Source organism: Chenopodium quinoa, unplaced genomic scaffold (assembly GCF_001683475.1).
Source record: "Chenopodium quinoa cultivar QQ74 unplaced genomic scaffold, ASM168347v1, whole genome shotgun sequence".
NCBI lineage: Eukaryota > Viridiplantae > Streptophyta > Magnoliopsida > Caryophyllales > Amaranthaceae > Chenopodium > Chenopodium quinoa.
In genome coordinates this window covers 2628271-2750358 of record NW_018742244.1, presented here as the reverse complement: position 1 = coordinate 2750358, position 122088 = coordinate 2628271, and the positions used below count along the sequence as shown (strand labels likewise).

Below are 122088 nucleotides of genomic sequence, written 5' to 3'. Positions count from 1 at the left end.
GAACTATGTTAATTTGATAGTAGGATTAGGTACGCAATATAACTAAACGACTTTGAATTACTACGAGTAGTTTTACAAGATAATGTCATGAGATGTTACAAGTTACAACTTTTACAAGATACTGCAAAATTGAATGCTCACTCTTCCACCAATTCACAATAAGATGCACCAACAGTTAAATTCAAATTTAGAACAGGAAATAAGAAGAGAGAAATCAAATCAATAAACAATAACCATTGAACCTAACATACGGAGTACAAACATTTCCACATCATCCTAATAAATTAATCAAATCAAATGATGCACCAATTGGAGCAGAGGTGTATGATGAAAGTGTGGAGTTGCAGAACAGAGGATTAATGATTCCAAACCCTTATCTACACTATTTTACTGACACTCTCAGAAAAATGGGGCCCACTAGAGTCATAGTTTGCGTAAGTAGGTGTTAGGCTATTATTAAGTGCTACGTAGACTACTGAACCTGATTCAGTCCTTCTTATGATTGGCTTAGCCCAAAAATATGGGCCCAATTAACTTTTAATTAAGCTTTTAATCAAATTAGTTTCTGATTAAGTTTAACAACCAAGTGGGCTTAGGCGCCGTTATCAATGATATTATGATGATTTTTGTACTCCTATTTTAGTATTGAGAGATTATTCTTCAATCTTGCTTTAGATTTTGTGTTTTTATTCAAATGGAGTTAGGTGATTGCCAAAAGTAACATCCAAAATTAAATTAAACTTTGATTCTAAAGTTAGCTAGCAATTTAGTGAATGCTTAGTTTTCATTGTTTCATGGGAGGGGTGGGGTGGGAGAATATGTAGGTTTAATGATTGATAATGTCGAGCTAAACAAGTTTTAAGTTGTGCTCCTTTCACTTAACAAAATAAAGGTTTATGAAAATTAAATTACACTAAGACAAATTAAAATGAGGCATGCTAAGATCAACTCATAACTAAATGATATAAGATTAATCGTGTTTATTGATTTGTGGAGTGATACAACAAAGTTGCAATTAATATTTTAACCTCATCAATTTATGATATTATTAAATTGTGCTAGAAAGACTCATAAGTCAACTTATATTTTCTCAATCATGGAATTCTTTGCCATGGAAACCCACCCATCAACAATGAAATCATATATATAGTTGAATAGATAGAAAATAATATCAATTGGGAGCCACTAGGTCACAACAAGAAGTAACGATTGCAAGAACGTTAACACAAATACAAACTCATTTGTTAATGTGTACACGCTCTACATACCCGTACGTGATTTTAATGACCTTGTATTTTAAAAAATCTCTTTTATGCATGATTGAATCACCCATTAATTAGGCACCATCAATGACTTGAGAAGTTAAAGTTGAAAGCAAAGTAAGACTATTTCAAAGTTTGGAACCTATACCAAACATGAAAGTTGACACCCATTGATAATAATTTATAACAAAGATCATGAAAACCATATCTAGCTAAACCCCATGCACAAACAATTTGATACCTCAACTCAATAATAGTAATATGCTTTTCTTGTCAAAATGGATATAAAATTCATTGATGACAAAGACTCACAAAACAACTAAAAATCAAAGAACCTAGACACAAATTAGATTCTCATCTTGTGAAGTAAAACTAAAGACAGTACACCACAATTAAGTTTAAGTACTTAACTAACATGTCACTAATTTGGTGTGTAGTTTAATAGACTAATAATCATAATCATGTTTAAAGGCTAGCTAATAAAACAATTAATTAAGATAATAGTGTCATGATTCGTGGAATATAAGGTAAAGTTTTGGCATATAATGATGGATGCATGAAAACAAAACATAAGGAGGAGGTGGTGGTACGGTTAGCAAAAAAAAAATGTGGTGTTACTTTTAATTTTTTTATCATAGAGAATTACAAGTATAAATTTATGATATGAAAAATATCACATATTATAAAGTTGTATGTTTTTAGTGGTTCTCGTTTTTCACGAGTATGGGAGACACGAAAAAGTTGGCCGGCGAACAGAACTTTGGCTTGGGGGTTGACGATTTCCCATACAATGCAATACATAGTGGCCTAGTGGAAAATGGTGGCTACCGACCTTGGTTTTTAATTAGTTTATGATTATAAGACTATTTATATGGATAAACCTTAATTAAATATATTTATCTTCTATTTAATGTTTATAATTGGTAATAAGTTGAAGTATTTTGTTCTTTTCGAAGGGATATGTGGTTACTATATTTGTTTGTAAAGAGACACACTAGTTGACGACGGCAAGTGTTTGAAACCTCTCATTTTTGAGTAGTTTAATTTATTTATTAAACTTGCCATTACTCATAATAATTAGGAAAAAGTACCTATATTAAACAGGCCGTTTACTCATAATAAATAGGCAAAAATACCTATATCTTCAAAATGGAATTTGCAAGGCACATGGGCGAAACTATGGTAAAATGAGTAAAATAATTCTATTAATCCGTTGAATTCTACAAATGGTTATTTAGGGCCGGTTCATATTTACTTAATTTCAGTTCAGTTCAGCTCCAATCAGTTCAGTTCAGTTAAGTTCAGTTCAGCTCTTAATTTCCTTCTCTCATAAAATATTCAGTTCAGTTCAGTTCCAATCAATTTAGTTCAGTTCAGTTCAGCTCCAGTCAGTTTAGTTTAGTTCAGTTCAGTTCAGCTTAGTTCAGTAGCAATGATACTCATCAAATACATATTAATTATATCTCATATCTTTACAAACTTTAACTTATTTATTTAATTGATTTATATAGCCTTAATAAACATTGTGAAAATTCAAATAAAAGAACGCGGCTAGTAAAATATTATTCTGACTAGATGATATTGCAACTGGTTTTATATGATCAATATTCAATAATTGAGTACATCCACCTCTGTTACTATAAACTCTAGTCACTCAAATTACGTGATTAATTGGTTGAATTGAATGCAAAATTTACTCTATACATATTTTTTAATATTTGATGAAGTTTACTTGAAGCAAAACTGCGTGAAGTTAGAAAATAACAAGTAAAGATCTCTTCACTTCACACAACATTTATTCTAAGTCGTTGAAAATAAGCACTTGTACTTCCTCCGTTTTTTTTATACTTGCAACAGTTTGACTTTTACACTATTAGTACATAGTTAAACACAATGAAAATAAGCACTTAGTAGATAGTTAGACACAATGAATTAAGATAAGTATTCAGAGGTTGCATGCAAATTAAACCACTAAATCTATATTGCGCTAGTGCTAGTTCTAGGAGCTAAAACAGTTAGGTTGGTGTAGACAGGCAATCAGAGACATTCATTGCAAAGAAACCAAAAACATCTAATCAACTTACGTGGAACATTTATGGCCCTATTACCAATCACAACATGTTTTATTTAGCTAAGCTAAGCTAGTATCTACCTCAGATCATCTGTTTACAATTACTGCCAGGATATTTATACGAGTATTAAATATAAGCTTCAATTGTATACTGTATGTTCATGATGTTTTTATTAAATTGTTATTCTTTGTGTTATATAATTGTACTACAGAGTAATGCACTAATGCTCGCATATATATACGTAGTATAAGATATAAGATGTGCAATGTAACTAATGTTAAATGGTGAGCCCGAGTGTATGACATACAAACATGTATATATTAATATATACAAGTTACATGTTAGTGTGTGGGCGTGTGGTACAAACGTCATTATTGTGCATACAACATACTTCGTACTATATGAGATATACTTCATGCTTTAGACGACTAAAAATCATGTACGTAGGACCTGTTCTGTTTAACTTAATTTTAGTTCATCAGTTCAGTTTAGCTTCAATCAGTTTAGTTCAGTTCAGTTCGTAGTTTCCTCCTCTCATAATCAATTCATTTCATTTCTATTCAGTTCAGACTCAATCAGTTTAATTCAGTTCAGTTGTTTTCAGTAAATTAAAACAGGTCTATAGTACTTTTAATTTTGTAAGTGCATGTTATTACTCAATTTATTTATTGGGTACTTATATATATGAGTATTTGATTAAATGTTATTCTAATTAAACTAAAGACACACTTGGATTAAATACGTATTTCATATTCCTCATTCCAATCCTAATAGTAGTACTATTATGAATCTATCAATGCATCATTGTACTATAACCAACCCAGCACCAAGGTCGCCGATCTCATCTGCAACCACGAAACCCACCACAACAACGCCGCACCCAGAAACCCACGAACCTAGCACCACAAACCCAGCAAACCCATGAAACTCGTAACCCGCCGATCTGAAACCCACGAAACCCGACCCACGAATCAAACCCACGAAACCATACCCAAAATTTCACTATCTCCTCAAATTTTTTCAGATTTATAAAACCTCAAATCAGAAATATGGCACTAGTAGAATAAATGTGATGGGAAGCTATTATTGGGAAGCGGTTTTAATAATCTGCTTCCCATTACTAATAAAAAAATAATAATAAAACCAATGAAATGGCAAGTGGTTTTGGCGCGAACCGCTTGCAATTTAACTAATGGCAAGCGGTTTAGGGTTGAACCGCTTACCATTAGTTAAATTGGCAATCGGTTCAACCCCAAACCGCTTGCCATTTTAAAAAAAAAAACCCTAAAACTGTGCCCACCCCTCCCTTTATTTCTCTCTCTCCTCTTTCTTTACTCAGCTCTCTCTCTCTCTCCTCTTTCATTTTCGGTGCTCTATCTCTCTCCTCTTTCTTTTTCCCGTTTTCCCCCTCTCTCCTCTTCTCTTTCCTTCAATCCTTTCTTCTTTCACTTTCTTTTTTTCTTTGTTCTTTCTCATGTCCAAAAAATCGAACCAAAACCAAAAAAATTCGAGCAAATTCAACCAAAACACCAAGTTTTCGAGCAGATTGAGGACAATTTCGAGCAAATTTCGAGTGCAATTTCAAGCAAATTCGTGCATGCGTTTGGGTGTTCAAGTTTTTTAGGTCAAATTCGACCATGAAAACTCTAGATCTAGAGTTTTTATGGTCGAATTTGACCTTTAAAACCTTAATTTCAAGCTTTTCATGGGGGTGGGTGGAGGTCGTGGTGGGCTAGATGATTTTTTTTTTTTAAGGTGGGTCGATTTTTTTTTTTTTTTAAATTTCGATTTTAGATTTATTTTTGGTGTGGGTACAGTCGTGGTGGGTGGTGGGTCGTGGTTTGGGTGGGGTCTGGTCGTGGTTTGGTTGGGGGTCTGGTTGTGTGGGTGAGGGTTGTGGTTTGGGTTAGGGTTTTGGTGGGTTTCGGTGAGGATTTTGGTGGGTGGGGGTTAGTTGGTGGTTCTGGTGGGTGAGGGGTGGTGGGGGGTCGTGGTGGGTTTTGGTGGGTTTCGGTGAAGGTTTGGTGGGTGGGGGTCATCAGTTGGGGTTCTGATGGTGGTGGCTGCTCGTGGGGGTCGTGGTGCTGAACAGTGGTGTTGGTGGTCGTGGCTGGAAGTTTGATCTATAACATGAGTTTTTTTTTTTTTTTTTTTTTTATTATTTGTATTAATTTTATTTATTAATTTTTTTTAATATAAATGTAATATTACGACAAATAATTAATAAAAATATTAATGTTTTTACATATGTTTGGTTTATATATCAATTTTTGTGGAAAAAAACCCAATTTTTTTTTTTTTTATTTTTTATACCCATAATGGGCAGCGGTTTAGCGCCAAAACCGTTGCCCTTTCTCTAGTTATGGCAAGCGGATATGAACCGCTTGCCATTTAAATGGCTAATGGCAAGCCACCTAATCCCATGCGGTTCAAAATCGCTTCCCATTAGGGAGTTTGAACCGCTTGCCATTACGTTTATTCTACTAGTGTGGGTGAATTATAATTGATAAAATTTAAAAATAAAACAAATTGAGTCCACACGATTCAATTTTCTAGAAGGCGAAAGGCAAACCCTTAAAATCAAATGAGAAAGTGCCCACAAACTAAGTTCATTCAAGAAATTCATTACACCTTAAGAGCGCATATATACAAGAAAAATAAAATAATACGGAGTATCGCATTGAATTAGATTCGATTGAACTGACCACCAACCCCTGTAATTTTCCGCCATGTGCAGCTAGAAATAGAATAGTAAACACACTAGGGTCGAACTTCTCTCAGGTCCAAACTTCTCTTTCTCTCTCTTCCTTCCTCTTGATATTCTTCAATTTATGCCCCAGAAAATTCAACAAAATCTATAAAATTAAATCCCAAAAAATTTTCAGCTCAATTATCAAAATTTCAAACAAAAACCCAATAATGATCATTACAACCAAAGCTTCAAAATTCCTCAACCTCCCCAGTCCAATATTTTAATTTTCTGAAAATTTAACAACAATAATCGCAAATACATTTATAATAATCAACAAACAATGCAACAACATTAAAATAAAATTAAAAATAATCAAATAAAACAGGACAATATGAAGGTGAGCAGTAGTAGACTGGCGACCAAAGGAGTATTGTATAAGATGTCAGAGAGAGACACAGAGTAGAAAAAGATAGTCGTGCATGCTGATTGCTGATGGTGTTTTAAAGCACGATGTGATCCAATTGTATACCTTACAACTATTAATTGAACAAAATATTTACATTTTTAAAGAGGAAATATACCAATTGCACAGATGAGTAATTATCAGGAGAATATTCAATTTCAATTGATCAAATAGTAACCAAACCTGAAAATCTACGAAATAAATCATTTCTACTTACTAGTTGTGCCATCGCGCGCGATGCGCGCGATAGCCCAATAAACTAATATTAAGCATCGGTAATATAGTATCATAAGTGAATGTGTAATAATACTTATTGTTGTATTTATTGTTAAGAAGTAGAAACGATTATTATTGTTTTGTTAAATAATTATACTTTGATGTTTGTCAAAAATGTAAGAATAATTAAGCATTTTGTAATTAAGTATAGAAATATTATTCATATTGTATACAAGTATATTAATATTGTATAAAATTACCTCACCTTTTTAAAAATTACTCACCCCTAAAGTATTTACTTATCCTTATAGAATTTATTAAACCCTAGAAATCATACCAAATTTCCCACCTTTAAGTAGTTTTCTCACCCCCTAAATGTCATAATAGTTTGCCTACCTCTAAAAATCAAATACAAATTACCCTTAAATAATTTGTTCACACCCAAAGAATTTTCTCACTCCTAAAAATCATATTCAAATTACATTACCCTAAAATAGTTTGCTCACCTCCGTATAGTTTGCTCATGCCTAAATAATTTGCTTGCCCTTTAAAAATTGTATACATCATCGAAGGCTGCATCTTGTACAACATATTCTTGTGCAAATAAAAGCTGCCTTTGATTAATTATAAAAAGCACTATCCTCTGTTACACACATCACAACTCATCTAGCTTAATTGGTTCTGATTTCACATCTAAGATCGAGCAACATTCGTATGGTCGGTATCCTTCACTGGCTTCAAATCCTCGACTAACATGATTATCAACCTGCAGCGGGCATCAAATAAAATAAGCAAATAAACACCACCGCTTTCCTGCCAAACATATTTGAATTCAATGAAAATAAACACATTACCATGTATGTATAAGTTAATAAGAAAAGCATAATACAAGAAAACTTCAATGCAATACTTACCTGCAAATCCCAGACAATCCAAACTCAAACAGGATAACAAGAAATAGATACGCAAAATACAACAACATATCATTCACAAGCAAATCCTACGTACAAAGCACATGTGATATATACAATACCCACAATTGATTTTACAACAGAATCCCATCATACATACTAATCACTCCATAATGTGTGAAAACATTCAACAATAATACGATTAATAAACAAGCAATTCAACAAAAACATAAAGGGGGAAAACATTCAACAATGTAGAAGTAATCTAAAAAAAAGGAAAATTAATTAAATTGTCTTAGATAATAATTATATCAAATTTTAGGGTATGGTATTGACTGTATTGAGTAGCAAAAAGAGCTATAGAGCTCAAGTAAACGAATAGTGTACTAATTAAAATAAACGAATAGTGTACTAATTAGAGTAAAAATTACACTAAACAGTTTTTCATCCTTGTTCCTTCCTTCAAATCCATTGCAATCTTATCTTCTTTATTTCATATACCATTTTTTTTCTCTCTATTTCCTTCCTCCATAGCATCTAAGTCTCTTCAACAATTAAACGCTTAGAATGATCTCTTAAATTGTTTCTCACCTCTCTCTCTATCTCTCTCTCCCACTTTTTTTAATGCCTTTGAAAATTATAGGTCAAACTTGTTCCCATATCATTCATTCCTTTAAAAGCCCATGGCCCATACTCTTTCTCTTAGTCTTTTTCTTTCTTTCTAATCCATTTTGTCCCTATTCTATCCTATAAAAGACATTGAAAATTATAGGTTACACTTGCTTCCTTTTCCCCCAAGCCCTTCCCCCCCCCCCCCCCCCCTTTTTCCCTAACCCCCTTTATTTTACTCAACTTCTCTAGCTTCTCTTCTCTCTATCTACCTCTTTATTTCGGCCTCTCTATCCCTTTCTCTCTTCCCCAACCTATCTCTCTCTCTCCTAGCCCCACTTTCCCTTATTGTTCTATTTCTATCTCTTTTGACCCTTATTGCTCTCTTGTGGCCTTGTTTCTCATTTTCCCTTTATTTCACTCGCTCTTTCTCCAACTCCTCTTTCTTGCTATCTCTCTCTCTTCTTCCGTCTTCTGACCCCTTTTTCTCACCCTCTATCTCTCTCCCTACCCCTTTTTCTTTCTCTCTCTCTCCCTCTTCTGACCCCTCTCTTCTCACGGTGTGCCCCTCCTCTTCTATCCTAGCCTGCCCTATATTCCCTTTTTTTCCTCCCTCTCTCTACTTTTTTCCACCTATCCCTCTCCACACTTGCTTCCTTTTCCCCCAAGCCCTCTTCCCCCCCCCCTTTTCTCCCTAACCCCCATTATTTTTCTCAACTTCTCTAACTTCTCTCTATTTGCCTCTTTATTCCGACCTCTCTATCCTTTTCTCTCCCGGGCCTTTCCTCTCTCTTCCCCAACCTATCTTTCTCTCCTAGCCCCACATTTCCTTATTGTTCTATTTGTATCTCTTTTGACCCATATTGCTCTCTCGTGGCCTTGTTTCTCATTCCCCCTTTATTTCACTCGCTCTTTCACCCAACTCCCCTTTCTTGCTATCTCTCTCTCACTCTCTTCTTTCGGCTCCTCTGACCCCTTTTTCTCACCCTCTAATCTCTCTCCCTACCCCTTTTTCTTTCTCTCTCTCCAGACCCCTCTCTTCTCATGGTGTGCCCCCACATAGTAGAGAAATTGCTCACCTTAAAACACACAATCAACCTCTTACTCCTCAATTCAGTCAATAGATTAGCTTATAAACTTCCAAAACTTTTTAAAGCATGAAAAATTATCAACAAATCATCACAACCGGATCCAAAATTCTCAAACCCAAAAAAATCTGATCAACTTTAATCTAAAATTAAACCCAAATGGGTACCTCAAACATCAAACAAACCCCACTTAATAAATCAACTTAAATAAACCAAATCGGATAAGATCAAGCAATTGGGTCATCAAATTAATGAGGCATTGAAGATACACCCAAATAACAAAATCTAAGGAAAATCAAAGGGTTTTTTTCCCCATAAATTAACTTGGTAGAAAGGTATATAACTCAGCGTCCTTAAATACTGTTTTTTAGTCCAATATTTGTTCAATTTAACTATGGTGTATGGTTCTATCTCAATCATTGTCGATGGTGTATGGTTTCAATATGCATATTTAGGCATGTCTAATTTGAGTTATATTATGTCAATTTTCTGATCAGTACCAATAAAAGTGAGCTTCACTAACATCGATTAATGTCTTAATGATAAAAAAAAATTACAAACATAAATCAATAAAAAATTGTCAATTAAATTTTTAAACTGGCAAAATGCAAAGGCCTAAGGCTCACTTCTGATCTAATACCGAGAGCCGAAGATGCCACGGCAGCTACCATCAATATAATTAAAGTCAAAACTTGGCAAGCCTCCCAAAGGAACCGCTAAACCAAGTAAGAAAAATAAAAGGACAGGTTAAGGTTTCTATGACATTAGCTCTAATTGGGTTAGATATGCATAGAATAAAGAGCACCATAGGAACCGCCAGTTTTATGTTCTGATTTCCATTTTTTTCAAAAAACTCATTAAGTAGTCAATTGGTGTGGCAAGACCCTTTTCATTGGCCATAGCTATCATGGCAATGCCTAGAGCATATACTAATGCATATTACATCAGCTAATCAACTAAGTCCATAACCCCCTTCTTGATTCCGACAGCTTATGCACAACCATTAACCATTAAGCTAAACCCAACAAGATGTCAATTAATAAAGCTTACTTTAATTGGGACAAATTAAACTAAGATAATTAATAATACTTTTTCAGCTAGAGACTAAGGGGGTAATGTTCATATAGAGCTGAAATGATGAAAAATGATTGATTAAATATGTGCAGTCCTGTCACTATATAGTAGTGCCATAAATTACGAATGGAGTAAGTTCACGTTAATGAATACCGTATTATCATAAACTTTCGGTATAGAAAGAAAGCAAGAGAGAGGTGGGGCAGAAATTCATACTCGTCAACAAATTGAATAAGATTTAGTAGCTCCTCTTTACAGCTACCAACATAAAAGAAGTCATCAACCACAATATCATAACCTTTTTTATGCCCATTATTACGTCTCTAAGAAAAACACGATCACCAAGGCTATGCTTCCAAGCAAAGTTGCTTTGTTAGACATTTAAGATGCAATGCAACATGCCATTAGTAAATACAAATGAGACTCCTTTAATCTATCTATTTTTTTTATACCAGTAATTAAATCTGCATCCATAGGCCTTTTACGAACTTAATCTACTATGGCACTTCCAAGTCTTCCATAGTCATGCCACTTCATTTGTCTTAAATAATTTATGAACACTATTTAATTTTGTCAATACTTAATAATACAAGATATAAAATATACTCCATTACTCCCTCTCATCAAATAGTTCTCGGACCTATTTGATCTGCTACATTATCAATAAAACATGAAAATTTTACAATAATAAAAAACAATGTCTTGCAATAAATTTATGAAATCATCAATTTGCAACAAACACAGTTTCTATTACTCCCCTTAATCACATTAAATCATGATATATACCCTTTCACAAGTCACACCATGAAAATCACTCATTTATTTTGTAAAATTGCAGGGGGAAAAAAAATCATCTGATGCGCACATTCAATAATACATCAACATAGCCAAATTAATAATCAATCAAGAAAATCAATCAAAAGCGAGATATTAGTGACAAAAATTACAGTAATTTAAAAGTAGAGGAGAGAGAGAAAACAGACAAAGTGGTAAGAGTATTGACCCATCCTACTCAAAGAGACGGTGTCGCCGGCAGAAAGAGTAACCATTGATAGCAATATTACTGAGATTGCAGCACAGAAAAAATCAAAATAATTGCATAATACCTCTTGAGGAGGAGCATATTTAGTCTGATATTCGACTTTAGTGCGAGGTGTACGAATTTGTGTCGGAGAATACAGGAAGTGTCGAATTGGTTGGAGAAGAGGTAACTGTAGACGGTTGCAACATTCAATAATTCATCCATAAAAAAATTGATCAATACTACGCTTATTTTTCTGGGTTTCGGGTCCTACAAATTTGAATCCTTGCCGTAAATGGCTTATCTTAGCTTCGAGATGAAACCCAACTCTGCAAAATTAAACCATTACACTAATTGTCACCTCGTGTAGGTGCGAAATTGAAGTAATTCTATCCCCTATTCTACACTGTCAATTAAATAGTTGTGAAATTAAACCAAACCCTAGATTGTCAAATTGATATTCCATAATTATATAATAAATAAAAAGGAATTAAAAAAAGCTAAAGAACATACCTCAGCTTCAATGAAAAACTTGTAATACGCTTCAATGGAGAAGAAACTACCCTAATATTCTGAAAGTTTGTGTTTTTGGGTTTAGGGGAAAAATGGATTAAGGAGAGATGCGTGCAGAGTGGAGAGTGAAGAGAGAGAAAATGAAGTGAGAAAGGAAAGATAGAGTGATAGTGAGAAAGACTGGTTTTAACAAAGACTGGTTCAAAGGAGAGAGAAAGCAAATGGAAGGTTTGAATGGTGGAGCATGAAAAGGGGAAAAGGCAGGACTGAGAGAAGACCAAGAAGACAAAGTGCTGAAATTAAGCCTGAAGGGCAATTTCGAAAATAAAAAATAGCTCGAGGGTATAAACGGAAGCACACTATGCATTGGGAGATAAAAGTATTTTAACAAAGACACAAGGGTAAAGGCGTTATTACACTATTAATTTCGAATAGTAACACATGTTGTGGCTTTTGAAGGGTTGTAGAAGATTTGGGATAATCTAAAAACAACATTCAATGGTAGAAGTTGCAGGAATCTGCAGTATCACACTATCACATGCTCATATTCTTAAGTCTTAATAGTCACTTAGATGAGAACTCTATAATATCTAGGCTTGTTCACGGATCGGATATCCTCTAGAAATCTAAAAACAACATTCAATGGTTGATGATAATATTTAAAGGGAGTACCTCTAGAAAACGGGGTATTTTTATGAGCAAAAAACTTTGAGATTGTTTATAACAGTTAAGGCATATGATTAAGAAAGACAAACCATCTAGTTATCACAACTTCAGGAAATAAATATGAGAGAAAAATATTATTTGAGCAATTTTCAATTCAAGCACAACAAAGTAAGTTACATTAGCAAGAAGCAAGTCTATGTACCAAAATATCGGGGCCTTTGGGGCTATATAGGTTCGGTATGTCCTGCATTCCATTAAAGTGCTGATCAATAACACTGGTGGCATTGAAGATCATAGGTGAGCAAATATTTGCATAAGCACCACTTAGCTTGATAAACTCCCAGTAGCAAAGCAACATGACATGGTTGTTTTTATCAGTACCTTGTATAAGTTTTACACCGTTATGTGCATCAGACATTTGAAACAAAAGACAATTTAGAAAAGCAATAGCATTGCAAAAGACGTACTTCCTCCGTTTTTTTTTTTTTTTTTATTGCACCATAGGAGGTTGACACAAGATTTTTGGTAGTGGAAAAAAGGATAAGAGAAAGGTAAAAGTACAAGATTGCCTTTGTGATTGTATACATAAAAAAAATTAAGTGTTGAAAAGTAAGGGTATATTTGGTATTTGTAATGTGAATACAAGTATTTCTTTTCCTAAAATAGAAATGGTGCAATATTTGTGATACTTCCTTAAAAGGCAAGTGGTGCAATATTTAAAAAACGGATCGGAGGAAGTATATATAAAACGATACCTTTTTTTAAAATAAAAAAAAAATAAACAAAAGCAATACTCTTATTATTTCAACTAATCATTAATCATTATCCCTCTATCAGAACAAGAGTTGTTCTATGTTATTGAACATACATTAAGTGAATCAATGAAATCTAAACAAAGCTGCAAAAAAGACTGAATGATAAATAATGAAAAGTAGATCAGAATGGGCGGATAGTAGGAAGAGGCGTAGGACAGTGTTGGAGCTCAAGTAGTGTGTGGTTGTAAGACTTGTATTCCTCAAATTGTGTAAACTCGGTAGACTGTAAATGATCCTGATCTAGAACTCGACCCAAGGTGTTCAAGGTAGATGACCTTATATCACACAAAAGCACTTCATTTGCAGCAGTTACGATATAAAGCAAACATTTGTTGGTGGGGTGTACATTGATGGCACGAATTCCAGATAATACTGAACGCGATCTTCCAGTCTTGTCAATGCATAAAATGAAACCAGACCTCGTCCACCAAACTTTAACCTCATTATTATTGTCAATAACTTGATTGATATCGAGCTCTTGGTAACCGATTTCTACACTAATGCCCGCCTTATAATCCACGGCTGTCATCGGAGTAACATCGAATGGATTGAACATCCCGAAGTAGACGTCATAGCAAAGACAGACCATACCCTTACAAACCACACCCTTTTTTACAAATTGTGATTTACGCGGATGATGAAAGAAACACAATTTACCAAGCGTATGCAGTGGAAACCTAACATCAATATCTATCCACTGAGAATTTTCAGAGCAAAAAACAATCACCTTCAAAGTGATAAAAGGATACTTATCACCATATAATCTTTGTTTGTAATCAGTTGGGAATGAAACCACCACAATCCTAAACTTGTAATCATCGATATTATAATTATTATTGTTATTAGTGAAGGGATCTTGGCAAATTAGACAAGACCAACGATAGCGCAGGGATGGATATGGAGACAGAGTAGGGGCACCACAAGCAAGTGGTACCCCCTACTTGACAACTTTCACTTTAATTTTTTTAGTGTAATTCATAATGAATTTATAAAATATATATAAATTGTCAATTTTTTTTTTTTTTAGTGTCATGCTCCATCTAATTATAAAGCTTGTGTAAAAAAAAAAATGGTCTCCCACCTACAGGCTACAACCAAGTGGTCATATCCGACATGCGCTTCACCAAGACATTCCAGCTGGACTTGAACTCCATCTTTCACCTTCTTGGAGAACTTACATTTAAACTAACATTACATAGTCATAAAATACGCTCCGACTCTAATATCTTCGTAGTGGCTCAATAAGCTCAAAATTATTATAAATCTGCAAATTCCTACAAAATAATACCAACTCTGCAAAAATACTAGAAAACATATACTACCTCCGTTAACCATTATCTGCAACTTTTACTAAAAATGGACGCTAAAAATTATGTGCAACATTTCCAAACCTTTCCATATTTAGTAAAAAAAAAATTAACAAAATTACAAAAATACCCTTACTTAAAACTTTATAAGATCAATTACATTCTTAAAAACATAATTAATCAATTACTAATCTAACCTAATTAATCTAACTACTCCTATCAAATTTAATTCATCTCCCCCAATAACTCATTAAAATCAACCAAACTAGTTCAAAATCATCCAATTTCTCCACATTCATACCCTAATTTTTCACCCAATTCATCTTTCCCATTACCTTTCTCCCTCCTCCTTCAAACTCAATCAGATCTGGTATCACCAAGAAGAAGGTGACGAAGAAGAAGACGACGAAGAAGATCTGGTAATCAGATCTGGTATCACCAAGAAGAAGGTGACGAAGAAGAAGACGACGAAGAAGATCTGGTATTCGGTGGGTGTGGCGGTTTCTTTGGTGGTTTTGGGTTCGAATTGGGGTGGGTCGTAATTCTGGGTTCGAATTGTGGGTTTCGTTTCTGGTGGGTTGGTCGTTTTTGGTGGGTGGTCGTTCTCGGTGGGTGGTTTTCGTAGGTGGGTGGTTTTCGCAGGTGGTTTTCGTAGGTGGGGTTTCGCAGGTCGTTCTCGGTGGGTGGTTTTCGTGGGTGGGTTTTCGTAGGTGGGTTTTGGTGGTTCCGTCAGTGGGTTTGGAGGGTGGTCGTCCATCTGGGAAAAGGTGTGTGTTCGTGGAGGTGGTGGTTCTGTCGGTGGGTTTCGGTGGCTGGGGTGCTAGATTGTTCTTTCGATTTTTTTTTTTTTATTATTAACTATTAATGACATACCCTTACTTTGTGTTAAACGCCATTAAGAAGTTTTGCATTGGAGTCCGTTCCTCACCCCAAAGTTGCAGATAATGGTTAACGGAGGAAGTATTATTAATAAAATAGCTCCGCATAGCTCAAACAAGCACAAATATGACCATGGGACGGGGAATTAATATATTTATAAAATAGACTCATCACCTGTTCTCTTCAACTTATTTTCAGTTCAGTTCAGCTCAGTTCAACTCCAATAAGTTTAGTTCTTATCTTAATTTCCTTCTTTCATAAAATATTCAGTTCAGTTCAATTTAGTTCAGCTCCAATAAGTTCATTTCATTTCAGTTCATTCTAAACCTATACCTTAATTATGTGAGCCAAACACCCCCTATAAGATTTGGAATATTATTATTATTATTATACTTGTATTATACAAATATATTTAGATAAAAAAATTATCTAAAAAGAAAGGGGGAGTTTTAAAAAGAAAAAACAACACCAAAATTTGACATGTGTCACTTCTGGTGTCTGTTTTAGTATTAAGCTAGCTTAGGCCCCGTGCCAAGCACGATAAGTCTAAACTTTTTTTTTTGTAAAAAATAATTATATCTAACAAATAAAAGTGATGTTTTAAAGTAACTCTTTAATATCAATAATATGAATCAATTTTATTATTACAACTTTTTCTCGCAAACTCTAATATTACTCTGTTTATTATATAAATAAAAAAGAGTTGAAATAATATTTTAGGTAAATGTATATGGAAGAATTGTGAACACCAAATAAAAACGAATATATTTGTCATAAATATTATATAATAAAATATTTGGTATAATTTATTATACTATATCAAGTATTAATTACTTATTTTTTTTCTCTTTTTTCATACCAAATACACATATACCAAAAAAATCATTACTTACTTTTTAACTTATGCATACAATATTCTCTACTTTTTATTATCCTCATACAACATTCTTCACTTTTTATCTTTTTTTATACAATATTCCTCTACCTTTTCCATCCTCCTTAAAAACCGTACTTTTTAAAGTTATTTGCCTGTAATTATGGGACGAAGGGAGTAGAAAATAATATATTTTCCTATATTTCTAATAGGATTAGGGATAAGTGTCAATATCAAAATTTAGTTTTATGTCAAAACAAAGAAGTGCGTGTAACATTTATTAAAACACGATCACATTTGATAAATGTAACACTTATTAAGGGAGTAACAACGTTTTTATAAAAAACCTTAATAATTTTTTTGGCAAGCTAATTAAAACCATATTGTAAAAAAATAAAAAAATAAAATAAAAAATAAAATAAAAATAGCAAGAATTTTTAGTAACGACAAAGAAAATAGATTTAACAAAATCAAACAATAATTAACTTGGGAATGATTAAGAATCCAAATACATAGCCTAGCTAATTAAGAAGTTAAAATATATATAAAGTGTCGATATTTAAGTCCCTCGAGTAGGGTTTTTTCTCTGTTTCCTCTGTTAGGGTTTCGTGTGTGTTTTTTTTTACAATTTTCGTGTGCAATCCCCCTATTCTGACCCAAAGTTTAATAATTTCGTTCCCAAATCTCTGTCTGGTGCATTATGGATGATAAGTTATTGGAAGCGTGGGATAGTTTGAAGCTGACGGATGAAGAAAATGCAGTTCTGGGGGTATCAAGTTCGCTGGATGTCGAGGTGGACAATGATCAAAGAATTGCCCTGTCTTTGGTTGGCAAACTGCTTACCAAGAAGTCGTTCAATGTCGAAGCCATGAAACGAGTTCTAAAAAATCTATGGCGCATTGATGATAACGTAGCAATTCGGGCAGTTGACACAAATCTGTTTGTGTTTCAATTCTTCAGTGCGGAGGATAGAAACAAGGTACTAGATGAGAGGCCATGGGCTTTCGATAATCAAACTCTGCTGCTTAAGGAAATTTGCGCCGATGAACAACCATCTGATGTTTCCTTTGATTGTTGCCCCTTCTGGATAAGACTTCTCGATGTCCCCTATGGTAAGCGTACTTCTCGATTTGCTAGGGATGTGGGTAATTGTATTGGTGAATGTATTGAGGTTGATGAGTCGGATCCTCTAGGCTGGGAGGAATATGTTAGGGTGAAGGTTATGGTGAACATCAGCAAACCCCTCAGACGTGGTATGAAGATAGCTGTTGATTCGGGACACACCAAATGGATTGGGTTCAAGTATGAACGTCTTAGTGATTTTTGCTATTATTGTGGTCGTATTGGCCATAATGATAAAGATTGTGAAGAGAAAGACAATTGTGATGGTGAATCGACTATTGTGTTCCAGTATGGGCCGTTTCTGTCGGCCTCCCCTCACCGTCCTAAATGGTCTGCTGTTGAACGGGAGAAGGAGAAGAGGTGGGTGGACAGTTTGGCAAAAAGAGGAAGGGTACAGAAGTCGAACTACAATGATCCTTCAGAAATCCGTCTTGGTCCTCCTGGGGCAGCGAGGAAGCTTCTGTTTTCTTCTCCGATGACTGATATGGCTACTACACCAAAACCCCGCGCTATTTCTTTGAAGGCCGTGGCTGATGAGAGTGGTGGGAAGTTGGTTTTGAGACCTGTCGTAGCTTTGGATAGTGCCAATGTATCAGGGGCGCAATCTTTGAATGCTGAGAACAATTTGGACTTGAGTGGGAGTGATGTTCCTAAGGTAATGTCAGTGGATGGGCCCATGACGCAGAAGGTGGGGTTGACTAATGCTCCATTAGTTACCAAGAATTCTCGAAGGAAAAATAATTAAGGAGGGTGCTGCTGCTATGGACATTACCGAAAATTCTGGTGGGTCAAGGAAAAGAAATGCTGACGCTGTGCTTGAAGAGAATAACAATCTTGCTAGTCAGTCCGAGAAAAAGATGAAGACAGGTTCGAATTGTGAGTCCTATTTTGTTAATGTACAAAAAGTAGAGGGACTTGGGGATGCCCAAGCCCTCGAAAAGCCATGAAAATATTAAGCTGGAACTGCCACGGGATTGGCAACCCGTGGACAGATAGGGCCCTCCAAGATCGTTGTTGGAGGGATAGGCCAAATGTTGTGTTTGTTATGGAGTCAATGATTGACGAAAAACGTTTAAATAAAATTAAGAATAAATGTGGTTATATTGATGGTGTTTGCCTTAGTAGTGTTGGTAAATCGGGTGGTTTGGGGATGTGGTGGAAGGATGTGAAAGCTAATGTGGTTTCTTATTCTGTTCATCACTTTGCTATTGATGTGCTTGATAATAATAATTGTGCAATGTGGAGAACTATTGGCATTTATGGGTGGCCGGAGCAAAATAATAAGCACTTGACGTGGTCCCTTAGGTATTCTCTTAAAGCGAGTTGTAATTTGCCTTGCATTATGTTTGGTGACTTCAATGAAATTATGAGTATGTCTGAGAAAGAAGGGGGCGTCCCGAGAGGGGATAGACTCATGGATGACTTTAGGGAGGCTATGGATAATTGTGCTCTAAGGGACCTGGGGTTCAAAGGCAGTGTGTTTACTTGGGAAAGGGGAAATTCTATGGAGACTTTTGTTAGAGAAAGACTTGATAGATTTGCCGCTGATGATGATTGGTGTAACTTGTTCCCGGACTTCGAGGTTCGAAACATGCCTATTTTCAAATCGCACTCTGATCATGCTCAAATTCTGCTTTCTACTGAGAAAAAGAGGGAAAGACACAATGTTTGTTCGGCTTTCAAGTTTGAAGCTTTATGGCTCTCCCAGGAAGAATGTGGCTCGGTGGTGGCTCAAGGGTGGTCTGATAGTGCTGGGCTTACTATGGCGCGGAGGGTGGCTGTTTGTGGTGTGAAGTTGGCGTCGTGGGCGGCTCTTACCTTCGGCTCTGTGAAAAAGCGAATTAAAGAGGGGGAGGAGAAATTGAAGGAGCTGAAAACTGGTGTGATGGATGGTGCAAAATTAGAGGAATGTAATTCTATTGCCATTGATCTTGAAGCATTGTATAAATTAGAGGAATCATACTGGTATGCAAGGGCAAGGCTAAATGAGCTTCGGGATGGCGACAAAAACACTAAATACTTCCACCACAAGGCAAGTCAGAGGAAAGTGCAGAATAGAATTAAGGGTCTTTTTGATGAGAACGGGGAGTGGTTTGAGGAACGGGCGGACTTGGAGAGGCTGATTTCTGCTTACTTCTCAAATCTTTTTGCTACTAGTTCCCCGACGGGGTTTTAGGATGCTATGGAAGGAATAGAAAGGGTTGTTTCTGATGATATGAATATGATGCTGGATTGTGAGCCCACCGCGGAAGAAATTAGAGCAGCTCTTTTCCAGATGCACCCAAACAAAGCCCCCGACCCCGATGGTATGCATGCTCTCTTTTTTCAAAAATTCTGGCATGTGGTTGGTCCTGATATTATTGCTTTTGTGAAGGGGTGGTGGAGGGGTGATGTGAATTTATCGGATACTTGTATTGTGCTTATTCCGAAATGTGAGGACCCTACTCTTTTGTCGGAGTTCAGACCTATTAGTTGCTGCAATGTGATTTATAAAATTGTGTCGAAAACAGTGGCTAATAAATTGAAGGGTATTTTGGATAAGGTGATTTCCCTTAATTAGAGTGCTTTCATTCCGGGTCGTTTGATATCTGACAATGCTCTTGTGGCTTTTGAAATATTTCATGCTATGAAGAAGGGGGGGGAAGGGAAGGATGGTAGCATTGCTTTGAAGCTAGATATGAGAAAAGCTTATGATCGGGTGGAATGGGTCTTTCTGGAGAAGGTTATGTGCAAGATGGGTTTTTCTATGGCATGGATTGGTAGGATTATGAGTTGCTTACAAAGCGTCCAGTTTGCTTTCAAGATTAATGGGGTGGTGTCGGGTTCGGTTACTCCTTCAAGAGGTCTTCGACAAGGTGATCCGATTTCCCCATATTTATTCTTATTATGTGCTGACGCTTTTTCGTGCTTGATTAATAAGGCGGCTGGTGATGGCCTTATCCATGGTGCCAAGATTTGTAGAGGCGCCCCCCGAGTGTCACATTTATTCTTTGCAGATGACAGTATTCTTTTTGCTAGAGCTAATACTCAAGAGTGCTCTGTGATAGCTAATATTATTAGCAAATATGAGAGAGCGTCGGGCCAGAAAATTAATCTAAACAAAACTGAAGTTGCGTTTAGCAAAAAAGTGTGCATCAATCGTTGGCAGGAAATTGTGGATACACTGGGTGTTAGGGAGGTGGAGAAGCATGAGAAATATCTAGGCTTACCAACGATAATTGGGAAGTCTAAGAGAGTCATATTTGCGGGTCTTAAGGAGCGGTTATGGAATAAATTGCAGGGGTGGAAAGAAGAGTTGTTATCTATGCCCGGGAAAGAAGTCTTGATAAAGGTCGTTGCCCAAGCGATTCCGACATATATGATGAGCATTTTGAAGATCCCCGATAGAATTATTGATGAGTTCCATGCGATGTTTGCATTTTTTTGGTGGGGGTCGTCGGCTTCAAGGAAAAAATTGCATTGGCAAAAATGGGAGGACTTGTGTAAACCGAAAAGCCTTGGTGGAATGGGGTTTCGTGACCTTCGGGTTTTCAACCAAGCTCTTTTGGCGAAACAATGTTGGCGTCTCCACCATAATCCAGGTACTCTCCTACATTCTATATTGAAAGCACGTTATTTCAAGAATTGTGATGTTTTGGAGTCTAATAGGGGTTTTGACCCGAGTTATACTTGGAGAAGCATTTGGGGAGCGAAATCATTGTTACTCGAGGGTGTGAAATGGAGGGTTGGGAATGGTTGTAGTATCTCTGTGTGGGACTCGGCATGGCTTCCTGGTAACTCGTCGGTGTGTGTGCCGACTCCTCTAAGTCATAGCAACATGGAGCTGCGAGTTTGTGATTTGATTAATCATGATTCAATGGAGTGGCGTGTGGATGTGATTAGTGATAACTTTAGCGCCGTTGATAAAGCGTTAATTTTATCGATTCCCCTATCTTTTTGTCCAAAGAAAGATGTGATGTTTTGGTGGCCATCAAAGGAAGGTGAATACTCAGTGCGCTCGGGGTATTGGCTGGGCAAGGAGGGCGGTACAAGGATACATACACAACCCCCTGATGATGTTTGGAAGCTTATTTGGGGTTTAAAGACTCCTCCCAAGTTGAATCATTTCTTGTGGAAGGCGTGCAAAGGCTTCTTGGCTGTGAGGGATAGGCTACATTACCGTCATTTAGTTGATAATAAGTTGTGCTCAATATGTGGGAACGGGGATGAAACTATTATACATGCCACATTTGATTGTACTGCAGCTAGGAATATTTGGAATGCAAGTGCCTTCTCATCTCTAATTGATCAAGCCCCATCTACGTGCTTTAGTTCGAGGCTGCTATGGCTAGCTTCGAAGGTTAGTAGTGCTGAGTTGCGTGAGGTGGTTACTTTAGCCTGGGCAGTGTGGTGGTGTCGCAATCAGATTATCTTTGAAAATGCAAATTTTTGTGCAGTAAGTATTGCTTCTAATCTGATGAAATCGGTGCTCGACTATGGTGAGTATGCAAAGAGGGTATTTATGGCGCAAGGTGTCTCATGCCTGCCATCAGTCTCTGCTTGGGTAAGGCCGCACTTGGGTGTGGTTAAAATCAATTGTGATGCCCATTGTGGAAGTCAGACAGGGCTGGGAGTCGTGCTCAGGGACGATGCTGGGAGTTTGCTGGCTGCGGCTGTGCGAAAGGAGAGTGCTGGGTGGGAGTCCTCCGTGGCTGAAGCTGCAGCATGTCGGTTTGGGCTTCAAGTGGCTGCTAGATTGGGCTATGGGGCTGTCATTTTAGAGACGGATGCTCTAAGAGTCGTGAAGGGAGTCTTGAAGATGGATGGCAATTATACTCCTTTTTCTCTCTTGATTGATGATATTAATGTACTTTCTCAAGGTTTTAATGTGTTCTCGATTTCTCATGTAAAACGTGCGGGTAATACCTTAGCACACAATGTGGCTAGGTGGGACTCTAGAGGTTGTAATGAGTTTGTTTGCTTAGGTCCGTTTCCTCAAAGCTTATTAACTTTGGCGGAAATTGACCTCTATTAATTTTTATCCGCAGGTGGTTTCAAAAAAAAAAAAGAATCCAAATACATAGACATTGTGAGTTTTGTGACAAATTGGGATGATAATAGGGCGATGCGAGTCCCCCTCCCCTACCCGCACCCGCAAAATTTCCTCGCTACTCATGCATTGCCCGCGGTGGGTAAAAATTCAACACCCATACCATCTAAGCGGGTAGAAAACTAGATCTACACCCGATCTAGCTCCCACGAGAATATCCACTATCCCTTTTATCTTGAAATACTATTCATATGTATAACCATAACATTTTAATTTGACATAGTAATAGATTATTACATTTTTCACTCACTTATATATTAATATTGTCCAGCATTAACCTTTTTTTTATTAAGTTTGATTAAACTTATAAATTTACGATGTATTGAGGCATCGCCGAGCTAATGACTAGTTTGTTTGTTTGTTTTTTTATTTTTTTAGACCAACTCAAAATAGTAGTTAATTTGTGATAAAACAATAAAAGTAGTAATAAGTTGGCGGGTGGGTAATTGGATGGGTAGGCGAGTAACTAGGTGGGTTTGACATTAAATCCACCGCCTACCCGCTACCAACGGTGGGTATGACTTTTGTACCAACACCCACCTACTTGCTCGCCAAAGTTAAACTCATACCCGTTTTAATTGAGGCAGGCCTGCACCTTTATACCCTTTTAGTAGAGTTGATCAAAGATGGCCCAGCCTGACCTAAATTTGGGCATTTTTTTGGGCCCAAAATTGGATCTAGTCTATCCTTGCATAATTTTTTTTGGACGGGTTAAGCATGCATTTATACACTACTTTTCATTTTTTTTTGCTTGACTTGAAATATGAAAAGCCTGCACAGCCCAGCCTTTTTTGGACGGGTTTGGACATGAAATTATTGGCCCAAGTTAGGCCCAAACTGAGGAATTCTTATAATTTTCTTTCTAGCGTTGCCCCTGCTTTTAAAGTGCAAATTCTCGAAAATACAATTTTTATCGGGGAGATAAAATTTGATTTCTCTCTTCTCATTCCCAAAATAAATTTTCATTTCTATCATCAAAACTTTCTCAAAAAAATAATTCCAAATCACATACATCAAACAGTTCATGTTTTTGTATCAATATAATATTCACATCATATAGTAAAAACAAAATATAAAAAAAAATAAAAAAAACGTAAAATTGAAAGCTCGTGAGCTTTGTGCTGCGAATCCAACAACAGAAGCTTCCCCTCCAATATTCAACCACTCTCTCCTTTCCAAAATAAAATTTCATTTCTATCATCAAAACTTTCTCAACATATAACTCAGGCATCAACTTCAACCATTACAATACAACCAACAGCATTGACAGTCTTTCAAAGGTATACGGAGCCACATCAAAACCTTCACCTCGCTCCTCCTCGGTCAAACGAAACTGGTATGAAATTGTAAAAATATTCGGGTTGAATCCAAACTCGATCAAAAGAGGGTTGATAACAGCCACAGTACAAGCATTGAAATCCACAAATTCTAAGAGGAATTCGCGGTCAACATGTGTTAATTTTATGTAATTTGTTAATTTTAGAATAATTTCTATATAATTTGTATATATTATATATTTATACCTACTTATAATATATACAAATTTCAAGGAGAATTTAGGAGAGCTATAAAATACCTTATTATTGGTGTCGATAAATGATTGATTTGTTCTGTTATCATCATCATTGATTAATTTCACCTGCCTCAACGATAAAAAGGTCCATGGAAGGAAATTCTGCCTCACTTCCTCTTGTGGTTGACGAATTCGATCACGAATTTAGGGTTTGACAGTAGAGATAACCAACGTTTCGATACAAATTTGCATCTGATTACAGATTCATAACACGGAAGTCGGACAAATATTTCACTCAATTGCTTGTCTGGTAGATCTGCAATGCTTCTTGTTGATAATCCATCATCATTGGCCTTTGGGTTAGGGTTTTTCATATCAGATGGATGTGAATTGGGATGAAGCTCTCCTTCTAGAATAACAATCTTTGGCTTTTTTTTCTTTTTAATATAAACTAAACCTCTCAACCAATATTTAATTATTTATAGTCTACAAAATATACTCTCAACCAATATTTTTTTTCCAATTCCTTTTGGTTTTTGGATATGATTATATTTTTCTTTTATTTTATAGAATTTTTACAAGTAATGAGTTTTTAGTCTTTACCTTAATTTCGATAAAATGAATTTGTTGCATTTGATTGTGGGTGGTTTACGTTTTCAATCATTCTATAATATGGGGTATGCTTAATTATTAAGTAGTTTTTATTCTTTTTTTGACTGGAAGTAGTGTTTTATTCTTAATTTGATTATGAGTGCATAATTTTAATAATACATTGTATACTTTGTTGCTTTTCAAAAAATAAAAAAAAATAAATTATTTTGTCCAACATTACAATTATTTAATTTTAATCATTTTTTTTTCTATATATCTCTATTTTTTTTAAAGAATCTATATATCTCTATTATTAATGCAATACTTGTATGTAGGGGTGTACAAAAACTGGACCGGACCTGAAACCGGACCTGAACCGACCTGAACCGGACCGGACCTGACCCGGACCCGTTGATTCAGGTCCGGTCCCGGTCCTTGAAAATCCAGGTTTCCGGTCCCGGTCCGGACCCGGTCTAAACCCGGGGTTTTCAGGTCCGGACCTGAAACCCGGGAAAATTGTATTTTTTTTTAAAAAAAAAAAATAAAATTCAAAAATCAACGCTGACTCTTCACTTTTCTCTTTCATTTCTAAGTTCTAACCCTAAGTGCTAACTCCCTGTCTCCCACTCTCCCTCACTCTCAACTTCTCAGAATCTCAAGTCTCACTGAGTCACTGTCTCTCCGCCCACCGCCCAAAATCGATCAATCCAAAAACCCAAAAAATAAAAATAAAATTCAGTAGTACTAGAAGTAGTAATTGTACCAATAATGAGGCTGTGATGATAATTAATCGTTTAATAGCAATCAATTTTCAATTTGGTTTTTGTGGGCATTTCTTGTTTTGGTTAATTTGCCATTTGGCTTGGCAGCAATTTGATGGGTGTTTGCATGTTGTTGGGTTGAGATTTTCTCTCTCTTCAAATGCGCATCTTTTCAGGTTTGGTTTGCCGCCATTGTTGATTTTTCCCTTGCTAGATTTGCCACACCAAATTGTTTGTTTGATGCTATGCCGATCTGAGCCTCCTGTCAAAATAATTTCTTTTTTTGGTCTGTATTTAATATTAATCATGATAAAAATTGTTTAGATGAATTGAAGATGGACAAATTTGAGGTTAAGGTTGTTGGGTTTTTTAGTCGTTGAAAGTTAGATATTAAAGTTTGGTTCTTTATGCTTAAATTTGATGAAACAGAACTAGAGTGGACATCCAGAGATAAATTGGCAATCTTATGAGGTTAGAATCATCTTAAAGTTATAGTAATTCTGGATCACAGCCTTTGAAACAGGTTATTTATTAAAAAAAAAAAAAAAAAAACGAAAAAATCACAAAACAGGTCCATTCAGGTCTAAACCCGGACCGGACCTGATTTTTCAGGTCTGGCCCGGAACCGGACCTGTTAAATCAGGTCCGGTCCCCGGTCCTCAAAATTACCTAATTCAGGTCCCCGGTCCAAACAGGTCCGGTCCAGGTCCGGTCCGGTTTTGGACCGGTGTACACCCCTACTTGTATGTATTATCTCTTGATTTATGAGATGCATGTTAATTAAAATTATATGACCATTAATGGCATGAATTCACCCATTGATATTTATTGAAGGAATTAGTATTTCGGTATTATGCAGTGATTTTTTTTTTTTTTTTTTTTTTTTTTTTAAGTGACGACTTATATGTTTTATACTCCGTATTAAACAACTACTGTACTTTTTAAAAAAAAAACATAATTCAACTACTATTTACAAAGAATTTTTGCTTTAAAAAAAAAATCTACTATACTTACAAAGAATAAACGATTATATTCTGATTTCTGACAATGGAGTATATCCTCCATAAAAAAAATAAAAATAAAAAATAAAAAAGCAAGGAGTGTATATCTGCCTGATCAAACCTTTACATTAATTGATAAGATTAAATTATTAGATTTGTTTTATACTGTAATTTTTTATTAAATAAAAAATAAATTGTACTGTGATTAAACTTTTGTAGATAAAATTATTAGTCAAAATGGTGTTATATTAAGCTCAATATTATACTTTAACCTTTTTTAAGGACTAATTATACTTTTTACCGTTAATGACAACATTTCTATTTTTTTTTTTTTTAAATGAACATATCTATAATTTTAATACTGTGTCTAAGTATTAATCCCTAATATTTTAATAACTTATTGAGTATTTTATACAGTACTATGCTATTTCAACTTTCCTCAAACAAAATTACATGGCCTCTATTGAATGTTTTATAAACTTTTCTCTATGCTGTGTATTATACTTTACGCTTTTGTTTTATTTTATTTTGTCCTTATGCTCATTCATTTACTGTATTAAAACTCTATCTTCGATTGCTTTATTGTTAGTATGTGTGCAAATAGTAACAATAACAAAGAAATTTTTGTGTAGAAAGTTACATAAATATTACAAGTATTAATTTCATATTGAGAAAAGCAATACTTTTATTCATTACATCAATTTTCTAAGTATCAATTTTCTAACCTAGGTCCTTCACAATATTGTACAGAGTAATTTAATACATTATTATTCTAAATTAAACTTTTAGTTTCGAGCCAAAGTGACCAGGGGTTTTGGCTTAATTTCAACAATTCTACTTTTTAACGGATAATATAACTGGTATGTTGAAATTATTGAATTAAACTCCAACACAATGGAATTTACCATCTTAAAAATCATGCACGCAATGCGTGCGCTTCCAAACTTGTTAGAATAATGGTCTCTGTTTATTTATATTCCTTTTTTTCTTTTATTTTGAAAAATGATATACTCAAGTTATAAAGGAAACTAATAACCCCGTGACCCGTGTGACCCGTGAGTCCGTGACCCGCGTGTTTGATACGTATTAAAAAATAAAAACAAATATTCACTCTCTAATTTTTTTGGTTAAAGATAAATGAACGATTTCCGTAGAAATTGCTTATTTATAAATTAATTCCCTAATTATGTCGGTTTATAAACTTATTCCCATGGTATTGTCCACGTAGGATTGATACTAGGTTAAAAAAATTCTGGTTCAGCTTATAATGGTGTTTGCTACTTTGGGTTTTGGGTGATCATCAATTGCATTTTTTTTTTGTTTTTTGTTTTTCGGGTAGAAGTAAGTCAGAAGGACTTTTCGTAGTACTATTTGCTGCCCTTTCCTTCCTTATAATATAAGTAAGTGTGAGTGAGTGGCATTATTTATTTATAAAATGAAAACCGCTAATGACGTCTATGGTTCTTGTCTAAGAACCGCTAATGGCTTTAGCGGTTTTATTGTATAGAACCGCTTTTGCTGAGCCATAATTTTTTCCTATATTTATAAATTAATTCCCTAACATCATTAGCCATAATTGCATCGGTTTAGAAACTTCTTTGCGTTAGCGGTTTTTTTTAATGCATCACTTCTATATTTGATAACTTTGTACTATATTTTATCATTTCTCTCTATTACATAAACCCCATTCAACTTATTTTATTATTCCTCTCTCTTACATGGTCCCCACTAAAATAATAAAAATATCTATCTCTCTCACATACTTTATCTTACATGGTCCCCACCCCCCCTTCGACGACCCCTACCTCTCTTCCGGCGACACCACCGAAAGTTTCCATAGTTTCGGTGGCTAGGTGATAGTTGCAGTGGTTGGACAGTGGTGTCGGTGGTTGGCTGGTGTTTTCAAGGGTGGTCAAGGTAGTTAGAAAGTTAGTCAAGGTAGTACTTGTGTTTCAAAAGTAGGTACCTAATAAATTACTTAAAAAAAAATGGAGGGAGTAATTGTGTTTCAAAAGTAGGTACCTAATAATAAATTACTAAAAAAAACTTCGTAACAAATAGGAAACAATGGAAAAGTCTGAGCTTTGCGCCCGCCATCTGCAATCAAATGCAATTTACAAAATGGTTTTCTCTTTCCTTTGCTTACGTCCTCGCTTACACACGCATCCAATTTTTGAATTTTTTGAGTCCCACCATTTTTGTAGTGATAAAGAGGAAAACTTTCTCAGAAGAAATAGGTAAAAACAAATGGGGTGGAATGGAATTCTGGGTTTTGACTATGGAATTGTGCAGGCCCCACTTGGTCCCGACATTTCTGGTCCAGAACTTGTTGCTGCGGTTGCTAATGCTGGTGCAATTGGCCTTCTTCGAGCCCCTGATTGGGTTTGATTTCTTCCCACTTTTTTCCAGTCAATTATTTAATTTATGGCAGATTATTTGTTTCTGGGTTTTTAGGGTATTAATCATAATCAGTGATTTGATGATCATATGTAGTTCTTAATTTAACCATAAAAAAACCCCAAAAGGAGGCAATTTCTGGAGTATTTGTTGTAGATAGTGATCGTAATCAAGTGTAATTTAATTTTTACTTGATTTGACTGTTTATTTTTATTCTGGTGTTGAGAAAAATCAGAAATTTGCTTTTGGGTATTTGTAGTTGATGTTGATTTATTAACTGTAAATCTCATGATTGATAGATAGATGGATGAGTTTGTTTTATTTAACTGTTTTTTGCAGATAGATAGATAAATAGGAATCATAGGATGGATGCTTTGTTTGAAGTTTGATTTATGTAAGTTATGTTTTTGATTGATTTAATTAAGATTGATGGGTTGAATGGATACTTAGTTTGAAGTTGATCACTTTGCTCACCGTTTGCTTATTGGTGGTCATGTTAATTATTGCATTATGATGTTGATGTTGATGATGATGATGTCTGTATGACTTGTTTAGAGCTTTAACAATGCAAGTGTGTTGGGGAGTTTGAACATAAGATCCAAGAATATGTATTACTATTTACTAAGGCTCATTTGAACAACTAAAATTGAATTATTCAATACAACCCATTTCCAAACTCATGACTGCATGATAAATTTGTATGGATTCGACTCTTTGAGTATCCCGAAGTGAGTTTGAGCCTTTAGGTGTAAAATTGTAAGTGGTTTTCAATAATATAGGACTAACCCTGAAGGTGAGAAGTTGATATGAATTATGAATTGATACCCTTAAAAAAAAAAAAAAACCAAAAATAGAAAGTAATCATCAGAATATAAGAATTTGTGTGACTATTATATGTGCTTCCCAGTTCCCAGTTGTAAACTACAACCATATTCCTTACCTTTGTACTCTTGTAGGATGATTAGTCAGAGTGAAGCAAGAAAGCTGCGATCCTCATGTAGGGTATTTATTTGGGCTGGTGTGCAGAGGAGAGTAGTGCTTGGATTATAGAAATATCTATGATAGGTTGTAAGCTAGGACAAGACAAAAATTTTTGCTCGCCTTCATAGAGTTTTCAACTAGCGTTATTTTAAAATTTGTTCAAGCTGGAATCTTGAGTTTTTAGCAACTACAATCTGGTTAGAGCAAGTCTATGTTTCATTTTCATATTTGCGCGTAGCTTTACCTCTATCATGTTGTATTTAAGTTGAGAAAAATAAATATGAGATTAGTCTGGCCCTTCCCTGATTAGTTTAGGCCATGATAAATTTTCTTGTTGACATCACCATGATGGATTTTCTCTATCAGTTTCAGTATATGACTGATGATACGTTAATCTAGTTGGATGGAGTTGAGTTCTGACTGTTGTGTTTCCCAGAGATATTATAACCACTGATGTGTTTCCCAGAGATATTATAACCACTGACCACCCATTTATATATAATTTTTTTTTGGTGTAGAGTTGGTGTAGAGAGAAAGAGGATGATCAGTGGAATTTAATAAGCAATGTGAAGATTGTGAACTTGTGTATCCCTTTTTTTTCCCCTGATGTTAACTATAATGTTACATAGATATAATAGTCAATACTCCATGCAGACTTAGTTAACACTCTTGACAGTCTATTATGATCATTTTGGGCAGGAATGCCCAGAATATGTGAGGGGGATGATAAGGAAGACCCGGACCTTAACTGACAAACCCTTTGGCATTGGTGTTGTTTTGGCATTTCCTCATGAAGAAAATGTGAAAGCTATACTTGAGGAGAAAGTGGCTGTACTGCAATTATATTGGGGTGAAGTTTCTGAAGAGCTTGTTCATAGAGCTCATGATGCTGGTGTCAAAGTTGTTCCTCAAGTAAGTTTAGATGTTTTTTTTTTTTTTTTTTTTTTTTTTTTTTTTTTGCATATTTTTGTAATTTGTATGCAGAGTTGTTGGGGAAAAGGTGTGTATTCAACGTTTCGTGTCATTGTGCTGATCCTCAAAAGCTATTGAAGCACACTCATATTAAAATTTATTGGATCAAGTAGTCAGTGAGAATGGAGGCAAGTATTTTTCCCTTGGAGACCTATTGGTAGTCAATTTAGTATGACATGTTAATATACCTAATAAACAATGTATAGTAGGCTTAGCTGCAGTGTATTTATACCTAATAAACATTGACTGTCTGAATTGCAATACCACCCCATACTGTTATCAGTGATAGGAACCTGCCATGTCTGATTTGCACCAGTAGATCTTGGCTTTGCCTTAGGAAGTTACTCACAGGTCACAACCCAAAATGGGGAGGCTCCCAAATCTTGGAGGGTCTTTGGGAGGTTTCATGCGGTTTGCTTCTAGTTTGCTCTCAGTATAAGGTTATTCTAATGCATAGCCAGCCATTGGCAAGAGGAATTAATCAGGTTTATTATTTATTTAGACAGCCCCCAGACATATACACACATGAAGTCAAGGGTAGCCAACTCAGGTCGCCTGACTCTTTTCATCACCTGGTCCCCATTGCATGCTAGGACTCTTGGAGGCCTTAATTAACTCTTTTGAGAGCTTAGTATATACTGTTCAACCTCCTGCATTGGTTGCATCCAATATTCTAAAATCTGTATGCTATGGTATATTGCTAGAAGGTCCTCGAAACACATAAACTGGTGATTCTTGTCCTGCCCAATTCTGGAGCTCTCAGAAGAAACACATGGGCGACTCATAGATTCCTTAGAGTATGCTTTTGTGGTATGCAGTCAATGTTGCTATCTATTTATTCACTACAGAATTCTCCAATTTCATCTCTATATCGTTCCTTTTTGTTTTTCTCTAATAAGAATCCCTTTGTCATTCTATTTCTTTTGCTTTGTTTTCGAAATGTTATTTTTTTCTTGTTATTGTGAAAATTAATCCTTGTGGACCTTTGCTGTGTTTAGAAACATGGCTTCATCCATAGGGATTTGCTACATATGCGTTGTTTGAATATATTTATGTGGAACTTGCTGAGCTATGATCATGTGGTAGTGCAGTGATTTGATGAGTTCAGTTGTCATACTCTGATTTTAGACTTTGGAGGTTCATGTTATGAACTTCTGGTCTATAAATTTTGCCACTTCCAAAGCTCCGCAACTATGAGATTTAACCTGTGTAGTCCAAGTCCTGTAGCTTTAGATTCCAAGCGTCTTGTCTTGTAAATTATTTTCATGACAAAGATCACTGGGTATGTTTTGCTCCCATTATTATGTCTTGGGTTTAACTTGCCATCTGAACTCACTTTCGTGCATATTACATGATTCCCCATCCTCCTTTGCTTGGATGTAGACAGCCGGATTGTTAAATCCAGAGGATTTCTCTGATGATTGACTGTCGAGCTGCTTGTGTGAACAAGGTTGGGAGTATTGAAGCAGCAAAAAAGGCCATTGATGTTGGAGTAGATGCAATCATTGTACAAGGACGTGAAGCAGGTGGGCATGTGATAGATCAGGTAACTACTCGTGCTTTGAATTTTAGTTGCTTGTTGGATTAAAGGTCAATTAAAATAGTGCCTCTGTCATTATAGATGAGATTATGTTTCACTTCCCAGTTCCCATATCTTGTTCAAGGTGAGGATTTTTAGAGGCATTGGTGAAACATTGATTTCCAATTGTCACTGTGTTTTTTGGCCCTTGTATTGTAGAAAATTATTTGTGTGACCATATTTTTGAGTTCTGACCAATGTTTTTGCTCATGGTAGAAAAGGAAGCAACATAGCATGTCTAATTATTTGCTTTCCTTTAGCATTTCTATTACCGTCTTGTCTTACAGATGATGTTAGAAGTGGAAATAATTACAGTTTGTGAACATTTATAATGGTTTAATGATATACAAGTTGTTGACTCCTTCATACGTTACTTTCATGTTGACGCTGTTGTACTCTCCCATAGTCCCATGCGTCTCATATTAATAATCTGATTCTTTCTACATCTAGTTTTCAGCAAAATCTTCTTTTCCAATTATATTGTCAGGAAGGGTTAATTGCTTTGGTGCCTAGAGTAGTTGACCTGATCGGGGAACGAGATATTTCGGTAATTGCTGCAGGTGGCATTGTGGATGCGCGTGGTTATGTTGCTGCTTTGGCCCTTGGGGCACGAGGTGTTGCCCTTGGCACTAGGTATGAAATAATTAGTATTTTTAGTGAAGCAGAAAGATTTTAGAAGTACTAAGACTTCAAACTTAATCAGTGAATATTAATGGAATTTTTTCAGATTGCAACTATGGACTATCATTGAACACTATATGTGAACTGGTTGATTAAATAAACAATGTTATCACCTCCTGAAAGCTTATGTTCTTTATCATGTCTGATGAAGCTAATATCATCTGCATGGTATAGGTTTCTCGCAACTGAAGAAAGTTATGCTCATCCTGTGTACAAGAGGAAGTTAATTGAATGTTCCAAAACTGAGTATACTAATGTATTTGGTCGTGCAAGATGGCCTGGAGCACCACAACGCGTCTTATTAACTCCATTCTTCAGTAACTGGAGATCTCTTCCTGAGAATGAAGATGAGACAAACCAGCCTGTCATTGGGCGCTCAACAATACATGGAGTGGTAAGAATATTTCCCACCTCGCTCACTAGTCACTCCTACAATTGCTATTAGGAAGTGTGAAAAGGAAAGAAGGAATTTAGATTAATACAAAGGGATTTAACTTCAGCTGACATGTAACAATCTGAGCTACTATCTAGTTCTTCTAAGTTGACAGGTTCCCTTGCCATTTGCAGGAAAAGGAGGTAAGGCGTTTTGCAGGAACTGTGCCTAACAAAACAACAACTGGTGATATCGAGAGTATGGGGATGTATGCAGGGCAAGGAGTCGGCCTCATCAAGGAAATATTACCTGCTGGGGAAGTTGTGAAGAAGATTGTTGAAGAAGCTCGGTTGTTGATACAACAGAAGTTTAAGGATGTTTAAGTTTCAAGTGGGAGAAAGAAAAGGTGAGGGGTTAAGCAGATCATTGTCTGACTGATGAGGTTAGAAATCTAAAATTTCAGGCTGTATTAAGAATTGAATAAACTTGTTTTTAATGCCTCATCAAGTATTATTCTTTGTTTACTCTCTAGTTCTCTGTCAATCTTTACTCCCCACTTTTAATATTTCTAAATTAGAAAACTTTATTTTGAGGTGTTATTGTAAAAAATACTAGACAATGTTGTACTATATATTTGCATATTGATAACACTGCTTAAAACCTCAAATCTCGTTAAATCTACTCCAAACCAGAACGGATTGAAGTGTAATTAGATTTTAGAAAAAAAAAAAAATAGGTTTTAAAGAATTTCCCTTAACTCCAATAATTGAAAGCTCAACATGATGTTTGGCTCCTTTTGTTTATAACGTGACTTGTTATATTGTTAATGCCATTTATAGGTTACGGAGTAATTATAATTTTATTGAATGGTGACCTTCATATACAAGATATATATTACAATAAATTCTTATTTTCCTTCTTATTTATTACTTGGTAGCTATATTTGTTGAATTGTTTATGATTGACTTGCGATCACATTCATAAAATTTGTGAGTGGTTACACCTAGATAGATCTACAATTTATGTATTTATAATTACCACCAATATGAAATGCATATAATTTGTACTTCTAATATTTGGCCTAACTAGTGGCAAAATGCACGTTTTTATTAATACTATTATTCCGTATATATATTTAGAGTATACAATAATATATAGGTCCTTACAATAACCCTATACAAACGTTGCAACTTGCAAGTCGCTATAAAATCCAAAGCCAAAAGCCAAGCATTAACAAAAGCTACCCTGATAAAAAATGAGTAAAAGAGGGCATGCAATATGTGTTCCTTACCCAGCACAAGGCCACATTACTCCTATGCTTCAATTTGCCATGCTACTCCACTCCAATGGCTTTCATATCACCTTTGTTAATACCATCTACAACCACAATCGCTTCCTCCACTCTCGCGGCCCTCATTCCCTAGATGGCCTTCCTAGCTTCCGTTTTGAGTCCATCCCGGATGGCCTCCCTCTGCCTTCTGAAGGCAGCGTGGAGGCCACCCAGGATATCCCCGAGCTATGTAGGTCCACTAGTAAGACTTGCCTCGGCCCATTCCGGGACCTTATTACAAAACTCAACAAGGAAGGCGGTCCACGTGTGACTTGCATCGTGGCTGATGGTTGTATGTCCTTCACAATGAAGGCTGCTGAGGAGTTTGGGATACCAGAAGTGGCGTTTTGGACAATGAGCGGTTGTGGGTACTTGGCTTACGTCCACTATCGGACATTAGCTGATAGAGGATTGACTCCTTTGAAAGGTACATTACACACTTGCATATATTATTGTTGCTACTCAATGTTTTACTACCATATGAAGTACGGAGTTCATTATACGGAGTATGAGTACTAATTATTGGTAGGCCTACTTGCCTCAAAATATTAGATCACATAATCTTAAATCGAGATTTAGAGATGAAAGATCTCCATTAATTACAAGGTAGATAGGAATGATTATTATTATTATTACATTTAAGGCATTAACCAATTCTATAGTTAGGTTTTGGCATATTTGTGATTAAATTTAAATCAAATTATTCAATTTAAAATATTTGTAATTAAATACTAGTAAAATTTAAATCGAAAATTTCTATAGTTAGGTTTTGGCATATTGTTTTATGAAGTAATTTAAACTATAGCTCAATAATCTACAAGTAAATTGTTGAAAAATACCTTTTTACAAAACTAATACTTAACTGATTACTAGCTACTTGACTAGTTGACTTCATGTCAAATTACTATTAAAATATCTTTCAAGAGAAAATTACAACCTTATATTTATTTATTTTTGTTTGTTTAAAGAAAATTTATACGGAGTATAAATAAGTTGACCTCCATGACCCAAGTCATCCAACCGATCAAATTATTTACTGTTCTTCACAAATATTTAGTACTCAGTACTAACAATTGTATGCCAAATTTAAGTTAGTAATGAAAAATTTGTAAAGGAAACACAGGTTGAAGTTGGAATTGAATCGAATATTTTGATATATACTTGTACATAGTTTTCGTGTTATTTAGTTTATGTTACAATTTTTGAAGTTCAAATTGAATCACATATAAATAGTTTAGTGTTATTTAGGTTATCTTACAAATTTACAACATACTAATTATTGTCGTTATCAATTTATCATCATTTACACTGTATCTTGGACACTGCCTATTAATTGAACTTTAAATGTAAAGATTGACTTGATAGTAAAGTAAGTATGTACATAGAAGTTTTTCTTTGTGGTAGTTGAATTTCTTTACTGTATTATTAAAAAGCTACAACGTATTTATCATGGAGTACTCCATATTCATTAATAATAAAATTGTACTCTTCCTAATTCTCTTTGAAAAGTCTTGTGAAAAAAAAAAAAAAAACTATAATTATGAAAGCCGCCAAAATTGAAATAATTATGGATTCTTACAAGTAATTACAATAAATTGATATTACTAATTGTTTGGTTTGTATTTCAATTTTTTTGAGTTGTGTAGTCCTGTACATATTAATTATCTTGACCTAGCTCCATAAATTGTTATACTGTCTCAAAAAATTAAAGTTAATTGGCAACGTATGTGATATGATCATAATTTAAAAAGCAAAGTAAAAAATAATTACTCCTATATATATATATAGTAATGAAATTATTGTTTCATCATGACAGTTTTTCTATAACTAATAATATTCAAATGTTATATTTAACCTCCTAATGAATTTTATATGGTTTCGCCACTGATTAGATGAACGTTGCATAACGAATGGGTACTTGGACACTAAAGTAAAGATACCAGGAATGAAGAACATTCGATTAAAAGACTTACCTAGCTTCATTAGAACAACCGATCCAGATGATATCATGTTCAATTTCTTGGTTAATTCCGTGGAAGAATCTTCTAAGGCTTCGGCTATAATCATAAACACATTCGAGTCCTTAGAACAAGAAGTTTTGGATTCTCTACGTTCAATTCAACACTTACCACCTATTTATTCAATTGGCTCTCTTGAACTCCTCATTGATCAAATGATTCCCAAACACGACGCAATAAGATCCATCAATTCAAGCCTATGGAAAGAAGAACTCGGGTGCATTGAATGGTTGAACAAGAAAGAGCCTAATTCTGTTGTGTATGTTAACTTTGGAAGCATTGCTAAAATAACACAAAACCAACTTATAGAATTTGCATGGGGGTTAGCAAATAGCAAGAAGCAATTTCTTTGGATTATAAGGCCAGATATTGTTGTAGATGAGAATAGCCCTACATTACTTCATGATTTTGTGGTTGAAACTAAGGAAAGAGGTATGTTGGCTAGTTGGTGCTCTCAAAAGGATGTTCTTAAGCACAAGGCGGTTGGAGGGTTTTTGACTCATAGTGGGTGGAACTCGACTCTTGAGACTATAAACGGAGGTGTGCCAGTGATAAGTTGGCCTTTTTTCGCTGAGCAACAGACAAATTGTCGATATAGTTGTGTCGAGTGGAAGATAGGGATGGAGATAGGGAGTGAAGCAAAGAGAGACGAGATTGAGAAGTTGGTGACGGAATTGATGGAGGGAAAGAAGGGTAAGGAGATGAAAAAGAGGGCAATGGAGTGGAAGATAAAGGCTGAAGAGGCTGCTAAAAAGCCTAGTGGCTCCTCATACAAGAACTTGGGCAGGTTAATAGAGGATGTGCTTTTGCCACAAAATTAGACTGTTAAAGCTATAAACTTTCATGTATGTGTTGCAAACTTGTGATAGAATTTGGTGCGTTCTTTACCCAATAAAAGTTGGTTGTTTTTCCAATAAGGTAATATTGGAGGCTTATTCTTTGAACTTGGAACTTGGAACTTGGAAGCTTCTATATTCTGGTATAATTCAATCATGCCCCTATTACTCAATTGAAATTGTTTGTATGAATCAAAATCGATTATTATTGAACTATCTAAAAAGCATTGCATAATATAGACGGAATTCAACTTTTCACTTGAACAAACTTTGTACTACCTCCGTTACAGGTTATGTGCAACGATTTAACATAAAGTAGAGAGGGAAAATGTCTAATCGTTGCACATAACCTGTAACGGAGGTAGTATATAGTCTTAGCTCCTAGCTGATTAATACGAACATGTAAACTCTTTTCGTTTTTTTTTTAAAGTGACACTATTTTTTTTTTTGGCAAATAAACTAAATTTTAATACTCCGTATTATATCTCTCTCCCTTCTTGATTATTACCCGAAGCTAATACTTCCTCCGTTCTTTTTTTATCGCATCACTTGCTAGTTTAGGAAGTTTACTTTTTATTACATCATTTCCTTATTTAGCAAATTTTTACCTACAAAATTACTTTTTTACCCCTCTTACAATAACATCATAACCCCACCTACTATTCTTCCTCTTACCAAATTAAACCCCTTTATACACCACCCAATTTTTTTTCCTGATAAATTACCTTAAATACATACTTCATTAATCAGTCCACTTTTCGTTTTTTTTGCACAAATCTAAGTCTGAAACCCTAGTTCTAGTGTGTTCTTGAGCTTTCTCACTTTCCTCATTCTCTCTCCTCCCTCATTCTCTCTCCTCCCTTCCTGCTTGAACAGCCATTGTTTCCTCCTTCATCCAACTCTATTCCTCTTTCTCTCTCCTCTTGAAAGGGTGTGTGTCCTGCTCCTCTCTGCCTCGTTTTGTTTCCTCTCTTCCTCCTCGTATAATGGATCTATCTCCCCTGTACGAAGCCCTCTTTGCGAGTGATGATGAAATTGAGCAGGGTTTCATTGTTGCTCTTGTTGAAGCTTTTGAAGAATGGGCTTCCTGGCCTAAATCGTTCTACATGTCAGGCAAAGGTGGCGACATTTTCAGCCAACGAACCTTTGCTGCGATTGGTAAAGTTCTTAGATCTGTTGAAGAAGAGGAAGGGTTGGTCAAATCCAACCCTGTTGTGGTTGCCGGAAAAAGTGGGTCTGGTTGTTCTTCGCAAGAACTGACTAATTATGAGGGTTTGGTGACTGATGTGAGTTCAGATCCTACGAAAGAAGTCGGACCTATTTGTGATATGGGTGGAAGATCTGGGTTGAGTCGTGCTAACAAACCCAAATCACAGTCCCAAACCCGACCCAGAAATTGAGTTTGTGAGTGGAAATAAGTCAGAAATTGAGTCCCCTTTTTGGGTAATACACGGAAACACTTCACCTAAGCTGACAGCAATTGTATAAGGTGGTGAGTCTTTTTTTTTTTATAATACAAGGACACTTTTGTAATTTTACCACTCTCAAATTTTGCCGTCAAACCTCCTATGATGCGATAAATAAAAAACAGAGGAAGTACTATGGATTGGAGTAGGTTAATTGTGACACCGGTCACTAGTCTCACTACTAAAATTGATCTTTCACTCACACAATCAAAACTCAAGAAGAGAGAATTAAACAATGGCACTACGATCGATCTTCACCGCCGTCACCCGCAAATCCTCCACCGTATTCACCGCCTCTAACTCTCTCTCCGCCGCCGCGCGCAACCTTACCTCAGCCGCCGAATCACTTCCTCAACACCAAATAATCTACCCACATCTGAAATGCGGTAGCGATTCCTTCTTCGGAATCGGCTACGGAGAAGCTAAAGAGGACTATTACGAGCTGATAATGCGGGTCGATTTCCCGGGTATTTCAGAAAACGGGTACAAGGTTTGGGCCGAGAACAACGAAGTGGTTGGATTCTATGGAAAACAAAGCTCAAAGCATAAATTCGAGAGTCGGTTGACCCCTAATCGGGTGTACAAGGGCTGGTTTGGTGTTAACCCGGAGACGCACGACACAGGCCGTGTGAAAGCTGAGGTTGTGCACGGGGTGCTCGTGATGAGGGTTCCTCGCCGTGTGCCGGGGCCGTTTAGTCGGGGTGACTGGTTTGTTTTAAAATTTGGTAAGTATAAGATGAAACATGTATTAGGAGATTGGGATGATATTAACCCAGGGGAGAAGTATAGCTCAGTTGAGAGTGCAGAGGTTGAGACTGACGAAGATTATTCGGATTGAAAGGGTTTCGGGGTTTAATTATATTTTGGGTGTTGTTTATAGTGTTTAGATGTTTGTAATAGTTATGAAAATGGACGTGTTTTGGGGTATAATCTTGTTTACGGGTAATGAAATTGACATAATTTAGATGTCTGAATGTGTAATGAAATTATAAAGTTTAATGAAATGAACAATGAGTGGAAGTTTCGTTCAAAAAAAAAATGAAAATTGACATGTTTTGGGGTAGAATTTCGTTTATGGGTAGTGAAATTGACATAATTTAGATGTTTGAATGTGTAATGAAATTAGAAAGTTTAATGAAATGAAAGTTTTGTTCAAAAAACAATTTATTTGAATTACTGCACTTTTAGTTCCAAAAAACCAAAGCATAAACTAGCCTAGTTGTATAAATTGCAAATACAAGTATTTAACTTTGTATCAGAAGTTCAATCAATTCATCCATATGACCATATCTGATATCTTGGCGTTTTATCTGGCCAAAACGTTCATCAACAATCATCAGTATCGACATCAAATCACTACTGCCTATCAGCTACATAAATGATTGACCTTCCTTGACTGTTGAAATCTTTGCAAGGTGATACAGATGAGTAATAAAACATGGAATTATAACCCATTTCTGTCAAAGTTTTAGGGATTTCTTATGGACCAAAACAGAGTAATACAACTCCCTCACAACCGTCGCTCTTCTTGTTTTTGTAATGAAAGTTGGGTGCTTCCTATAGTGGTTGAATTTTAGAGCAAACCACCACCTTATTAGTGGAAAAGACGAAGCAGCAGGCCAACATAAGATTGATCATTTCATAGAGAATGCAAACTGGGAAGACCATATACGATGCAGCAACAAACAAAACAAGAGATTCAATTTGCAACAATACTTATCAAGATCAGTAGGCTACAGCTTCAGGTTCATCAAGTAGCCAAGGCATAATGAAAGGAACTAAATACCATTGTATAATCAACCACACATTCATATAGAATAGCTACAATGTACATAAAAGGGACTAAACAATTGATCACTAAATCCTCTAGCTCAAATTCGATAAATTAGTCACAACCTACAAATAAGTCAGCTTATCGCCATAAATTACCTATTCTAACATAAAAATTTGCTTAGTATGAGAGCAATTGATTTATTTCCTCATCATCCTAGAAACACTAATGTACAACATTGGACTTCTATGTCAGTTGCTCATAACTTACAGTTCTTCCCTTCTGAGCTGGGAGTAAGGTGTACATTCAAGATCATGCTCCTTCTTTAGAGCATATATTTGCTTTGACAGCTGCAATAAGTGATTCTGCAGCAGAACATAATCCTTTTTTGCCCACTAACCGCAAATCAAATTTCCCATTCAATAAATTTAACCTATCCAAATCAGTTTCCACCTTGTTCAGCTCAAGTGCTTGACACCTTGAAAGCAGACCATACAAATACAGAGCACTAGTTTCTATTTTCTCGCCCCGAAACTCTACCCTCAAAAGCGATTGAGATTCAGGATCATCTGATCTTGGATCAAACAAAACAGAGAAGCTTCCAAATTGCATGTCTGGTTTCAAAAATATTTTACTCAGATCCTCAATATTCTCTGAACTACTATTTTCTGCCTTGTCAGCTGGAATCAATGACCTTCTTTTGGCAGCCTTCAGTATATTGGCAGCCTCCCTCATCCCACTAAGGAAAGCACCATGCATAGTAGCGGGATACTGCCTATTGGTCGCCTCTCCAGCAAAGAAAACCCTCCCATTCCCTATACTTTCTGCAAGAATATCATAATCATCACCAGATGCCCCAATAGCAACATAAGAATAAGAACCATAAGTGAACCTGTCTTGACCCCATCGGGTGCAAACTGCCTGAACTGGGTCTGGAACATCCACTCCTTTTGGGTAAAATATCCCCCTCAATATATCCATAACCCTCCCCACTGATTCCATAGGAGATACCTTCTCAAATTCAATGGCTGCCTCCCCTGCAACAAGGGCCACCAGAAGAGGCCCACCTGAAACTGAAGAATAGCTATAGAACAAGAAGAACTCACCCCTCCTAGATGGGTCCTCCGACAAATGTCCAAAAGTATCGATTTCAGCACCCCAAAAATTATACGGGAACAACATTGCAACTTTATTCAACAGCCCAAATCCTAACCTATCAATAGCATCCCTCTTCTTTTGAGGTAGGGGAGGCACAAACTCAATATCCCCCCTCTTCAAAACTCCTAATGGCATAGTACACAGAACCATATCCGCCCGAAACTCCTGCCCACCTGCATAAACCAACACCCCATCATCCCCATACCTAATGCTCTCCACCGTGCGATTGTAAAAAATTGGTAAATCCTCCGCCAAGGCTCGAATAAACCTCTCATTCCCACCCGGAATAAAACAATGATCCCCACCCATCTCATAAGGGTCATCTTGATCCCAAAACGCCATTGACAAATTCGACATTAATGAAGCATTGGCATACTCTAAATTAGCCAAATGCCAATTCAACAACATTTTCTCCTGAGGATCATCAGCAACATTAACAACCTTCCTAAAAGCCTCTAATGCAGTTCCAAGCGAAACATCTACACTTCTCATTTCTTCCATCATAACCTGCCTAAGCTTACAAACCCTATCTAACAATTTATTAAATGCAGCTTCTACTCTAGAATCAACATCTGAATCAACAGCTTTTCCATTAGGCAAATAAAGAGGACAAATATCTCTCACCTTATGAAGCGGAAAACCCAATTGCCTCGCCAAAACTCCAAGCGGATTCCCATTGATTCCGGTCAGCACGCTCCCACCTAAATCAGCAGCACCCACAACACTCCCTTCCTCTCCACACATCTTCCTCGTGCGTACTCTTCCCCCGGGCCGTGCCCGCCCTTCTAAAACCACAACCTTAAACCCCATATCCCGGAGCTGGCGGGCCGCACAAAGTCCCGCCAGCCCCGCGCCGACGACAACAATGTTGGCCTCCCCTACAACACCATCACCATTGTTGTCGCACGGCTTCTTCTCCTTAATCTCAGGAGCAAGCCCAAAATTAACATACCCACGATTAACCAAAAACCCAAGTGCAGCATCAACAAGATGACGATGCTCCGGCTTCGCAGACTCCATCACATGATCACGCGTGATGAGAGAGGAAACATTCGACCTCCACTTAGACAGTATAAGATTTCTCACACTAATATACTGAGATTGATCGGCACTTCCAAGAGTAGGAATCACAGCATCATCGATTTCTTCTTCAGTGAGAGAATCAACCGGAAACCCAACTGAGATTGCGATGAGAGCATCAACATCGAGGGGTGGCGGGTCCTTGGAGAGGTCGGCGATGCGGCGGCGACGGCGAGGAAGAGAGAGGGAGAGTGAGTCAAGGAGAGAAGAGGAAGAGCGAGAAGAAGAGTGAGGACGAAGGACCATGGAAATTGTGCCTTGGTAGTGTTTGCGTTTACGGCGGCGTTTTGGGATGATGGGTACTTCGGAGGTGGTGGTGGTGGTGTCATCGTCGGGTGGTGGCGGTGAGAGGGGGTTTGATGGGGTGGAAACGTCGTCGGAGGTTGCATTGTTGTTGTCGTCATTGTTGATGTTGTTGGTGTTGTTGTTGTTGTTGTTGGTGTTGTTGTCGTCGTTGTTGGTTGTGGTAGTGGTGTTTGCGGCGGGGTTGATTTCTTCAGCGGTGGTGTTTGCGGCGGGGGTGGGGTTGGTTTCTTCGGTGGCGGTGTTTGCGGCGGGGGTGGTTTCTGCGGCGGTGGGAGGTGGCGGAGAAGGGGGATTGGTGGTGGTGGTGGTGGTGGTGGAGGTGTTCATTGTATGTACGAGTAGAATAATTTGAGTTTCAGAGTGAGAAAGTTATTTCATTTGAGCTCGGGTTCTCCTGTTCAATGTAGTTGAAAATTGAAATTAGGGTTCTTGATTGTTTTTATCTTCCAATCCTTTTCCCTTTTTCTTTCAATACTTTTCCCTTTTTCATATTGATTAGGTGACTATAGAGACTTAGAAAATGCCGGTATAAAAAGTACTCCGTAAGACTATTTATAAATATTAAATTTACATTTGAAAATCTTATAAAGCTAAAAAATCATATACTATAAATATTAATTACACTTATTTAAGCGTGTTTTTGTCATAAATTTTTAATTTTATACAATTTTCAAGAGTATATTTAATGCTTATATATAGCCTTTAGGGCTGCATGACGAAGAAACATCAGTAACAATGGCAGTTGAAGACTTAGGAGTCACTAACCCATTTCCCCCCAAATCCGCATTTGAAGGTCGTTGCCCAGATCCACTTTTAGCATCCTGACCTACGAGTCGTTGATTAGCAGCATTCTGTTGTCGACTAGTAGGTTGAGGAGTTGAAATCTTCTTTCGCTTAGCGATGGTGAAGTCGAGAGTTGGAGAAAACTGCAGCTACCAAGAAATCGCCATTACAGGAGATGGCACGGCCAAAAAAAGAGTTTCGCTCGGTAGCATTGCCCTTAAAAAATAAGTAAATTTTGATTAGGAAAAAGTAAATTTTGATTCAATGATAATCAAACAGAAACCAAATAAAAAAAAAATTGTAACAAGTGTAAATCATGATTTTAAAGCTACAAGCCTACAATAAAGACCACATTAGTTGTGTTAGATAATGATAACTTTATATTTACATCTGATTAGACCTGATTAATCTTAAAATGCGATTTTTTAATAAGTAAAAGAATTATTATATACTAAGTGCTGACCAATTCTAAAATATCATACAGCTTGTTCATCAATCATCAGGCACATTAGTGTAACTAAAAGTTTTGAACCCCATTCAAACCAATTGACCACAAAAGAAAATTTGAGCTAAGTAAACAAACATATCTATAATCTATTGTTTTCTTTTGATAAATTGATTTTTACAATGACGAGTTAATGCGTGACATAAAAGTCAAATCCATGGCCAACTAATGGGGGAATGAGGAAGTTAATACTGAAGGCCTATTTACATTCACAGAAATAATCTAATCTGAAATGAATAAGTTATGAGAGAAGGAAATTAGAAGCTGAACTGAATTGAAAACAAGCTGAAGTGAACAAGTTCGGAGAATGTTTTTTTTCCTATAACAATTTTTCCGCTTCTAATATCAAAGTTTTTATTTTCTTTTTCCTATAGTATAACAATAGAAATTAACTCATAAGGTTTGATCATTAGACTTAGGATACGAGGTAAAAGACTAAAAACGATGCCACTAGTCCATTACTTCAAGTCTTCAACCACTTCTATAAAATGAACAATCCAAACATTATCCGAAGTTCCGAACCAAGTTAGTACTCTGTAATCCGTATTTTATACTCGGTACTTCGTATTTCAGGCCAAGATTAGTTTCTATTTCTAATGTTCAACCTTCCAATCTAAAATATGAAACGCACAGCAAAGGTCCATATTTCTTACCAAGATAGTTTGCCACAAAAAAAGTGACCTTTTCTCAAATATCTCGACCTAAATTGGCGCAGGTAGTTCTGCAAAGTTGAGACTTGAGAAGTTGAGAGTGCAATTCTGCAAAATTGTTCAATAATTCTATTTCTCTCAAGTCTCAACTGGTACAAGATTAACATAGATATTCAATCTCATAGCTGTCTTTGGTGGAATTTCGCAACCAGTGAGTTCATCTTCCTCTACTTAATTTTTCCCATTTCTTTTATTTTTCTTCAGCTTAATTTTAACCTTTAAATGTATAATTGTTTTGGCTTTGAATTCACTAATTATTTAGAATATGCATAAATTATGGGTTTTGATTTCATTTGGGACATTTATGTGATGTGGGTACTTGCTACTTTTAATGGAAATGGTTCATGTTTCAATTGAAACTGAAAATATAAGGAATTAGGGTGAATATTTCTGATAATCTTGAGAAATTTGCGGCTTATGAAACAAAGTGTTTGGTTTTTGAGGCATATTTTGTGAGTAATGAGCTTGGGATCGAACTGCCAAGTAAAGTTTTGACTTTTTTGGTGAAATGGGCAAGAAACAAAACTACAGTAACATATTTGAAGAATGTTTATTTTTGAGGATTTTAGTTAAGGTAATTATACTAGTTGAGATTGTTGAGGTGGACTAGAATGTGTATACGGCCGCGAGGAGAAAGGTATTTTAACAAACTTAGAAGGTTCCATGGTTGTGATAAAAGCACAAAGTGCTGAGAATGATGGAAATTGACTTATGTTTTAATGATATCATATATTTATGCACCTTTATGAGTATGCAACAATGGAAGATGTTCAAATGGTGAAGAGTAGAGTTTAAAAGTCATAAGTCGGTTGTGGTATAGAATGGGTTAAGAGGCTAGTAGCATTATGCTATAATAAATCATTCCAAAATCTCCTTGATGCTGATTTTTTCCCACATTCAGATTTTCTGAAATCAACGCTGATCAATTTACTGTACTTTCAGTAATGGTTTTTGCTAGTTTAAGATTTATCCTCATATTCCTCAACTTCAGTGAAAATTATTTTCTGCAGTGAAAGACTTATATGTTTGTACTTTGTACTCCATATAGTTTAGTGATGTTTATGAGGGTCATCAGGGGATAAATTAAATCTTTCATGCATGAGGAAACTGCATTCTCTATAGAACTTATGTAAATATTCTCATTATGATTGAGCATTTCAATTTTGTTTTTGACGATATTTGTGTGTTTGTGCTTCAAAATGGTGTCTTATATTTGTACAATATGTTTGAACAAACTTATTCTAACTCTGATAGTTATTACAAATAAAAAACTTTCTAATATAGGTGTTTGTACATGGCGGCCATGCCATGTGGAGTGTTTGTGCCTCATTGTGGCTTGCAGAGTCAAACACCTGGAATGTATAGTACTACAAGCTTTAATTTGTTTTCCTCACATTGGTAAGCACCAGCTTGTGTTCTAGAAGGTTTTGTCTGTTGGTATCTTCTGTTCTCTAGTTCATCTTTGTGCATAATTTTGATTTTTCCTTGTACCATATTGACTATAAAAATCATATCTTTAATCCTACCTAAGTTAAAACTAGAGCTCTCAGTTCGGGTAAACAGGTGTTAAGTACTAAATTTGAGTAATGTAATTCGAAACAGGAAACGTAGTTAAAGGTTGAATGCTTGAGTACTTGATTGATTGAAGATTGAAATACAAAGGATAAACATAACTTGAGGCTATGAGTCTCTTAGTAGCTTTAGGCCACAACTCTCTCTAGTGTTTACTCTCAAATTTCTGAATGAATTTTGCTCCTCACCCTAACATACATATACTCAAGCCTAGATAATACATGTGACAATAATTAACTAAAATAGAAACCCATAGAGAACATGATTAAAGAAGTCCTGCTTCCCTTCCTAAACTTCTCTTTAATTAGCTTTGTCATGTTGCTCCTTGTTCCTGGCTTCACTTGACCCTTGCTGCCCCTTCTTTGCCCGCCTCGTGTACACCAAAAGTGGTGGTTGACTTGCGGTGTTGACTCCATTGACCCAATCCATAACATCACTCCCCCCTTTGAGTTTCACCTTGTCCTCAAGGTGGAAGTCAGGGAAGCGTAAATTGACTGCTTCAAAATCCTCCCACGTGGCTTCAAAGTGTTGCAGTCCCTTCCACGTAAGTAGTACTTCGAGCATGAACATCGACTCCTTCCGTACCCTGCGCACATCAAGGAGTTCCTCTGGTTCCACAAGTAACTCCAAGTCGGGAGACAGTTGCTTGGGAAGGGTGGGCTGACTTGGAGTGCTGCCAAGGGCTCTCTTAAGTTGCGATATGTGGAAAACCGGGTGTATCTTACAATCCGGTAGTAGCTTCAACTTATAAGCAACTCTGCCAATTTGCTCAATAACTTCAAAGGGGCCATATAATCTAGCAGCCAATTTCTCGAAGGGCCTCCTTGCAAGCAACTTTTGCCAATAGGGCTGTAGCTTGAGAAAAACCTTCTCCCCAACCTTGAACTTATCTTCTCTCCTCTGTTTATCAGCATTCAGCTTCATCACTTGTTGGGCACGGTTCAAATTCATTCGCAAATCCTCTAAAATCCCATCTCTTTCCTGCAAACTTTCCTCAAGGCTGCGAACCATTGTCTGCTCCCAATCGCCATAGCTTCGGCGGGTCTCGACCATAAACGACCTTGAATGGGGTCATCTTGGTCGAATTGTGGGGCGAAGTGTTGTAGGAATATTCAGCCCACGGTAACCAGCGAGCCCAGGTGCGAGGCTTCAGCGATGAAGCATCTCAAGTAAGTTTCGAGGCTTTTGTTCACAATCTCTGTTTGCCTGTCGATTTGAGGGTGGTAGGCCGTGCTTCGGCGGAGATGTGTCCCTTGCAAACGAAAAAGCTCCCTCCAAAAGATACTCATGAAAACCCGATCACGATCAGAAATAATTGATGCCGGAAAACCATGAAGACGGACTATTTCCTTAACAAAGGCGTCTGCCACTTTTAGAGCGTTGAAGGGGTGTTTTATCCCAATAAAATGGGCATATTTTGAGAGGCGATCCACCACCACGAGCACGGAGTCTATTCCCTTAGATAGAGGAAATCCCTCCACGAAATCCATGGAGATGTCCTCCCACACGGCTTCGGGAATTGGAATCGGTTGGAGCAAACTGAGAGGACTCTTGGTGATGGTTTTGTTTCTTTGACACACATCACATTCTCGCACAAATTTCCCGACATCCTTTCGCATTCCGGACCAAAACCAGTCGGCGGCCAATCGGAGATAGGACTTAATTTCGTCGTCGTGGCCTCCCGTGGCAGTGCTGTGATACTCCTTCAAGAGTAAAGGAATGAACTTTGAAGACTTAGGCAAGACAATTCGATTTTTGTAACATAATCTGGACCCCTCAACATGAAACCCCTTTGGACCTTCTTTTCCCTCCTTAAGACCCAAAACAATCTGGCCCAAATCTTTATCCCCCTCCAATTCCTTCTCAAGTTCGGCCCAATCCACATAACATGAGTGGATCAAGGCCCCAAGCTCTATCTTCTCTTCTTTTTTCTTTCCTTCGATCAGTTTCTCTGATCGCACTAGCAGAGCTCCGTCCTTACGAGAAAGTGCATCCGCCACCCTGTTCGCTGCGCCTGGCTTATAATGGATGGTAAAATCAAACCCCACCAATTTCCTCAGCCAACGTTGATATTCACCTCCGACCTCCCTTTGCTCCGTGAGATATTTCAAACTCTGTTGATCAGTATGAATTTCAAATTGGCGTCCCATTAAATAATGACGCCATTTGGTCACAGCCAAGGCGATTGCCATTAATTCTTTCTCGTAAATCGACCTCCCTCGTGCTCGAACTCCCAACATTTTGCTGTAGAAGGAGGCGTCGGTCTCAACAACAAAAGCTTCTCTGAAATTAGGAACGGCCAAAACCGGAGCGGTGGTCATAGCCGACTTTAACCTCTAGAACGCTACCGTAGCCTCTTCCGACCACCCGAAACAGTCCTTCTTCAATTGTGAGGTAAGAGGGTTGGGAATGTGAGCGTAGTGGGATATGAATTTCCGGTAATACCCCGTCAACCCCAAAAAACCTCAGAGCTCTTTAAGGTTCTTCGGTATTTCCCACTCAAGTATGGCTCGAATTTTTTCAACATCCATGGCGACCCCTTGCTCGGAAATTACGTGGCCCAAATAAGCATTCTCTCTCCTCCCAAACTCACACTTTTTAAAATTGGCATATAATTGATTTTCCACCAATTTTTGCTAACACCAATTTCAAGTGACACTTATGCTCCTCCACGGCCTTACTATAGATCAAGATATCGTCAAAGAAAACGAGCACAAATTTTCTCAAGTAAGGCCGAAAAAACCTCGTTCATGAGAGATTGGAAGGTAGCCGGGGCATTTGTGAGCCCAAACGGCATCACTAAAAATTCATAGTGACCCTCATGAGTGCGGAAGGCCGTTTTATGAGTGTCTTCCGGTTTGACCCGAATTTGATGATAGCCCGATTTTAAATCGAGCTTGGAAAAAATTGTTGCCTCATGCAATTCATCAAGTAGCTCATCAATAATCGGAATCGGATATTTATCCGGAACGGTTTCTTTGTTGAGAGCTCGATAATCTACACAAAATCGCCAAGACCCGTCCTTTTTAACGAGCAAAACCGGGCTTGAGAAAGGGCTTGGTGACGGTTTGATGATGCCGACCTCGAGCATTTCCCGTATTAGCCTCTCAATCTCATCCTTCTGAATTTGGGGATATCTATAAGGCCTAACACTAATTGGGTTGGCCCCATCTCTTAACACAATAGAGTGCTCATGGCCTCTATTTGGGAGTAGCCCACTTGGCATTTGGAAAACCCCTTGAAATTGGCCCAGAATCTCAACCAAGAATGAAGATGGGCTGGTTGGATTTGGGCCCGATTTCTCATCCTCGAATCTGTTGCACTCAACCCAAAAGCCCTTTTTTTCCTTTTTCAACACTCTCACCATAGCCTTGAGTGAAATCTGTGACTTTTCGAGGGTCGGGTCTCCGGTGAGGGTGACCGGAACTCCACCCACGGTGAACCTCATGACATGGGTTTGCCAATTAGTAACCACGACCCCCAACTTCTCAAGCCATTGCACCCCTAATATCACTTCGGCACTACCTAGGGTGAGTGGAAAGAAATCTTCGGTTATAGTAAGTCCACCTTGAAGCTCCACCTTGACTCCCTTACACATTCCGCTACCCCGAATGGTGTCCCAATTCCCTAAGGAAACGCCAAATTCCCCACCTTGAGTAATGGGAATATCCGTTTGCTCCACCACCGAAATTGCTAAGAAATTATGAGTGGCCCTCGGGTCGATCATTACTACTACCTCTTGCCCCTTGACTACCCCTCTCAACTTCATTGTCTTTGGATTGTGTATCCCGATCACCGAACATAATGACATCGACCCGTTTTCCTCCGAGGGGGTGTCACTCTCCAACTCCGGTCCTTCATCCTCCAACTCTACTTCCCCTTCCGCCACTAGTAATACACTAAGCTCCTTCCTTTTGCAACGATGACCCACACCCCACCTCTCATCACACCTAAAGCACAACCCCTTCGCCCTCCTTTCCGCCAATTCGAACTCGGTTAACCGCCTCGTGCTTCCGGTGGAATTCTGACTTGGGCCACGGTTGGACCGACCCATGTTCACGGAGCTTTGGGATTCTGGTGCCTTGGGCCATGATTTGGGAGGCCCACTACTACTGGTTGCCCATAAGAAGCTATTAAGCCACCCTTACTCACAATTGGGCTGCTGTGACTTGGGTTAGAATTGGATGGCCCAACCACAAGGCCCCCTTTCCAATTACTAACGGGTTTCTTGCCCTGCTGCACACGGTTCTTTTCTTCAATCCTGCCAGCCATTTCCATGGCTTTTTCAAGGTTGAGAGGATTAAGGAGTCTCAACTCTGTTTTAATTTCTTTGTTTAACCCATTTATGAACTGCCCGAGCATAAGACTTTCCGGCACGTCCTCTAGTGGCGCCGCCATCTCTATGAATTTCCGGCGATACTACGCCACCGATCCGGAGACATCTTGCATCACCGCTAACCATTGTTCATGGAGCGTTCCCAAGTGTGAAGGTCGGAACTCGTTCAGAGCACGTTGTTTGAGATCCGGCCACCCAAAGAACGGTCGCCGCTTCTGCTCCCACTGAAACCACTTCAAAGCGGCCCCATCCATCGCGACCACCGCCGCTTCCATTTTCTCCCTCTCCATCAGCTTGTAAAATTTGTAGTACATTTCAGCCCTCGCTGTCCAATTATCCGGATCTGCTCCGTCGAAGAGAGGCATTTCTAATTTACGGTGCTTCCAATGACCACCGCCGCTGCCTCCTCCACCACCGACCCAACCCCGGTTTCTCAGGCGGGTGCCACCCTGGATCGTCGAATGGTCTGTCTTCGTGCAGGCTGTTTTCACCGCTCAATCCCCCTTCCACCGGTTGTATGACTGATTGTGGTTGCGGTTGTTGAGGTTGTGGTTGTGAGAATTTCAATTTCTCCAACTCTTCTTGAATCTTCGTGAATTTGCTGCGGTCTAAGGTGGCCTGAGTATTCACGGTGGCGCGAAATTGGTCTAGGCGTTCCTCCAAGTGGTTCACTGTGTTAGCCACCACCTCCTCTGTCTTCCTCCGCTCCTTCTCAATTTCCTTGCGTTCTTCTTCCATGGCCGCCGCCACCGTGCGTGTGAGGTTGTCGTCTTGCGGTTGTAACCTCTCCTGGATGGCCGCTAGCGCTTCTTCTATGGCGGTGAGCCGTTGAGGTATGTCTGCTTCCATGGCTGCTTGAATTCGATTTTTTTTTTTAATTATTGGCTGGAGGTTTCCGGCACCGGCGGTCGCAGAACCACTGCTCTGATACCAAGTTGTTAAGTACTAAATTTGAGTAATGTAATTCGAAACAGGAAACGTAATTAAAGTTTGAATGCTTGAGTACTTGATTGATTGAAGATTGAAATACAAAGTGTTTCGGGGTTTTCTGATGTCCTGCGGGAGAGTTACAATTCCGAGACAGGAACCGGACGCCTGTACCTGCAAAACAAACGGATGCTCCGGATGATTGGAGATCCACCTCCGACGGTCAAGTTAGTACTTGATTAAGGAGTAATTAATGCGGAAATTAAAGTGATTGGGTCTTTCTAGGTGAGAGTGTGTAATCTGCGTAATCTCCCTTAATGAGGATTAAGGGAGGTATTTATAACCTCGGGAAACGTGCCAATCTAGGTTTAGGTTAACCTTGGGCTGATTGGGCTTCCCTCGGAAGTTGGGCCTAGGTGACCGGCTTCTCCATTAGGCATAGAGTATGCCACGTGTCATGACATAATAAGTCCAGGGTGGACGAATAAGCGTGTGCCACGTGGCAAGCCCTGAGAGGTCCAACTGGGGGACACTTGGCAGGACCTGATTGGCCCACGTGGCGCATTCCGATTGGTGGGAGCAAATCCCCTAATCACAAAGGATAAACATAACTTGAGGCTATGAGTCTCTTAGTAGCTTTAGGCCACAACTCTCCCTAGTGTTTACTCTCAAATTTTCTGAATGAATTCTACTGCTCCTCACCCTAACATACATATACTCAAGCCTAGATAATACATGTGACAATAATTAACTAAAATAGAAACCCATAGAGAACATGATTAAAGAAGTCCTGCTCCCCTTCCTAAACTTCTCTTTAATTAGCTTTGTCATGTTGCTCCTTGTTCCTGGCTTCACTTGACCCTTGCTGCCCCTTCTTTGCGCGCCTCGTGTACACCAAAAGTGGTGGTTGATTTGCGGTGTTGACTCCAACCCAATCCATAACAACAGGTCGGGTAAGAGTGGGTGGGGTCAACATGGGTCGGGTGAGAGTGGGTCGGGTGAGAGTGGGTCGGGTGAGAGTGGATCACGTCAACTTGGGTCAGGTCAATTCAGATTAATTCCATAACCTATGCGGGTTGGGTTTGGGTTAGGTCATGCTTTAGTCGGGTCATACTTCTTATCGGGTTTGGGTCAGGTTAATAACAGGTCGGGTGAACAATTGGTTGGGTTTAATTCGGGTTTTCACGGGTTAAAACGGGTTAGGGTAATTCTCGGGTTCGAATCGGGTTCGGTTCAAATCAATAATTTGCGGGTTAGAATCAGGTCGGGTCATTCTCGGGTTTGAGTCGGGTTCAGTTCAAGTCAATAATTTGCGAATTATAATGAGGTCGGGTCATTTTCAAGTCGGGTCATTCTTGGCTTCAAGTCGGGTTCGGTTCAAGTCAATAATTTGCGGGTTATAATCAGGTTGGGTCATTTCTAAGTCGGGTCATTCTCGAATTCAAGTCGGGTTATGTTCAAGTCAATAATTTGCAGGTTACAATAGGTCGGGTCATTTCTAAGTCAGGTCATATTCGGGTTCAACTAACTATAAATAGATAATTATCATTTATATCAAACTAATTATTTCCTTTGACTATATTATACTTCCTCCGTTTTCTTTTAGATGCAACACACACTTTTTCACGGTATTTAAGAAATGTGGGGGTTCACATGATATAATACACTTTAAAATGGGATTAGTGGTTGTTAGGAGTGTAATTTAGTGGGTCATGTGGTTTAAATAAGGGAAATAGTATAGTTTTTCTCTTAAGTAACTTTCCTTATAGTGTGTTGCAAATATTGTGACATTTCCTTTTTAGCAAAGTGTTGCAACCAAAAGAAAACGGAGGAAGTATATGGCAATATACTAGGGAACTGTAATCTATTATTTAGGAAGATAATTATTTCCTTTGACCATACAACAAATATATACTATATTTAACACTTATATTTGAGGATGATACTCCTTTCTTTTGCTGCCTTCCCAAGACAAAATGCTTTGATCAACAATAATAAAGTGGTCGTAATTGCATTTATGGTGATTTGAAATCGGATCCGGAACAATTTGGGTTGAATTTAGGTCGGGTTAATAACAAGTGTTAATTTCGAGTCGGGTTAGTCACATATGTGGTTGAATTTTTGGGTTAGGTAAGTAATAGGTATGGTAAAATTCGAGTCGGGTCATTAACAAGTCGGGTTGAATTTGGGTCAGGTCAATAACAAGTCGGGTTGATTTCAGGTCAGGTTTGTAATAGGTTGGGTTAAATTCGGGTCGGGTTAAGAACGGGTCGGGTTGAATTCAGGTCAGGTTCATAACAAGTCAGGTTAAATTCGGGTTTTAACGATTTAAAACGGGTTTGGGTCAATTTCGGTTCAAGTCGGGTTCGGTGCAAGTTAATTAAATTAGCCGTTGTAAACTGATAAATTGGCCAATTTTTATATCCACAATTTTTGAGAAATTTTAGAGGTTTCGGGGGCCGGTGTCGAAAAGTCTTGAAATTTTATGGGATACATCTCGGGGTCATATAATGCCATTTGAACCATATATGATCATTATTTGTTGTCATAAATGTTCGTGGTAGACTTGAATTAATAAAATCTGTGAGAGTTGTAAGCCGATAACTTGGTCGTTTAAAGGAATATTGGATGGTTCCACCCATCCAATTGGACTCCCAGAGGACATTAGGGACCAGGGTAAACATTTTGGCAATTTTTATTTCCAGGCGAAAAAAATTCAAAAAATTTCAAAATTGAAGGCTTATATCCACGCTTTTTGAGAAATTTTAAAGGTTTCGGGGCCCGGTGTAGAAAAGTATTAATATTTTAGGGGATACATCTCGGGGTCATATAATGCCGTTTGGAACCATATATGATCATTATATGTTGTCATAAACGTTCGTAGTAGGCTTGAGTTAATGAAATCCGTGCAAGTTGTAAACCTGTAATTAAATTAGGGGTGGCAATTCGGGTCAGCAGGTCGGGTTCGGGTCAGATTTCGGGTCGATTTCGGGTTATGCTTAGAAACTATTAAAAATAGTGTAAAACTTAATATTATTACGAAATATGAAATTTGGGTCAAATCGGGTCGAATTCGGGTTGTTCGGGTTCGGTTCAGGTCGGGTTCGGGTCTCTCTCGGTAACTTCGGGTCGGGTTCGGGTCGGGTTTTCGTGTCGGGTCAGGGTTTGCCAGCCCTAAATTAAATTGGTCGTTCAAAGGCAAATTAGATGGTTCCACCAACCTAATTGGACTCCCGGAGGGTATTAGGGACCATGAAAAACATTTTGGAAATTTTATTTTCGGACAAAAAAAAAAAAGTCAAAAAGTTCTAAAATTAAAGACTAATATCCACGCTTTTTGAGAAATTTTAGAGGTTTCGAGGCCCGGTGTCGAAATGTCTTGAAATGTTAGGGGATACATCTCGGGGGTCATTTAATGCCGTTAGGAACCATATATGATCATTATTTGTTGCCATAAATGTTCGTGGTAGGCTTGAGTTGATGAAATCGGTGCAAGTTGTGTACCGGTAAATTGGTCGTTTAAAGGCAAATTGGATGGTTCCACTTACCCAATGGGATTCCGGACGGTATTAGGGACCATGTTAACATTTCGACAATTTTTATTTCGGGCGAAAAAAACGTGGAAAATTTCAAAATTAAAGGCTAATATCAACGCTTTAGAGAAATTTTTTGAGGATTCAGGGCCAGGTGCCGAAAAGTCTTGAAATTCTAGGGGATACATCTCAGGGTCATTTAATGCCGTTTGAAACCATATATGATCATTATTTGTTGTCAAAAATGTTCGTGGTAGGCTTGAGTTAATGAAATCGGTGCAAGTTATAAACCGGTAAATAGGCCGTTGAAAGACAAATTGGATGGTTTCACCCACCCAATTGTACTCTTGAAGGGTATTAGAGACCATGGTAAACATTTCGGCAAATATTATTTCCAAGCGAAAAAAAGTCTAAAAATTCCAATACTTAAGGCTCATATCCACACTTTTTGAGAAATTTTGTAGGTTTCGGGACCCGGTATCGAAAAGCCTTGAGTTTCTAAGTAATACATCTCAAGTTCATAAAATGTCGTTTGTAATCATATATGATCACTATTTGTTGTCATAAATATTCGTGGTAGGTTTGAGTTAATGAAATCAATGCAAGTTGTAAACCGGAAAATTGGTCGTTTAAAGACAAATTGGATGGTTCCACCCACTTAAATGGACTAATGGAGGGTATTAGGGAACATGGTAAAAATTTCGGCAATTTTTATTAACAAGCGAAAAAAAGTTAAAAAATTCCAAATTGAAGTCCAATGTCCACGCTTTTTGAGAAATTCTGGAGGTTTTAGGTTCCGGTGTTGAAAAATCTTGAAATTTTAAGGAACACATTTCGGGGTCATATAATGTTGTTTGGAAACATATATGATCATTATTTGTTGTCATAAATGTACGTGGTAGGCTTGAGTGAATTAAATCAGTGCAAGTTGTAAACCGATAAATCAGCTGTTTAAAGGCAAATTGGATGATTTCACCCAGCTAGGGGTACTCCCAAAGGGTATTAGGGACCATTGTAAATATTACGACAATTTTTATTTTCGGGCAAATAAAAGTAAAAAAATTCCAAAATTGAAGTCTAATATCCACGTATTTTGCGAAATTTTGGAGGTTTCGAGACCCGGTGTCAAAAAGTATTAAAATTCTAGGGAATACATCTCGGGGTCATATAAGCCGTTTGTAACCTTATATGATCTTTATATGTTGTCATAAATGTTCGTGGTAGGCTTGAGTTAATGAAATCGGTGCAAGTTGTAAACCGGTAATTGGCCGTTTAAAAACAAATTGGATGGTTACACCCATCAAATTGGCCTACCTTAGGGTATTAGGGACCATGAAAAACATTTCGGGAATTTTTATTTTCTAGCGAAAAAAATTCTAAAAATTCCAATATTAAAGGCTAATATCCACGCTTGTTGAGAAATTTTAGAGAATTCGAGTCTCGGTGTCGAAAAGTCTTGAAATTTTAGGATTACATCTCGGGGTCATATAATGCCGTTTGGAACCATATATGATCATTATATGTTGTCATAAATGTTCGTAGTAAGTTTGAGCTAATGAATCGGTGCAAGCTGTAAATCGCTAAATAGGCCGTTTAAAGGCAAATTGGATGGTTTCACCCACATAATTGGACTCCCGGAGGGTGTTAGGGAGCATGGTAAACATTAAGGCTATTTTTATTTACGGTCGAAAAAAAGTCAAAAAATTAAAAAATTAAAGGCTAATATCCACGCTTTTTGAGAAATTTTAGAGTTTTCGAGGGTCGGTGTCTAAAAGTCTCGAAATTCTAGGGAATACATCTCGTGGTCCTATAATGTCGTTTGGAATTATATGTGATCATTATTTGTTGTCATAAATGTTCGGTGTAGGCTTGAATTAATAAAATCGGTGCAGGGTGTAAACTGGTAAATTGGTTGTTTTAAGGCAAATTGGATGGTTCGACCCACCTAATTGGACTCCCGAAGAGTATTAGGGACCATGGTAAACATTTCGGCAATTTTTATTTTTTGGCGAAAAAAAGAGAAAAAAAATACTAAAATTGAGGGTTAATATCCACGCTTTTTGAGAAATTTCGAAGGTTTCGGGGTCAGGTGTCGAAAAGAATTGAGATTTTAGGGGATAAATCTCGGAGTCATATAATACCGTTTGAAACCATAAATGACCATTATATGTTTTCATAAATGTTCGTGGTATGCTTGAGTTAATGAAATAAGTGCAGGTTTTAAACTAGTAAATGGGCTGTTTAAATGCAAATTGGATGGTTCCACCCACCTAATTGGCCAGCCAGAGGGTATTAGGAACCATGGTAAGCATTTCGGCAATTTTTATTTTCGAGAGAAAAAAGTCAAAAAATTCCAAAATTGAAGGCTAAAATCCACGTTTTTTTATAAACTTTTGGGATTTCGGAGCCCGGTGTCGAAAAGATTTGAGATTTTAGGGGATTCATCTCTAGGTCATATAATACTGTTTTAACCTATAAATGATGATTATATGTTGTCATAAATGTTCGTGGTAGATTTGAGTTAATGAAATGGGTGCAAGTTGTAAATCGGTAAATTCACCATTTAAAGGCAAATTGGATGGTTCCACCCACCCAATTGGACTCCCGGAGAGTATTAAGGACCATGGTAAATATTTCGGCAATTTTTATTTTCAGGCGAAAAAAAGAGAAAAAATTCTGAAATTGAAGGTTAATATCCGCGCTTTTTGAGAAATTTCGAAGGTTTCGTGGTCAGGTGTGTCGAAAAGAATTGAGATTTTATTAGATACATCTCGCGGTCATATAATGACGTTTGAAACCATAAATGACCATTATATGTTTTCATAAATGTTCGTGGAATGCTTGAGTTAATGAAATAAGTGCAGGTTTTAAACTAGTAAATTGGCCGTTTAAATGCAAATTAGATGGTTCCATCCACCTAATTAGACTGCCGGAGGGTATTAGGAACCATGGTAAGCATTTTGGCAATTTTTATTTTGAGGAGAAAAAAAGTCAAAAAATTCCAAAATTGAAGGCTAATATCCACGCTTTTTGAGAAACTTTTGAGGTTTCGGAGCCCGATGTCGAAAAAATTTGAAATTTTGGGGGATTCATTTCGAGGTCATATAATATTGTTTTAAACCATAAATAATGATTATATGTTGTCATTAATGTTCGTGGTATGTTTGAGTTAATGAAATTGGTACAAGTTGTGAATCGGTAAATTCACCATTTAAAGGCAAATTGGATAGTTCTACCCATCTAATTGGACTCCCAAAAGTCAAAAAATTCGAAAATTTAAGGCTAATATCCATGCTTTTTGAGAAATGTTGGAGGTTTTAACGACCGGTATCGAAAATTCTTGAGATTTTAGGGGATACATATCGGGGTGATACAATGCCGTTTGGAACCATATATGATCATTATATGTTGTCATAAATGTTCGTGGTAGGCTTGAGTTAATGAAATCGGTGCAAGTTGTAAACCGGTAATTGGCCGTTTAAAAACAAATTGGATGGTTCCACCCATCAAATTGTTCTCCCGAAGGGTATTAGGGACTACGAAAAACATTTCGGCAATTTTAATTTTTCAGGCGAAAAAAATTCTAAAAATTCCAATATTAAAGGCTAATATCCACGCTTGTTGAGAAATTTTAAAGATTTCGAGTCCCGGTGTCGAAAAGCCTTGAAATTTTAGATTTACATCTCGGGGTCATATAATGCCGTTTGGAACCATATATGATCATTATATGTTGTCATAAATGTTCGTAGTAAGTTTGAGTTAATGAAATCGGTGTAAGTTATTATGAGTTAATGAAATCAGTGCAAGTTGTAAACCGGTAGATAGGTCGTTTTAAGGCAAATTGGATGGTTTCACCCACATAATTGGACTCCCGATGGGTGTTAGGGAGCATGGTAAACATTTAGGCAATTTTTATTTACGGGCGAAGAAAAGTAAAAAAATTAAAAAATTGAACGCTAATATCCACGCTTTTTGAGAAATTTTGGAGTTTTCGAGGCCCGTTGTCTAAAAGTCTCGAAATTCTAGGGAATACATATCAGGGTCATATAATGTCGTTTGGAATTATATGTGATCACTTTTTGTTGTCATAAATGTTCGGTGTAGGCTTGAGTTGATTAAATCGGTGCAAGTTGTAAACCGGTAAATTGGTTGTTTAAAGGCAAATTGGATGGTTCCACCCATCCAATTGGACTCTCAGAGAGTATTAAGGACCATGGTAAACGTTTCGGCAATTTTTATTTTCAGGCGAAAAAAAGAGAAAAAATTCTGAAATTGAAGGTTAATATCCACGCTTTTTGAGAAATTTCGAAGGTTTCGTGGTCCGAATAGAATTGAGATTTTATTAGATACATCTCGCGGTCATATAATGACATTTGAAACCATAAATGACCATTATATGTTTTCATAAATGTTCGTGGAATGCTTGAGTTAATGAAATAAGTGCAGGTTTTAAACTAGTAAATTGGCCGTTTAAATGCAAATTGGATGGTTCCACCCACCTAATTGGACTGCCAGAGGGTATTAGGAACCATGGTAAGCATTTTGGCAATTTTTATTTTGAGGAGAAAAAAAGTCAAAAAATTCCAAAATTGAAGGCTAATATCCACGCTTTTTGAGAAACTTTTGTGGTTTCGGAGCCCGATGTCTAAACGATTTGAGATTTTGGGGGATTCATCTCGAGGTCATATATTATCGTTTTAAACCATAAATGATGATTATATGTTGTCATTAATGTTCGTGGTATGTTTGAGTTAATGAAATTGGTGCAAGTTGTGAATCGGTAAATTCACCATTTAAAGGCAAATTGGATAGTTCTACCCATCTAATTGGACACCTGGAGGGTATTAGGGACCGTGGTAAACATTTTGGCAATTTTTATTTACAGGCGAAAAAAAGTCAAAAAATTTAAAAATTTAAGCCTAATATCCACGCTTTTTGAGAAATGTTGGAAGTTTCAAGGCCTGGTATTGAAAATCCTTGAGATTTTAGGGGATACATCTCGAGGTCATATAATGCCGTTTGGAACCATATCTGTTCATTATGTGTTGTCATAAATGTTCGTGGTAGGCTTGAGTTAATGAAATTGGTGCAAGTTGTAAACCAGTAAATTTAAAACTAATTGGACTCCTGGAGGGTATTGGGGACCATGGTAAACAATATTGCAATTTTTATTTTCGAGAAAATATAGCCAAAAAATTCCAAAATTTAAGACTAATATCCATGCATTTTGCGAATTTTTAAGGTTTCATGACTCGGTGTCGAAAAGACTTGAAATTCCAGATATTACATCTTGGTGTCATATTATGTCGTTTGATGCCATATATGATTATTATATGTTGTCATAAATGTTCATGGTAGACTTGAGTTAATGAAATCGCTGCAAGATGAAAATCAATAAATTTGTCGTTTAAAGGCAAATTGGATGGTTCCACCCACCCAATGGGACTCCCGGAGGGTATTACGGACCATGGTAAATATTTCGTCATTTTTTTTTCGGGCGAAAAAAAGTAAAAGGTTTACAAAATTAAGTCTAATATCCACGCTTTTTGAGAAATTTTGGAGGTTTCGGGGCTCATTATCGAAAAGCCTTAAAATTTTAGGGAATACATCTCAGGGTCATATAATGCCGTTTGGAACCATATAAGATCATTATATCTTGTCATAAATGTTCGTGGTAATCTTGAATTAATGAAATCGATACAAGTTGTAAATCGATAAATTGGTCGTTTAAAGGGAAATTGGATGGTTCCACCTACCCAATTGGACTCCAGTTGGGTATTATGGACCATGGTTCGACAATTTTTATTTTTGGGCGAAAAAAAGTAAAATAATTCAAAAATTGAAGGCGAATATCCACGCTTTTTTGTGAAATTTGGAGTATCAGTGATGTCTAAAAGTCTTGAAATTTTAGGGAATACATATCGGGGTCATATAATGTCGTTTTAAACCATATACGATCATTATTTGTTGTCATAAATGTTCGTGATATGCTCGAGTTAATGAAATCGGTGCAAGTTGTAAATTGGTTGTTTAAAGGCAAATTGGATGTTTTTATCCACCCAATTGGACTATTTGAGGGTATTAGAGACCATGGTAAACATTTCGGCAATTTTTTTCTACGGGTGAAAAAAAGTCATAAAATTCTAAAATTGAAGGCTAATGTCCACGCTTTTTGAGAAATTTTTGAGGTTTCGGGCCAGGTGTCGAAAAGGCTTGAGATTTTAGGAGATACATTTCGGGATCATATAATGCCGTTTGGAACCATATATGATCATTATATGTTGTCATAAATGTTTTTGGTAGACTTGTATTAATGAAATCGATGCAAGTTGTAAATCGGTTAATTGGTCGTTTAAAGGCAAATTGGATGGTTCCACCCACCCAATTGGACTCCCATAGGGTATTAGGGACCATAGTAAATATTTCTGTAATTTTTATTTCCGGGCGAAAAAAAGTCTAAAAATTCCAAAATTGAAGGCTAATATCCACGCTTTTTGAGAAATTTTAGAGGTTTCAGGTTGGTGTCGAATTTTTTTAAAATTGTAGGGGATATATCTCGGGGTCATATGATGCCGTTTGGAACCGTATATGATCATTATTTATTGTTATAAATGTTTGTGATAGGCTTGAGTTAATGAAATTCGTGCAACTTGTAAACCGTTAAATTGGTCGGATAAATCCAAATTGGATGGTTCTACCCACCCAATTGGCCTCCCGGCGGGTATTAGGGACTATGGTAAACATTTCGGCAATTTTATATCTGTGCAAAAATTGTCAAAAAATTCCGAAATTGAAGTCTAATATCCACGCTTTTTGAGAAATTTAGAATGTTTCGGGGCCCGGTGTCAAAAAGTTTTGAGATTTTAGGGGATACATCTTGGGGTCATGTAATGCCGTTTGGATCCATATATGATCATTATATGTTGTCATAAATGTTCGTGGTAAGCTCGAGTTAATGAAATCAGTGCAAGTTGTTAACTGGTAAATTGGTCGTTTAAAGGCAAATTGGATAGTTCCACCCAGCCAATTGGACTCTAAGAGGGTATTAGGAATCATGGTAAACATTTCGGCAATTTTTATTTTTGGGTGAAAAAAAGTCAAAAAATTCCAAAATTAAAGGCTAAGATCCACGCTTTTTGAGAAATTTTTTAGGTTTCGCTTAAAGCTCTCAATTCGGGTAAATGGGTTGGGTTTGAGTCGGTAAGAGTGGGTCTGGTCAACTCGGGTTAGGTCAATTCGGATTAAATCCATAACCTATAAGGGTCGGGATTGGGTTGGGTCATGCTTGAGTCGGGTCACATCGGGCCATACTTCTTATCGAGTTTGGGTCGGGTTTAGGTCGGGTTACATTCGTGTTGGGTGAACAATGGGTTGGTTTTGATTCAGGTTTTCAAGGGTTAAAATAGGTTAGGGTGATTCTCGGGTTCGAGTCGAGTTCGGTTCAAGTCAATAATTTGCGGGTTAGAATCACGTCGGTTCATTCTCGGGTTTGAGTCAGGTTCGGTTTAAGTAAATAATTTGCGGGTTATAATGAGGTCGGGTCATTTTCAAGTCGGGTCATTCTCGGGTTCAAGTTGGGTTCGGTTCAAGTCAATAATTTGTGGGTTATAATCAGGTTGGGTCATTTCCAAGTTGGGTCATTCTCAAAGTCAAGTCGGGTTATGTTCAAGTCAATAATTTGGTGGTTACAATAGAGTCATTTCCGAGTCAGGTTATATTCGAGTTCAACTAAATATAAATAAATAATTATCATTTTTATCAAGCTAATTATTTCCTTTGACTATAATATATATGGCAATATACTAGGGAACTATATTTTATAATTTAGGAAGATAATTATCTCCTTTAACCATACAACAAATATATACTATATTTAACTCTTAAATTTGAGGATGAAGTTCCTTTCTTTTGCTGGCTGGACCGACTTGGTCTTCCTAGACAAAATGCTTTGATCAACAATAATAATGTGGTCTAAATTGTATTTAAGATGACTTGAAATCGGGTTGGGAACAATTTGGGTTGAATTAAGGTCGGGTCAATAACAAGTCGTGTTGATTTCGAGTCGGGTTAGTAAGAGATCGGGTTGAATTTTGGGGTCGGGTTAGTAATAGGTCTGGTAAAATTTGGTTCGAGTCAATAACAAGTCGGGTTGAATTTGGGTCTAGGTATATAACAAGTTGGGTTGATTTCGGGTCGGGTTAAATTCGGGTCGGGTTAGGAACAGGTCGGGTTGAATTCAAGTCTGGTTAGTAACAAGTCGGGTTAAATTCGGGTTTTGATGGGTTAATACGGGTTTGGGTCAATTTCGGTTCAAGTCGGGTTTGGTTTAGGTCAATAATTTACGGGTTACATTCGGGTCGGGTCTTCTCCAAGTCAGTTCATGTTCGGGTTCGGGTCTCACATACTCAAGTCAACTCGGGTCTAGGGTTGGTTTTAGGTCGGGTAATTTGGGTCACCATTTTTTCGGGTTCAGATGGTCGGTTAATAATCGGGTTTGAGTCGGTATATCGGGTTGGGTCAACTTTTGACAACTCTAGTTAAAAGTTAAAACTATGGAAATTTGATATCTTTAAAATGTGTCGAACAATTCGAACAAGGTCCCAATCGGTTATGCTTTTTCTTGCATAATAAATACGTAGTAATCAATGATGGTCAAAGCCGATTATATAAATAGTGCAAAAGGTACATATGCTGCAACTTAAAGTGCCGAATGATATAAGTGGCAATGGACTCATGGTAAACATGTATCTGTATATCTTTAACAAACTGACAAGTATGTTATTTTTCTGAACATTTATTAAATCTTCTGTTTACTTTTGACTGAAAAATTGCAGTTGCACAAGCAAGGGGATGTTGGCTTCATCTTGCTCAACCATATTTTCTCCTGACTCTTCTCACACATTTTTGAGCTCAAGGCCACATAAGGACTTGTATCATTTCAAGCTATCCTATTCCCACCTCATTGTCAGAGCTCAGAGGGTCAGATGTTTTCTGCTATGTAGTTGCTTTATTTCCTTGCAATAATAATACAGCGGTACACTATTATTTTCAGTTGGCAGGCATATTCTGACCATGACTGTTTTGAACATGCAGAATTACTACTCTGTCCTTGGTATTGCAGAAGATGCTGGGAAGCCTGAAATAAAAAGTGGTGAGTTCATCTAGTTAATTAAGGTAGTATCCTTGCATTCTGATGCAGCATCAACTAAACTGCTATCGACCCGGACTCTGGCTCAATCAAACAGTGACAAATAGATGTGCACTCACTAAATAAGAGGAAAGCTTGGAAGGATTTTTTATTAAAGAGGCTGAAAACTACAGGCTACTGCTGCTATTACAATAATAAAGGTGGAAGCTTGGAGAATATTACTGCTACTGCTAAGCTAATGATTACAATCATAAATCACATGACGGCTTTCATTCTTTCCTTCCCTTTTTAAATACTAAGCAATCCCCATGACCTAGCAGCGTACACATTGTCCTCTCTGCCAGCGTGGCTTTTTCACCCAATTACATCCTTCCCTCACTTCTTTTGTCTTCTTTTGCTATTCCCAAAATGCTGCTACTGCTGTCCTTGCCCTGTATTTTTGTGCCTCCTGGTATAGACTCGGATTGGTGTATCTGGGCTGGCCCGATCTATTGCATAAACCTGTACATCTTGATTTTTAGGCTGTTTTTATGTTGCTCTGATAATGCTGCCTTAGTCTCCTTTCACCTCTTTTTTTTCATCAGATTGGTCTTTGTGTAGGTAGCCTCTGCATTTCAGTGGAAAGTATTGCATGCCTAGGAACATTTAATGTTTGCAGCTTGTGGTTCCTTCTTGTGTCTTTAATATCTTTTCCTGGTTTGTTTCTTACCAGAAAATTGCTCCATAGGTTGGCCTGCAAATTAAGATTTCCTCTGTATGCTTGTGTCTCTAATTATTGAAGTCTGTTTATCTGAACTTTGTTTTTCTCCCAAGAGTAACTGATTAATCATAGAGTTGAACTCTCATACATGCAGCTTATAAGAAGCTTGCGCGGACTTACCATCCTGATGTAAACAAGTAAGTTGAAATTCAGCCTTCATAATGATGCATACTGACATACCTATGTTATAATATATGTTTCTGTAGCAGGCTCTCTAAATAAGTATGTGATTTTACTCGTTTTATAAGTTTTGGTCCGATTTAGTCATGATGGCAGCATTAGGCCTAAGTGTGGACCTTCAACATTCTCAAATATAGTAATTTTTAGAAGATTATTGCTGCTTCAATATTGTGATATCGATTTTGGCATCTTGGCATAAAAAATTTCCGCCCCCCTTGTAATTCAAATTATTTTGGTTCTTATTGAAGTTGTCGAAATTGTTTAGCTCTTAGGATATGCAGATTATATTTTTGTAGTATTCACTTTACTGTTGTAACAATATTGTGCGAGTAGCTATAGTTGGTTTGATTGTTTGAAGTCCAACTCCACATCTGAGCTCTCCAAAGTCTTAGAATGAATTGATTTTCTAAAACACCTAAATTGCCAGTTTTCTTTAATCTTAACTGCATTATGATGAAGGTGATATTGACCATTTTCCCCAGCTCTCTTTTTCCGTTATGGGGTGTGCATGGCAGATCAGCAAGTATAGAATTGTGGCATCATAATCACCTTAACTCTTTGGATTTAATGTAATTTGTGCACTACTTTGTGACATAGTATCTGAAAATATAGAGGATCATGTCTTGGGGTTGTTATTGCATCAGTAAATTTCAGAATAGTGGGGGCTTTAACCACTATATTATATTTCCTGATAATAAGCTGTCATAGATTGCAATTTGTTCATTTGGTTTGGGTTTCCCTTTTAAAGTAACAAAGACTTTCTGTGGGTGTGTATACTTTTCATGGAAGGTTGTGAGGAGTAGGAGGGGGTGGTAAGAAAAAATGATAAACTTTCATCATGCAGCAAGGAAGGTAATTTGTTTACTACTGTAGGTTTGCAGCTGTGAAACATTTGGGCTGTATTAAAGAGAGAGGGTTATCTAGATGTCAATATCAATAAAAGTTATCATATGGTTGTGGCATGACACGACTCACAAGACGTGTGTTATCATAGGGGTATCTAGACTAGATGTCAAACTGTTCAAAAGTTTGTTGTTTATGTTGTTCTTTGTTTGGCAATCCCTTTCCTGTGTGTAGTATAATAAGTTGTTTTCTCCATTCCTCCATGTTGCAGAGATCCAGGAGCAGAACAAAAATTTAAGGACATTAGTAATGCCTATGAGGTAAGTTTCCATACTATGCGCAGTCCCTACTCTAGCTGATCTGTCTGATATACCTGTCAGATATGGTATCCATTTGATAACAATGGTCTACTGATAACATTTTTCGAACCACAGGTCTTGTCAGATGATGAGAAGCGTTCCATATATGATAGATATGGAGAGGATGGTCTTAAAGGTGGCCCAAGCATGGGGGTAAGTATCTCTTTTTAGTTATCTTCATAAATTGCCCATCCTGATACTGTGGAAAAGGCTGACCCTACTCTAAAATTCAACCAAAATTGACTTTTATGTAGTTTATACACGGGTTAATGACCTGAAACCGCAAACAGAATATCCACAAACAGTATAACTAACTAAAAGCATGTGAATCATGCAAAAAAAAAAAAAAAAAAACTGTACTGGGTAACAAAAATGACCAGAGTCTGAAGCAGACTTGTCTGACCTGCTTCACTTGTCTCCTACCTAGAGATTTTAGTTCTTCTGGCATCACATTTTTGCAGGGCTTCAGCAGCATCTTTGACGAATTACTCAACAACTTTGACGGCATGGGTATGGGGGGAAACTTTCGAAACGGATTTTCAGAGGGTGAGGACCTGGCTTACAGTCTTAGGCTTGATTTCAGAGAGGCAGTGTTTGGGATAGATAAGGATATCGAGATAAATAGGCTCGAAGATTGTCCCACCTGTGAAGCCTCGGGTGCCAAGCCAGGTTCCAAGTCTTATGTTTGCAGAACATGCAATGGCCATGGACAGCTTATCTCATCAATAAGAACACCTTTTGGTATAGTTCAGCAGGCACTCTCCTGCCCTGATTGTGATGGAATGGGCGAGAGTAGTACCCCCTGCAATAAATGTCGTGGTGAAGGAAGAGTGAAAAAATCAAAGAAAATTAATGTAAAAGTCCCTGCTGGAGTAGATACTGGGAACAAAATAAGGTTTGAATGTGAGGGCAATTCCGGGAAAAAAGGTGGCCCCCCTGGTGATCTGTTTGTTGTATTTGAAGTTCGTGCGGATCCCGTTTTGAAGAGGGATGGAAATAATATTCTCTACACTTGCAAGGTTTCCTACCTTGATGCAATTTTGGGGACAGTTAAAAAAGTTCCTACAGTTGATGGAATGTCTGATCTGAAGATCCCTCCTGGTACCCAACCTAATGTGACGTTGATGATGGCAAAAAAGGGAGTTCCTTTTGTAAATAAAAAGAGTAAAAGAGGGGATCAGCTGGTGAAAGTGCAAGTTGAGATTCCAAAAAAGCTGAATGTTGAAGAGAGGAAGCTCATAGAAGAGCTTGTCAACATTGATAAGGCAAGAGTCCCAAGCAGCTAAGATAGGTTCTCTTCTTTGGTCTGTACTCTGGGTTTGTAGGGCAAGATATTGGAATCATACAGTACATATGAATTTTTCCTCTGTCGACCTGAAGACAAGTTAAGTTCTTAAAATTTCTTCAGCTCGCATGTAAATGTGATTTGGATGCTGAGATATGCAGTGATGATAGGGGTTCATCATCTACATATCTCGATTCATGAAATTTTGTTGTGAGATGTTAGATATTTGTGTGTATACAGTATGCTTATAAAATGCTGCACCGCTGCGAAATTGATAGAATGGTAGTAGATGTGAGGTGACTTTGATCAGGAGGCATATACTGAGAACACTGAATTCTAATCCAACTTTCAGAACAGATTTTGAAGACTTCAGATCACCAGATGCTTTCAAAGGTGTCCTTGTTGGAGAAAGGGTAAAATGGTAATCCTCCACATTAGCTCGTTTAAATTGGTACTCAAGTATTTTTAATATTATTATTTTTTGTTAGTTTTTTGTTGTATGAAGAGAAAAGATCCCTCCATCATCTTGAATTACATTCAATTTGAAAATATTCTGAATAAATAAATCCCATTTGTTGGACAGCATCATATGTGCACAGATGTGCCCCCTTTTCTTTCCGAAACACTCATTATATTGGTTGCTGTTGTGGTGCCTCACCCCTTGGTGCTTGGAATGGTGCCTAAAACAGAAACTCTAAGGTTGCTCTTAGTATGTAATCCCTCAGCCAGTGCTAGCTGACAACCGATTTCTCAGTTCTAAGACTTTTTGCTATCTATTGTCAACATTTTACCCCTTATTGCAGTTTTTGGCAGATATCAGTAAGCGTAAGATTGGTTAACTTTTGATCCTTAGAATTTTTGTTAAATGATCAGTCCTGAATGCCCCGTATTATAGCTGGGTTTGGGCTGCAATTTTAATAACTTGGGCAGGAGAGGACGCTACAGGACAGTGTATTCACCTGGTGAGGACATGAATATCTGTTACGCAATTAATTCAAAGGACTATTCGTTGGGTAATATCTCTCTGGCAATCTGGTTGTGACATTTGAGGTCTGTGGTGGTGTCGTGGTGATCCTGATCGTTAAGGGATAGCGATGATATCTAATTTTCTACACTCCTGGATGCAGTTGTGAAAGTTCAGCTGTAAGGTAATAGGACTGGTCTTAAAGGGGTCTCCACATAATCAACCCAATACTACACTAAGTAGTGTGGAATAAGGAAGTTCCCCAAGGGAATTTGAGATCCCACAAAGACTGGGGGGAGAAGTTCCTAGACAAGCTATTGTCTCGTCTGTTATGTGAGCGTGCTATAACGCCCGTAAGCTTAACATACCATCAGTGAAGGATCATCCAGCTAGAGTAAAATGCATATCACGGGCGTATTTTGGAGATCGTGGGACTACTAAAGGGCATTTTGGGGATTCAGGACTTGTTTAGTTCGACTTATTTTTACTTATTTCAGAAAAAATAAGATTAGATTAGAAAAATTAAGTTCAGATCAGATCATCGTTTTACGTGTAGTTTTTTATCGCTAAATATATTTAATTTCGCAATAAAAAGAATTATGAAAATCACATATTAATAAAATACTCATTGTATATTTAAGGTCAAAGTTTGGTCAAATCTGACATTCAGATTAGATCAAATCAGATCAGATCAGACCAAAAAAAATAAAGTAAATCAAACAAGCCCTAAGAATCAATATAGCGACATTTTTTGGGATATTTGTAAATGTAAAATACCATCGTTATAAACTTGGATTTGCTGCATTGATTAAGCATAATGACTAGGGAATCAGCGTGATAAAGAAATTTGGATTTCCTTATCCTTTTGTCAGCAAGATCCAGCCGAGCAACAATAGCTAGCCACAATTTTTTTCTGGTTGTTCATTTATAGCATAAATATCAAGCGTAGGATACCATACATTCAGCTTCCACCAATTAGGAGAAGTTATATACCATACTCTGTGTATGGACTATCCTAATTTGTCATACTCAAGGGTCCAAAAATTTTATCCATGATTTGATTTCTAAAAGCAGAAAATGGACATGTAGCGAAATAAATTATTGACAACGGAAGGAGTAAATTTTAAAGTATACTCTCAGCTTTGTTGTGAAATAAATTGTAATATGGAGTTACCTATTATCATAACTTAAATTTCATAATTTTAACTTTTTACTCCGTAGGTTTTATTAAGAGTAAATTTTATTAATCAAAATTGTAGATTGACTAACGTATCAACTAAATTGTTACGATTATTCTGAAATAAATGGAATAACATTTGAGATATTTTCTCATATACTACCTCCGTTACAGTTTATCTGCAACTATTAGACATTTTCCTTTTCTGCTTTATGTCAAATTACTGCACATAACCTGTAACGGAGGTAGTATTTAAGTTGAGATACCTACTCATATATTTAATAACACGTGGTGTATTTCTGACATAAATTGCTTTATCAATGCGGATACTATCTCAACAAACAACTTCAACAAACTGCCCTTACATAAATACAATCGTACTTATAAAATATGAACATAAACTTGCACTTCACCAATTACCACATTTTACAACAAAACTATAATTTTCCCTTCTAAGATAGAAGTGTGAGTGAGTCTAATGGCAACCAATAAACCTCATGTTGTTTGTGTACCTGTTCCATTCCAAGGCCACATAAACCCCATGTTCAAACTAGCGAATCTCCTTCATTCGAGAGGCATTTACATCACAATGGTGCTTACTGAGTTCAATGTGGCTAGACTAGCTTCTTCCTCCAGCACGGAATCACACTTTCTTGAGGGCTTCAATGATTTCAGCATTGAAGTTATTCCGGATGGCTTACCACCAGATAATAAGCGTAGCGTATTCAACCTCCATGAGGTATGTTATTCCTTTCAAGCTGTTCAAGGGGAGCCGAAGATGGCCATTAGAAGTCTCCTAATGAGGCTTCTTGAATCTCCTGATACTCCTCCTATCACTAGCGTGATTTCGGATTCTATGATGAACTTTGTACCTGAAGTTTGCATAGAATTGGGGATCCCTTTGTTGCATTTCTTTACTACTAGTGCTTGTGGTATGCTTGGGTATATGCAATATGATGAACTTGTCAAAAGAGGTGACTTCCCTCTAAAAGGTAATTGTAGAAACTTTCTTCTCCAGAATGAAGTAATATTTATTATGTGGGAATCTAAATTTAGTCGCATGCTTGCACTATAGGTGCAATTTGAAATACTATTGTGACAACTAAATTAAGGCGGATATATTATAAAAGTTGCTTTACACATATATATTTGATAAAATACAAAGTGTATTTTGATTTAGTCTAGTTAAAGAGAGAGTAATCTTACTTTAAATTGGATGGAAAAGAAGACTTAATTTTACTTTTTTTTTTTCTTATAAAAATTATTGTCACATCATATTTTCCAAATTCTAAAATGTTTCCAAATTCTAAAATGTAAGCATCTAACGGACTTAAAGAAGACTAAATATTTTTCTTTCAAATAATTATAAAAAAATAATACTCGTACTTTAATAATTGAAAATTTTCAAATATTGCGCCTCCCTCGTGACACCCTAAAACCACTAACCCTCCCTTTTCCCCTAGTCACACAATGCCAGCCCCCACCCCCTTCCAGTGTCCGGCGACCACCTCCCTCCTTCGTCGTCGGTGGCCGTATCCCCTCCCTTTCCCCGTTCCTGTCCTTAAACCCAACAATCAAGCCCTAAACCCAACTCTCAAACCCATTCTTATACCTTCTAAAGCGCAATATCCAAGGTGGTTGACAAACGACGGAGTTTAGGTCTGAGTCAATAAATCGAACGACGACGCTATAGGTGGAAGAGGAGGAGAGAGAATTAGTGGGCGGCGCTTTAGGAAAGTGGGTGGTGGTGGATCTCGGGGTTCGGGTGGTGAGAGTGAAGGAAGTGATGATGGTTAGGTGGAAGAGGAGGAGAGAGCATTTGTGGGTTAAGGGAAAGGGAAGGGAGCAGGATCACCGACGCCGGGGTAGGGGTTGGCAGTGGGTGGGGAAAATTGGTTGGATGGGTTTTTGGTTGGCTGTGGAAAGTAATTGGCCGCCTGAAAATTGGTTAGTGGTTTAAGGGTGTCACATGCGAGGCACATGGTCGAGTTAACCTCGGAGTCAAAGTCTGTTTTCCGGCCAAAGGTGGCCTTGCAAAAAAAAATAGATTAAAGTGTGTTTTTAAGGAAAAAAAAAAATTATGAGGTGGTTTTCTACAAAAATATGGTTATAAAAGGTGGATAATGTAAAATTTCCTAAATTAGTCATAGATTTGACAATTATTTTCAAAAGGAGACAGAGAACATTATGTGCTCATTTTTTATGTTATATGATTTTATTTTATTTTTAACAGTTATGTTATATGATTTGTTACATTAATTAACAAGACATTCATATGTAGTATATTGACATATTGTAGGACTTAAAGTACACATTAACAAGACACTCACGTTACTTATTCCATTTCATATACTCACACGTAGTATATTGTCATATTGTAGTACATTTCTCTTACATCCGTTTTATAATGATTGGTGCAACACTTCCTTAATTGGTATAGAATGCTACTCCCTCCATTTTTAAATACTTGCTCCATTTCTCTTAGACACGCATGCCGATGCTAATATTTTATCACTTATATCTTTAATTATTAATAATTATAAATTCTAACAATTAAAAATTAATAATCTATTTATTGAAATGATTCCAACAAGTACCCAAAAGACTATATTTTTTCTTATGTATAAATCACAAACATTAGTCAAAGTAGACAAATAAATAATACAAAAAATAGAAATGGAGCAAGTATTTAAAAACGAAAAAAGTATTATATTATTGGTATTTCTCGCACACCAACATCACTTTCACAAATATTTTGGTAGTTCTGTTTATTCTTTTATGCAACTAAAAAGTCAACACTATCTCCTAGGCAAATAAATTTAAGGCTTGATTATTATATTAAAGGATATGTGATTAGCTAGGTAGAGGTTGATCAATAATCTAGCTTATCACCATCAAGAGAATTGAGTATAAAAAGAAAAAGAAGAAAGTATATTGTTACTACATTTCCAAATCCATTAAGAATAAGCAAAAGTATATGTTAAATTTTTTTTTTTAAAAAAAATTTTTTTTTTTTTTTTTTTTTTTTTGACAAACCATGTATTTTAATATTTTCTTAATAAGTACTTCCTCTGATTTTTTTTAATTGCATAACTTGGACTTTTTCTTTATTCACTTTTTTTTTTCCTTTTACTACTATCATTTGTGATTAATACATCATAATGAGATTATAACCAATTAACCATATAAGATCTTATTAGATTTGTCTTTATTTGCTTCAATTTTTTTTAAATTTTTTTTTTTATTAAAAAACAAATTAAAGACATTAATAGTCAAAGTTTTAGGTTGGTAATCGCAAAACTCAAAAAGTCATAAGGAGGTATTATCGATTGCCTCCAAATCTAATCCTTCTCCTCAATGTATTTTTGGCAGATGAAAGTTACCTTACAAATGGGTATCTTGACACATCGATTGAGTGGGTTCCGGGACTCATCAAAGAGGCTAGAATGAAGCACCTTCCTACATTTCTTCGAACGACAGATCCAAATGAAATAATCTTCAACTACTTGGCAGAGTCAGCGAGAAATGCAAAAGTTGCCGCAGGCTTAATTCTCAATACATTTGACGATTTAGAAAGCGAAGTTTTGAAAGAAATCGGGAAGGTGATAACGAATATTTACACCATTGGCCCTCTCCCAAAGCTCACCCAACAGGCGAATGAACAAGAGCTACTCCCTCTTAGTGGGAGTTTATGGAAGGAAGACGATAATTGCTTAGAATGGTTGGACAAAAGGAGTCCAAAATCAGTCATTTATGTTAATTTTGGGAGCATAGCTGTATTAACTCCGGAGCAATTAAAGGAGTTTGCATGGGGATTAGCAAACAGTAAGCACCCTTTCTTATGGATTATTCGATCTGACCTTGTTATAGGAGAATCGAACATCATAACTGAAGACTGTTACAGGGAGGAGATCAAAGATAGAGGGCTGATATCGAGCTGGTGCCTGCAAGAGAAGGTGCTTCAACATCCTTCTATTGCTGTGTTTTTGACTCATTGTGGGTGGAATTCTACCTTGGAGAGCATAGGCGAAGGGGTGCCCATGATATGCTGGCCGTTTATCGGTGAGCAACAAATGAATAGCCTATATGCAGGGCAGGAATGGAGAGTTGGGGTGGAGATGGAAGAAGGCAGTGTTCAGAGAGAAGGAGTTGAAGGACTAGTGAGAGATATGATGGAAGGTGAGAAAGGGAAGGAATTGAAGGGAAAAGCCATGGAATGGAAGAAGAAAACGGACGAAGCTACAAAACCTGGAGGTTCATCTTACAATAATTTTAATAAGTTAGTGAGAAACCTTGCGGGAAAGGAAAATCATTGTTAGCCTACTTAAAACCCAAGAAAGCCTTTAAGGTCCCCTAAAGAGGTTTCTTGATTCTCTTGTTAGTTGTGACTCTCCAATCACTAATAGATAGGTGGTGCCATATTACTTTGCATTATTTTTCTTTCGCGATTGTCGATGTATTTTTATCAATTATTTTACTTATCAATAAGTGAAAATTACAATAAGTTGATATTTTAAAAGTATATGTTGTGATGAATTTAACAAGATCATACATTAAAACATATTTTTCTTAAGATAAAAATCATCAAAACTAGTAAAAGTTATGTGAATAATATAATAACATCAGTCAAAGTGATACACGTAAAAAAAAATATAAGTTCCATTGTCAGTCAACTTAAAATGTACCCAAAATATTTTTCCTCTTAATAGCTTCCCCTCTTGTTAAGAATTTATTCTACTACATATAAGTTCCAAAATTAAGCTTCTAAAATGACTACTTACATTAGTCACAAGATTGATTCAGCTTCCTTTACTTCCTGAATAATCACTAATAAATTACAACACTTTTTAGGGTTTTGTTTGAGAGAGCGGACAGGAAAAGATAAACAGAATAGTTACACAATATGAATGTATGACCCATAGTACAATAAGGAAATACACATCAGTTAATGTCACAATAAGGAGATACAAGGTAGAAGCAACATACTTGTATATGAAACTATGCCTAGAGCAGCAGATGTCTACCTCGCTGATCTCAGTCCCACTCTATACTGTCAGAGTCACTGTCAGTATCTTCAGATGAAGCTTCGGAAACCTTCGAAACAGATTGAGAAACATTGACTCAGTCCACTATTTGATTATCATAGTATGCAACACCATATACTCTGTTTCTTATTTTCATAGCGGAGATTAAAGATGGCTCCACATGTGAGAAAATAGGTACTATAGAAATTCAGAAAAACAAACATAAAAACAAATAGGGAGAATGACCCAATCCATTCAAACAAATCAAATCAGTGATATATGATGTTAACATGAAACAGTTGAATATTGGAGAACAGAATACATATACGCTCTCAAAGCAAACAAAAACTTTAATTTTTGAGGTGTCTACAAAAATCAGTGAACTGAATTTGTCTGCATGTATTGAGCTACCAAAAAATTACAAACAGCTACACAGGGCATCCGAAATCATTACAAGCACAAACAAGACTAGCATATTTGTCATGCTTCATTAGATTCACTTAGAAGACAACCGACACTGCCCAAAACAGCAGAATGTAAATAATAATAAAAAATAAAAAAAGAGGGGGGGGGGGGGAATCATAGCCCACAGATGGACAAGAAAACTCATTTCGACATTCAAAATAATATCATAATTCTTTCAAACAGGAAGCATGAAAGGCTTCCTTCAAACTGTCAACTAAAAACACCTTTACCGCACATTACAGCATCGTTATACCCACTGGAAAACAGCTGACACATTGGTTGAAATCGATGGGATAATTGTTTATATGAAGACTACATATATACTAGTAATAGATTTCTTGAATTATGTAGAAGTAAAACACGCATGAAACAATTAATTATATGACTGAACTGGTATTAAAGAAATTTCATCGACACTGGGACATAACGAGGAATGAAAATAAACTATAGGCGTAAATAACACCCACTTTTAACTAATATCTAGGCCTGGAGGGACACCTAGTAGTAACTAGGGATGGTATGTGGGTATGATTGATTAAGTGTAACGAATGCTGGGTATGCTGGGAAGAGCAAGCACAAGGAATGGATCACTTACAAGCGTAGGGGAAGGAGGGGACTGACACAAGCACACCAAATACCTCAAGCACAGCAGGAGCAGGGGAATTTTCCTAACAATCAGTGACAGCTGCCTTTTTGTCCTTTCTGTTCTTGGCTTGTTGTGTAAATATAAGAAAGGGGAAGGGGGAGTGTGTTGGGTAGGCAGTCATTTTGTAATTCCTAGGTTAAGGAGATTTGTACCCTAAAGGTGCTCCCTAGAGAGTGGTGGCCTGAAGTCACTCAGATCCAAGACTCCATTTTTAGCTTTCATTAATCAATCAACTGCTTCCTTCTCTAAAAAATTGCTTCTTTATTGCTTTATTTTTCCTTAAAACTGTTACATTGAGTTAGTGTGTTGCAGTAAGTGGATTCCACACACCCTAGTTGGGGCAAGTATGGGTGTATAGGTATGAGAGTATGAATGGTTGGTAGTGTAGGCATGCATGTTAAAAGTAATACACTCGTAGCCGCCATGGGTAGTAAGTGGTGGGATTTAAATCTTGCCCACCCAACATCCACCTGCCCTACCCATACATTTTAAAACAATTATATTATCATGTATCAAGTTTAATGTTAGATAAATACTTCTTTTTTTTCTTTTTTTTTAATTGCAATTTTATCCAGGATAAAACCAGCAACCCCACGGCCTTAATTTCATTTAGTGGATGGATAATAGGTGATTATCCACTTTTTTTTTTTTGGGGGGGGGGGGGGGGAGATTAATTGGGCAGTGGATGTCCAATTAAGCAGTGGAGTGGGTATGGATGATGAATCTGTACCTGTCATGGGTGGTGGGTATGGTGGGTGATGAATCTGTACTGGTCATTGGTGGTGGGTATGGGTGACGAAACTGTACCCCTCATGGGTTAGTGAGTAGGTGGTGGATATAGGTATGGGAAAGGGGGTATTCGCATCCAACCACCTGATAACTGTCCCTAGTTCCCTACCTATTAATCACCAAGGATACCAAAATGAGTCAACCAGTATATTAACCCACTCAAGTTAGGATAGACAGAAGATGCATCATACATAACTGTGACCATCACTATCTACTACAAAAGAAAACATGACAACATTGTTGTAAGGATCAACAGGGACATTTCAAGGTATAAAAAAATGTCAGCATACTTCCTACTTGTGAACATAATCCTTGTAGCTCACTTCAGCAGAATACCATTGGTTAAATTTTAGAAGTGTAATTTCAAAGGGGTCCTATTCCAAACTCCGAAGGTAATTTACAGGTTTACAGCATAAAAAGGAGAGTATAGGACTAACAGAATTATTTACTGCATAAAGTGAACATTTCAATACAAGTAAGCTTTAAGTCCATGCAAACCAAAGGCACATGGAACATGTATCAAGTCTATCAACTTAGGCCCTAATGTTGTAGATAGTCAAGGGAAAGATGAGAATTCGTGCAAAATCCATTATAAACCTGGGTGTTCCTAGAGCTAGATACACTCAATGTTTTTTTTTTTTTTTTAATAAAACAGAAAATAGCCTAGTGTACACTATCAGAAATTTAATACCTCCAGCTCTCTTTATATTATCCATTCAGCTCATCTGCATTCTGAACAGCTTAGGAAAACCAGTAGCTACTTAACCATCTCTCTTTGATTTCCCTTGCTCTCTATCATTTCAATTTATCTTTTTAAATTTAGATTGAGTAATATCAACAAACATTTACATTAACTCTTAAACTTTATTCAGGAGTAACCAAGGAAGATGATAGTGCAGTTCCAAGGAAATGTAAGAATCCCAAAATAACTAGATCAGAAACAAGTCAAGCAACCTCTGTAAACGTTCTAATTTGTTAGGGTAAGCTACACATGTTTGAGAACATCTTACAGTCCTGTCAAAAACAGTATTCAATTGGGTTGTAAAGCAAAGCCAAGGAGTGGTCTAATTTCTCTTCGGCCCTGCACAAAGCAGGATTTGATTGGGTTTTAAGCATATGCCAAAGAGGGGTCTGATTCCTCATCAATGAAGTACTCTTCCCTTCTCAACCATGCCTGCTAGGATTTTACCTCCCAGAAATCCTAAGTCTAAGCTCCACTCATTCACACTAGGTTCTATTAGCAGTAGAAGAAAATTGCAAGTGAAAGTAACAAAATAAACATTTTGGTTGATGCAACTTTACCAACTTTCATTAACACAAGGACTTCTAAAGATATGAGTTTCCCTTTAAACAATTACTTATAATCTACAAAATCTAACTAGAAGAATAGGTTAAGAAATACATAAGAAACCAAGAAAGAGACAATACCTGATTTGCTTATATGCATTAATCAAAGAAGAACATGGAGATAAAATAAAGCTAAAAGCTATATACCTGTGCATTCATGGTATTGGGGCCTTGACGAAAAACCCCTCTGCGCGTAGGATCATTTTGTGGATTGTTCAGCATCACTCCAAACTTGGTCAGCAAAGAAGTTACTTGTTGAAGTTGAAATTGCAATCCTTCCATCTGCTTGGACTGCATTTGCAACTGCTGGGATTGCATTTTCAATTGCTGAGACTGCATCTGAATTCGGGCTTGCATAACTTCATTGGTCTCACTCATAGCTTCCATCGCAAAGTTCAACCTCTCCACTTCTTTTGAAGTATCTAATGTAGAGTACTTATTTCTCTTTGGCTCTGCTCCAATACCAAATAGCTTATTTCGGGAGCCACTCCCAACTTCTGTGGAAGTACCCGATGCCAGATATCCTCTTTTTCTCAACTCTCCACCAACCCCAAACAACTTATTCCGATTGACTCCAAACCCATATCCAATAGGTCGCTGGCATCTCTCGTCGTCATCAGAGTACATGAGCTCATTAAAAACCTGATTCTCAATGGCAATACGCTCGGCAGGAGAAGAGGTGGAACCACGTTTAGCAACCAGCGCTGCAGCAGCATCCTATTAAACAGTAAAATAATTACATAAAAGCTTGTACATTTAAGCTTGGAGTTGGAGTAGCAATCCCAGAATAGGTATTTCACTGGTCACTTTAAAAAAGTAAAATACAACAAAATTATTTACTAATAAAAATAAAAATAAATAAATAAATTAAAAAAAATTAAAAAAAGAAAAAGAAAAGGAAAGAAAGAAAGGAAAGAAAAGAAAGCTCTTTACTAGGTAGTATAAAATTGGTTAAACTTCTATGTTGTGAGCCTAGTTACAATCATCATAATCTATAATTATATATTAAAGTGTTCCTAAGAGAGTTTATGTGCCACGTGGCACACTCCTCTTAGACAAAGGCTTCTAATCATGTCAAACCTTCACTTTAAAAAGTAAACATTGTTGTTGATAGGAATTGAACATGTGACCAATTAAATGTAAAGCAAGATTTTAACCATTATTCCAATATGACATCATTGATTAATAGATCATTATAAAAGGTAATAAAGACTTACAAATGTATTTCTCTTTACAAATTATTTCTTTAAAAGCGTTAGACAAGTAGTAATCTCTCCAACGCCTTTACGCTGGAATACATATTACTTTGCAAAAAACAATATTATACTCCCTCCGTCCCTAAATTACCTTCCTCTTTGGAAAATTACACGGGAATTAAGGAGGAAAGAATAAGACAAATAACAATAATTAGATAATGCAATGGGAAGTACAAAGATAGATTAGTTATTTCTCATGACATGTCATCAATCCTTTGCAAAAAAAAAAAAAAAATGGACCAATCACATGCTCCTAATTGAAAATTTTTAACCAATCATATTCATTGTAATTTGGCACAAGGATTATGAGTGAGATTAGGTAAGGATGAGTGAGAAAGCATTAAATATAAAACAGAAAAAGAGAGTTGATTTACTAAAAAAAACTTACCAAAAATAGAAAGGAGGAATGTAATTTAGGGACGGAGGGAGTACCTCAATTCATTACAAAAATTATAATAATATAAACTATTTTTTAATCCAAAGCTTTAAAGAGAATTTCCTTCATATATCAAGCAATTATTAAAAAAAAAAAAAAAGTCTCGCTAGTTAATTGGTCCCAGAAAACAATTTCCAGTCATTGACTTCATCAAGACAGCTTGATAAGCCAAACTCAAATGCTCCAACATCATATCATGATAAAGGTATCAGGTCATAAAAATGAATCTAAGACTGCTATGAGCCTTCGAAGATGTGGAGAGCCTAAAATTTCAAAAAAAAAAAAAAATATATATATATATATATATATATATAGGCATCAGCATTTCATGTTTGATTTTGATAATTAATGCCACCCGAATCACTCAAACCTTAATCAACTTCCTTGCACCTCTACAGGATAATTTCTATGCAATTTGGCCAGCAGCCAATTTGAAATTCACCCTCCCACGTCCCAACATAGGGCAATATGAGCTAAATTAACAGAAGTGACACTTACCACAACTCATGAACAGAGTCAATATAGAAAACACAGCAGAACCAATCTTATGATATGGATAATGTAAACAAGAAGAAAGCGTGAGAAAAAGATAAAAAAAATAAAAATAAAAAATAAAAAAATAAAAAATAAAAAATAAAAAAACTATAGCTACCCAATCAATGTTAATGACAAGCCTAGTTCCCCTGACTAAATTTCCTTTTGTCAGTTGGCACTTGGCAGCTCCTCTTCATACTGAGCATGCTCTACTACCCCCCCCCCCCCAAAGTTGACAACTCCAGTTGCTACAACCAAGAAAGTAATTTTTATGTTCAAATCTGCACTATAAATCATTAGCAGATTCATACCAAGAATTCTTTGGAAGAGTCCTCAACATATGTTCCGTCTTTTCTCAGATGAGTTTGAGCGAACCATTCCAACGCTCCTGGCTCTCTTCCGTGTGTCTTCTCCTATGCACCAATAAGGCAGTAAGTTAAAAACGAGAATAACTAAACAATTATAATATGTTGCTTCCTTATACATGTTTCAGATACTGTATAAAACTTACAAATTCATCCCTCTTCCGGGCAAAGCTTTTGCCACCTGTAGTGTGAAGATGGGATTGAAGAGCCCGTGCTTCCTTTCCCTTGGCAGATAAGAACTGTGAAAAAGAAACTAGTAACAATCCATATGCATAAAATAGACCTTAACACATACTACCTCCGTTTTTTTTAGTTGACACGTTTTGACTTTAGCACTGTTCACACAATCACACACCTCTCTTTGACCGTTTTTGTGATATATACGTAATGAAAAATATAATCATGAGGGGTCTTGTAAGATTCGTCACAAGATATATTTTCAAAATATCAACCTTTTATAATTTTTGCTGCTCGGTAATAAAAGATTTTAACGATTGAAGTTGTGCATTGACAAACGTGACTAAAGAAACATGTCAACTAAAAAGAGACGAAAGAAGTACTTTATAGGTACCTTAACCAACTGAATACCAAAATTCAGCCCACACTCAACAATAACTGAGATAAAATGAATACGCGCTTAGCAAGAAAAAAAAAACACAAAGGTGAGGACAAAGAAATATAAGTGGTACCTGACATTTCTCTGAAAACCAGTATTGTACAAGTTTAAACCACTGGGTAGAATTCACTCCTTTTGGCACAATGCTGGCCACTAGTTCTTGTGCTCTGTCAGGTTTTTTAAATTGCACCTTAAGCTCGTGTCTATAAGCCCTCCATTTCTTTCCCACATGTTTAAGAATGCTTTTGTCAATTTCGTCTCGGTCAGGAAGCACGAACTTTTCCTAAAACACCAGCTCAATCAAAGGCAATACAGTGAGATAATAAAATCAATATGGATGCTTTATAAAAGAACAGAAAGATAAGAGTAATATTCTAATATGACAAGCCTACCCGAATCAAGTTTATAATGTTGACTTTACAATTTTTATCCACCTTATGCCAGTTCACTTCACCAATAGGACATAGTTCACCATTCCTTGCTACATCCCCTAGGAACTTGACAAGCACATAACCCCCCTTCCTCACTGGTTGGTCAAATGCATTAACAGGGACCACAAACCTCACACCAGGTTGAAGAGACCAAACATGCCGAGGAAGAATTCTTCCTCCCTTCTTTCCACGCCTCCCTTCTAGATCTGTTTAAATTAATCTAATTTATAACTCAGCAAAATAAGATTTTTTTAAAAAAAGGTGAAAAACTCTTCTAGCATATACTTACAAACAGCAATATCCTGTATTTATATCCACATAGAATCACATAACCAAACACATGTAACAAAATTAGAATACCACATACAAGTCCAATTGTCCAGCTAGAACAATAGTGAGTTAGGTTTCCTTTTTAGGGTTTTATTTTTTTTTTTTTTTTTGTACTAGTTATTAAGGATCTAATAATAATCATATCAGGGAGTATAGTAGACTGGAATTTTGGGCAGGCAATTTAAGGAAGAAGATGGACATTTGCATTAAATGGTTTGTAAGAGGCTTGTTCTCTGCCAAAGTGTAAAATAAAGCTTAAAAAAGCACTCAGTAATACTCACCATGCTCATTCTCACTGGTTTCCTCTATGCATAGAATTTCTCAGTTCAACTCACTGGCTTCTTTCCTTTTGAAGCAAATTCTAGCAGCCATTTATGCATTGCCCACACAACTCCTACCCATTAGTCTAGTCTATTACATCATTTACATGTGATTTGTTGAGGTCCCCATAAGAAAATGCTTCATTGTATCCTTTCATAGATGTGGAATTATTATATTTCTTGTCTGAATCAAAGGAAAAGACTGGTGAATTTCTACACCAAAAAAAAAAGACTTTGCAAAATTACATTTTCAGAAAATATGATTGACAATGCTCATGAAGTCACACAGAAGTGCTGTGATGGACTCACCAATCCAAACATATACAAGAAGGCATAAGCTGCTGCAAGACAGAGGCCACCAGGGAGGGAACACCATTGTAGGGAAGTGAAAACAAGAGTCATTAATGTTCCACAAAGTAAAGCAGCAACAAGAGGCAACAAAAAAAAACCTGAAGTTCTAATGGCTTGATCCTTTTGTCAGTAAAAGACAAATAGCAATCAAGAGAGAAACACTTTTTGTAGTAAGCTTGTAATATATGAACTATAAGAAAAGAGGGGGGGGGGGGGGAACGGTATTCTTTTTGATGAGTTTTAGACTTGTTTAGAGCTTGGTAGCCTCAAGTTACCCTTTTGAGAGTAACAGCCTCAAGCTATTGACTCATCTTGTAAGCTTTTATCTTTCAAACAATCATCAAGCCTTCAATCTAATTACTGTCCATTTAGTTACAAATATTGAAACAGAAATCAGTCCATTACATGTGCACATTCGAAAATTTAGCAATAACATCAAATGCATGACATCATAGGGATTAGTACTATATAACCTTAAATAAAAAAGAACTGATCCAAAACTTTTGTGTTGTAGGAAGATAAAAAATGTTGTAGCTTGTAAGGAAGTTTTTTGTGAAATTTTTTTTCTAATCATATCCACTAACAGAAAGTTATTATAAATAAATAAATAAAATAATAAAAAAAATAAAAAAATAAAAAAAAAAATTATAACAATAATAGAACAGTACACTGACTATGATACAACATGAGAGCCAAGCATATAAATGTCAAGACTCAAGCTCCAAGATGACACTACGTTTATTCAAGTTGAGAAAACACAGTAAGAGAGACAGGTATTTGAAAAGATTAAATCATTAAAACTTAATAGAATTATGTTTAAAGAGTCAATCGGGGAAGACATGCATTATAAGATATGCGATACTCAATGATATACCTGCAAGACCATTTATGGGGAAGATGAAGTAAAAGTTTAAGGGAACTAGATACAGCCTAATTATATTTTCATAAAAGAAGAGGGAAAACCTACAAGGAAGGAGTAATATTATTTAGTAAGATGACATGTTTTCTGCCTTATAAGCTCTGATACACAAACACAAGCACCACCCAAACACATTAGTAGAGTATTATCACTGACCAACCACATACTGAATCTATTATACAAAGTAATAAACTAAGGCACGAGGAAAACATATAGGCACAGTGAAAATCTTAGCAACTAAACTTTAGGGAGAACAAAACAAAAAAGAGAAAGGTTGCAATTTAAACTATCGACACAAATGCTACGCAAAATTGCCAATTATCTATTAAAAAGTTCTAGGAAACAAAGTATTACCCCTCATCTCGATCTCCTCCATTTCATCAAATTCTATATCATCACTCCACTTAGCTGGTTTTGGGTGCCTCCCTTGTGACAACCCTTGCTGGAACAGCTCATCATCATCTTCCTGGACACAAAATGACTGCGTCTTTGAGGCTCTAAGTTGGCTAGGAGAATCGGCAGGAAGTGGTTGACTTGGCGGAGGTGTATGGAACTGTCTTTCAGCAACACTTCTCTTGCTAGGCCTGACATCATCTGTAGTTGTAGCTTGTCTGGGCTCAGTCATTGAAGGATCGTTTATCCATGTGTTGCAGCTTGAACTAAGCTGGGTCTCGAGAGCTTGAGCTCCTCTTGGAGCATCACCATGGTTTGGCTGAACACCATCTTTAGCACGTATGGATCGCCTACGTCCAGCTCTAAAACGGGAAGATGGGTCAGTGGAAGATGGTTGGCTTGGCGAAGGTGCATGGGTCTCTCTTGTTGATGTTTTTAGCAAGTTGGCTCTAACATCATCTTCCTGAGTATACGTAGCTTGGGATGGCTGGTTCATTGCAGCTTGGTCTGTCCTCTGGTTGCAACTGCGTAGGGTCTCCTCGTCTTGCGCTTCTGCAGCAGCAACATCCTGGACTACCTGTGCAACAACATCTTCAACTGATGGAATCTTTGTGTCTTTGACTTTGGGAGTAGCCGCAATTCTTGTTCTTTTACTTCGATAACTCATTATATTACCAGGTACATTAAGCTTCTGCTGAAACAATCATCTGAAGATTACAGTCAAATGTTAATGCAGCTCTATTAAAATAGATTGAAAAAAGGAAATACCACAAATAAGAAAATTCCTATACCAAAGCAGTAATATAACTGTAAGAATGCAGATTGCATGATATTTCAGGTAGCGTCAATCATCACTGTATGACAAGTGATACTAATAATTGCTGATGCATAAATATTAATAAGTGGTCCATACTCAAAGTGCAATCACAAACTATTGTTAATAGTACAAACCTCGAACCCCTGCAGCTGCTGCAATTGCTACTATTACTATACATATTAGCAGTATTTCACAACTTTGCCAATTCACATGTCAATAGATAATTGCCAACAAGAACATCCAGCTAAATTCTCAAGCCTCATTATAAAACCACTACATGACACTATAAGTCTATGACAATGCTAACATGCACTACCTTCAATCGGATTTAATTGTCACCTTACTAGTCTAACTTACCCTATATTTGCAAACTAAGGAAGCATAGTTGTTTCCTTTTCATGTTCATCACATATTCTGCTGATATAGTATGTAAAACATCTTGCTCAGCCTTAATTTCATTCCCATTGCATGATAAAACTAATGTATTGCAACCTATATTACCTTCCAGACTTCAACAAAATTTCCGAGTTCAAAGCTAATCCCATAAATTTGCTACAGAATACTAGCAATACACAAAATACCACTCCTCCTGATCTAGAATGTACACTTGAATATCACTGTATGATCTGTATTACTCACAATGCCATAATTCACTCGAAATTCGCAATGGCTAATTTGATTCCCACTTCACTAGTCACTATAAACCCTAATCAGTAACAACCTACATTTTTAAAACAATTAAGCTCATAAAAATCATGTTTATAACTTTCAAAATCCCCAATTCCTACAATTTACTACACAGAAACAGGTCTATAATTAGCTAGTATCATCTCTTAACGTAATCACAAAAGTTTTTAATCCCTTTAATGAACACACTTACCTTAATAACAACTTTTATAAGACAAAATCCATAAAAATACACCAACAAAATCAGCAGGAAACAAAAAGATAATAATAAAAAAGAAAAAAAAAAACCCTAGAATTTGAAAATTAGAGAGAGAAGAAAATTACCAATTGAGGAAATCTGCAGCAAGTGATACGACGATTCGGCGATTGAAGGGGAAATCTGCAGAATTTTCTATCTCCTAGTGTAAAAAATGGTTTAATTTGTAGTGAATTTGTTAAAAGTGATATTGGGGAGAAAAGTGTCGCTGTTGAACTGCAAAGTGACGAAAACCGTTTAGCTTAGTCGTATTTCTCAGTTAATGCGTCGGTTTTATCCTTTTAGCGGTAATATAATTTTGGGGGTTATGAAAATTTTTGAATTAATGCCGGTCATTTTTGCATAATGATATGGATATGAATATTTTTGAAGGAATTATGATGCGGTAATATGGATATGAATATTATATCATGAAATTTTGCTAATTGGAAATTATTTTGTTTTAATACTATTAAAAATGGGTAATGATATTTTTGTAATTAGGGTTTGTTCTCTTTTGCTTTTTTTTAGTTCAATTCATTTTAGTTTAGTTTAGTTTTTAATTTCCTTCACTCATAAAATATTCAAGTTCAGTTCGCAATTTTACTCCAATAAATTCAGTTCACTTTAGCTCAGTTCAGTAAATCACAGGTCCTTAGTTCGAGTTATGGATATGAATATTATGATCATGAAATTGTGCTAATTGAAAATTATTTTGTTTCTGTAATTTTAAAATGGATAATGATATTTGCAGTTAGTCCGAGTTGCATATACTCCGTAATATATATATATAAGCACACGATGTGTTTTGTGTTCAAGGCTTAGCATTTTTTCATATTTTTTTTTTAAAAAAAAAATAACATATATCAAAATTGTACAATAAATTGCAAGTATTTTATGAATCGGAAGAAATTTCTTCGATGACATGTGAATCCTAGTTCAAATTCAACGCACTGCATATTTGCATATGCACACTTGTATTATTCATGCACTTGTGAAAATAGGGATGGGAAAAATTGATGATATTCATAATTACCTACAATCATTCACATCCAGTCACAAAGTTGAGTTAATTATCTGATTGTAATCTCTTAATAAAATCTTATTAATTGGGTTTTTTTTTTAAACAAAATCTACTAATTGTTAGAATTCCATCATCTGTGATTCAATGATTGTATCTCCTTAATTGAAATTCAAAAATTGATGGCAATTATTTGAATGATTAGTGACAAATTTTACCATGCCAAATATGGCTGATTTGTCAATGATTAATTTCCATTCCAGTTGTAATTTTAATTATCATTTATTCATCTTTCCATTTAAGCCAATTGCATTGTTAGGTGGCCACCAAAGTCATCCCCCCTTCACTTAGATAATATAGAGTACTACGTACAGATTAAATGGATTCACTAAAATAATACAGTATAACTTTAAATGTCATGAGAAAAATACGTTAATCAATGTAATAGATATTTATTTATTTTTAATATTCTACTTTTAGCTTATCATGCATGAGGTTAGATTGGGCTTGCTTGTTGCTTTGTCTCGTGTGTCAAAAGTTAGACTTGTCTACTAAAAGGATCATAAATGTTATGATATAGGAGTACTTTATATATAGAGTTATAGACTAGATGCAACATACCATTGACGAGAAATTGAGATGCACTTGGATTTAGGATGTATGAACGACCTAAAAAGAGTGTATTTTTTAATTCTTTGTTGTCCATTGTTTATTTACTTCGCAAAGTCAATACAATTTCATGTATTTCCTCCAAAAATTGTTAAATTTAAATAATAGAATAAATTTTAAAAGTTTACCCTATTTGTTTTCCCTTTTCTTCCCTTTTATTAATCCATTACTCATTGTTAATCAAAAATTAAATTCATTCGTTCGCTTCTTAATTAGTCATTAGGGTAAACATTGAATATAGAAACAGAATTGTAATTGTTCCATGCATAAACATCCAAAAAATATAAAGCTTGTGTCGTTAATGTTCATCTATGTCCCGCTTATTGTTTTCTCCATATTAAAGTTATCCACTTAAATGAAATAAAACATGCAATCATATGTATAGATAAGAAACTTCTTGAAATATTATTGAAATCGTCAATTCAAATTCTAGTTACTTAATCAATATATTGTTTATCATCTTGCTACGAAGGCTGAATCAATATTCCACACTGGTTTTATGAATTTCTTTACTTACGAAACTTTTGAAAAAACAAATTTCCTTGAATATTATTTTGCCAACCTTATTTTCACATTGAATTATTTCCCTTTATTTACTTGAACTTTTCTTAAACACTATGTTTTGATTTTTAGTGCTTGGTCTTATATTTATCCATTTGTTTACACATGAAAACTGTTTTTGAATCCATGTGCACACGAATCAACCAAACGAATAGGTAACTGGTATACAATTTGTCGTGGTGAAAATAGTTATAGACAAGTTTATAGTTTGGTTTTATTTAATTAGACTATGAAACTCCGTCCCCCTCCTCAATCCTCGTTCTAACCTTCAAAGCTTATGCAACTTATTTTAAGAGACTTGCCAAATTAGATGATTGCAACATTAAATGAAACATACTGACATTATTTTGTCGTAAGCATGCATGCAAATTAAATACGAGTATCTACTTAATTATAGATAATATCCTCATTACACGTGCAAAAGACTAAAATACAATAAGTATAAATCCAAAATCAAAACATGATATACATAGTATTTAATCTTATATAAGATTTTTTGTCTGCAAGCAAAAGCTCAATACACGGTAAATTTGATGTTTCATAGGCTTTTTAGTTCTTAATCATGGAAATCATCAACACTCTAATTTTGTAAATGCCATCTAACTTTAACTCATGCATGAACTCACAATTTTTATATCGGTAAAGGTATCACGGTAAAGATGAGCAGTAGTTGCCATTACCTATGAGATCAAGGTGTCATAAAATTATGCTCATTTGGTTTTTAACATTGTTTAAGATACACTTGAGTGTATAATCTGGAAAGTACTCTCGAAATACTTGGTTCATCAGAGTACAGAACGTAGCAGGTGCATTCGTCAAGCCGAAGGGCATGACTAGCCATTCGTATGCCCCGTATCTCGTCACACAAGCAGTTTTTGGTTCATCTCCTTCGGCGATACAAACTTGGTGATAGCCAGACTTCAAGTCTAGCTTTGTAAAGTACACTGCATCCCCTAACTGATCGAACAAATCCGCCACCAAAGGGATAGGGTAGTGATTGCGCACCGTAACCTTATTTAATGCTCGGTAGTCGATACACAATCGAAGACTTCCATCTTGTTTTTTCTGAAAAAGCACAGGAGCCCCATAAGGAGCCTTTGATGGGCAGATGAAGGCTGCCTCAAGCAAGTCCTCCAATTGTTTCCGGAGTTCAGCCAATTCTGGGGGAGCCATGCGATAAGGGCTTCGTGCTGGGGGTTTCGCCCCTGGAACCAGCTCAATCTCATGGTCCACTGTCCTTCTAGGTGGGAGAACTTTTGGTAGGTCTTTCGGGAAGAGATCCTGGAACTCTGATAGTAGCTCGGCAACTGCAGGCGGAAAGTCTCCACTTGCTTCATCTTCCTTCGTGGAAAGTGTTGCTAGGAACGTGGGCTCGTTCCTCTTCAACCCCTTCTCCAATTGCATTGCTGAAAGGAGGGGCCCTTTCGGCTCTTTTCCCGGATCGCAGGTTCGGAGGAGACATGGTTGCTGCCCGGGCACCAGAATAGATCTAAGATGCGCCATCGGGACTGCCTTACTAAAGTGTAAGAAGTCCATGCCGAGCACCAAGCTGAAGTCGTCCATTGGCGCAACGGTAAAGTCCACATGTCCGCTCCAATCTCCCAGCTTCATTGTTACTTTTTTGGCAACGCCGTGGATCGGTTTGGCAACTGAATTCACCGCTTTCATACTGCCTCCTTCTGGTAGGAGCTTCAACCCAAGTCTTTTTGCCTCCTTTTCTGAAATGAAGTTGTGGGTAGCACCGGTATCCACCATGGCACGAGTTTCCTTTCCGTTTACCAACGCATTCACATACATCAATCCAGAGTTTTTAGGTTGGCCCTCAGAGCCTTCTCTTCCCATAGTGCACATCATGCGAATGGCCCCCAGTCTGGAATGTTCTCCTTCACTAGGTTCTACCTCATCGGCTTCTTCACCCTCGGGGTTTTCTAAGGAAATGGAGGACAATTTCTTTTGGAGATTGTCAATTTCTCCCTTGTGTCGACATTCAAACCACTTGTGCGGTCCTCGGCAAAGGATACACGTCAATGGCCTGGCTGCCGAAGATGAACTAGGGGTGCTTCCTCTACTAGAGAAGGAAGAAGCTCCACTCTTCCGAGAGTCTTCTCCCCCACTCCTATTGTATCTATTGTTCGAGTTGTTGGAGCTCACTTGCGAGCCATGTCCGGAGTTCCTAGGAGGGTTCGGTGTCGGCCCGCTATTCCCTTTCTTCAAACCTTGTCCTTTCTCTGAGGAGTAGTCCATCAACCTTTCGGCTGCAGCAATGGCTCCCGATAAAGTATCAATCTTTTGGCGCCTAATTTCTCTTTGGGCCCATTCCTTAAGACCACGCACAAAGTTGAATAGGCGATCTTCCTCGGACATATTGTGGATCTCCAACATGCACGCTGAAAACTCTTTGACATACTCCCGGATGGAACCCTTATGCTGCAAAGCAGCGAGCTTGGTGCGAGCAACAAACTCGGTATTCTCGGGATAAAATTGGGCCATCAGCTCTTTCTTCAGATCCTCCCAAGTATCCATCGACGTCCTCTTAGCTTGGATGTCAGCGTACTTGGTGCGCCACCACAGCTTTGCATCATCCACCAAATACATAGTGGCGGTATCAACTTTTAACTCATTCTCCAACTGACAGACCCGAAAGTATTGCTCCATGTCGAAAATGAAATTATCGACTTCTTTTGAATCTCTCGTGCCATTGAAGGTCCGGGGCTTGGGAGGTTTTATCTTGGCACCTCCACTTCCCCCGAGCCCTCTCTGAGCACGCATTAAGGTTGCACATTTATCTTGTGCTTTATCAGCGACGCCTTGCACGAAGTTAAGTTGCTCCGTTAACCCATCCACAGTAGCGACAAGCCTCTCTATTTGGTCGGCTTGTTTTATTACAATATCCTCGAGTTTGGGCAGCCTTTCTTCAAGCATAGCCCACTGTTCGGACTTGCCTTCAAGACAAGCAAGTCTTTCCTCGAATGTGTATTCATGCATATCTCCTTCTTCTGCCATCTCTACGGCAAACTTGGCTCTGATACCAAACTGTCACGGTCCGAGTGATTCAACACCAGATCGTGCGGTGCGCTCTCGTCTTTTGGCGACAAGGGCGCAAGCCTAAAGCAAGGAGGTTCGTGAGCACACAACAACACGGACCTACGGTGTCTCAAGAGGGTACACGAGAACAACGAGTGCGGAGTCGGGGCTTGTGACGGTCGATACTTCGAAGCGGGCACAAGCGAAACCGACGAAAATGAGGACGTCTCTAGGGTCTCTTGGTTTGGTGGGGGATGCTTTAAAACAAGGCAAGCACAATATCTATAAAGGCTTAAACAACACACAAGTCCTAAAGCAATAACAACGGGGTAGAGAGCTTTGATTGAATAACCATTCGCTCCCTAAAGAGCTTTATATTGCATTAGTAGAGAATTACAAGTGAACGCTGAAATGACAGTAACACAATAATTCTCCCTAGGGTCTAGAAAAATAAAAAGAAAGACTAAAGAGACATTACATAAGGAAAATACAAGGAAAATAAAGAAGAATACATAACAAAGAGGTTGGATTCTAACATCCTCCCCCACTTAAGTCGTCGACGTCCTCGTCGACTTACAAAATCTACACTAAGATCTTAGCAGCTTCAGTCTTCTGTTGTAGGGGTGGCTCTTGTCCTGGTTCCGATGTTGGCGCGGTAGCTGACGTTGCGGTTGTTGTCGTCGGGATCTGGATGGTAGGGTTTTAGACGACTAACGTGGAAGACGGGGTGAATCCTCATCCACGCAGGCGGTTCTACCTTGTATGCGTTCTTCCCAATCCGTTTAGTGATGCGGATGGGGCCTTCATATTTCCGAATGAGGCGACGATCTCTCCCTCTGAGAAACTTCAGCTGTTCTGGTAAGACCTTCACCATCACCATGTCCTCAATAGCAAAATCAACTGGCCTTCTGTTTTGATCAGCCCATTTCTTCATCCGGCGCGATGCTCGCTCTAGGTAGGCTTTCGCAATGTCGGTGTTTTGCTTCCACTCTCTTGTAAAATCTCGAGCCTGAGCACTCCTACCGCCCTCCCAGTCAGCCACTGTGTGCGGGAGGAGAGGTTGTTGACCCATGACCAACTCAAAGGGGCTTTTGTTGGAAGAAGAACTCCTTTGAGCGTTGAAGCAAAGTTGTACGACGTCCAAAAGTCTCACCCAATCTTTTTGGTTGGCGCTCACAAAGTGACGTAAGTATTCCTCGAGAAGCCCATTGAATATCTCTGTCTGCCCATCAGATTGAGGGTGGTGGCTTGACGACATGTTGAGGTCAGACCCCATCATTTGGAATAGCTCAGACCAGAATATGCTCGTGAATCTGGTATCCCTGTCGCTTACTATGCTCTTTGGCAATCCCCAGTACTTCACAATATGCTTAAAGAAGAGAGATGTCGTTTCTTCTGCTCCGCAAGCCTTCTGCAAGGGTACAAACGTTGCGTATTTTGAGAACCTGTCTATCACCACCATGATAGAAGAGAACTGGCCAACCTTCGGGAGGCCACTAATGAAGTCCATCGACACACTCTCCCACGGTAGAGTTGGTACAGGAAGAGGTTCAAGGAGGCCCCCGGGCTTCTGTCTGTCAACCTTGTCTAGCTGGCACACAAGGCAGGTTTTGGTGTAGCTCATCACATCTTCCTTCATTCCTGGCCAGTAGTACCCCATCGCGAGTAGACTGCTTTGCCAACCTGGATGTCCCGCCCACAGCGTATCATGGCATTCCTTCAACAACATTTTCCTCAATCCCCCTGCTTTGGGGATGAACAGCTTTGTACCTTTGGTGAAGATGAGGCCATCTTCCAACCAAAAGCGTCTAGTCTTCCCTTCTTCAATCATTTTTGTTATGGTTTTTGTCATCGGATCATCTGGGAGATAAGCACGAACTTGATCTCTAATGGATGTGGCAATGTTGCTTGCAGTCATTGGCGCTAACTTGTACATCGCAGCAAGATCGGCCCGCCTACTCAGGGCATCGACAACTCTATTGTTGGATCCCGTTCTATAGGTGAACTCCACGTCGAACTCAGCTAAGTCCTCCTGCCACCGAGCTTGTTTTCCTGTCAGCTTGGGTTGGGTGAGAAAGTGACTCGCCGCGGTGTTGTCTGTGCGGACGGTAAACTTTGACCCCAACAAGTAGTGCCTCCATCTTCTTAGGCAGTGCACAATGGCTAGTAGCTCCTTTTCTGAAATGAAGTTGTGGGTAGCACCGGTATCCACCATGGCACGAGTTTCCTTTCCGTTTACCAACGCATTCACATACATCAATCCAGAGTTTTTGGGTTGGCCCTCAGAGCCTTCTCTCCCATACAAAGGATTTGAGAGAGACATTGTAAGTAGAATTGAGATGATATTCAAAGTAACCTTGACTTTGGGTAAACATTAAGACAATTAAAGAACGGGTAACTATATTGGGATGGGATGATCTAAGGGACCGTCAATATATCATAAGTTAAGATTATGGCTATAAAATTCTACTGAAGTTGGAAAGATCATGATTATAAAATAATTATACTGGTTTATCTATTGTTTTAGCCTCGAAAACATTTACGTTATACAATTAACATCGAAAAAAATGAATAAAATATAATGGGTTAAGATCGAAATGTTATCTAAAGAAACTCTAAGCACAATTACAACGAATAGAGTCGAAAACATGTAATAATAGTATAGGGTGGATGTCATAAGTTGGAAATATCATGGTATACTCATTTGGCTAATACTAACAATTTAGATACACATGTCTGTATAATTCACATGTCGGATATAAGGGAAGCAAAGTGAATCGGTTATTACCGGTGATTCAGATACGCCCGAATGTATATCTACGTAACAGGTTCAGAAGAACACAAAGTGAGTCAGTTATTACCAGTGATTTAGATACACCAGAATATATGTCAGATTCGAGAAAAACACGTGAGTCAGTTATTACCGACAGCAATTCAGATACACCCAAGTATATAATCCACACTTAAGAACAGAAGAGAGTTGGTTTCACCGACGATTCAGCTTACACATCCAGATGTCTTATTTACCCAACACAAATTATTTAAAAAAAACAAAGTGAATTAGTTTATTTCCGGCGATCTTTCCTATAAAAAAAAATTTACTACCGACGATCTAGATACACCCGAAAGTATAATCTATCGTAAAACGGAATACGGAATTACGGAAGTTAAAGAAAAAGAATAACAGAGTGAGTCGGAAATTCGGGATAGAGGTGCGGGAGAGAGGAGACCGAGGGTGTTACAATTCAGATTTCAGACACATAGAAATATCGCTGAAAATGAACTGACAATTTTCAACACTAAACTCAACACATCTTTCTCTCTCACTATAAAAAGCTCCTTTCTCAAGCATCAACATCCAGGTGTCCACTGTCGTCTCCCACCTGGACTGCACACTGCGCAACATACACACTTTCTCTCTCCTCTCTCCGGCAATGGAGTTAACCACCGAAAAAGGTGGCAACCACCATTTCATCATCCCACCAATTATTCCCATTGACATGTCATCCCTAACTCACTCAGAACTCCACTCTCTCTCTCTCCTCTCCTCTTCTACCCCATCAAACGACACCGTTTCCAATTCCGCCGCTAAATTCTACATCAACCCATCTCAAAGCACCCACCAACAAACCTACTCTCTCTCTCCTCACCCTCGCCGCCACCGTTTCTCTCTCCTCAACAAGGAACGTTTCGAATCAAACATGATCGTTTCCTGCCTTAAGAAACGCCTCCAATTTGACGATTCTGCCCCTGATGGTGGGCCCCACAAGAGGAGGAAGGAGAATGAGAATGCGACGGTTGAGATTGTTAATAGAAATGGGGTGGTCGTCGACTTGGCGGCGCTTGAGGAGAGAGAAAATGACGGCGGTCCATTTGCGGAGGAGTTGAGGAAGATGGCGGAAGGAAGAGTAAAACAGGAGGAATTGTTGGAGGTTTTGGGTGCCATTGAAGGTGATTGGTGTAGTAGAAGGAAGAAAAGAAGGGTGGTTGACGCTTCTTTGTTAGGCGACGCTTTGCCTGTTGGTTGGAAAATTATCGTCGCTTTGCGTCGCAAGGGTGGTCAATTTTTCCCTTATTGTCGTCGTTACCTCAGGTAATGTTCTCTCTCTTTATTTTATTTTATTTTTATCATTTCCAATTTCCTGAATATTCGGTTGTAAAATTGTTTAGAAATTTATGTGATTTTAAGTGAATTTTTGCGGAAAATTGACATGCATGAATTGTACATTAATCTGCTATTTTTTTTTTTTAATGCAATTATTATCTGATTTGTGTGTGTACTTGTAAGGGTGGTACGGTGGTACCAATTACGGGGTCGAATTTTGTCTGTATCATTGTTGCTCTATTGTGGCAAATTAAATAAATTTGATGAAATTTTGATTAATTGGCTTATGATTCGCTGAATTATGTTAAAAAAAAATGTTACTCCGTACATTTTTTGGGTAGTTGCCTTAAGAGTGAAGGGAGAAGTTATCCCTTCATTTTTGCTAGTGAGTGTTGTTATATAGAGTAATTCATTTATCAATCTATATAATTTCTTGGTTTTTAATGTTGATATATTAATTGGAATACAAGGTGAGGTGAAGATTGCATTAGAAATTTTGCATTGGTGTGAACTCTCTTTCATTGTTTTCTAAAGTTTACTTTTATTTATCAAAGAATTGTAAAAAGTGGCATAACGAGCTTTAAGTTGGGGTTGTGTGTGTGTGTGTTGGGTGGGGGGGGGGGGTGGGGGGTGGTGGTGTTATTTACACTCAGTTTCTAGGTGAACCAAGGGTATTTTGTGCTCATTATAATGATTAGTGCTCATTTGATCATGAGTAAAGTGTATATAAGAGTTTAAAGGGACTGGTTATTGATAATGCGGCTTGAATCCCTGTCTGATTCTCATCAATGTCATGAAGTCTACAGGCATGCTTTATATGGTCATTTCAAGCAAGTTTAATTGATAGAATGATCTTGTCCATCACATAGTTTGGATTAGTTAGATATTCATCCAATTTAGAAGAAGATTGTCGTTTTTTATTTTTCACTATTATCTTACTGCAGTCCAACAGGAGAACAACTTTCATCTTGCAAGGAGGTATCATCGTATCTACAATCTTATTTTGGGATAAATGATGCTAAACTTGTGAGGGACATTAGGGGTGAATCTCAGCAACTTCAAATAGTAGATTCAGTCAATGTAAGTTCTAATCTTCTGCAAGTTTGATGTTATATATATGTTGCTTATCAGAATTAATTGAGGATGCTTCTATCCAACAGCATATGTGCATGATCTCTGAGGATGGCAACTCCATGATGGACCTTTCAAATTCACCTCTACATAGTGTATGTTTACCTACTGAACATGAGACGGATGCTTTACTTTTGGGCATCGAGAATCTACCAGATGTTCGGATATGTGACTTATATGAATGTCGCTCATGTAATGTAAGTTTTGATGAAAGGGATAAATATAAGCAGCACATGTTCACGCTTCACCGAAAGACAACAAAGAGATACAGTGTCGATATACATCTGGAAGATAAAGTAGTAAAAGATGGAAAAACTGAATGCCAGCATCTGGACAATAAAGTAATTGTTAAAGATGGAAAAACCAACTGCCAGCATGTGGATGATAAAGTTATTGTAAAAGATGCAAAAAGTGACTGCAAGAAGAAGAGGAGACGTAAACTTGGATTATCCGTGTCAGATGGAGTAATAATGAAAGATGGAAAATATGGGTGCCAATTTTGTACTAAAGTATTTGAAGAAAGGCGCCGCTATCTAGGCCATGTAGGAAATCATGTTAAGGGCTCTATCGAAACACCCAAGGATTTACTTATTCATTTGAATGGCCATGCAAGGGCTCCTTGCATGGAGAGTTTGCCCTCCGGCATCAGCAACCCAGGAGTGGATGCTTTGGTTGAAATTACTCAAAGTTCAAATCAGCCCAACAATAGTCCGGTGTTTGTGAAAGAGCATTCCGGTGTAAATAATGTTGATCAGTTTATTGTGGCTTACAATATGCAACAAACTGATCAAATGTCTAAAAGCAACTCTTGCCAAGATGAAGTAACTATGGGAAAACACTGCAGTAAAGGAAAATCTTTTACTGGAGAGTTGTATCGCCGCTGTAAGATGGTGAGTGGTAAGTCAAGTGCTTGTCCTAATGATACCCTAAGGGGAAATGGTTCTGAGGAAGGTAAACTGTCATCCAAAGAATTGCATCCATCATGCAATAGAGTTCGTGAGATGTCAGTGACTGATGCAAATGCCAATCACTTAGATTCTTCGATAGGTGATCATGAAGGGGAGGACATTGGTGAAGACAAAATTTTGTCCTTAGAAAATCCACAGGGTAAGACGGGAGAAATACCTAGGGCTGACGTAGATATCAACGTTCCAGCAACTTGTCCTGATGAACGTGAAATAGAAAAGGCTGTAAAAAAAGATGAAACTTTGTCTATGAAGATAAATCCACTTGCTAAAATGAACAAGATATCCATTGTCGACGGAGAGATAAAGCGGCAGCCTTTTATCCGCAATATAGTATCTTCTGAGAAGAATTCTTGCTTTGAAACAACAATGACACCTGCTGCTGAAAGTGGCATTGCTGAAAAAGTCAGTTGCAATGGTAGATGCAATAATACCGCTGCTGACGATGAGGATTTGCTTAATATCCATCCTTTATGGTGCAATGAGAAATCTTCTGATTATGATTCTTCTGGCAAAAAGACTCAGCTGGGTGTACATATGACCGAGCCCAAACATGCACAAAATTATGACAGTGATCTTGTTACTATTTCTGGTAAAAATCATGAGTCGAACTGTACAGTGCCTCAAGTACCAGCGAATTCTTCATCAACATTTGACGAGATATTTGAAAAGGTAATAATTCTGATTATTGATGTCTGTGATCTCCAGCTAATTCTGATCTCTCAATCTTCCTAGCCTTGGAAAATGTTAGACTTGCATTGCTGGGTGTATTGTCTATCTAGACTTCCTTTTTGTGTGGCATACCTAATGTCCAGCTGCTTCGTATTTGCGTTTGATGGATTTTGGATCAATCATGAAATGGGTTTCAACCAGTCATTGGTCTGAGACTCTGGAGTCTGGGTTATTTAAGGTCTAAATGTAATTATTTTGGTCTTTGACATGCATTACTTTTTCCGTTATGCAATTTTACTTGCTGTGATGAGCTCTTCTCTTCCTGTGGATATGTCGTCGTGATAAATGCTTGCATTGCTTTTTGTTTAGTAAAAGAGACTAATTGTGGGTTTCTGATCTTACCTGCAGGCTGGACAAGATATATGCAGTCTTGATCAGAATCTTGAAAGTGTGCATGGGCTTGAGTACTTGAAGTTGGATGTCATAGAACCTCAGATGTACAAGTACAATGATATGAGCCGAGAAGATTCCATTTCCTTCTATGATGTATCTATGGATCTGGGAAATAATATAGGTATAGGTTTAGGACTAGGACTTGATGACCCTCTAAAATCTCAATCAGAATTTCCTCAAGAATTGGCTCGCAGTTGTCTGACTACAACTGTTTGTGTCTGGTGCGGGGTAGAGTTCTCTCATGAGGTCACTGACATTGAGCCACAGCCGGACTCGGTTGGTTTCATGTGTCCATCTTGCAGGGCTAAGATCTCGAAGCAATTCAATGATTTGGAAAATAACTTCTCTTTGAGCCCTCAGCTGACTGATCGTCCCTTAGTCTAGACCCCTTTTTTTTTTCTTTGGTAAAAATTGTTGTACAGCTAGTTTCTGTTATAGGCAAGAAACTCTTGATTGCTGTTTAGCAAATAAATTAGCAAGTGCTTTGTAATTGTGTTAGGAATTGTTTCGGAGGTTGACCTATTGGAAACAATCACCTCATGACTCCTTTATAAGAGTATAAGTTGATGTTCTAGTTCATGCCCTGCTATTTGGTCCATCTTGAATCAAGCTGCAAATGCAATTTTACTTGCTATGATGTATCCATGGATCTGGGAAATAATATAGGTTTAGGACTAGGACTTGATGACCCTCTAAAATCTCAATCAGAATTTCCTCAAGAATTGGCTCGCAGTTGTCTGACTACAACTGTTTGTGTCTGGTGCGGGGTAGAGTTCTCTCATGAGATCGCTGACATTGAACCACAAGTCCACAACCAGACTCAGGACCTGTTCTCATACGTTTATTTTCAGTTCAGCTCAGTTCGTTCAGTTCAGCTCCGCTCCTAATTTCCTTCTCTTATAAAATATTCATTTCATTTCGGTTCAGCTCAGTTCACTTCAGTCTATTAGAACAGGCCCTCAGTTGGTTTCATGTGTCCATCTTGCAGGGCTAAGATCTCGAAGGAATTCAATGAATTGGAAAATAACTTCTCCTTGAGTCCTTAGCTGTTTTAACTGTTCATCCTTTAAGTTAGACCCCCTTTTTTTCTTTGGTTAACATTGTTGTACAGATAATTTCTGTTAAGGCAAGAAACTCTGATTGCTGTTTAGCAAATTAGTTAGCAAGTGTTTTGTAATTGTGTTAGCAAGTGCTTTGTAATTGGAAGGCAACTTTTTATCAAATCAAACCCAGGAGAAGTTATCAAGCCTGGTTAGTACCATTTTGGACATGTAAGTTAATTAGACCTTTTATCAAGGAAGATATTGAAAAATGAATTATAGTATAATTACAATTAGTCTCAAATTCTGATCATCCCAAATCACTACTGTCATCTTTAATTGTTGGTATCTGTGAGCAGATCAATGCAAGGCAATTAATGATGAGGGCATGCCAATTTACTGGAGGCCATTCAGGGCAAGTTGTACATCCATTTCACGATTCTTTGAACCCTGATCAAGTTACAGGATTGGAAGCGAATCTTTGAACCCTGATCAAGTTACAGCATTGGAAGCGATCCTTTCTCTTAAGCAGACACAGGCACAGCAGGAGGCATACGATGAAGATGACAAACCTACCGGTGGCCATAGGGTCCAGTGTGCTTAACAGTGATCTTATTGATCTGATGGCTACCATTGCATGACTTAGAGTCAATAAATATGTCTCTGAATTTAGTGTTGCTCTTGGAAAACCTATGTCTTAACTTTGTCACGATCTATCATTTTCTTATCTGTGGGAACTTTGAGTTTATTGCTTGGTGTACTGTAGTTGCTGCTTAGGAATTTAGAAGACAAGTATGTACTTTAAACAAGTTAATATAGAACTTCAAAGAAATTAAAGCTAATCTTTCTCTCTTCCAGTGTTAAAATTTCCAACTTCTTAATGGACCTAAGCTGCACCTGGAACTGCTGTGGCCTCAAGCTACTCCATATATTATGATTGCCTTGTGTAAATGGTATCCTTTACTCAGTTGCAATAATGTTTTCCACATTCACATAAATACTAATGAAGTTTTTTTCACTATTCTCAAAGAATACGAGAAACTGTGTAGCTTGTTGCTATTGTTAGATTTCGGGAAATCTCCTCATTGGAGTGATTCCTATTGATCAATATTTATAGGGTTACAATGAGAAACCTAATCATATTAAGTAATTATAAGATAGGTAAAGATATCGTAAAGATTATCTTATACAAATATATCATAAACCTAGGAGGAGAATATTATATGAATATTCTCTATCACACCCTTGCAGTCGGAGGGGGAGAAAATCGGATGCTCAGAATGGATCTGAATTATGTATCAAACGGTAAGGATAATATAATAACTCGTGATCAAAAGAGAAGTAGTAGACATGTGCTGGTGATGACGATGAGAAGCAACAACCACAACCTACGTATAGTAGATATATGCGCTTTTAGGCCGGAGGAGAAGGAGAAGAGTCACGCTTATACTTGGACCAAGTTGCAGATCCAGAGAAGAATAAGCTAAGGGATCAAACTATCATTGGGAAGAAGACACTACACTACTACGTGAAATCACAGTTGAAGAAAAACAAATAAAATTGCGCAAGAAAAGATTACATTCCACCGTTTGAAATTAGTCAATTCTCAAAAGAGAAACCAGGTAGCAAGAATTAATACTCCACAAAGATTCCAAGTGCTACAACAATAAGAGGAGCCAACTTGATAGCAAAAAAGACGTGCAAAAGTTGACCTTATTCTAATATACCACCACCAAAACAAAATCTATGTGATTATGTGTAGAAAAACCAATGGGGCAATGTAAGAATCATTGTTGGTCATGGGGAGGTGGAAATAGAGTGCGGCACATGGAGTAGATTGGCAGATGTGGTTACTGCCAGTAGTGGGAGGCGGTAGTGTATGCGAATGCCACCAATGATGGAGGCGGCTTTTGCGGTTGCTACTGTTGGTGGGAGGCGCAGGGTTACAAAGATTCTAAAATAAACTTTAAGAAAAGAAAAAAAAAAATCTATATGTATGTGTTTGCGGAAGCATAAAAAAATTGTGTATATCCCGCCGGTACGGTGGGTTTAATTTTCTAACCCACCGGCAGGGTGAGAATTTTTGTATATGATGATCCCAAGATTTCACCTAAGCTCATGTTAGAAAACAAATTGACAGGTGCATTAAAGCAATTGTTGCCGTGGAATATTAAAGGTGAGCAAAGAAGAAAAAAATAATTTGTTTGCGGAAGCTAGTTCGTAATCTAAGGCTGTGATACCATGTTAGATAATGTGAAACTCCTCATTGGAGTGATTCCTATTGATCAATATTTATAGGGTTATAATGAGAAACCTAATCATATTAAGTAACTATAACATAGGTAAAGATATCATAAAGATAATCTTATACATATATATCTTAAACCTAGGAGGAGTGGATATTCTCTATTAGCTATAATTCGTAATTCACCATTAATACACGAGTTGCAAACTAGCATATGCATATAGGCATATAGCCAAATATTGATATAAGTTTCAGCTAGAAATCTACGACTCATATGCAGAATTTAAAATAGCATACAAGTATATGTATATTGACATACTTCCTCCGTTCTTTTTTACTTGACCCGCTTTGACTTTTACATTATTCATCCGAACGGCCAAAAGCCCATGGTCCTTTTCGAGGTCCTATTTCCGGTCATATTCTTGATGCTAGCTATGAGATAGGAGATTTTATTCCTGTTTTTCGTGGAGATAGTGAGGATGAAACCGTACTAGATATTGTGGCATACCTTCATAGAGGGGATCTTGAGATGTATGAAAATCTTGATGAGTTCACTCCATTACATGTTAACCTCGTCATTGATGAGTTGGGCTATAATCAAAATGATGTGTTGGACTTTTGGTTCAGTATGAGAAGATATTTGACCGTCACTAGGAACTTCAAAGAATTCATGACATTTATGTCAAGGATTTTGTTGATAACCGATGAAGCTACGTAGGTGATGAGTGTTAATTTGGAGTGACAAGACTGATTGATAACAACTCAAGGTTTAAGTATTACGATATACAATTACGTATAAGTAGATATACGTACAAGTTTCCCTTAAAAAAAACGTAGATATACATACAAGTAAATAATGTGACAGAGTACCAAGCATATACGTGTATATGTTTAGTGCGTGGTTCCTAGAGGCGTCTGCACTATGCATTGTACATACATTTTTCGCGAAAAGAACATATTATACAAATGTAAAGAACATACATCTATAGTAAAAGAACATATTATTACAAGTAAATTGTAATGAACACATACTTAAAGTAAAAGGAACATATTTTTACCAAAAAAGAGTGAAAAGAACATATTTACATGTTCTTTTATTGTCAGTGTAATACATTTTTATTTGAAAAAAAAAAGTTCGTTGCTTATTGCGAAATGTTCTTTAAATTTTGTTGTAAATTATGGTGGGTATATATTATTTATCAATATTTTTTTACAAGATGTTATTTGTTAATATTACATATGTTCTTAAGATAAATAAAAAGTAATAGCATTTAGGCCCCGTTCTTTAGAGCTGCTTTGCTCTGCTCTGCTTTGCTGAAATCCGCTCTGCTCTGCTCTGCTCTGTTTCAATCTGATCTGCTCTGCTTCAATCTGCTCTGCTCTGCCCTGCCCTGCTCTGCTCTACTCTACTTAAAATTAATACTTATCCGCTCTGCTCTGCTCTGCTCTGTTTCAATCTGCTCTGCTCTGCTCTGCTTCAATCTGCTCTGCTCTGCCCTGCCCTGCTCTGCTCTACTCTACTTAAAATTAATACTTAATATTAAATTATTATAATAATAATTAATATTTAATAATAATAAATAATTAATATTTAATTATAATAATAATTAATACTTAATAATAATAATAATAATAATAATAATAATAATAATAAAAATAATTAATTATTGATATTTAATAAAAAAAATAAAAAAATAAAAAATAATTATTAATATTTAATAATAATAATAAATTATTAATAAAAAAAAATAATAATAATAACAATAATAATTAATATTTAATAATAATAATAATAACTAGTTTTATCCCCGTGCAAATGCACGGATTTATAATAATAAGACTTGAAAATTAAAAAAAAAAAAAATTAATAAAATTCAATTAAAATGGAGTTAGTTTAAATGAAATGGCTTATATGCAACATTTTTTATTTTTGAATTTGAATTCATATCATATCTATCCTTAAAATTCTCATGTTAGATACATTATTTAAAATATTTTATAAATTATTGTAAGTTTTTTTTCATTAAATTTTTTTTATCATGTTATTTTTTAAGGGAAAAAAAGAAATTTAAAAAAAAAAGCTAAAAAATATTTGGGCGGGAAAATTTTTGTTGTGAATGTGACATGTGTACTTAAGGGATAACTCTGGTGATTACTTTAGTATATAGTATAGATAGTAATAATAATAGTAATTATACTAACAGTAATAATAATATTTGTAACTAATAATATTAATTATAATAACAATAATTGATTTTTATAATAACAATTAATATTACGATAATGACTAATATTTAAAGATAATACTAATTATTAATTTTTAATAATAATAATTAAATAATATTTAATAATAATTATAATTAATATAATAATAATTAATATTTAACTTTAAAAATTTAATGATTATAATAATAATGCGATAATATTAGTAGTAGTAGTAATAATAATAATAATAATAATAATAATAATAATAATAATAATAAATATTTAATAATAATAATAATAGTAGTAGACTAGTAGTAGTAGTAATAATAATAGTAGTAGTAGTAGTAGACTAGTAGTAGTAGTAGTAATAATAGTAGCAGTGGTGGTGGTGGTGGTGGTGGTGGTGGTGGTGGTGGTGGTGGTGGTGGTGGTGGTGGTGGTGGTGGTGGTGGTGGTGGTGGTGGTGGTGGTGGTGGTGGTGATGATGATAATAATAATAATAATAATAATAATAATAATAATACACTACTAAAATTCGGTCGAATTGCGACCGTTTTTCTACGACCGTCATGAAAACGGTTGCACAAATTGATATTTGCGACCGTTTTTTAAGCGGTCGCAAAATTACGACCGTTTATGGGCTATAAAACGGTCGTAAAGGTAATTAAATATATATGTAAAATAAAATTCATGTGAAAATTTATTCAAAATTAAATTAATTCTGTTACGACCGTTAGTAGCGGTCGCAATATGTGTGAATTACGACCGTTTGAGAAACGGTCGCAAAATTACGACCGGCATACCGGTCGCAAAATGCGTAAATTACGACCGTTTGATAAACGGTCGCAAAATTACGACCGCCATACTGGTCGCAAAAGTGTTTTATTAATTTTTTTTAAAAAAGGGTATTTAAGGAGATCACCCAAACCCTAGTATTAGAACTACAGTCGTCACATGCATCCTCTATCCTCTCTCTCTCCTCACGCATCCTCTTCTCCTCTCTCTTTTTCTCACACCCTTCTTCTTTCGCTCTCTTCTCTTTCCTCTTTCCACCTCCTTGTGAACGACCCTCATCTCTTGAATCCTCTTCTCCTCATCTTTTTCTCCTTCTCTCGCATCTCTTCTCTTCACCAACCCGAATGAAATAGAGCAGCCACCGTCACAGTACAAGCAAAGCCAACCGTGAAAAGCAACATGATAGTTTGGTGTTTATGGTCAAATTCGACCTTAAAAATTCCAGATCTGGAGTTTTCTTGGTCGAATTTGACCATATTAACCTAAAGAGGAAGATAGATTATGAAAGGTATGTTTATTTTTCGAAAATTTTGTTTATTTTCAAATTTTGTGGTTGAATTTCGTTTTCCGTTCGAATTTCCATGTTTGTTTGATTTTATTTAAACATGGGCACGGGCCGTGCCGGCACGCGGGCGGCACGGACCCGGCACGACTCCGGCACGGCCCAGCACGGCACGGCGGCCCACAGGTGGGCCGGCGTGCCGTGCCGTGAACAAAATTGTGGGATTTGGCACGGGAACGACACGTGGCACGCCGGGCGGCACGGTGGCCGGCACGTGAGCCGACACGCTGGCACGACCCGGCGGCACGACACGTGGCACGGCCGGGCACGGCACGGCACGGCACGAGCCCGCAAGGCACGGCCCGGCACGGCCCGTGCCATACTGTTGGAAAACTAGCCGTTTATGGCCGTTTTCCAACAGCTATAAACAGCTAGTTTTCCACCCCTTTTCCCACCCAAATTCCCTATAAATACCTCATATTTTCCTCCAAAATTTTCACAATTCATCAACTCATCTTTTCTCTCTTATTCTCTAATTTTCTTACTCCCAAATTCTCAATTCTCAAATTCCTACAAATCCTACAATCTTGCTCTCTTTTGTGAAAAAAAAAAAATTCCTACTCTCTTATAAATTTTACATTTTTACTATTATTACCTTTATTAGTCTACTACCAAAAAAAAAATTGTTATATTTACATTCGGGAAATTATAAGTTCGGAAAATTATAAATTTGGGAAAGCATTGAAGCGTCATTGTAAGATCTAACTCAACTTTATTTTAATTTGTTATTGTTAGTTGTTAATCTTGTTGTTGTTATTATTATTATTATTATTATTATTATTGTTATTGTTATTATTATTATTATTATTATTATTATTATTATTATTATTGTTGTTATTATTATTATTATTGTTATTGTTATTATTATTATTATTATTATTATTATTATTATTATTATTATTATTATTATTATTATTATTGTATTCTTGGAAGTTGGAACTACTTAATTATATAAAAAGTTAAAAACTACTTTCTATTTTAATTGTGGGTTATTTGGATTGTTGAAATCTGTCTAAGGCGAGACTTGGGCTCTGGACAACGTCGCTCCTAACCTCTCCTACCTGGGATCTCATTGATCCAAGTAATCTACTATTATTATAATTATTTTTAAAAATTTAATTTATATAAAAACTACTTACTAATTCTTATTGTTATTGTTATTATTATTGTTGTGAATTGTTATTATTATTGTTGTGAATTGTTATTATTATTGTTATTGTTACTTTGTTATTGTTATTTGTATTATTATTATTATTATTGTTATTGTTACTTTTATTGTTATTATTATTGTTATTGTTATTTGTATTATTATTATTATTGTTATTGTTACTTTTATTGTTATTATTATTGTTATTGTTATTTGTATTATTATTATTATTATTGTTATTGTTACTTTTATTGTTATTATTATTAATTAATCATGGCATCAAACCCGAGCGCTTCCTCCTCCTCTAGAAAAGCCAAGTCAAAACGTAGGGAATCACCAAATCCAAACACTTCAATGCCTATGCCCCCCTAACATGCCCTTTCCCTCCCCTAACATGCCCTTTCCAAACACTTCCACCCCTTTCTTTCATCCCCAAAACACGGGAGGGCAAGAACAAATGGATGATATGGCTCCTTGGACCCAATTTCAACAAAGTCAATTTCAACAACATGAATTTCCTTTTCCTCTTCCTTCCCAAGGTAGCCAAACACAAGCCTGCGGGTCGAGTGAACCATCCACCCAAATGCCCAACACCCAAAATCCTAACATATTAGAGTGGTGTACCGAAGAGGATTTTGCTCAAACTAAAAGAAAGAGTGAAGTTTGGTCACATTATCAATTAAGTAAAAATGGACAAAAGGCCAAGTGTCGGACTTGTGGTAAAATTTTCTCGGCCGATACCAAGGGAGGGACGGGACACCTTAATAGACATACAAAAAAATGTGGTGGACCATCTAGTGATCCAACCCAACCCAAAATTTCTCAATTCCATCCACAAGGCTTCATTTACAATTACGAGAGAGATAGGGATGAACTTGGGAGAATGATTGTACATGCGGAACAACCTTTTCTTTTCGTCAAAAAATGATGCCTTCAACAACTATGTTAACCGAGCACTACAACCAAAACACAAAAAAATCTCCCGAAAAACCGTTCGATCTGCTGCCATGAAGAGTTATCTAGAGTACAAACTGAAATTAGTAAATGAATTAGCTAATCTACCTAGTAGAGTTTCTTTAACCGCCGATGCATGGGATGGTGGTTACGGACTCCACTATTTATGTGTTACTTGTCATTGGTTAGATAATGAGTGGATGTTACAAAAACGCATCATTCATTTCAAATGCTTGAATACCCTCATACCGGTCTTAACATTTCACATCATTTAATGGAAGCCATTGATGCATATAGTCTTAGGGATAAAATCATGTCAATGACTTTCGATAATGCAACTTCTATGACATACAGTGCGAATTTGGTCAAAAACCAATTGACCGATGTTATATTAGATGGAGATGCACTTCATGTTAGATGCATTTGTCATGTTCTTAACTTGTGTGTGAAGGATGGACCACAAGCAATTGGTCCATTTTATCACAAAATAAGGAATGCTATTATGTCTATTAATAGCTCTAACATGAGATATCAAGAATGGAAAGGTTTTTGCAGGCAACAACGGATAAAAACCATAAAAATAGCACCGGATTGTCCAACTAGGTGGAACTCCACCTATGAAATGTTGAGTCGGGCAATCGAGTACAAGGTTCATTTAACACTTTTTTATAATATGAAATTTCCACAAAATGCTTTACTAGAAGATGATTGGGTTAATTGTGAAAAATATATGCAGTTTTGCCAATTACTATATGGTATGACACATTGTTTTTCTTCTGTATATAATCTTTGCTCTCATTCTTTTCTTAGTAATGCATGTTTACTTGCACAACTTTTTGCGGAACACCGATCTCAACATGTTTATCGTGGATATCTTCCATCCATGGAGGAAAAATGGCGTAAATATTACACCGATATTCCTATGATTTATATTTTTGCTTCTATTTTAGATCATAGGCAAAAATATGATGGCACCTTTTTATTAATTGATATTTATTATAGTAACATGAATTTTGAAGATGATGTTGAAGCTTTTAAAACTAAGGTGACAAATGATTTTTTTTCCTTATACTCCACCTATGAAAGTAAATATGGAACCGTGTCTCGATTTGCCCCTTCTCAAACATCCAAAAATGTAAGTAAACGGGCCAAAGGTTTATTTGCACAAGCTGCTAACATGATGTCCAAGTTTTCAGGTACGGAATCATCATCAAGTAAGAGAACACAAAGCGATGTTTCGGAGTTGCAAATGTACTTAAGTTACGACTTCATGAAAGGCATGGACGATGAAGAGAAGTTTGGCCTCAACATCCTCGATTGGTGGAAATCACAAACCGTGAAACATCCAATTTTGTCGGCAATGGCTCGTGATATTTTTGCAATCCAAGTCTCCTCCGTTGCCTCCGAAAGAGCTTTTAGTGCGTCGGGACGAGTTTTAGACGATAGAAGAACAAGACTAAAACCCGAAACACTTGAAATGTGTGTTTGCTTCAAGGATTGGTTGGATGCCGAAACTCGTTCTCAAGATCGTACTTATGCACAAAACGACGACGATGAAGGAACGTCGACTTCTTTTAGTTCTCATACTTCTCAATCAACTCAATTGGCGGATGAACTTGAACCTCTAGAAGAAGAAGACGAAGACGAAGATGAAGACGAAGGCGAAGGCGAAGACGAAGACGACCAATAATAATTACATGATTACATATTTACATTATACACTATTGTATTCTTTTTGTATTATCGAACTTCGTATTCCGTATAATAAATGAAGTTATTCAATATTCATACACTATTGTACGATTTTTAATTATCATTACTTATTTTGTATTATTTAATTATCGTACATTCGTACCGGCTACCGTCATATAATAAAATAATTTATTCTTCAATTTTTTGTGTTTTCGGATTATCGCACTCGTATTTTTTTTTATTATATGCATTGTTGTTTTTTGCTAAATTAATAAAATCGTTTTTATTTTTTTAAATAAACTTAAACATAATTATTAATTAGATAAATAATTTATATAACCTAAATTAAAATAAAGTTGTTCAAAAAATGAAAACAAAATATATTAACATTAACATTTAACATAAACATAAACATAAATTAATCACATATATTAAGTTGTACTAAAAAATATATATATCGTTTAATTCGTTTTTTTTTTCATTTATTAAAAAAAAAAAATAAATAAAAGGATATTTTGGATTTTAACACCTTACAAAAGGCTGAAAATGTTTTTTAACACCCCCCAAAAAAAAACTTTTATTTTAACACCTCCCAAAAATATAAAAGTTGGAAGTTAACACCAAAATCCATCTTCCGTTAACAGAACTGTTAGTGGGGCCCACCCCAACGGATATATTTTTAAAAGATCTGTATATAAGAACCATTCTTCCACGATTCTTGCACGATATATAAGAACCATTCTTGCACGATTCTCCCCAATGAACGAAATCGTTGTTCTTATTGAATAGCAGCAGCGCATTGCATTGTTGCACGATACTTGAAACAATTCTTGCACGATTCTTCCACGATTTTTGAGAAGAGGAACAGATTGAAGCTGCTGAAACAGGTGAGTGCGGTCAATTGTTCGGTTGTTTGGTAATTATGGTTTAAATTCTCTTCAATTATTATTTGCAATTGTTTCGTACTCAGATTAATGGTTGGATTATGTTATGTACGCATCTAAATGCCCAATTGCGAAATTAGGGTTCGTCAGAAATTGAATTTGGGGCTTTTCGTATTATGAAATTAAAAATGAATTTTGTTGCTGTCAATGTTAATTCGTCAGTGTACAAATCTGTAAATGTGACTGTCGATCTAAAATTGATGCAGATTATGTCGTTTGTTAGCTCTTCCCCTCCTGAGGCCAGAAAATGTAAGTGTGGTGTGCCAATGGCCAAGCTCACTAGCTGGACAAGGGAGAATCCAGGCAGGAAGTTCATATCATGTAAGTTTTATGACCCAATAACAGAAACAAGGGGTTGCAAAGCTTTCGAATGGGTTGATCAACCTGATGGAACAGATTGGCAAACAGGGGTTATCAACAACCTGTTGTTGGATAAGAAGCTGCTAAAGGGTGAAGTTAATGAATTGAAAAGGGAAGTTGATGAAATCAGTGGCCAAAGGAGGTGCCTACTTAATGAAGTTGATAATTTGAAGATGAGATGCAAGGCCTTGAACGCTGACAGGAAGAGAATGAACAGGGAGTGCAATGAAGGGAAGGTGTCTTCAATCAGCTGTTTTGGTTGGGTGGGCATGGCCATTTGTATAGGTTTGTCAATGGGTGTAATTTTCCTAATGGCTAGGGGTGTGTAATAGTAAGCTGTATTAAGTAGTTATAATTTCTTGTAATGACTTGAAGTGTTATAAATATGTCTTTTAATCAACCTATTTATGCCTTGTCTAAGTTGTTAAATTGAGAATGTTTAAACATTGGAAAAGGATTTAAACATGTGAAACATTAAAACATGGGAAATATGTGAAACACTAAGATAGTTCAAGTACAGGTTGACAAAAGAACCTTACTTCAACATGTTTCAATGGCAATCAAAGCCATGCAACCATTACAATTTAATATCTAATTGTTCAAATTTGTTAAGGGAAGCCACTAAAAAACTAGCAAGTTACATAACCAGTCATGAGTACATAATAAAAGTTTGATATCCAGCATGAGTACATCACTGAGTAAGGTTGTTGAGGGATTGCAGCCTGGCCCTTGTTACAACACCTGTGGCTGTTGTAGGCTGACTTGAGGAAGACCTTGTCTTTCTTTTTGGTTGGCTTGAGGCAGGCTGACTTGAGGAAGGCTGAGCTGAGGATGGCTGACTAGAGGATGGCTGAGCTGAGGAATGCTGAGCTGAGGAAGACTGTGGCTGTGGGCGCTTGCTGAATGGCAGACAACCTTCTTGCTCTTGAGGAAACTTTTTGTTTCCTATGCTGTTTGGTCCAGCCCCAATTGCACTCTATGACATGCATATAAAAATAAAAAGTCAATGGAAAAGACACATACATATATAAAACAAAGGGGGAGTTGGTGTAATGCTTGTGTTACCTTTTTAGCAGCCCTAATCTCTTTCTTCTTCCTCTCCTCCACCATCCAAGGAGTGTTCAGTGGGGGTCTGCCTGCTGACTTTATCAGCTCTGTAGCTGGTGCAGCAGGTACTTTGCAAGTCTTGGCATAATGCCTAAATCCCCCACAGTTGCTGCATTGCTTCTTCCTCTTGGTACTTGCCTGACCACCTGAAGAAGAACATTCTCCTGGCTCAAGCTTCCTTTTTTTGCTCTTTGGTCTCCCAGGTTGCACCTTAACAGAAGGGGGTAGTGGTTCCCTCATTCTGACTCTCTCCCAGTGCTTTGGGCCAGGCATTGGTTGGACAGCTGGTTCATAAGCAGACCTGTATGTGTCCATGGTATAGTATGGGTCAACAACAACCTCTATGTCACCCCTCATATCCAATATGCAGGCATAAGCATGAACACATGGAATGCCAGTGAGTTCCCAATGGTAACATGTGCAGGTCTCCTTGTCCAAATCAACCAACACCTGGTCATCCTTCAGCTGCACCTCAAATGTATTCCCTCTGGATGGCTGCACCACACAAGACCTAGCCACAAAGTCTATCCTCCCCAGAACATGCCTCACATATGGCACTAATAGTCGATGTATTTGAACTTTCTACCTTCTTATCCTTTTTTTTTGTCTTTGCAGGATTGGGTTGGGCCTCTTGTATGGGCTGACTAGGAGCTTCTGTTGTTACAAAAACCTCAACATACCCCTCTTCATTTACTGTCTCCAAAAGGCCCTTAACCTCTTCACTGTTAACTAGTTCCCTTTTCCCAGTGTTAAAGGTTTTCCCCTTCTGCCTATACCAACAGCTGTAATGCATAGGCACATCCATATCACCATTAACAAAACCATGAATTGCAGCTGTTCTAATCAAATGCACATCCAACTTAGATACTTGAACCTTCCTCTTCCAGTAACACCAACCACCACACCAACACAGCAGCTGCCTGTTTTTGGTTACTCTTTTAGGGACAAAAGCACCTCCCACTCTAAGGCAGATGTCAACCAAACTATCCTTGTCACCCATTATCTACCCACCAGTGAAAAACATATAAAACATATTAAAAGCCATGTAACTATACATGCACAATACGAATAAACAAATCCATCACAGCCACACAAACAAACACATAAAAAAATTGAAAATAAACATATACAAGCCAATGTAGGTGCTCAGTAACATAAATTAATCAACAAACCACACTTGCTAGTTTAATTAACAATAAACCACCTTAATTAATCTCTACTTTCAATTACGAAATCCAATTAACCTAAGTCGCATAGTCAGTTACAGAAATTGATTTATCAAGGCTTTCCTACTGTGGTCCCAAAATTTACCCTAATTACCCAATTATTGCAAGGTTTACAGCAATGAAGCACCAGTAATTGACGAAATTGCTATCAAAGGAGAGCAATTTTACCTTATTTTCTGTGAATTTCAAGCGGCTTTCGCACTTTTGTAGTTGAAGAAGATGATGAAGAAACCCTCCTGAGCTTATCTTCTCCAACGTTGACACCACCCTACACTCCACTTCTCAGCCAAGATCTCCTTTGGTTCAAAAGCGAAATCAATGAAGGTTCAGAAAGAATTCAATGCAGACGGTTGGTGCGAATTCAATGAAGAAAGAAGTTTCGTGTTTTGCTGGGTGAAAATTGAAGTTCAAGCCAATTTGTGGGACCCACGTTAAATTTCCGTGACGGAAATCGTTAACTGGTGTTAACTTCCAACTTTTATATTTTTGGGAGGTGTTAAAATAAAAGTTTTTTTTGGGGGGTGTTAAAAAACATTTTCAGCCTTTTGTAAGGTGTTAAAATCCAAAATATCCTAAATAAAATAAGTTGGCACGGTTTGGCCCGCGGCCCGGCATGACACGGCCCTCAAGGCACGTGGGCCATGTCGTGCCGTGGGCTGGGGTGTGCCAAATTCAGGCACGGCACGGCCCGCCGTGGAGCCGACACGGCACAGCCCCCACCCCGGCACGACCCGTGCCCATGTTTAATTTTGTTATTGATTTTTGTTTGCGTTTCTGTTCCAATTCCTTTGATTTTGGTTTTATTTTGAGTTTTTGTTAATTATGTTCGAATTTGTTCTTTATTTGTTCGAATTTCATAGATTTTTGGTTTGATTTTGAGCTCGAACTTGTCGAATTAAGGTTCGAATTGGTGGGTTTAATTGTTGAATTTTGGTTCGATTTATGAGCGTTTTATTTCGTTTTTTGTTTGATTTTTTGTCGAATTTTTTGTTCGATTCTGTGGTTTAATTGTTCTGTGTTTATTTTTTGGGTTGAATTTTTGGCCGATTTTTTTAATTTAATTTTTGTTCGTTTTTTGGTTTAATTTCTGAGCATTTTATTTGTGGGTTAATTGTTTTGATAAATTTGGATTTTTTTTCGAAATTGTTTGATTATTGTAGGTGATTTTTTTTATTTTTTTTTTTGTTTTTACTGTTTTTCTATGTTAAGGGTGAGTGGTGGTGGGTATTGGTGGTTGAAGGTGGGCGAAGATAATGGTGGGTAGAGGGCGGCAAAGGCGGCTACTGGTTGTTTAGGGTGGGCAGTGGTGGTGGTTTGGGTGGGATCTGGGTTAAGGGTGGCATCTGGGTTAAGCCGTTAAGGGTGTGGGTGGGTGGGTTTTTTTCTTTTTTTTTTTTTTGTTTTTTTAAAAACTTTTAGCGACGGCTTATGACGGTCGCTAAATTCAATATTTGCGATCGTTTCATAAGGCGGTCGCAATTTCTAATATTTGCGACCGTTTTTGAAACGGTCGTTGAAAATAGGGAAAACGGCCGTAAAAAAACTGCGACCGTCAAACAGTCGTGATATTTTTTTTTTGCGACCAACATAATAACGACCGCCATGTTGCGACCGTTGACAGTCGCAATTATGTTTTGCGACCGTTTTTACTATTTTTTGCGACCGTTTGCGCCGGTCGCAATTTGGCCAATTTTTAGTAGTGATAATAATAATAATAATAATAATAATAATAATAATAATAATAATAATAATAATAATAATAATAATAATAATAATAATAATAATAATAATAATAATAATAATAATAAAATTTGCTCTGCTCTGCTCGGCTCGGCTCGGCTGAAATCTGCTCTGCTTTGCTTTGCTCTGCTGAAATCTGCTCTGCTCTGCCCAGAAGCTCAAAAGAACAGGGCCTAGTTGTTTTTTTCCAAAGAAATATATGTTCTTTACGACATAGATGCACGTTCTTTTCAAATTAGCTACATGTTCTTTCCGCGTTTGTTGTATGTACCAAGCATGATACCACTACCTGTAGCTTAAAATTTTCACTATAGGTTTAGGATTAACTCCTATAGTTGTATACAGAAATGGGCAAGAAAAATTCCATGATCAAAACTCATAATTGCTTTCCAACCCATTTGTTCTTAGGAAATGTTTTTAATTTGGGCCCCTTGAATTAAGGGTTTTTAAAAAAAAAAAAAGCGGCATTGGCCCTTAACTTTTTTTTTTTTTTTTTTTTTTGACAGAGCCATTGACCCTAACATAACCCTAAGAAGTTATGGAAAGTCTGTGATCTATAATTCTATAAATAAGAGCCAAATATAGCAGGTTTTGTTTATACATCCTCCAAAAACAAAGCCGTAAGTACGTTGTTATTTAGGAGCGATCAAGTTTCCCATGGAAAACCTTAACCCGAAGAAAAAGGCTAACAATGAATCACCAATTGCAGATGTACATGATATTAACAATGAACCTTGTCCGACTTGTGTGTTATAAAACTGTCATCATACGCAAATTTGTATTAAAACGTTGGTTATCTCTTCTGCTGAACCCTAAGTTCGTGATCGAATTCGTTGACCACAAGAGGAAAAAAGGAGCAGAGAATCCTTTCATGGACCTTTTTATCGTTGGCGGGTTGAAATTAATCAATTATCTTGATGATGATGACGATGACGACAAGACGGGTCGGAATCGATCATTTAATATTGACATCCACAATAAGGGATTTTAGAGCTCTCCTATGAATTTTCTTCCAAGGGGGTCATCGTTTAAGATTGTTGCCTCATTCAAAGACTTAATCTTATACATTGATGATATTAGTCGCAAGCATTACTACATATGTAATCCTGTAACCATTGTTTTTTGCTCTGAAAATTCTCAATGGATAGATATTGATGTTAGGTTTCCACTCTTTCCGAATAATTCTGACCCTGTATGATCCTTAAAGGGTGTGGTTTGTAACGGTATGGTATGCCTTTGCTATAATAAATACTTCGGGATGTTCAATCCATTCAACGTATATTAAAATGCGGAGGCAGATTGATTGCAGTCCATCCCAGTGCTTTGAGTCCTACTTACCATGAGGACAAAGAGGGTAATTTACTAGTGGATTATAGTGCGGGCGTTAGTGTAAGAATATGTTACCAAGAGCTCGATCTCAATCAGGTTGTTGACACTAATAATTTTAAGGTTGGTTGGATGGGGTGTAGGGTCTATATATGCATCGACAATACTGGAAGATCATGTTCAGTATTATCTGGAATTCGTATGATCAATGTACACCCGACTAACAAGCGTTTGCTTTATATCTTAACTACTGCATATGAACTGCTTTTGTGTGATACAAGGTCATCTGCCTTGAAGATTTTGGGTCGAATTGAACAGCTCCCGGATCAGGATCATTCACAGTCTTCCAAATTTACAGTATATGAGGAACTCAAGCATTTACAGTCGTCTTCCAACCACTTACAAGTTAAGCTCCAAAACTGGCCTACGCCTCTTCCTACTATCCGCCCATCCTAATCATTCTACTTTGCAATTCCTTTAATTTATGTTTAATTACTGTCTTGCTACTCTTTTATCATTCATAAAAAGATTTAATTTCTGGGTTTCTGATTTTGAGCTGAGCTTGTTGAAATACTTTGTTTTGAATATTTTCAGAATTTAATTTGGCTTTATGAAATCTTGTGTGTTTGACTGCTTATAGAGATATAGGAACTATTCTCATTGACTGAACTCAGCTGAACTGAACTGAGCTAAACTGAGATGAATATTTTATAAGACAACGAAATTAGGAGTGCTTATTAGGTATAATGAGAAATACATGTATTTATTCTTCTGACAAAATGACGAGGCTTTCAAGATTAGAAAGATGAACATGAAGAATTTAGAATTCATTTCACTATAACCAAAAACACATTAGAACACTATTTGAACAAAAACACATTAGAACACTATTTGAACATAAGTTACCATCAAATGTGCCGCATAATTTGCTGGTGGAGAGGTTAAATAAGGCAGTCTTAAAAAGTTGAGCCTGTTTTATTCATCAGAGTGAGACCATCTCTCGGCTTTTGTTCGTCAAAAGGTAGGGTAAACCATTGTGATTTGTGAATAAAAAGTGTTGAACGTTTATATATATATTGCAGGTGCCACAATATGAATTAACAGCAAGTAAACAATCAGAGCTAAAGTTTGATGGATATATAAACTTCCAATTACACAAAGCTAAGTTTAGGAGAAGTTGTTACTATTTTTTAACTAATACCATGCTAGTATAACTTTCACCTGGCAGATCATTGTAAAAGGAAATAAACATTCTGGACACTAGTATTGTAGGATGACAAACTCAACCATACCATGGACTTAAATGGTAATTACTACTGCTACCACAGATACCAATCTTAGTGTCAAAAGAAATTCCAGGAAGCAAAGCAAAAATAACATGGTATGGTAGATTCTGGAATATGTTTGTGAGGCGGCATAAATCATACAACGTATCGATATGTGACATATCTTCCGGCTGTTTCACTAGGGCGAATAATCTTCACAACTTGTCCACGCTTAAGTCCATAGTATCTAGCAACTGGATCATTCATCTGAATTCTTGGTAGCTGAACTCAGGAGCCAAAACACAAGGAAAAGAATAAAATCAGAAGCTACTTCATAACTGAACAAAGGTGCCCAAGCAAGCAAGGCTTTATAAAAACAATAGGGAGAAGGAAAACAATATGAGGTATATTGAAACACTAATATTGTTTCAGAAATGCAGGCTTCGTAAAAAACATAAATACTAGCAATATAAAATTCCAGTTATCTTTTACTAAGTGAGACCAACCAGTTCATGGGTCCTCAAGATGAACTCTTTTACAGTTTTACATATATATTCATATCGAAATATGAAATTGTGATACAAGTAAGTCCATGTATTGAGCTTCATGGTTGTTAAATTTACAAATCTTGAAGTTGAAGGCCTGTAAAAAGTTTCGATTCCTCAGCCCAAAATTGTCACTCTCAATCTAAAATTCCAATTATCAATCTAGATTTACGCATTTTTATTGTCATGCTGTAATTATATAAAGAATCAAGAATTACGCCAACATATATACTTTAGGACTAAAACAATAAAGAATTATGCAATATATATCACACAGGGTTAAAATTTGTGAATGCTTTACTCACATGCATTTCATGCATGATTTAAGTTCACAGTTTTGAAACATAGCAGCAGCCCAGGAGATAAAAATAGAAAAAAAAAATACTGGCATGAAATGTACTGACCTGAGTTTCCTTGACGGTGTACCTTTGGAGCAGGGTCTTCTTTTCTTCATCATTTAGCAATTGATGCTCAGGAACAAGAACATGCTCCTTGATGTTAACCAACATCTCTGCCTCCTGAAGCAGAAACATACATGTTACGAAATACAGACAAACCGTTTTCATATATTTAGTCCAAACATGATATCAACAGAAAACTCCACTAGCAACTTAGTCTCCATAGTGTAACAACTAACAACATAAGGATCATCAGATAATCACAGAATGGGTAGATAAAAAGATACATCCTTACAAGCTATAAATTAAAATGTTATGGCCTTTTAGCATCACAGATAGGACAAAATAAGACATTGTAAACAATGATCTATGCTATCATTCAACAGTCAGCAACAATGTGTAGTATGGTGTATAGTCCTGACTTGACCACTATGAAATTAGCAACACGTGAGCACATGACTACTTCAGTACAGACAACAGAGCTCGATAAAATTGAAAAAAGTAGAAAGATGCATTTCCTTTATAGATTATTCAAGTACGAACTAAACCAACAAAACGGTTATATTAACCTGAAAAACCTCCAGGTGGAATTTTGAAGACATTTCACTTATGCAAGTCTTGGCAAAAGGAGTCAGGTTCTGTTGGACCACCAGAATTGCTCTCGGAACATTTTCATTTTTCATAATATTGGCGTAATTCTTTATTGTTTTAACACCAACCTTAGGCTCCTCAGGGAAGAAAACATATATCTGCAACAGAATAAAATCGTCAACTGAAATGTCTGGATATGCAAGACATATTTGTCATGTAAAAATCATCAGTGGACAACTCGAGGTATACCTGGTCAGAGCTATCATTTCGCTTGCTTTTTTGGATAGAAAGAGCATCCCTCTTCAAAAACTCACCATATCTACTAATGAACTGCTGCTTTGACATGTTGAGCTCATGATCAGCCACAATATAACCTCTGTCATTCAGCATTTGCATTATTGTTCTCTGAATTCTGTATAATCTAGTTATCTCTTCATCCGAGGAAGCCATTATATTGATAACTGCAAGAAAGCAACTCTTGATATCATTTTCAACCACTTAAGGAACCAAAAAAAAAAGCGGAATAAATAACTTTATCAAAATCTCATATCAATCAATTCGACAAACGAAAGTTCTTAGTACTTAGTACCACTACTGCAGGAGAGCATTCAATTACATACAAAATCCAACTATTGACCCAAAAGTTCAAAATTCATGATACTCCGTAATCTAATTAGTCTGGCAAGAATACTGATGACTCTTATTTTAGATGATAAATTTACAGTTCAGAGCACGAGCTCCTAGAAACTACATTGTATAGCCATTGTTTTAATTCAATGAACATTGGAAAACACGAAAAAAATCAAAGAATACTATCCCCGTCTAATTTCATAGTTAATCCTAAAATTTAAGAATCCAAATTTGGTTCAATTATCAAATAAAGCTCGAAAAAACATACTCCGTATAATTTTAGGGATGTTTGATTCAATTATCAATTAGGTTCAGAATTTGATCTTTCATAATCATAATCTTAGTAATTCGAACCAATAGTTAAGATTTTCGTTAAACCCTAACATTATTACACAGACAATTAAATTAAATTAAATCAAAGATAAACCCTAGATTGTGAAATTGATATGATAATTACAAAAAGAAACAGAAACTTACCTAAGAAGCTGCTTCAATGGGGAATACAAGTAATTAGAAGGCGCCTTAATGAAGAACGTCAAGTGCGCTTCAATGGAGAACAGAGAAAAAGGCAGGATGAGAAGTAGGATTTTTTTTCTTATTGACAATTAGAGCAATTTAATACTCCGTAGGTTGGACTGTTGGAGCCCAATTAAAAAACCCTGGTACACCCCAATTATAAATGGGTCGGATCCGTCCAATAAATGAATTAAGGCGGGTCTTTATGGAGTCGTCCACTCGTCCCATTATAAGGGTCTGTATTCTTCATACTTTCTCGGTTTCTATTTAGTTGTTACGTTTGATTTAGACACATACTTCCTATGTTCTTTTTTACTTGACCTGTTTTTTTTTTATCACGCTTGCCAATAAAAAACTTTAGCAGTCAATAACTTTAATTCTTCATAAGTAAAAATTATAAAAGTTGTATATTACGATAGTACTTATTGAGACGAATTAAAAAAGATATCATATGAATATATTTTTCCTTACCTATCATTCACAAAAGACGATCAAAGGAGAGGTGGTAAATAGTATAAAAGTCAAAGCGGGTCAAGTAAAAAAGAACGAAGGAAGTATACTATTTCCGTAACAGGTTATGTGCAACGATTAGACATTTTCCCTCTCTACTTTATGTCAAATCGTTGGACATAACCTGTAACGGAGGTAGTATTAAGGAGATGAGAGAGAGTGAGAGAGAATGAAAAAACAAGTGGGGTAGCTTGTAAATGCAAGGTAAAAAAGTTACCCCAAAAGGAAACATGTCAACTAAAAAAAACTTCCTAAAAAGGAATACGTGTCAACTAAAAAGAAATGGAGGTAGTATAATTTTCAGTTCACTTGAGTTCAGTTCTAATAAGTTCAGTTCTTAATTTCCTTCTCTTGTAAAATATTCAGTTCACTTCAGTCAATTAGAACAGGCCCTAAATCCTTCATGGGGCGAGGAAGACCCCATAAGGGTTTGGTGTGTATTAAGAGGAATCTAAAAGTTTGATATTTGGGTATTATACTTTAAGAGGAATCTAAACATTACACCCATGATTATATTTAATCTTATGGATAAAGCATAAACATTGGTCAAAGTTGTGCACATGAATGATGCAAATGTATACAAGAGGGCACTTGTTAACAAATGGAAGGAGTAGCATCCAATTGGAAGATTATATGGCTCTTCCATATTACCTAGTCTGCGAACCCGGGTTAAAATGACTTACTACGGAGTATAACTTTTGATTCAATAGTGTCTCTAATTTCCTAAAAAAAAATTAAAAATATTGTATAAAAAATCAAATCAAGACACTACGGGTTGGATATATCATACGAAGTATAATGAATTAAAAACAAGTGAAATATTTAAAAATATAATAATTTTAAAATCTAACAACAAAAAAGTAAATATAGTTTTTTTATTAGAATACTGAAAACAAAAAACGATGCTAATATATTTAGTATTTTTGTTTCTTATTATTTGCAACCAATAAATATTTTATGTCTAACAAAATACGGTTTGTTGTAGACTTGTACTTAATTAGAAACGGAGATATATAAATCCAAGTGGTTAAAATCTGTTGGATTTTGCCCGCGCAGGTTCAAATCCTGCTGCCGACGAATTTTTATCTACATCGAATTATGTTTGTTCATTTTCCCTAAATATTCCAAACCACTGCAATGTGATGAAATTGAAATTGAC

The 122088-nt window shown here is 36.8% G+C and overlaps 14 protein-coding genes, 2 long non-coding RNA genes and 1 pseudogene across 19 annotated transcripts in view; 9 read left to right on the top strand and 8 right to left on the bottom strand.

Annotated features, from left to right (window-relative positions):
- Positions 1-5582: 5582 nt before the first annotated feature.
- On the bottom strand, positions 5583-12218 carry LOC110681634. 3 transcript variants are annotated; one of them, XR_002503301.1, is made up of 4 exons: positions 11922-12208; positions 11494-11737; positions 7212-7471; positions 5583-6189 (listed from the first exon to the last, which is right to left on the bottom strand). It is a non-coding gene; the product is annotated as an uncharacterized LOC110681634 (long non-coding RNA). The 3 variants fall into 3 exon arrangements; XR_002503298.1 differs by lacking the exon at positions 5583-6189 and having other exon boundaries at positions 6865-7471; positions 11371-11737; positions 11922-12218; XR_002503297.1 differs by lacking the exon at positions 5583-6189 and having other exon boundaries at positions 6876-7471; positions 11922-12207.
- Positions 12219-18527: 6309 nt separating this feature from the next.
- Positions 18528-19760, top strand: LOC110737301. The gene has a single exon (XM_021917662.1). It carries the CDS (start codon positions 18528-18530, stop codon positions 19758-19760), a length of 1233 nt encoding a protein of 410 aa, XP_021773354.1.
- A 4088-nt stretch (positions 19761-23848) lies between these two features.
- Positions 23849-24974, bottom strand: LOC110681629. The gene is made up of 2 exons (XR_002503296.1): positions 24250-24974; positions 23849-24101 (listed from the first exon to the last, which is right to left on the bottom strand). It is a non-coding gene; the product is annotated as an uncharacterized LOC110681629 (long non-coding RNA).
- Positions 24975-28606: 3632 nt separating this feature from the next.
- On the top strand, positions 28607-34199 carry LOC110681612 (probable nitronate monooxygenase). The gene is made up of 6 exons (XM_021857768.1): positions 28607-28921; positions 30617-30829; positions 32340-32435; positions 32956-33101; positions 33324-33543; positions 33717-34199. Exons 1-6 carry the CDS (start codon positions 28787-28789, stop codon positions 33903-33905), a joined length of 999 nt encoding a protein of 332 aa, XP_021713460.1. The 5' UTR covers positions 28607-28786; the 3' UTR covers positions 33906-34199.
- An 88-nt stretch (positions 34200-34287) lies between these two features.
- Positions 34288-37828, top strand: LOC110681597 (7-deoxyloganetin glucosyltransferase-like). Its single transcript, XM_021857752.1, has 2 exons — positions 34288-35279; positions 36745-37828. Exons 1-2 carry the CDS (start codon positions 34778-34780, stop codon positions 37689-37691), a joined length of 1449 nt encoding a protein of 482 aa, XP_021713444.1. The 5' UTR covers positions 34288-34777; the 3' UTR covers positions 37692-37828.
- A 1492-nt stretch (positions 37829-39320) lies between these two features.
- On the top strand, positions 39321-40326 carry LOC110681619. The gene has a single exon (XM_021857775.1). It carries the CDS (start codon positions 39408-39410, stop codon positions 40008-40010), a length of 603 nt encoding a protein of 200 aa, XP_021713467.1. The 5' UTR covers positions 39321-39407; the 3' UTR covers positions 40011-40326.
- Positions 40327-40888: 562 nt separating this feature from the next.
- LOC110740334 (lysine-specific histone demethylase 1 homolog 1-like) lies at positions 40889-43971 on the bottom strand. Its single transcript, XM_021857739.1, has one exon. It carries the CDS (start codon positions 43812-43814, stop codon positions 41256-41258), a length of 2559 nt encoding a protein of 852 aa, XP_021713431.1. The 5' UTR covers positions 43815-43971; the 3' UTR covers positions 40889-41255.
- Positions 43972-45310: 1339 nt separating this feature from the next.
- Positions 45311-69051, top strand: LOC110681602 (chaperone protein dnaJ A7A, chloroplastic-like). 2 transcript variants are annotated; one of them, XM_021857757.1, is made up of 8 exons: positions 45311-45636; positions 46770-46883; positions 64688-64832; positions 64947-65004; positions 65856-65898; positions 67056-67104; positions 67219-67296; positions 67605-69051. In XM_021857757.1, the coding sequence occupies exons 2-8, from the start codon at positions 46780-46782 to the stop codon at positions 68427-68429; spliced, it is 1302 nt and encodes a 433-aa protein (XP_021713449.1). In that variant the 5' UTR covers positions 45311-45636; positions 46770-46779; the 3' UTR covers positions 68430-69051. The 2 variants fall into 2 exon arrangements, with proteins under 2 accessions (XP_021713449.1, XP_021713454.1); XM_021857762.1 differs by lacking the exon at positions 46770-46883.
- On the bottom strand, positions 49629-52473 carry LOC110681592 (annotated as a pseudogene).
- A 1835-nt stretch (positions 69052-70886) lies between the features above and the next one.
- On the top strand, positions 70887-75000 carry LOC110740327 (7-deoxyloganetin glucosyltransferase-like). The gene is made up of 2 exons (XM_021920818.1): positions 70887-71561; positions 73942-75000. Exons 1-2 carry the CDS (start codon positions 71048-71050, stop codon positions 74886-74888), a joined length of 1461 nt encoding a protein of 486 aa, XP_021776510.1. The 5' UTR covers positions 70887-71047; the 3' UTR covers positions 74889-75000.
- Positions 75001-75204: 204 nt separating this feature from the next.
- LOC110740317 lies at positions 75205-86914 on the bottom strand. Its single transcript, XM_021920807.1, has 8 exons — positions 86620-86914; positions 84753-85498; positions 82440-82684; positions 82121-82330; positions 81578-81670; positions 81378-81479; positions 78988-79557; positions 75205-75663 (listed from the first exon to the last, which is right to left on the bottom strand). Exons 2-8 carry the CDS (start codon positions 85456-85458, stop codon positions 75604-75606), a joined length of 1986 nt encoding a protein of 661 aa, XP_021776499.1. The 5' UTR covers positions 85459-85498; positions 86620-86914; the 3' UTR covers positions 75205-75603.
- Positions 85475-91784, bottom strand: LOC110737294. The gene is made up of 5 exons (XM_021917649.1): positions 89559-91784; positions 89408-89461; positions 86620-86693; positions 85583-85598; positions 85475-85498 (listed from the first exon to the last, which is right to left on the bottom strand). The coding sequence occupies exons 1-5, from the start codon at positions 91782-91784 to the stop codon at positions 85475-85477; spliced, it is 2394 nt and encodes a 797-aa protein (XP_021773341.1).
- A 2790-nt stretch (positions 91785-94574) lies between these two features.
- On the top strand, positions 94575-103134 carry LOC110737284. Its single transcript, XM_021917634.1, has 8 exons — positions 94575-95898; positions 96855-96990; positions 97071-98678; positions 99087-99258; positions 99798-99970; positions 100531-100541; positions 100637-100765; positions 102849-103134. The coding sequence occupies exons 1-8, from the start codon at positions 95240-95242 to the stop codon at positions 103132-103134; spliced, it is 3174 nt and encodes a 1057-aa protein (XP_021773326.1). The 5' UTR covers positions 94575-95239.
- Positions 103135-110531: 7397 nt separating this feature from the next.
- LOC110737869 lies at positions 110532-111475 on the top strand. The gene is made up of 2 exons (XM_021918221.1): positions 110532-110658; positions 110922-111475. Exon 2 carries the CDS (start codon positions 110925-110927, stop codon positions 111402-111404), a length of 480 nt encoding a protein of 159 aa, XP_021773913.1. The 5' UTR covers positions 110532-110658; positions 110922-110924; the 3' UTR covers positions 111405-111475.
- A 274-nt stretch (positions 111476-111749) lies between these two features.
- LOC110740309 (putative protein TPRXL) lies at positions 111750-112511 on the bottom strand. Its single transcript, XM_021920800.1, has 2 exons — positions 112141-112511; positions 111750-112051 (listed from the first exon to the last, which is right to left on the bottom strand). The coding sequence occupies exons 1-2, from the start codon at positions 112495-112497 to the stop codon at positions 111767-111769; spliced, it is 642 nt and encodes a 213-aa protein (XP_021776492.1). The 5' UTR covers positions 112498-112511; the 3' UTR covers positions 111750-111766.
- Positions 112512-117582: 5071 nt separating this feature from the next.
- Positions 117583-120537, bottom strand: LOC110740301 (DNA-directed RNA polymerases II and IV subunit 5A-like). Its single transcript, XM_021920789.1, has 5 exons — positions 120381-120537; positions 119523-119734; positions 119252-119431; positions 118689-118802; positions 117583-118021 (listed from the first exon to the last, which is right to left on the bottom strand). The coding sequence occupies exons 2-5, from the start codon at positions 119721-119723 to the stop codon at positions 117896-117898; spliced, it is 621 nt and encodes a 206-aa protein (XP_021776481.1). The 5' UTR covers positions 119724-119734; positions 120381-120537; the 3' UTR covers positions 117583-117895.
- Positions 120538-121950: 1413 nt separating this feature from the next.
- LOC110740283 (metacaspase-1-like) overlaps positions 121951-122088 on the top strand; it is a 5120-nt gene continuing 4982 nt past the window's right edge. Inside the window, exon 1 of the mRNA XM_021920766.1 lies at positions 121951-122088. This exon is cut by the window's right edge and continues 66 nt beyond it. The gene's annotated coding sequence lies outside the window, so the exon portion shown is untranslated.

What these genes read in the sequence shown, in the direction of transcription:
- LOC110737301 (XM_021917662.1), top strand. Translation starts at nt 18,528, where the DNA reads ATGAAAATATTAAGCTGGAACTGCCACGGGATTGGCAACCCGTGGACA.
- LOC110681612 (XM_021857768.1), top strand. Translation starts at nt 28,787, where the DNA reads ATGGGGTGGAATGGAATTCTGGGTTTTGACTATGGAATTGTGCAGGCC. An exon ending in TTCTTCGAGCCCCTGATTGG is followed by an intron (nt 28,922 to 30,616) that starts GTTTGATTTCTT and finishes CATTTTGGGCAG; the next exon opens with GAATGCCCAGAATATGTGAG. An exon ending in GTGTCAAAGTTGTTCCTCAA is followed by an intron (nt 30,830 to 32,339) that starts GTAAGTTTAGAT and finishes TGTGTGAACAAG; the next exon opens with GTTGGGAGTATTGAAGCAGC.
- LOC110681597 (XM_021857752.1), top strand. Translation starts at nt 34,778, where the DNA reads ATGAGTAAAAGAGGGCATGCAATATGTGTTCCTTACCCAGCACAAGGC. An exon ending in AGGATTGACTCCTTTGAAAG is followed by an intron (nt 35,280 to 36,744) that starts GTACATTACACA and finishes GCCACTGATTAG; the next exon opens with ATGAACGTTGCATAACGAAT.
- LOC110681619 (XM_021857775.1), top strand. Translation starts at nt 39,408, where the DNA reads ATGGCACTACGATCGATCTTCACCGCCGTCACCCGCAAATCCTCCACC.
- LOC110740334 (XM_021857739.1), bottom strand. Translation starts at nt 43,814, where the DNA reads ATGAACACCTCCACCACCACCACCACCACCACCAATCCCCCTTCTCCG.
- LOC110681602 (XM_021857757.1), top strand. Translation starts at nt 46,780, where the DNA reads ATGGCGGCCATGCCATGTGGAGTGTTTGTGCCTCATTGTGGCTTGCAG. An exon ending in AATTTGTTTTCCTCACATTG is followed by an intron (nt 46,884 to 64,687) that starts GTAAGCACCAGC and finishes GAAAAATTGCAG; the next exon opens with TTGCACAAGCAAGGGGATGT. An exon ending in AAGGTGGCCCAAGCATGGGG is followed by an intron (nt 67,297 to 67,604) that starts GTAAGTATCTCT and finishes ACATTTTTGCAG; the next exon opens with GGCTTCAGCAGCATCTTTGA.
- LOC110740327 (XM_021920818.1), top strand. Translation starts at nt 71,048, where the DNA reads ATGGCAACCAATAAACCTCATGTTGTTTGTGTACCTGTTCCATTCCAA. An exon ending in AGGTGACTTCCCTCTAAAAG is followed by an intron (nt 71,562 to 73,941) that starts GTAATTGTAGAA and finishes TATTTTTGGCAG; the next exon opens with ATGAAAGTTACCTTACAAAT.
- LOC110740317 (XM_021920807.1), bottom strand. Translation starts at nt 85,458, where the DNA reads ATGAGTTATCGAAGTAAAAGAACAAGAATTGCGGCTACTCCCAAAGTC. An exon ending in CCCGGAAGAGGGATGAATTT is followed by an intron (nt 81,480 to 81,577) that starts GTAAGTTTTATA and finishes ATTGGTGCATAG; the next exon opens with GAGAAGACACACGGAAGAGA. An exon ending in ACTCTTCCAAAGAATTCTTG is followed by an intron (nt 79,558 to 81,377) that starts GTATGAATCTGC and finishes ACTGTTTAATAG; the next exon opens with GATGCTGCTGCAGCGCTGGT.
- LOC110737294 (XM_021917649.1), bottom strand. Translation starts at nt 91,784, where the DNA reads ATGGCAGAAGAAGGAGATATGCATGAATACACATTCGAGGAAAGACTT. An exon ending in TCTGTACTCTGATGAACCAA is followed by an intron (nt 89,462 to 89,558) that starts GTATTTCGAGAG and finishes TTGATCTCATAG; the next exon opens with GTAATGGCAACTACTGCTCA. An exon ending in CCTTTACCGATATAAAAATT is followed by an intron (nt 86,694 to 89,407) that starts GTGAGTTCATGC and finishes TTTTTACACTAG; the next exon opens with GAGATAGAAAATTCTGCAGA.
- LOC110737284 (XM_021917634.1), top strand. Translation starts at nt 95,240, where the DNA reads ATGGAGTTAACCACCGAAAAAGGTGGCAACCACCATTTCATCATCCCA. An exon ending in TTGACGAGATATTTGAAAAG is followed by an intron (nt 98,679 to 99,086) that starts GTAATAATTCTG and finishes TCTTACCTGCAG; the next exon opens with GCTGGACAAGATATATGCAG. An exon ending in ACCGGTGGCCATAGGGTCCA is followed by an intron (nt 100,766 to 102,848) that starts GTGTGCTTAACA and finishes TCTTGATGCTAG; the next exon opens with CTATGAGATAGGAGATTTTA.
- LOC110737869 (XM_021918221.1), top strand. Translation starts at nt 110,925, where the DNA reads ATGTCGTTTGTTAGCTCTTCCCCTCCTGAGGCCAGAAAATGTAAGTGT.
- LOC110740309 (XM_021920800.1), bottom strand. Translation starts at nt 112,497, where the DNA reads ATGGACACATACAGGTCTGCTTATGAACCAGCTGTCCAACCAATGCCT. An exon ending in AGATTAGGGCTGCTAAAAAG is followed by an intron (nt 112,052 to 112,140) that starts GTAACACAAGCA and finishes TGCATGTCATAG; the next exon opens with AGTGCAATTGGGGCTGGACC.
- LOC110740301 (XM_021920789.1), bottom strand. Translation starts at nt 119,723, where the DNA reads ATGGCTTCCTCGGATGAAGAGATAACTAGATTATACAGAATTCAGAGA. An exon ending in GAAATGATAGCTCTGACCAG is followed by an intron (nt 119,432 to 119,522) that starts GTATACCTCGAG and finishes ATTCTGTTGCAG; the next exon opens with ATATATGTTTTCTTCCCTGA. An exon ending in TCCACCTGGAGGTTTTTCAG is followed by an intron (nt 118,803 to 119,251) that starts GTTAATATAACC and finishes TTTCTGCTTCAG; the next exon opens with GAGGCAGAGATGTTGGTTAA.